The sequence below is a fragment of the Sinohyriopsis cumingii genome, unplaced genomic scaffold, assembly GCF_028554795.1.
Source record: "Sinohyriopsis cumingii isolate HCF-2022 unplaced genomic scaffold, ASM2855479v2 utg000646l, whole genome shotgun sequence".
NCBI lineage: Eukaryota > Metazoa > Mollusca > Bivalvia > Unionida > Unionidae > Sinohyriopsis > Sinohyriopsis cumingii.
In genome coordinates, this window is record NW_028315921.1 from 175,107 (window position 1) to 319,285 (window position 144,179).

General features: G+C 35.7%; 2 protein-coding genes and 9 non-coding genes across 11 annotated transcripts; 2 read left to right on the forward strand and 9 right to left on the reverse strand.

Annotated features, from left to right (window-relative positions):
- The first annotated feature begins 20,872 nt into the window (after positions 1-20,872).
- LOC149773344 (P-selectin-like) lies at positions 20,873-32,733 on the forward strand. Its single transcript, XM_089946390.1, has 8 exons — positions 20,873-21,029; positions 23,933-24,133; positions 24,683-24,859; positions 26,154-26,339; positions 27,172-27,357; positions 29,346-29,531; positions 30,206-30,338; positions 30,840-32,733. The coding sequence occupies exons 1-8, from the start codon at positions 20,954-20,956 to the stop codon at positions 31,099-31,101; spliced, it is 1,407 nt and encodes a 468-aa protein (XP_089802516.1). The 5' UTR covers positions 20,873-20,953; the 3' UTR covers positions 31,102-32,733.
- A 7,129-nt stretch (positions 32,734-39,862) lies between these two features.
- LOC149773345 (uncharacterized) lies at positions 39,863-65,859 on the forward strand. Its single transcript, XM_089946399.1, has 5 exons — positions 39,863-39,995; positions 48,812-48,940; positions 53,044-53,197; positions 59,863-59,932; positions 60,941-65,859. The coding sequence occupies exons 1-5, from the start codon at positions 39,938-39,940 to the stop codon at positions 62,120-62,122; spliced, it is 1,593 nt and encodes a 530-aa protein (XP_089802525.1). The 5' UTR covers positions 39,863-39,937; the 3' UTR covers positions 62,123-65,859.
- Positions 65,860-98,648: 32,789 nt separating this feature from the next.
- Positions 98,649-98,731, reverse strand: Trnas-gcu (transfer RNA serine (anticodon GCU)). The gene has a single exon. It is a non-coding gene; the product is annotated as a tRNA-Ser (tRNA).
- Positions 98,732-110,091: 11,360 nt separating this feature from the next.
- Trnas-gcu (transfer RNA serine (anticodon GCU)) lies at positions 110,092-110,173 on the reverse strand. Its single transcript has one exon. It is a non-coding gene; the product is annotated as a tRNA-Ser (tRNA).
- A 9,735-nt stretch (positions 110,174-119,908) lies between these two features.
- On the reverse strand, positions 119,909-119,990 carry Trnas-gcu (transfer RNA serine (anticodon GCU)). Its single transcript has one exon. It is a non-coding gene; the product is annotated as a tRNA-Ser (tRNA).
- Positions 119,991-121,991: 2,001 nt separating this feature from the next.
- Trnas-gcu (transfer RNA serine (anticodon GCU)) lies at positions 121,992-122,073 on the reverse strand. The gene has a single exon. It is a non-coding gene; the product is annotated as a tRNA-Ser (tRNA).
- A 4,090-nt stretch (positions 122,074-126,163) lies between these two features.
- On the reverse strand, positions 126,164-126,245 carry Trnar-ccu (transfer RNA arginine (anticodon CCU)). The gene has a single exon. It is a non-coding gene; the product is annotated as a tRNA-Arg (tRNA).
- Positions 126,246-130,346: 4,101 nt separating this feature from the next.
- Positions 130,347-130,428, reverse strand: Trnas-gcu (transfer RNA serine (anticodon GCU)). Its single transcript has one exon. It is a non-coding gene; the product is annotated as a tRNA-Ser (tRNA).
- Positions 130,429-132,432: 2,004 nt separating this feature from the next.
- On the reverse strand, positions 132,433-132,514 carry Trnar-ccu (transfer RNA arginine (anticodon CCU)). The gene has a single exon. It is a non-coding gene; the product is annotated as a tRNA-Arg (tRNA).
- A 4,098-nt stretch (positions 132,515-136,612) lies between these two features.
- Trnas-gcu (transfer RNA serine (anticodon GCU)) lies at positions 136,613-136,694 on the reverse strand. Its single transcript has one exon. It is a non-coding gene; the product is annotated as a tRNA-Ser (tRNA).
- Positions 136,695-138,698: 2,004 nt separating this feature from the next.
- On the reverse strand, positions 138,699-138,780 carry Trnar-ccu (transfer RNA arginine (anticodon CCU)). Its single transcript has one exon. It is a non-coding gene; the product is annotated as a tRNA-Arg (tRNA).
- Between the last annotated feature and the right edge of the window lie 5,399 nt (positions 138,781-144,179).

The following is a 144,179-nucleotide window of genomic DNA, read 5'->3' on the forward strand; positions in this document are numbered from 1 at the left end:
AAAGCAAGCAACTTCATCTGCTAATGCGTTATACTATAACGGATTATACCATTGAGCACTAGACCAAAGCAGATCGTTGTCCGCGTTATTTTCGGTATTTGCTAGCGTTATATCCTGTAAACAAAATGAAAAAAACACATGTCGATGTGGCGGTAAGAAAGCTTCCCACATCAGGGCGCTGTCAGGAATGATTGTAAATCAAAGTAAAATTTACAGTCATAATAATTCTCAGTCCGTGCTTATCAAGAACTCGACTTTTAATATACATTTTAATAAGTCAAAAACATCATATTTGGTCTGAAGCAAGAACGCTTTGGAGCTTTTGATTGCTGTGTTTTCTACTTGTGTGGATTTTATAACTTTGATTTGTATTTATATATATCAGAGACAACGTGTGTAGACACAAGTGCAGACAGGCCTATGATTATGAGATGAAGACCATACTTTCATCAGAATTCCATTTTTAAGAACTATTTTTTAATAAAGGGTAGCAGTAACAGCAATAATGTTGCTTTAAAAACAAATTTCATAACATTATTTCAGAATGCGACGTACAAACCCTTCACCGTGACGTGACTTGGTGGTGCAACACAGTTTGCCAATCGTGATCTTATTCCAGTCACGAAGGTTACAAGGAACATGGCAAAGTAAAATGGCTTAAGTGTTCCAAGTCATGGCAGTGGGTTCCGTGAGGTGTCACATATTCCGTTGAAGATCTCTGTACATGCATGTATACTTTTAATTTTGCACTTTATTAGAATGACAATGTAAATGTTTGAAGGGATCTTCAAATTACTTTCAAACAAACTATTCATACGTGACGGAGGCAGTAACTTAATTTAAAATATCACGTAATTAATTAATTTGTCATAGTGTCGATTAGCATTTATTAAGGTTACATGACATCATCATGCATACATGCTATAATCGTTTGTTATATGCATGATATACATTATTGTGAGGAAAGGTCTTATCAATAAATCATTTGCACCCTTCCAGCTTTCTTAATCTATACTTACCAACCATCGAACCTATGATTATTAAATTAAGCATATCCCGATCCTACTTATCTCCATGCTATCAAAAGGGACCTTATCTGGAGGATGTAAAGCGATTGTTTGGTCTATTTGCAAGTTTTCATTGAATTGGGTCTCAGGTGGAACAAAGAAGTATCTGAGTAGACCTGTCAAACCTCTACGGAGTAGAGCTCTGAGTAGATCTATCAAACCTCTACGGAGTTGAGCCCTGGCCTGAAATGAATATGCTAGCACTAGCACATATTATTATTTCAGGATATTATCATCTTTACTTTCGTTATTATTATTATTATTATTATTATTATTATTATTATTAGTAGTAGTAGTAGTAGTAGTAGTAGTAGTAGTAGTTGCAGTAGTAGTATGAGGACAGTATTGTGTTGTTTTTGTGGTATCATTTTTATTTTTAATGACTGACTCATACAGGAGTGATCGCAAGGTATGAGTGCCTTGACTTAATTTTTTCTCAGTATGAATCTACACGATACGTTTTCGAAAGATTCATGTATATTCTGATAATCTTATTTTTATTCAGAGAATATAACACAAATAAAAATTATAGCTGTCTGCAGAGAGAGAGAGAGAGAGAGAGAGGATCAATGCAATAAAGTGGACAAAGGGTCACAGTAATAAAAATACATTAATATTGTCTTAGCGCGGCTTGTGGTACAAAGGCTGATAACGCTTTTATTGATATTATTATTATCATTATTATTATAAGTAGTAGTTGTAGTAGTAGTAGTAGCAGCATCAAACACGAATGCTAACTGTCATCAGCCCAAGCAATATTCTTCCAATTTTCTGTGTGGAACCACCTTTTTGTTAATATCGGAATATCAATTCATGAGTGTGTATCAATCTATCTATCTATCTATCTATCTATCTATCTATCTATCTATCTATCTATCTATCTATCTGTGTGTGTGTATGTGTGATCTTCTTGAGCAACAACGACCAATTTTGCAGTGTTTCCGTCAATCCCATCCAAACAACAAACATATTTCAAACCCCAGATTGAAACACCTTTAGTTACCAGAAAGATAATACACAATATACTCAAATATCAGCTACCAGTTATATGGATCAAACATCAAGTACAAAATATGTTTGCTCTGAAAACCCCCTGAAAAGCAATGTAAACGAAATTCCAAACAGGGTCAACTTTTCTTTGAACAGTCGACTTCTAATAAATGGGTTCCATAACAGAAAGGCAAGAGAATTATTGAAAGGGATAATTACATTCAGTAAGAAGAGTAAAGACATTAGTCAACTATAATCAGGACTAAATATATTCAATTACCTACTTTTTCTTCATTACTTTTGAGGCTTTTTGCTTAAATCGACAAGTAGCATATGACAGTTCTGTTACACTTTTTCTTAAGTTAAACACATAAGTTCGATGTTTTCATTTACACTGTCAAAACAATTTGAATCTTAATGTCACCTGAGACTGTGAGTTTATTTTATTAGGTTAAAAACGAAACCTATATTTAATAATATTAATGAAATGTAGATGAAATTAAGTCAGTAAAGAACTTTTTTGTGAGTGAACTTTACTGGATGTGAAGAGTTCACTCTCTTGACATTGCTCAGTTTTAAGCCGTCAGTCTTTGCAATTATGGCAGCATTTCACAGTGCACGATATATACTGATGGTCGGAAAATTGTCGTAATGATGTTGATGTTGCTACGACGAAATTGGGGCTATCCCGATACAGCGATGATTATTCACAGTCTGCTGGTCCGTCAAACGTTTGTCCAGCGAACCATGTATGCTATCACTATACTAGAAAATGTTCAAAAATGATGAAGATGAAAATTTTTAAATTTTTAGCCGAGCTGTAAATGAGTATACTGAAGCAAAAAAATTGCGAAAGGAGATTTAAACAAGAATAGATTGAATGTCAACTTCAAGAATCAGAAAAGAGAAAATCAACCCTGTCATCACACTCAGGAAAAACTCGCATTGACAGGAACGTGGGTCAGCGTGGAATTAATTTACCACATTCCCAAGAACAGAAAAATACCACAAAGGCGACCAAATTGAGAGAGGCATTGCCACAGACTATGTACGTAGGTAATTAGATGCCTTTTTAAAACTGAAAAAGGAAGCCAACGGCTATCATTTCTGGTCCCTCACTCTGAAAGACCAATATAAATTCAAAGAGAATTACTTTGAGCAGCACGGGATTCCTTTAGACCACTTGGAGAAAATCGATGGAAGGTGATCGTTTACCAAAGTGATGTTGATTTCCTTGTGGATCAGAATGGCACAACGACATTGTTTACCCAAGACAGAGTATTGGACAGAACATTCACATTACATCCAGATGATTCATGACAAAACCAATTGCATGAAACACGTGGACGTCCTTCGGGAAGACTTGATCCTGGTCAATTACGAGTAAGAACTGGAATTTGTACCTATGTGAAAGCCCCATGTTCACTTAAAATTGTACGAAACTTTACACCAATTAGGAGATCGTGTGCTTTGTTTTAATACGGACAGTTGCATGTACATCGATCGTCTGGGTCAACGTCACCCGGTCATCGAGGTAGACCATTTAGGAATCAGGACGGGCGAGCACCCGAACGACAAGATTCTAAGTTTTGCTAGTGGAGGTCCCACAAATTACGTCTACGAATACCGAGACCCACAGAAGAAGTGCACAGCGAGTGTAAAGTGAAAGGATTGACTCTGAAGTATTGCACCAGTCAAGTGTTAAACCTTATGGTCTTGAAAGAAGCCTTGCAGTCTGGAGAGGATCAACATTTTAAAGTGACCACTTTTCAACCTCGGGGATTTAGAAAACAGTAAGCCCCGATTATTTGCGATTTCGTACCCATCTGTTTCACCACTGGTGCTAAGACAGGGGCGGGCCTGTCGTGTACACACGTCCCAGTCGAGGTAACAAAAAAAAACTGTTAAAACCTCGTACATTTTGGGTCTGTCTGACACATTGTCAACATGACGTCCCTTCAGTCTCATCTTCTCTTCAAACTGATTCGCGCCTTGCACGGCATCCTTCGCAAACAAATCCACAAATACGCTGTCACGTCTTCGAGGCCACTCTCAAGGATGTCTTACGATGGCTTAGCGTGACAGCACGCCAATTGCTGAAAGGCATCGTTCACATCCCTCATCCAACCAAACGATTGTTTTGAGAGAAACAAAGTATCTTTGACGCAACTGGCAGATCTCCGCATGGACACTCAAACCAAAAACCAAATCATTTTGAAAATTTGGAGATAACGGTTCTTAAGGAAGTGTCATTATTCGATTCGCTCCCGTTTAAATTGGCCTCTAAATCATTCCCAAGGAAAAGACAACTCCCCGACGCCAATGTGCTCACAAGAAAAAGAGTGGTGTAAGGTCACAACCCGAAAAAAGAAATGTCCCCAGAAAAACCAAAAGAATCCCCCTCCCGGAAAATACCCTAGAAAACAGATTCTACCCGTAAGAGAGGCAATTCAGCTCGTACGCATCCTTAATACCCAAGCCACGATTCGCGTATCCAGTAGCCCCACGTTCATCCACTTCTCCGTTGCTGGTGATGCCACCTAAGCTTGATTTGACCGGTGTCTTTCCTAATTTGACGGACAATGGAAACCCAAGTCCGCATCAAGGTCTCCTTCAGCGCTGACACCCTCCACTTCTTTAGTCGCTGCGGCAGCTGCTTACAAAGTACCTGCGGTTAAAATCAAAGTCCAAGAAAAATCGGACATGTTACACAGTTTACTGAATTTATCCAAGCAAGACCGGATCCGATTTAGTAAGTTGCGAACTCCTCAACGTCCAGTGATTCCTGCTATGAAATTTACGGACCAAACGTCAGTGGCGATGCTTTCCACTATAAAAAGACCTGAGCTAAACGATGGATATAAGTCTCTTCGTTGTCCTGAACAACCAGAGAAGTCACCCAAAATATATACACACCGTTGCCATCGTCGTTCTCCTGCTCAAAAAGGAAAAGGAAAATGAAAATGACAGTCTCTCTGTTGGACTCAACATCTGAAAAAACTCTTAGCCAAGCATCGACGTCTACCCAAGAAAAGACCCCAAACGAGTGGTAACACATCCGCTCAACTAATCCAAAAACACTACTTCAAACAAAAGGTCGTGCGCCAAGTCATCGATGTCAGTGTATTTTGTGTGTATGCTCCGAAACAAACAAAGATGTCACCCACACTCCCCGCAGAAACCATTCCTCTTCCACCTATAAAGGTAGGAAAAGGAAAGGGCTCCCTCCTTGTTTAGACCAACATTGGCACGTGTTATCTGTCCAGTAAAAGGCCTATCCACCCATGCGATAACAGCTCATTGAATCATCCTCAGCTCATTGAATCATCCTCCAAAGATGTCGTCAATACCGTGTGCGAATGTTGTCTGAATGTCTTGAAAGGAACGATAACTTCGTCTCCACATCATAATGAATGCTTAGCTATGTATCGACAATACTCATCCGTCAAAATAGTACGATGTTAATGTATAGCGGATGATTTGTGCACCTGTTGTTAGTACCCATACTAAAGGCCACATTGTTATCCATGATTACATGACTCGTGACGGGAGCTGTTTCACAAGGGATATATATAGACAAAATTAGGATCCCGAAGATAAAAGTAGTCTTTGGTGTCAAAAGATCTCAGACGTGACCTTTGGACTCTGTTGCAAGTCTGTCAAAAACACCGTCATCAGCTTCTATCCCTAGTAAGATTGCAGCCCCTTGTTGACCCCTTCCCCCGCACCCATCGAGAAAAACTCAAAGCTTGGGTTAAAAAGATGATGTCCACTAGTCCTTCGACAGAAGCAAAAAACAAAGAAGGGAAACCAGAATTGAAAAAAGCAAGACCAAATCTATTCCTCTACCACCAATACCACGATGACTCTCCTCAACTTCTAAACCCGTGGCTCGTGGAACACGTAGAGCCGTTTCCAGTCTACTATCTGACCCATCCTAAGTGGCATTCGTGATGAGTGGATGACCTTTTAAAAATGGAAAAGGTGTTAGCCAGTATTTAGTACGATACATCCCTCCATCGGGGGAAGTTCAGAAATTGTATGGTGCTGCCAAAAATCGATTCAAAAGCGTCTATTTACAAGCTGATTTAGCCGATGTCTCTCATTTGGCCACCTACAGTCGTGGCTACAAATATATGTTTTGTGTCATCAACGTCTTTTTCTGGCTCGTGCCATTCAATTCAAAATCGAGCACTGAGTTAGTGCGAGCCCTCAAACTGGTATTGAAACAAATCGGTCGTAACCCTGTACGATGGCGAACCGACATAGGTACCGAATTTCTGAACCAAGCTTTCCAAAAAAGATTATTAAAACGAGAAATTCAATTTTTCACCACCGAGAATTCCGATACCAAACACCGCATAGTGGTACGTTTTTAACGCACCATGAAAGAACGTATGTGGAATATTTTGCGCATCAAACACTCTCAAGTACATTGACGCCTTACCTTACCTGGTCCAAGCATACTGCCAAACTTACCATCGGAGAATCGGAAATGATCCACAAGAAGTGACTCCCGACTGCGAAGTGACTGTTTTTTAGTGCCTGATTGGTAAGTCACCCACTGTGACTGTCCCTAAGAAAGGTAAAGCGTTGACGACGAGAGATTGGGTGCGCATTGGCAAAACCAAACGCACGTTCGGCAAAGGTTACTTACCCAACTAGACCAGCGAATTCTTTCGTTTAACTGGATGTGTGTATGGACGTCATCCTATCACCAGTAAACTGGAAAAATGAACGGGGAAGTGTTAAAAAGAACATTTTACTTGCCGAAGTGTACGATATCGAAAGCATTCACGACAAAAGAACCCGACAAGTGGAAAAACGTGGTGTCAAAAAGGTCAAAGTACATTGGAAAGGATAACCGTCTAGTTTTGACTCTTGGATCTACGCTTCGCAAGTCATCAACTATAAAATGGATAACCATCATGCCCTTCAGCACAACCTCAAGCACTACCACAGTAATCCCTCCTTCACACAGTTCCTGTTCTCAAGAACTACAAAATCGACCCTTATGGGTGTGGTGTGGAGAATTTGTACACAAAACACAAATTGTTATCTTTTCTGCCAAATCTTTTTTTGTGTATTGTGTCATTGTTGTTCCCTTCGTCAACCTGAGTTTGCAACAACATGACTAGCAATTGTTGACCTTTTTACAGAGCAGTTATATCGGTTACCTTCATCCCAATCCTTCCCTGAAATACTCTAATGGTCACACGGGATCCGTGCGTAAAATACAAGTCATCCTGCTAACAGTCACAACCCTAACAATAACCACAGCAATCATCTTTAAGACACTCCTCTCACTTCGAGGGAACTCTGGAATAATGAATAACCAATTTTACTTAAATCTTACTCAGTGACAGTTCCATGAAGGTGTTTCCCCACATTAATATGTGTTGTCTCAGGGCGAAATTACATCACATTGGGAAGTGGCTTTGTTGGAAATGATTCACTGAAAATCAAAATAGTTTTAAGGTTGAAGTTCGAAATGACCATGTGCAACAACACTTGAACACAAATGAAAAAGTTTTCCCCGATACTCCAAGGTACATCTATTTGTTGAAAATTTCTGCAGGCTATTATTTTAACGGTCAACATTAGGAGGACACGATTGATGTTAGATTCAATGCGGTGCTTAGCAACGCCTTGGACAAAACCAAAAGAAGTATCACCCTCGAGTACCATAAAGTGGCTCGTCGTCTACTAATGTTCGGATTGCAAAACGTTGTCCTTTACCTTTTGTCTAGAAGTGTTTGACATTTTAGGTAGAGATCTCAAGATGGTCATGGGTCCAGTCGTATCACCTATCGCCAACAACGTGTGTGAAGTTTGTTTAGATTCCCTGTAGAACTGAACCAAGGACTCAATTTGAATTTTGTACACTCTGATGTAGTCGAGCACAAAGTGGTAGGACAAACGTCTGTGCAGTTTCTGCGAGTCGTTTCTTTCAAAGTGGAATCTGCCGGGGCTAGTGACGAGGTAGATGGAAACACCTATTACGTTCGCCGCGAATTTGTACATACTCATTATTTACGCGTTAGTGAGTCTTATTTTGACAGTGTCAACATCGCTCTAACAGGAGATCTGGGACAAAAAATTTCATTCACAAAAGGGATTGTCACAGTGAAACTTCATTTCCGAAAAACATTCTTTAACAACATGTATGTAAGGCATGTATCCTGTGTACAAATGAGTCACTCGACAGCGAGGACATGGTTTAGGAGCTACACTGAAATCGACGTTTCGTTCGATGGCCCCTCTTTTGAAACCCACGGTGATACGAGAAGTGCACACCTTGACAGATGACGCTTTGACGCACGGCAAAAACATCTTTAAAATGTCATCATTTACCTACAAAATCCAAAAAAGCCTTCTTTACATCAGGCGAAAATGTGTAGCTTTAAACGGGCAAAGAGTTTTTCGGCCGACGAGAAACTCCTGTAAATGCCCTGGATTTCAGAGGACTTCACACACCCTGAGCTAGAAAGATCAAAAAAAGAAAAATAAGAACAGCTCAAGAATTACACGTATTTGATTATTAAACAGAAAAATGATGCATCGAGAGTCTCTTGAATGTTCCAAGTCGGAACTATATCTCTTTGCCGTGCCGCCCACCATGATGACGATACAAAACTCCCAAGACCATCAAGCCCAGCTGCACAAGGTGGCAAAGTCTAACACGATAAGAGAACAAAAATACCTAGCGAAACTAGTTAGGACCCCAAAACGTAAGAATATATGAAGTGGTCCAAAGCCCAAGGACCATCAAGCCCAGCTGCACAAAGCAGCACACTAAATAGCCTATGAAAGCTTTAGATAAACATAAGTAAAACGATGAACTCAAGCAAAATCACCCCATCCAAATCAGACAAATTGGATACAGTTATAATTACCTATCAGATTATCAAAAAGCGGTCACTGGTACCACACTATCCTTAATTAAAACAGCACAGAATATTTCTTCAATATATCTAAAAAAGTCCGTCAAGACGACAATTCATGAACCTTTTGGGATGGGGGTCAACAAAAACATCCTGGATACACCAAAGTGCCTTCCTGTTGCGCAGGCTCCTATGTGACCAAAAATTCTTCCTTCCCACTTTCAGACATACAATTAATTAATGTGCCTAGCACATATTAATTACATAAAGGGAGATGCACTCTCATCATGAACAAAGAACTAAAACCTAGGTGTCCCGATGTGACGTCATAGTGTCGATCAATCGTTGCTGGCGTCACATACTGTTTGGTCGACACCTGGCGCAGTAAATGCAAACTGACTTACCACCTTTAACTCGAGTGTATAATGGGGCTATCACCACGTGAGTGCAGCCTTGAATCCAGGTCGCTAGGGTCTCAGAAGCCAGTCATATTGACCCAAAGCCTGACGAACCAATTAAATAGTACCTTCTATGCACAGTAATGACTGGGAAATGTGCCACCATGCCGCTTCCCATGACCAATTAAATAGTCCGTTTCGGATATTAAACAGACGTGCTTGCGCGTATTTGAGATTACGTCTATAATTTAAATATGATGCAGTCTGGCCATGGTTTTATTCACTCACTGGACACAGAGCAGAGCAGTCACATTTTGGGTCTTGTCACTCGTAAGACGTGTACAGATCGAAAAACATAAATTTTTGCTGGAACAGTTTTATCATAGCATATGAACCACAAAATCAAATCAACAACATTTGAAGTAGCATCCCGCCTAGCAGACTGACCTACAGACGTGGATTAGCAGCCTGCCAAGCAGATTGACCTGCAGACGAGGCCCAGCCACCCGTCAACCAGCCCGCCCAGCCGCAATCTAACATAGGTTAACATAACTTCGAATCAAATTGTGTTTATGGAATGAAACAAAAATATATAGTTCATTCATTTGGCATTAATCCTCCGGGTATATATTTGTGCTGTTTGGAAGACATCCATATTCTCTCTTTTACTCTCAATTGTGTCCATTAAGAACAATTACCCCACCCCCATTCAAATTACTGAGTCCCTCAACACCTATAAATTTATAAGTTCTGTACATGCCCATAGTCACCCCAGAAGAGACATCAGCAGCAGATGCAATATCCCATTCAGCCAGAGGTTCGCTATCTTCTCACCATCGGGGGAAAAAAATCCACTCATTAAGGAAAAAACTCAATATTGACATCGTCCAAGTGGATCCCAACAAACACCCGGATCGTATACCAGGGCAATCATAAAACCAAATATAAACTTTCTAGCAACAACCTTTGACTCCAAACAAGGCCAACTGCTAGAGATCAGATTGAAAATCCTAATAATAATTGACACCTCTTATAAGGAATTTGTCAAAATCTACACAGATGGATCAAAATCGAAAGATCCAGACAGAACTGTAGCAGCCCTAACTATGACGGAATTAAATAAGGAACTAGAAAAAAGACTCCTAGATAACTGTTCAATATACACAGCAGAATTCTAGCCATATTTGAAGCGCTAAAATTGGGCAAACAACCAAATAATCAACAAAGCGCTAATAGTTTTTAAATACTACAAACCGGAAATCGAAAGGGGTGAGAAAACCTGCTAAAGGAAACACAAATTCTTCTTTGAAACATGATAAAACAAGATCAAATTTTGGAATTCACGTGGATACCATTCCATATAAACATTCCCGGCAATCACAAAGTAGACTTGGTGGCAAAAACCAAACTTAATGACCCAAACACTGTCCATACTGAGTACAACATTCCAGAGATACACAGCATGTTATACACAAAATTAATTCAAAATGACATAATGAGTGGGATTCATGCCCGCAAAGGTTGTACGCTGTACCCGATAGAAAAAGAGTCGTAAAATGAAAGCCCCCAATAAGAACCAATACGCACAACCAACCTGCCATAAATAGGATCAAAACTGGCAAATCTCTGCTAGCAGGTAGTAGGGGAAAATATATACAGATAAATAAAGATAGAGGAACCAACTGTCCTTATTGCCCCACCACTGAGGCTCTCAGGCACGTATTCAATATTTGCCCAAGATACAAAATACCAAGGGAAAACCTAATTAGTTCTCTTAAGAATATTGGCCCGCCTTACTCCCATACATAATTATCATGCCATAACAACTCTTACCACAACCTAACTAACGAATACATATTAATTGTCCTCAAAGAGATAGACTAAATAGGAAAATCTAATTATATCTCAGTAAACTATTAAAAGTATGACAATTCAATGAGCAATGATATACGTAATAAGTGATAAGTAACTAAGCAATGCAGTATAACTATTGATCACATTCCTATACATTGATCCTATATATTTTGCAATTTATCTACCCTTATCGACCCCACCACCGCTCTGTTGTTTTCAAGAGTAATTTTGAAATTTGAACAAAAACATCAGCCAAAACGAATCATATAACTAATGCGGCTACCAAACAAACGGCTACAAAATAACTAGACGCCTTTATGAATTTTGCCTGAGTGGGGAAGTGGGTGTGGAGGTGGCATACGGTAATTCACTAAAGTAGGGGTGGTCCAGCCTGTGCGCAGGCCGATGCTACACCTGCACCCAACTATCACCCACTACAACACTGCATGCGGCGTTGGAAGTGTGATTCGTTAAGCAATACAACACGACTGCAGGTACACAAAAGTGGTCGGCAGCCAAATCATCCCAATTTCACCCACATACAACTAGTAACAATTCCTTTCTTCTTTCTGCTACAACTCACGATATGGTGGATCAATAAAATATAAGTATTCAAAACTGCCAGTTAAAATAGTTATTATAAGGTGACTTAAATCTGAGCCATCATGACCAGCCGCTCAACGCGGCAACGATTTGAACATCTAAGTTATTAGACATAGCGTAAGACCTCAAATTAGGTTTATAAGGTGGCTATAAACCTAAAGCCACCAGGCCCAGCCGCACAATGTGTTATCAAAATTAGTCATTTAAGATAAAGGACCAAACCTTAAACTAATAAGGTGGCTAAACCCAGTCATCAGATCCCAAGCACAATGCCGAAAACTTTACATAGTAAGTAAGGTTCCTTAAAAATTAACCTTTGCAATTAGGACAAGCTGTGTGGTTACATGAGCCAGTAAGGAAGATTGGAGTTTGTAAGAAACTTACCTCGTCTTGGAAGGGCCCCATTGTTGTTGTGAAGAAAATTGATGATGTGACTTATCGCGTGAAGAAGTCGATAAAAGAGCCGTCGAAGGTTTACCACATTGATCGTTTGGCACCCTACTATGAAAGGAACACCCCATTGTGGGCAAGGTAGTACCAAACGTTGGAACATGGTCGACCATGAGGATATTACAGCACTCTATTTACCGTTAGATGTACATGCATAATGTAATGTAGTTCAGTTTTATTTCTGATGGTTGAAACGATGCAGAGGCATCAAAAATGGTCTGGAAAAATCTGTTCAGGACTGGCACCAATTTTTATTTTTTATTTGAGTGGTGTACGCTAGCACACAATTTCAGCTGGAAGGTGGAGCGCTCTACCGTGAGGTTTATGTACGGGTTGGGACTGGACTGTTCACTCAGTTGCCTCTCCAATGATGGTATACTTATTCCTGTCGGACGGACAGAATAAGTAAAATGGTTCCATTATCAGACGTGATCATGGAGGCGGTGCGTCCATGATAGACATGATGTTTTCCATTTGCGATGAAACAACCATATGGATTAGAAGTTGTTGTTTTTTTTGTCGGGTGAAGAGTGCTCACGGTAATAGAGTAGTAAACAAAGATGGGAATAATTTTCAAGCTTCCAAATTATCCAGGGCCTTCGAACCACACATTAGTAAAGGATAAAGAAAGCCCACACCAACTTGCACGGGAGATGACGAATAATTTGTTAACTTACTGATTTGGCACAGGTGATGATTATACATGGCTGATGTTAATGAAATCTTTTTTTTCTGTTAAATATTCGACCTTTGGTTACTGAATTTCTGCCTCCACATCAAGACTAATGTGCTGGATCTGTCCAGAAATATTTAGTAACAACCAGGACTTGAAGAACAATCTAATGGCCAGTCCTCACAGCTGCATGAGAGTCAATTGCCCATGGTGTACCCGTGACGAGTCAACGTATAGGAAAATGACCGAACTGAAGAACCACATTGAAAGACGACATGCTTCAATTCTGAAGACACTACAGCCTGAATTGTTTAGCGAGAGCAATGGTTTTTGGCTGTCCCTACAGCCAGAAAATTATAAAAGAATCGTGAGTCCCAACGCATGGGAGTCGACTATGGCAATTCGTACAAGAGAAACAGTGTTGAGCTGGCTGGAATGTACTAAGAAAGCAACGAAGGGACAGAAGGAGTGGGAGTCTGGTTGGGACGCCATGATAGGGCAAACGTCAAAAACAGACCAGTACTCAAGTACGACCAAAAGACACGATACGCCAATGTCAGAATCCAGGTTTGTTCCTGACTATGATAAAGAGATCGAGGAGCCGCAGTTGAAGAGACCCCGATGTGAGCCATACTCGCCCACCCGACCGGAAATCCAGGCGGAACTGGAAGTGCAGTTCTTTCACATGACGGGAGATGGAGTTACAATACATGTCGTATCCACGAATGGCATGTTGTGGTACAGGTGTGACATAAAAAGAGAGGAAACCAGTGCAAGGTTGTTGGATACTCTCCTCCTGAGAGTGAATGCTAGAGAGCACACCTCTTCAATGATCCATCCTCCCGTGATGGCAAATGTAGAAAACCCTGAAAGAGAATTAAAACTCAAGTTGGCCAAAATAATAGGAATTAATAAAGATTCCATCATACATATCAGCCAAGCTTCAGCTACATTCACCCCACCTCGTGCAGTTAAGGAACCTTCCGTCAGTTTACCAACCACGCCAAAAGTGAATCTAAATCCACCAACGACAAGATCTACAATGATGTAAACGCCCACTATAGCGAAAGAAGCTCCTGAAGCCCTATACCTGTGTATGAAGAACTCTTCTCCACCACCGATTTAGGGAACAGCTAGTGATACAAAAAAGAAGTGCTCAATCATCAGGAAAAGAATTTTGATGTTCTTGAAAAAGGAATTCATGCCTCTTTTGGCCCCTGCTCGCCGGGACTGGAAGAAAGAGCTGCAGTTCACGTTTACAGAGGGGTCTACTGTGATTCACTGGCCACCGGAGGGATGGACCAAAATGATGCCTGACCAGAAGCTATTGACATGGGAATTTGCAGCTATGACATTAGAGACAGGGGAGGGATCAAGGATGAATCCAGCCTTGGAGAAGAGTTACCTCCTAGACAAATACAACATGCTGGCCCTTCCAGGAACAGCTGAACCAGCATATGGAATGAGATGGTCTCAAGAAAAGCCAGATATTATAACTATGAATGGCTGCGACAATTGGCCAGACATAGTTGCAAATCGACGGCGGATGAAGAATTTGTAGCGATGGTTAAGGGGTCAATGTCCAGAAGAGACAAATCCACTGATAACATCCTCAGGGAGATAAAACAGTTCCCCTGCTTATTAGTTTAAACTGTATTGTCTATTAAAATTGATAGTCTAACTGAAATTGTGTTCTCCTTTTCATTCAGGAGAATCAATTTTATTTAAGTGGGTGGTGGTGTAATAGACCTGGGGCTCTAAAGCTGTAATAGGACGGATGTGAAAGGTGGTTTTTCTATGTCATAAATTTAACATGCTGTTCATGTCAATGAATATATAAACTGCTGAAAGAATGAATTTAAACATTGTAATGTATCATAAGTGTATAGATCGCGACTTACCTTGATATCTGTATTAAACCGTTCATGTTTATGTCAAGTGTGATATGTTTATCACCCTTAAATTCCCATGTCAACTCATCATTTTAATAGAACTAAGCTCGATGACTCCAACAGCTGACATCACGAAAATACGTCTGCAGGAAAGATGGCCGACACTAGATTATATAACTGGTTCCACACCGTAAATTTGTCAAGTTCACATTTTTTATTAAATGTCACTTGTGGATTGTAAATGCTGGCCTTCTTTTATACTAGAACAAGTATGTTTTGAATAGTTAATGGTGTATTCTTCGTTTTTATGCTGCTCAATATATTTTCAATGTTATCAGTGTTCATCGGTAGTTGTGTACTCTTCACCCAGGCTTAACTGTCTTGGTTACGATTTCAAGTACTTTGACGTTTGACGGACACGACAAAATACGTAATGTTTATATATTTGCTAATGACAGAGTGTAAATGGACAAGTGATGAGAGTTAATTTATATATTAACCCTCAGTTTGTGTCGCTGGTTGTAGAGTATCTGTTCGGCACCACCAGACCTGCTCGGCGTCCCGGACAAGCAATGATTGGTCATGTTTACATCACATGACTACTTTCCAAAGAGCATAAATAGGAGTGAAATTCGAAATTCGGCAGATAGCTGTCAACATCAGTGCTTCTATCAACATCTCTCCGCCATATAAAAGGACACTTCATTGAGGTAGTTATAATTACAACTTTATTGGATGGCATTATAAAACTCATAGATACTTGTAAAAATAAGACAAGTCTTCAAATTTTGATTTCTGTATTCTGAAAAATAGACTGGAATTATATATAGCACAACAATAGGAATCAATTCAATTCAAACAGATTCAATTCACTGTAATTGATTCAAGCTTAAAATAAAGGTAATATGGTGCCACATAAATAAACAGCTATCTCCAGCCACACTAAGAATTTAGGGTTAACCTTCAAAATGCTTACTCACTGGGTCGTCCATTTCTTGTTGAATAACTACGTTAAGGTTATGAAGGCCTGCATATTATAATATCTGTGTATTGCATATGTGACGCGTGACCAAACACATACATTCATGTTTTAGTCATATTTCTTGTATTAAGCATCTTATCACAATTTCATAGTCAAAAATAAAAAGGTCCTGACTTTGAGCATTCTTGCAATTTATTATTAAGTTTACACAAGTTAGCCCATACCCCCCAGTCTGTTACAATATATACATATATATGGGCACACGGACACATGAACATAGAGGAGTAGTCATAATATCACTGCACTTCGCTGAGGTGTGGGGGATACAATTGATATGATGTGTCTTTAAAACTCTAGCGGAACAATTTCTAAAATAAATCATGGATGAAATAATTCCATCATATTTTTCAAATATTTTCAAGGCAAATTACAAGCAATCTAAGTAATTGTTAGTATACTAATTTGATTTATTTAATAAGATTTGTTAATAATTATTTCAGAGACCAGACAAGATTGAGCTATTTTTTTCTGGAGTAGGTTATAATCTCTTTTTTGAATATTAAACATAATTCTTTGACATACTAACATGTATTTCTCTTTTAGATTACTCTAATGTCCAACTCTGCTCAACGAAATCATCGATCAAGTCCTTGTGACTGTAAAGCTAATAAACTGTATTTATAATGCCAGTTTCGGAATCGTGTTAGAATGGAATGTCATTCCTGTATATTGGATTTCAGGAAGCTACGTGAATTGTGATCTGTAATTTTGGTCAAATTGTTTAATGTCATAAAAATGGTAACACAATATTAGAAAGAGTGCTACAAAATCGTTATGTGTGCTTTGAACTTAATAATTACACGTTTTCTGATAAATAATTGTTATTTTCGCGGGATACAGTGTTATTCCACAACACTGTAGCTATGTGTTCAATTATTCCACCAATATCATTACAATACAGACTTTATACAGATCGTCAATGCAGTTTTTCGACATAACATGCAGGGTGTGGAGAATTTAGATAGAACACAATAAAGAGCTGATGGTGAAGAACAACCATATATTCGTATATCTATCTAAAGTCCTGCGATGGAGACAACCCCTAAATAAACTGTAGCTTTATAGGTGTACTGTCGGGATAATTATATTTCAGCTCACTAAATTAAGCTGTTGAAGAGTACTGTAATGTTATATGTGTCAACGACTAACTTAAATCATACCTAATCTGAGCATGTGTAGATCTTGAACGTGGTGTTATTCATTTAAGCTGGAGACAGATCATAGCACACTGTCTTCTATTTTGGTAATAAATGCATCACGGGAAGATGGCACTATAACTCAAACCAAGAACACGGATGAATCGACACTCCCAGATTCCGTGTTTATTATTAGAATCTTTTGACTTGTCTTTTCCGTGAAATGTTAATCGAAATTGCTGTGTGAGAAAATATTGCCAGTATTATAAACTACCAGGGTAAGAGCAAGATAATACAAAGAATACCTTTAAGCAGAGTAATTCCTATTAATGGTTCATATATCAATGTAAATTTTACTTTTACTGTCTCCGATGAACTGTCTTCGGTACGATTCAATTCGCAAAGGTAAAAAGGCCATTAATATTATATTCGAGAATACAAGAGACTTCTCGCCTTTAAACTGACTCCATGTCTCATCTTAGTATACATCTGCCAATAATTTATTGTAGAAAGAACCAGAAATTTGCAATAATATCCTACAAGTAAGAAATACCATACTAGACTTCATCTCGTGATATTAATGTGCATGTCAGCTGACACAAATACAGCTCATGATTGAAACTGAATTTCGTATTAAGTATTGAACTGGTTTAAAGCAGACTATATAAGATTTCAATTGCACATCCTGTTGTCAGCATTAGAAATCCCTTTGCGCCTCATCGTGGTTCGGATTTTCTGACGCCGAGTACACGACGTGATCTAGCAATCGAGATCAATTTAATGTGATTGTTTTGAGGTGAACTCAAAATTCCGCATCCTATGGCGAGTCTCCCCACCTCCGTCAGCATTTAGATCTGCTCGAAATCATCGTTCACTTCAGCAGTCTCAAAAATCTACGATACAGTTTTCTTGGAGAAATAAACCGATAGGACCAATACCTTATTTAGGCCATGATCCACCAAATTCTTCAAGACTTCATCGACTGTGAAATGATTATTCTCGTCCGCGTACGCCACAATGTAACTTGATTTCGTAAAACATATTCAGCATGACCATGCCATTCCTATAATGAAGGACGAATGCCTATCTGTTTCAGTCATAGGTGTACATGTCGCTTTGCAAACCCCACTTCCGTGTCCGTTCTTAGGAAGTTTGTTTGCCGTTCTTGAAAGTCATCACCAGAAAGAAAGCTGTAAACAATCAATGTCATTACCCGAATTGTCGGCCTGACTAGATGCAGAAATTGAAAATCTAACTACAAACAAGGCTGTGAAATTCATCGTTGCCAAAGGTTCCAAGCCAATAACATAGAAGCATCCAGTTCACATTTGTTTCTGAAAGGTAATCAAACTGTTTTTATACACTCACTCATGGAATGGCATACCCATCGAGTATTAAATCGCACGCATTGTTTCTTATCCGTCTAATGTTTGATCAACGCGGTCATCTAGAAAAGCACGAAATCTTCTTATTGCCACAGTCGTCTTCTGAAATATACTGGATGTATGATCATGCTGTACAATGAAATTTCAGATATGCTTTAGCATGAATGAGGTCTGCAACCTATCTTACCTTTCTTGTGGCTTTTTCCAAGTGCGAAATTCTATATCGCCTTCCTCCTTTAAGAAACAACACTAAATCGACCGCTCCGGTGGCATATTGGTTAGAGCCTCTACCTCGGGTGCTGGACGTTTTTGGTTCAAACCCCTCCCGAATCATACCAAAGGTATAAAATGGGTACTAACAGCTGTCTCGCTAGACGCTCAGCTTTAAGAGGTTAGTGTTAGGACTGGTCAGTCTGGTGTCAGGATAATGTGACTTGGTGGGACGTCATGATACATGTCTGCGGTATGATACTCCGGTGCTATCATCACTATAAACTGCAACACTGAAGATATCATAGTAATATGACTGAAGAACTGCTACATTAAAAATCGAGATGACACACACACACACACACACACACCCCGCAAGTAAATACTTCGTACCTAACCTAGACACAATGTATTGTCTCCAGCAGTCTAGTTTAGTGAGTGTATCATATCCTAGGAAATGTTGAACTAGGATGTCCTTTTAGAAGAGAAAAACTAGAAAAATGTGAAACCTTTTATTCGTTTTGGCAGCAAACAAAATAGATTCTCAAACTGCAGTCAGTACAAGGCGATATGGCACCGATCTGTATCACTCCTTGATATTGGGATCCGTGTCCAAATCGGTAGCACGTGGCATTTTCAAAGTTAATTTAGGAAAACAAATAATTCACATGTTTTATATACGCGATGGCATATAATAGATTACGAGACATGTCACTCCACGTAAATTTCCATCTGTACAAACTAAAATTCTACGATCATGTGTTTCTCTTTAACCACAGCATATTTTCATTGCAGCTGTTGTTGTAACTGTCTTGTGTTGGATTTCTCTCCTTCTTGGTAGAAGTATCTGTTCCTGTATCTAGGTATCACTACCACTACAACTACTACTACTACTACTAATAATAATAATAACAATATTAATAATAATAATCAACCAGTCACAACTGCATCCAAAGCTAAAATATCTATTTTTGAATATGTTCCTGAAATATGAAATGATATATTAAATAAACGTGACAACATTTCTGCATCTGTAAGAGATTTAATGCAATGTGTGGTCAGATATAGTATTTTCTTTATGACTTCCCCCATATCATTATCCGTCTTATTAGTGATGCTATCTGCGCGTTTTTCACCAGATAGTAAGCATCGCGACATCTCGGGATTATATGCTGGTAATGCAAATTTCAAGCTTCCGTATAATGTGTCATTAGTGTTGAGTGAGCTTCAACGTTCTGAATTTCGAACTTCCTTGTTTGCAAAGTATTATATACCGGAATATGCCGGTTATATATCGTCAATAAATCGGACATGTTTGGTGCATAATCAATAGAGAGAGAATGCGCTTTTCAGTGAGGAGAAAAGAAATTCATATATTTTAAAGAATGGCTTGATTCATTTTCTGTTTGTGTGGATATCTATTGTAAGTATTTGCAATTATTTAGTGCAATTGTCCGGTAAACTTAATTTTTAACTTGAATAAATTAAAGATCAGTATATACCGTATTCGTCCCAATTATAATTTCAAGTCTAAAGCTTTGTCCCCGATCAGTCGGAGTTTTATATACGAATGATGGTTTATTATTGTACTCGTTCTAAATATATCATCGCAAGATAACAGCCAACTTCGTGACCTGCCGCCACATTATGCAGATCGGGTTTTCTGTATTCATTCTACTTGTGATTGCGAGATAACTGTGTTGTCGCCATTAGACATATCATGTGTAATTTACTTGTTCACGTATCACTGCAAGAAAACAACATGTACTGTAATCTCCCAGTTTGGTGTGTGCTATACACTGTATACAATAGGAACAAGTAGGAGTGTACTGTTGAGAAGCAGCAACGGAACAAGCGTACTACAACTACCACCACCATCACCATTACTCCTACTACTAAATCTAATAAAAATAATAGCAATAATAAGAGTTACTAGTTTATAATGTAAGATATGCCTGTACAATTCAACAATTAATTAGTTTTTTAACTCATAGATTAATTAAAATAAAGGAAAAAGAAGCAATAAATATGAAAATACCGCCATTAACGTAAATACAGGTTACTTTTTCTAAATGTTTTGCTGTATATTTGTGTTGATTTTGCAGTTCTGTGAAATGTTTGCTTACTTACATAATTCTACGCATTACAAAAACAAGTATAATTCGTTGATACCTGTTGGCAGAAAGCATGGACAATTATCAAACCTCGACGTGCAGGAAATCACTACTTTGTTGTGTACAACCTTGATTGCGAACTGTTGGTGTATTTAAATAGACCAGCTGGCTTTTTGCGCATTTATTGTACCAACCATAATCGGTTGATCATTGAGGACAGCAAGTGCTGACGAGTGTCTATAATTTACGGAAAAAATGTTCATATTTTCAAAGACTCGTTTGATATATTTTGTGCTTCTGTGGATTGTATCGATCCGTAGCGTTACAACTTGTAAGTATTTGCAATTTATTGTAAACAGTTGTAAACGTGGGGTGTTAAGCTGGTTTAGTCGATAGCAGTTAAAAATTATGCAACAGGACCTGAATGATTGCAAAATTATCGGTGCAGATGATACGTACAGTATTCAACCGTGTTTAATTAATAATGCGTGAAACCCTTGTTTATCGGTGCAGACGATACGTACAGTATTCAACCGTGTTTAATCCATAATGCGTGAAACCCTTGTTTATCGGTGCAGACGATACGTACAGTATTCAACCGTGTTTAATCCATAATGCGTGAAACCCTTGTTTATCGGTGCAGATGATACGTACAGTATTCAACCGTGTTTAATCAATAATGCGTGAAACCCTTGTTTATCGGTGCAAACGATACGTACAGTATTCAACCGTGTTTAATCCATAATGCGTGAAACCCTTGTTTATCGGTGCAGACGATACGTACAGTATTCAACCGTGTTTAATCCATAATGCGTGAAACCCTTGTTTATCGGTGCAGACGATACGTACAGTATTCAACCGTGTTTAATCCATAATGCGTGAAACCCTTGTTTATCGGTGCAGACGATACGTACAGTATTCAACCGTGTTTAATCCATAATGCGTGAAACATTTGTTTATCGGTGCAGACGATACGTACAGTATTCAACCGTGCATATCTCATAATGCGTGAAACACATAAGGGTAAATTCTACTTGTTCCACTTAGATTGAAAACATGAAGTTTATACACTGACCTGCTGATGCATTATGCCTGAAATGAGCATAACACTGAGCATTATGTCATAGTAGATTCGTTCTTGACGTTGTTTTCAGTTTTGCTTGCGTTCTACCCGGGAAAGAAGATAATGATCAAATAGTGTGTGAGTTAAAAGCTCTCCACACCAGTGTGATGTCTGCTGTGATTGGAATCCGATACAATTAATACAAACTCACCATTATTTTCAACCCGTGTTTAAACACTGTAAAGTACAAAGAACACGACTTTTAATGCAAAATTATTTTCAACCGTGTTTAAACATAATACTGTATCAAGCACGAATTTTTAATGCACGATTATTCGCAACCCTGTTTAAGCACCCTAGAATGTTAAGAACGCGACTTTTAATATACATTTTAATACGTTCAAAAACACTATATCATTCTCAATCTAGAACGCTTTGAAACTATTTTCTTGGTGCAAAATATAACAATGAAAGAGAACGAATATTCCATGCACAGTTTATAATAAATAATTTGGCCCAAAAGGGTTTATATTGAAGGTCTTGCGAAAGAGTTCATTGTTCTATGGAATACATACACGAACGGATCTGAACGCGTATGTAAATCATTCTGACATTTGCCATAGGTACTACATATCCCAAAGAATGCAATACATCATATTTATTATATCCAATGCATTAAAATACGATGAGGCAGTTGATTTGAAAAACTTCGTATTTGTTATCGTCAGTACTGTCGTTTTAATAGATGACACCTTCTGTTGATATCACAACAGGTATTCAGAGAGATTAGAAATGATAAAGGTAATAATAAACCGATTTATTGCTTAAAGCTTGGACTGGTAGTGAACCCTAAAAGAAGTCCTTCTTGGGATCTGTCTAGTATTTGGTACTGGCATAAAATGTAATATTATTATCAAATGGAACTTTTACGTTTGGACACAGCCTGGGACTGCATACTACTTAGCAAATCAGACATGGTTAGGACCAACATAAACAATGTTATCAAAGCTATAATTTGAGGTCATAGTATGTGTAAGATGTAACATTGTCGTCCACTTTCTAGCCACGTAATAGCACAGCTTCGTCTTTGATTTTTCATCGCAGAGAAATGCAGTAGTGCTTTGTTAAATGTTTCTTCAGTTTTTCGTCATATCATTACAATTTGATACAGCTCCTTTCAGTTGAATTTGCTCATGATTGAATATTATGGTGGCAAAGACAAAACTTGACTTACATTGCTTGCTGACGCGCTTTGCGTATGACAGATAATGTGCCTGTAACCACCTATCGAACATGTAGGGAAATATAATAAGGTTTTTAGGCCTGCATTATTATTATTGGAATTCCTCTTACCTTCACTCACACTCTCCATGTCTCTCATTATATATGTACACATCAAAACATTTTTATTTTTGCCTAATATATTTTACCTCTGCACTGTTGATGGTGTAAACCACACACACACACACACACACACACACACACACACACACACAGATATATATATATATATATATATATATATATATATATATATATATATATATATATACTTCCTTTTTTGTGATGATGTCTCAACAAAATCTTTTTAAGAGATTAAGAAATAGAATCTAAGACAGTCTCCAAGGAAACTGACATGCGCGGAATAGATTGTATTAATCTGAATTTTGTGTTAGCTGTTCCCACATTCAAAGGGTTCAGCAAAGAAAACTACAATCCAAGCAAATGTATTTAAAACTCCATTTCCGTAGTACAAACAGTTTCAAAACATCGAAATAAAAGAACAAACAAGTTTGAATGGAACAATAAAACTTTGTTTACCATCCACATTATTTTTATTTAACTGAAAATTCACTCATATCAACGTTAATTCTTAACGCGTCTTTTTTCAGTGACAATTATTTTGGGTCCAATTTCTATTATTTATTTTCTTGCAGTACATATGCAGGTATTTTTTTTTATTCCTAGGTCATATAAAGCAAGGTGCTACCACAATATGTGTATGGAATGGATCGGGAAGGTCTGTGAGTGCGGAGACTGATATAGGTTTATAATTATGGTACTGAATGCATGCTCTCATCGGAAACACATTTAATTTATCATCTTTATTTGATAAGCGGTAACATCAGCAAGAGTGTATTTAAAAAAAGAAATTCATAACATACTTTCAGTATGCGACAAACAAATCCCCCACGGTGACGTGACTTGGTGGTGTAAAACAGTTGGCCAACCGTGCCCTTATTCCTGTCACGAAGGTTACAAGGAACATGACCAAGTTTCCTGGCTTAATTGTTCCACATCTGGGCAGTGGGTTCCCTGGCGTCCGTTCCATTTTTATGGTGAAAGTTTTTCCGTCGAACATCTCTGCACACGTACGTGTTATTTAATATTGCAATTTATGAGAATGAGAAAAAATCTACTTGAAGAGAGCTGAAAAAGAACTTATTAATCTCTGTATACGTACTAATAATCATCACGATGGTCATAATTATTTGATTCCTATTGTCACCTACATTACTCGTTTGTCATAGAGTCAAATAGCCATGGCATCATCTTGCAACTATGCTCCGATCTTTTTTAGTATATGATTTAAACCTGATAACTACAACACAGCAAAGTTCGTAACTCCTTGAATGCTACAAAAGGTGACTATGATGACTGTAAATCTTATGCTTCGAAATAACTTTGAAATGTGCGAACATTTCGTATTTTCTTCTGTTGTTTTTAGATTATTCCTTTCTTCAATATTTTGTTTCTGTTTTATTAATATCAACTTACAGATGATCATGCCTATGTATGTTCTTCTAAACGTACTTCCATCCTATCGACCTGCCTTCTTCCTGCCGCCCTTTGTTCGTATGCATGCACGTAAACGAATATGTCGGTCATTCAGATCATAGTTAGAACTTTCTGTATCACAGCAAATCCATGTCCTACCGCGATACCAAAAGGAACCTTATCTGCAGGATGTAAAGCGGTTGTGGGGTCTATTTGCAATTTTTCATGCGAAGTGGGCTACGTACGGAATACATCAGCGTCTGAATTAACCTGTCAACCTTCCACGGAGTGGAGCCCAGACCTGAGAAGTTTATGCTTACGTAAGTCCATATTTTCAAGACTGTTATTGTTACAGACTAATTTTTTTGTGGTCTGTTGGGACGCGTGGTCTCTTATACGGCGCGTTCTTCTTATGCGATGCAGTTGATTGATTATCCATTGATCAATGACTAACGTAGGTTTGTAACTTCTTCGGCCCCAAAAAGATAATCGTCACGAGGGCAAAGTTAACATGATCGTTTATATGTGTGTGTGTGTGTGTGTGTGTGTGTGTGTGTGTGTTTCCATTGTGATAGGATATGGATGGAACACAGGCCCAACTGAAGTTGTGTTTCATTTAATATCCAATGCAATTTGTAAATAAAAAAGACAAATTTAACATGTTTGAATGAATGTTTCATTAAACTTCTTTATATAGGAATGTAAACAATAATTTTGATATTTCTGTGTATACATGCATTTGGACACAACACCTAACTGAAGTAATTGTTAGTTATAATGCACTATTAATAAGATAAAGATAGAGTTTAGGAAAACAAGGTTTGTATCGAGTTCATATTTCGTACTGGACTGACACACAGAGCTTACACTCATACTGTTTCAAGATTTATATAGCAGTGATAAACTTGGACTGTAGCACATAACTTCTTTACAAACCTGTACAAAACAGAGACACGATTGCCGCTAACGATGCTAAAGTAATAGTATCGACAGAGTCTTTACAAAAGCTCAGTCAATCTTACGCACCAACTTAATAAGCAAAAGAGCCATAAGAAACACTATGTAGACATTACTTATTGTTGTTGCATGTCTTATAGATTCTGATGTTGTTGTTGGTTTTGCTGCTTCTAATATGCCACTAAAATGGAATGCAAATAGTTATTATCGTTGTTTCTAGTAAAGTCTCCAAGAAACGGTTGATTTGAAACATCTGATTGTGAGAATCTATTTAAAAAAATTTAATTAAAGTTAAAACAAAATACTTGAATTATTGATGCTCAGCTTCAGCAAAACATATCATTTAGAACCAAGGTTGCCAATGCCACGAGTCTTGAAATTTATTTATAGAACTTGCTTAAATGTACCATTGTAGATGTATTTCTCTCCTAACGTTTTGTAAAGATTATATGAATGGAAGAATAAATATTCATTTCCCTATAAAAATATTAGTAAGAATAACAAATTTGTTATGCAGTACCTTATATGGAATTTGTAATACGTAGCTCGTAAGTCTTACCCACAGATTGTCTGAGGACATAGGACCTCCCGTTCTGGTACTTGGGAATCTGACGGGGTCCTTGTACCAAACTGACACCTATTTGTTCAAATTTTCAGGACCGGATGGACAACAATGTCCGTATGCCGTTCCCAGAGGTTATTTAAACCTCAGATGTATAAGAGAACCTGGACATACATGCAACTTCGCGTGCAATGAAGGTTATCAACCCTCGCTATCACCGTCAATAATAGCTTGTGGAACCAACTTGGAATGGAACTATGATCTAGGAAGTTTATGTAAAGGTAAAATGAAAACTAATATCGGTATCAGTGAGGAATTTGGTGAAAATTTTGTACATATTATTAAAACTATGGTTCTATATATATATAGAATATATATATATATATAAAGAATAAAAATCATATGGCGAATAACAGTCATTTTAAGCCCACTGGATCCAGCAAGGGATCACATTTGTCAGGGTAAGATAAATATAATAACCTGACTACGAACAGTGCAAAACTAGTATCTAGCTACCTTTAGCGCTTTCGACTCTTAATGAGTCTTTTCAAAGGCAAATGCAAAACAGATAAGACAATAACAAAAAAAAAAAAAAACAACAAAAAAACAACAGACAAACCGTTGTCTTTGTAACACTTTTCATGATAGTCATGTACAGTTTTACAAAGACAACGGTTTGTCTGTTTTTTTGTTTGTCTTGTCAACGTTTTGTATATGCCTTTCTAAAAGACTCATTAAGAGTCAGAATCGCTTAGGCTTAGGCTAGCTAGCTACTGATCTTTGTTGTTTAAGCATAAACATACTCGCACACCTTCCATATACACTTTTCAACGCATCAATCTGGTATTAACAAAATTGCTCAAATTACATGTAATACAGTTGGGCGGTAGAAAATAATTACATAAAAAAACAAGTGTGTAATGATATTACATGTGTTATTAATGTTATTGTGATAACGCTACTGTCAAAATTGTGTACGCGACAATATCGTGGCTAACAGTGAAAACATGGCATATAAACAATGAAAGAAAGAGACAATAATATTAAACATCATGATCAAAAACTAGAAATCAACAAATGTATGTAGTCTTCGGTGTTTTCTGTATTTTTCAGAAATTATTTGTCCCAATTTTATCGAGGGTGGCTATATCGCAAACCGCTGCACAAGGGAATACAAAGCCAAGTGTTATGAATACGAGTGTAACCCTGGATACGCCAAACCAGATCATGCTATTTATCTAACATGTGATGAATCGGGTAAATGGGTCAGCCCTGACCGGATGTCTCAGGCATGCGCCAGTAAGTAGACAGCAGAAAACCTGTGACTGATGTATCACGCATACACAAGTTAGTTCGTAATCATAAACAGAATACACCACGTGGTCTACGTGAGACATAGCGTGTGCTATGAACCCGTAAGATTCTGACGTGGGATAAAATTACACCATGGCTCTATCATTCAATCAAACTAAAGCGTCATTAAATGTCAGCTGAAAGTTTCTTCATGGAATCAGATACAAGTAATTAAAAATGTCCTAGTAGTGGACGAATACGTATGTTCGCAAACAGTCCTGGCTTCTGAGAAAGTTATACTTAAAAACATCTTGTGATCATGGATTTCTATATTGATGCGCTCACTGAGCTTTATGTATACGATCGTGAGTTATTAGTAAATTGGAATATATGCCATATGCAATATAAGTCCAACGATAACAAAATACACTGCATTCAGTCAGTTCCTACATGAAAACAGTAGTGAATTAGGTTTTAAGGTTAATACAACTATAAATTATTCAACTATCTTTTAATATAGATATTTTCCTGCGGCAGAAAGTATATATTCCGAACTCACGAATGATGTGTGGACTTAGTATCATAAATGGAAACTATTCATTTAAGAATTAAATTATTTCAGTCGCATGAAATATATATGTTCAACATGATAAATCGAAACTCTGGGACGGAAAAATTGGAATTATTTTATTTCTACAAATTTGATAGAGCCCCGAATTTAAGTCCTGAGATTAAATAAATTTAGCATAAATTGGCCCTTTGCATAGAAGTGCATACTGTACAGTTAGAAGTTTAATTTATGGGCAGCTATTGTGATAGTTATGTATCACGACAAAATCTGCTCATTTTCAAAATCTTTTTAACTCTCCAACCAAAAAGATGCGACCCATTGTCAGGATGCAGAGAAGTGCAAATATTTACATTATTACGGAAAGCAATGAAATGTAGTCTTTCAAACTTAAATTGAAAATGTTTATGTTTTCAAAATTTTGTCTGACCCATGTTCTTGAAAGAAGTGTGTGTGTGTGTGTGTGTGTGTGTGTGTGCGTGTGTATTTGTGTGTACGCGCGAGCGCGCGTGTGTGTTTGTTTGATTTGCATTTTTAACTTATTAAAAAAAGAAAAACTTTAGTCGTAACGCTACAATATCTGCACTGTGGCAGTTTATAGTGGTGTCTAGCACCCAGTCTCATTGTCCTGACACCAGACCGACCATTCCTAACAATAACCTCTTAATGCTGAACGCCAGGCGAGGCAGTTGTTAGCACCATTTTATAAGACTTTGGTATGACTCAGCCGGGGATCGAACCCGCGACCTGCCGCATCCCTGGCGGGTGTTCTAACCACTAGGCCACCGGAGCGGTCTCTTGAAAGAAGAAGAAACACAGGAAGTTCTTTTGCAAGTCTGCTGCACCATAGCAGCCAGTGATAGATTCTGCTTGTTACCTTTATTGAAATTCAGTAATAGGAAATTGTTCAATTCCGTAACCGCTCCGGTGGCCTAGTGGTTAGAGCGTCCGCCTCGGATGCGGGAGGTCGTGGGTTCGATCCCCGGCCGAGTCATACCAAAGACTTACAAAAACGGTACTAACAGCTGCCTCGCTTGGCGCTCAGCATTAACAGGTTAGTGTTAGGACTGGTCGGCCCGGTGTCAGGATAATGTGACTGGGTGGGACATCATGCTACATGTCTGCGGCATTATGCCCCAGTGCTAGACATCACTATAAACTGCCACATTGCAGACATCGTAGCGATATGACTGAAAAATTGTTAAAGCTACGTTAAAAATGCAAATCACATCACAACACATCACATCAATTCCGTAATTAACTGATTTGTGATACCGAATAATCATGTTCGCATTCAGTGAATATTACTTAACGAATTATTATGCGCACGGTGGTGAGATAACCCGTTCCTCTGCTTAAGTTTTGAAGCATACCTCTGAGGTGATCCTACTGAGATACAACCCATCATAATACTTTCTTCTTTCAGGAGATCAGTTTTGCCCTGAGAAAATTTATGGAGGTTACATCAACCGGAATTGTAATCGAATACCGCAAGAAAGTTGTACCTATGACTGTTATCAAGGATATTTACATAACCAATCTATCACGTGGCTGACCTGCCAGGAGAACAGATTGTGGGATGCAGATACAGATGCACTTTGCATAGACTCAGGTAACGTAATCATAAATGCTTTGCTAGTTATCTCCCATGCATAAATTATATACACTGTATATTTGAGGGAGTTTGAAGGTGCCTTCTAAACGTGTGCTTAGTGTTTACCCTAATAATTCGAGATGAATGTTTAGGTTCCATAATTTTAGCAGGGTAAAATTTTGTGGACTCGTTTCAAACGTCGTAAAACTGACTATACATTATTGTCTTGACTTTCCAAAAAGGGAGCCCATGAAAATAACGGTCAGTGTCTAGCTTACAGTATAACACTTTTGGTCTTATTCAGACATTATTGAAAGCCTTGACTCAGTATGTTGATCTTAACATAGAATGATAGTTATAGGAAACAAGTGATTAAATTACAATTATTAAACTAATTGAACGCAATATAAATGCTTTTTTATTCAGAACTGTATAAGATGCATTAGATTTTTGTGAGATACCAAAAAAGCACAGAAAATAGTTATATGTGCGAACAGATTTTCTATCAGATATTTATTTTCCGAGGCGCAAAATATTAAGTTAGTATGTGTACCCTATAGCTCTTCCCTTGTAACGGTGGAACTTTAAACTGTAAAACATCACTTTTAGCATTTTGTAACGTCAACGCCAGGGTCTTATTGATTTATTTATTTATATATTTTTTTATTTTTTTATTTATACATAATTTCCAGCTGAAGCGATATATTCTTTAAAGGCAACAACAAGTACTGTTCCGAGAAGTGAATTAAGCATTTTTGGGATCGCTGTTGGATGCATCATGGGGACCATACTTGTCACGGTCGCCGTAGGTTTAATTATCCAGGGGTAAGAATATAGTTCTAATCATATTGTTATCATCATCATCATCATCATCATCATCATCATCATCATCATCATTGTCGTCGTCGTCATCGTCATCATCATCATCATCATCATCATTTGTATCATTGTCCATATTATTCGCTTTATTATCATCATAATGTAACTATCACCAGCATCGTCTTTTTATCGTTGGTTGTCATGAATGAAGATAATACTTCAAAAAATTATATTATATGAATAATATTAATCATCCTTTGCTACATCGTTTTTGCATCATAGCTCTTCTTCTTCTTCTTATTATTATTATTAATTTGTATTATTATTATTATTATTATTATTATTGTTATTATTATCGCAGAAAGAAATATGCAGAACATAAAGAGAACATCGCATTTATCAGTAGACAGATAGAAGATAATCCGATACTAGAAATAGAAAATGAGACAAATAGAGCGATATTTTATCCAGGTGATTTAGTTAAGTTTTCTTTATTTGTGGGTCTAGTATACGAACATCACGAAAAAGACGATTGTTTGGACATGGAAGCAGTAGATGCACTGGACCAACAGTATATCCAAACAATACCGGTGTGACAGCACCCAATGGACCTTATGTGCATTCTTTCGATTCAAGGATTGACATTGTCTCCAACAAATATTCTGGACCTCCCCCTTCGTACAGTCAGACTCAAGCCACATCCAAAGAATACCCACCTACATATGAACAAGTAGTTGCCAATCCTTCTGGATTCAACTTACATATTTAAATTACTGTGTTCTGGGGACAACAACACTAACGCTACAAGAAGAGTGTTACTTGAAAGGGCGTGTGTAATAAAACATTTTGCCATGACATCAATGCAACTCTGTTACCATGTACAATGACAAGACAATACAATGTAGCTAACGAAAACCTAATGAAGTTCTAAATGTAGATGGACAATACATTGAAAATAGCTACTAATGAACTACGTTATAAATTTAATATATGTAAATTATTGCTTGAATATATTGCTAACATTTAGCATCGATTCTCCATATTATTTTCATGCCTGTGTGTGTTGCTGTATAGAAACATTAAGAGACATATTCAACGTAAACATGTTTTCATTACTTGACTTTATACTGATAACCCAAACAAAAATAATTTGTCAAGCATATGTTTGTTCTGTCGGTCTTTAAATGTAGTAACCTGGATTAAATTAATTTTGGCATTAGTAGGTTAAATGTTCAAGTTGTAACTTCTAGTGTATACATGTGTTTAATTGCCGACTCGAACAAAAATGTAATTTTAGTTATGTGAAGTTCTTAACCTAAAGTGTGGAGGCAGTGCATCCATTATATTGATTTAGATATGAAGTGTGTAACAATAGGCGAACCGTCTGTTGTTTGTTTTAATATTTATTTGCTTAAACGCTATTTAAATTGTTGTCGTATGCGTGCCTATCTACTTCCTTCAGGCTTGTTAAGTGTTCATTACACTTCTAAATCACGTATGCCGCTCCACAATTTCAGCTAAAGTTGTCATCTTATCATGTAGAAGTATGACAATCTTTTGCCAGAAGTTATATTTATGAAACATCTTAGTTGTGAAGAAGCATCTAGAAAGTTACCAATAACAAATCACAGTAAAACAAACAAAATATTTTTTCTTATTTTTATAACCACTGATTTTGCATTAAAAATGTAAGCGCGATTGTTAAAGAAGTTTCTGAAATGAAGACATCCTTTGACTTCTAAAACGTTTACCTTCAACAATTTAGGCTAATTTCTCCTTATGGTTGTAAGCTGTGAACTGAGTAGTCCCTAACTTATCGGAGCAGTATGCAGATCAGAGCCTATTGTAATGTGAATAGTATGTAGATCAGAGCCTATTGTACTGTGAATATTATGTAGATCAGAGCATATTGTACCGTGAACAGTATTAACAGATCACGGCCAATTGTACTGTAAACAGTATGCAGATCACAGCCTATTGTACTCGTCCCACTTGTGATTGCAATATAAAATAGTGTCGCTGATCAGTTTGGTGAGAGCTATACACTGTAAAAGTAATATGGATAAGTTTGGTGAGAGCTATATAATATAAATGTAATACCGATCAGTTTGGTGAGAGCTATACACTGTAAATGTAATACAGATCAGTTTGGTGAGAGCTATACACTGTAAATGTAATACAGATCAATTTGGTGAGAGCTGTACACTGTAAATGTAATAAGGATAAGTACGATGTTGCAACACTCGTTGCTCCGATGAATAATATTACTAGATAGGGCTTTGTTTATTTCGTCACTGGAATTAACCATTATTAATTTAAGAAATGTATTTTCAGCCCAGCACTTAAATTCATTCTATATATCCGATGCCATTAAATAAATGATGTGAGTGATGTGATGTGATTTTGAGTTTTAACGTATCTTTAACAATTGTTTCAGTCATATTGCTACGATGTCTGCAATGTGGCATTTTATAGTGATGTGTAGCACTGGGGCATCTTGCCGCAGACATGTAGCATGATGTACCACCCAATCACATTATCCTGACACCAGGCCGACCAGTCCTAAAACTAACCTCTTAATGCTGAACGCTAACCGAGGCAGCTTTTAGTACCATTTTTGTAAGTCTCTGGTATGACTCGGCCCGGGATCGAACCCACGACCTCCCGCATCCAAGGCGGACATTCTAACCACTAGGCCAGCGTATACTATATCATACTATACTATAATATAATATAATGTGCTATGCCGAAGATATGCTGTGCTGTGCAACGCTACGCTATGACATGCTATGCCATGCCATGCCATGTCATGCTATGCCGCGCGACACGATACGATACTATTTTATCATGATTATAAATAAAAATCTAATTAAAACATTAACAAAAAAGCATTTGGCTTTGCACGGACAACATAACGTTTTTATGTCGATACTGCATCCATCTGCAATCTTGTTTTTCACGTATTTTGTTAACAATGCAAATAGGTAGCACAATTTATAGACAATGCTATCAATTTTATTATTATAAGTGCATCACATAAGAAAAGGTTGACATAGTTTGAAGAATTTTATATCATGCAGTCTTTTGTCTCGTATATAAAAAAGTGGAAAAATGCATTTAAACGATCTGGGCAAGATGTATTGATGTTTATGAAATAAAAAAATTAAAATAAGTTTCGTTTTTAACGTTATGAATGAAAAATATTTTTTAAATCATGAAAAGTATCTCACTCATCTAGCTTGTAGTTAGAATTATTTTAATGTTATTACTTTAAGAGAACAAATTTACACACTTAGAAAATCAGTTTTGGTTTGGACGGGGATATTGTATATTTTCTTCTAATTTATTGGTAAATTTATATCTACTTTAACGTTGCAGAGCCTTCAAATGTAAATTTCAGTATAGATCCTCGGGATATCAGTTCTTCTGTTTTATCAGTAATTAACTATGTTTTCGTTTGCTTCACATTCGATATAATGAAAGGAAGAAACGTAATCAATATTAAAAAGAGTTTTTAGAAGCCAACGTATACGTTGAATACGACAAAGTACGTACTCTACTGTCATCTATACAGATTGCAAGGTAAACGTATTCGATGGCCTTGTTATGTTGAGTACGGTAAAATAAACGACCGCTATGTACGTATACTCGAGATCATTCCTTAAATTTCTCATTTAGAGTTGTATACAGTATGCACCAGGTCAGGCATATAAATGAAGTGCAGTATATATGAGTACTCGTCTCTACACAACCTAGATTACGAAATGTTTTTGTACTCGAACTGACCGGTTGATTTCGGTTCGTTACATACATAATGTAACCCACTGTTCACGGTCGATAGGAAAAGTGTTGATGTCTGTAAAAAGAAATTGGATAATAACGACTTGATCTATTTTTCTACTTCTGTGAATTTGATCGATCTGAAATTATTGAGATAATATTGTAAGCAGCTTTAAACGTGGTGTTTAAACTTAGTCTGGTGAAGAAAGCTACAAAACGACTTTTTGAGTATTATATTAAAGTGAAGCTGATGATCATACAGTACAAAACGAAACATATCACATTAAACATGAACACTTATGATTGACAGGAAACAGTATACACCTTAACCGGCTGACACATTAATCTACAAAAGATCATTCCATGGAACATTCGAAGTCGGCACATCCTTGTCAACGTCGTTCACATTTATACTTTGTGAAGATAACAAGGGTTATGCAAGTGTGACAAATTAAATTGTTCCCCCACATCAAGATACGAGCCAGAATGTTTTGAAGCCAAAGCAAAATATTAAAACGTTCTTGAGTAATCTCCACCCAAGTTAAAATTACTCTAAATTATTAAGAATCTGACTTTGTATACCCGAATGTATTACGTCCAAACACTTTTCAGATTAAAAAAACGCTTAAAAAGTTTTTCTCTAAATACGAAAGATAACAATTAAAGATATGAATATGACATGCACATTGTATAATAGGTTTGTACTTTGTAAACTTTCCTAAGTATTATGAAGAAGCTCATAACAGTAGGATCACAATTTAGTTTCCATGGGAATGGATGCGAACACGTGCGTAAATTTGTCTGCAGTTTTAATTTGCACTGGATGTGGTAAAATTATCAAAATGTGAACCCAAAAATGGAAATATACATTTAAAATTATTAAGAGATATCTCCTGCAAATCTTGGAAAATAAACATACAATATGACTTTCCTAAAGGACCGTGCATGGGAACCATAAAATGTACGAATACAGTGGACATTTCTTGGGTGATCGCTCTCGAGAACCTAGAAAGTTTATATATGAAATCTTCCCAAAAGACTGTTTTAAAAACAGTAAAAAGAAAACATACAGTAGAATCGTTTTATAAAACTTCTTAAGTGCACTCTAAGAAGCAAACATGCAATTGAACCTTCTTAGCACACTCTTTGTGGGAACTCTCAAACGTTAATTTATAGTAGAGATAACCAGAGCGCTGCAATCTTACTGTATCCCCAATTTTAACCGTGCATTAGAACTTTCGGCACTTTTTGTAACTCAGCGCCATAAGGTCCATTAAGGTAAGTGGTCGGTCTCTGTATTCCTTCGCTGCACCAGAGGCTACTTACTCTGACAGGCGATCATTTGCTGTGCAAGCGTTAATTTGACACAAAATGCCATCGGCTGCGGGAACAGTGGACGTTAGCTGCTGTCGTTCTTGATTTACACACCAACAGACTTTATCATCAATATTCATGTAACATTCAGCAATTATAACGACTCTGATAAAAATCCGAACATGTCTGGTTGAAGGCTTACTTGTAAGTAGTTTATACAGGTTAGAACACTACGTGATACAGTGTGGCTTGTAATGTACAAAATATGAACCCACCACATTGTACAAGCTGGTACAGCAATGGTGGGTCAGAACGCATGAGTGACTAAATACATTACCGTTTATGAGAACGTCATAGGCCTCTGCTCGATGTTGGGTCTCGACGATGCTGTTTTCACCTAGAATTTCCCTAAATTAATCTTTGTCTTTACATCTCGTCTAATCTGCAGTCAAAAAATGGTTTTATGCAAAATAGACGCGCTCTGTCGCACCATTGTAATCGGACAGAAAAACAAACAGACCTAGCGATACACTGGCGTCAGTAAGCCACATGGGTAGGTTAGAGATGCATGATCATAGGGAAGCTCACCTCAGCCCATTTCGAAATCAAATTCATTTTCATATCAGGTTGTTTATAAAGTAAGCGGTATATGTTTACCGTTTTGCTGCCTGCTTTTCTTTGAGAAATTGAAAGGATAGCAGCGACCTCGTGTGTCATTGTCCCCAAAAAGCACCAACATAATGCATATGTTGCACATTTCAGACACAATATTGTTATTTCTGCTTTCTTTTCTCAAGCGTTATCACCCTTTGTTTGTATGCGCCCCCCCCCCACCCCCATATAGACTGACGAAAATAGAAGGCGTCGTATCTTCTGCGTTTGACGCTTTCTCAGCGATATACTCCAAAAAGGCACTAAATCTCCTATGGATTGCAATTATGCAACACAATGATTTGACAATTTTCACATGCAGCTTTCAAATATGTTTCGCCACTCATTAACAAAGCATGTTTATTATTCGTCGCGATCTGACAAATCCTTTTTGATACATAGAAGAAATCCTAATGATAAAGCATGTTACGACACAGGCAGACAGATGGACAGACAGGCAGATCATAATATCACTGCTCTCACGACTAACATTTTTCAAACCTAAAGCACGAGTGTGTTTTCTTCCTAATTTCATCCCCATAATTCTCGCAATAACCTTTCCAAGACGGCAAACGGATCTCAAAGCTATGTACATATCCAGGTTTTGTGCATATACTAGACATACAGTAAAACCTGTCTTGAGAGACCACTGCTATGAGAGACCGCCTGTCTTGAGAGACCAGGTTCTCCATGTACAGATTTAGAGATTATATAGTGTTATAACCTGTTATGAGAGACCACCTGTCATGAGAGACCATTATGTTTTGGCAGAAGGGGTGGTCTTTCAAGACAGGTTCCACTGTACAATTTGTCAGCTATGTAACACATCCGGTCAAATTTTGTTTCGACGTCCTTCCATCAACTCTGTATGAGAGTTCTTTAGAAGTGATTACATTTGTTTGGCTTTGATGATTACCTCTTTATCTACAACTTCAAATTCTAATTCTCATTCTCATGAAGTATGAACAATTTCAAATTTCACCATGTTTGAAAAGCATTAGCGTAAATTGTACTATGGATTTTTTTATGTACATATTAATTATTGTGAAAAGAGATATTACAGAGCTATGATCTCTAAGAACGAAGAATTGCCTTAAATCAATAAATACTTTCAGCTCTGATTTAACAGTATTTTTATAGTTTGAAGAAAAGCCCCACCTCTCCCATTAATGGCTTCACAATAGCCTCTCTCTCTTTTCTACATGTATGACTACATGCCGATGCGTACTAACTTTGCACAGGAAAGTGTTTCAAGAACTAGTGTTTCATCGATTATGTCTTAACTGCATATATATATATATATATATATATATATATATATATATATATATATATATATATATATATATATTCCTTTATCCTTGAATCCTTGTATGTTTTATAGCCATTGAATCCTATATCACTTTTGTGCTCTCTCTTTGCTAGGAATTAATTGCAATACTCAGTAAAAATAATGCATATCAACATATAACTATATGTAAATTATGACCGCTGTTTCTTTCGTTATATGACTTGTAATTGTGTTTAAATTTGCAACCAAAGCAAAGGAGGTTTCAGATGAAAACCATGTACGCATGGATCAATTTGAGGTGTTGTGTGTTATTGGTACCTCTTCTCTGTCAATAGCTTTGATACCCGGCCTAAAATGTCAGGGAAATATCAAGGGTCTGTAAATATTGATTTCTGTGCTTCCTGATTAGTTAGTTGTTCGTGTAGCGGAGTGCATATAATTCAGCATGCGCAATGGGGAACTAGAATAATGGGCGTGGTGCATCATGGAAAGAAGTGTAGAAAGTCCACTTTCACCAAGAACAAGGTAATAGCTACCTATGATGTCACGAGCTTCTATTATGTTTATATTTGTTTTTAATTTCGTACCTTAATACTCCATAGAGAGAGGCTGCTTTCATTTGTTTGTTTGTTTATAGTTTATTGTGTTTAGATCGGTTCTAATAGCATCGTTCGTGTCTGTCTCAGAGAAATAGAACTTTGTATGTAGATGCATTTGAATGTTTCCTTATTCAACAACAAAAACGACAACAGTAGAAACAGTTCAGACAAGGACAAGTAAGTGAAGCCAGCGACCCTGACCTGCTCCAAAACAAAAATGAGTGCGAAGATCTCATAGCAATAGATCCGTTGCTGAAATTAATGATAAGATAGGGTCTCCTTTCGATGTTGAGATACATGCTAAAAGTGACCTTTTTGGAGGATAACTACACAGTTCTTGCTAGATCCTTTGGAAAGAAATTCTCAGGCACATTATGGTTTTCTTGCTACAAGTGCGCGACAAAATAAAAATGTTTTCCGCAAGTATTCCAGATAATGTCTTTGATTTATTTTATAACATTATGCTGCAACAAATACACAGCCATATAAACCTTTCTTTTTAATGTAATACAAATGCATAATTTATTAAATAAAAACAACAGTGCTTGGTTCTTTGTATTATTTTGTTGATGAACATTAACTCTGCAAGAACATAAAAGAGGAAACTTATAAACTATGTCAGGTTGAAAGTGTAAAAAATCATGAAAACAAATGGAAGACATTTGTTTTAAATATTTGAGCAAGATGGTAGTCATAAACTGGGCTTAAATCTTGTAATATTTTCTTGTGTTCCTCTTATAGTCAATATTTCGAATATCGTGATCTAAAAGAAAAAGCTATTATGGTACTACTACCTCACATCTACTGACAAAATGGATCAAAGTGTCTTTAATAATATATGGTCGAATGACAGACACTATAAAAACACATTCTTTGATTTGACGTGTTCAGTTGACATTCTCGAAATAGGAAATTGAGCTTTGAATGACCGCCGTGGACTTGAACAGACGTAATCTTACGGATCCATATATTACACGAAAAAAACAGGACAAACAAATTTGATTTAACCTGGGAAGCTGGCCTTTTCGACATACAACACCGAAATGTCAACACCGTTGCGTAATAAAAAAGATACAATCTAAATACTCCACATAGGTAATGGGATATTCAACCACCGCTGTCTAAATCAGCTGATAAACTGAAGAAAAAAAATCAACATTTGAAACAGAGCTTTTTATCACCAACAATTTGATTCAGTATTTGCGATAGGAATTTTCAGTATGCAAAATTGAAAGTTCAACTTCTACTTTCTCATTGGACTGAAATGTGCTCCCCTACACAAATGATCCACTTTAATACGCGATATTATTTAAATAGTTGAAGTTTACATTTTCATCATGTAATACAACTTTACAGCGTATACAATATCACTTCCAACAAAGCACATTAAACATTAAACTACCGCTGTGTCATTCAGATGAAATCCAAAACCCCTACATACGAAATGGAACTTTTTGCACAATCAATCCTATTCACCACGTGACTATGGGATTATTGACACCCATCATTACGATTCCAACCACCACAGTGTAATTTAAAGGCTGAACTCTTAAAATATCGATATAGGAAAACGAAGATCAAACTAACGCTGCATAATTCAACAGATGCAATCTAAATCCTTTACATACGAAATGGAGTTTTCAAAGCAAACGATTTCATTCACTATATAAATTTCAAATTCCCTGTACAACATTAAAATTTCAACTACTGTTGTGTAATTCAACCGATACAGTGTAAAAACTCAACAGTTGAATTATAACTTTCAACCACTGCCGTGTAATTCAATATATAAAATCTAAACCCTTGACTCAGAACATGAACGTTGAGAGTAAACAATTTGATTCAACACTTGAAACCGGAATTGTCGACCTACACTATTGAAATTACAACAGTTACTTTCTAATTGGACCAATTGTCAGCCGCTACGGAGCCTAATGCCAAACAAGACGATCTAGGAGTTGATATATACCATGGACCAAACACGACAACCTAGCGAGGACATTACAAATTGGAAGGAGGCAATAAAAGGTATATGTAATATTTTATGTTTATTTAATGTTAGTTTTTTTATTATATACACGGAGTAATTGTTCCTTGTAATTGCTTTGCACAATGATACCAATAATTTGATTATGTCTAGATTTTCGCAACTAGCATGTCCCCCAACAATCAAGTATAGCATACCTCATTTGAACATTGTTGGTCCCGGGGGTAATGGGTTCGATACCAAGGTGAGCTTGCTTTCATGCAAGCAATTATCCATAACAGCAATTTCTTATGTAGAGAGGCGTCACCGTAAATTTCCAATATCGAACATTCCTATGCTTATAATGAGTCACGGTATTCGTATAAGGAGTTATTTTATGAAGGTATAAATCAAGCAGTGATCACCTTCCTTCCTCTTGCATGTTATCTAAGTATCAAACTTGAAAATTAGCATATAAAGTAAACATTGATGATAGACAGTTTCTGATTTAACTTAGGTTAGTCAAATATTTTGGTTTCTTAAGTGTAAGGTGTAAATGTCATTCCAGTAAGTGTAATTACAGAGTAACTTGAAAATAAGCAACTATTGATTGTTAATGCTTCATTTGGCATACCAAATTTCCAGTTTGCAACAAGTTAATCAGCAACTGCATTGAAAGTTATAACTGTTTGTATCATTAGCAAACAAATAAACTAATTTGTGCATGAAGTATGAAGTAAAATGGCATTCAATCCTCGGAATAATTAAACGAGAGGTGTAGTTCACGATGAGTCCATGCCGCATTAACATTTGCATAATGAGTCTTTTTCGTATAATGAATGCCTTTTTCACCTATAAAACCCTTATTCCGGTTTCAGGCAATATGATCAAAAGATGTAATTTGTTACAATGTCTCGGTTTTTACTATTATAAATACAACATTTATCTTTACGTTTCTAATTTCAAAGGTGTGCAATAAAAATTAGATTTACATGATTCATTTTCGCATGCCTATATTCCATTTTGTACAAACATAATTCATTGCGCATTTTAGACCTACAGCAACAATACCTACCTTTGGAGGTATGTCTTATTTTAGACAAATCGGGTTTAACGATTATGATAGAATGACATAATAAGAACTCATTTAAACAGTTGTTGAAAATAAGACGAAATATAAATTAGGCAAAGACCAATATATGTGAAATGATGTAACTGTGCATATTTTTGGGGAGGGGAGTGTAAAAGCATGCTGTAAAGAGACATTTATTTACATGGAATGTCGTCACCTTTCTAGGTCAAACAGTGAAAAACGTGTACAGGAAAACACGAAGCAAGAACACGTTTGTAACTAGAACCGATAGCCTTTAGTCTTTAAGTAAGAGTAAGTTGTACGCCTAATTGTGATGACAGCCATTGATCAACACCATACATGCATTGCAATTATTGTTTATTATTGATCTAAATTACCAAATAAACAGCAAACATAAGTGCGATTTTGCATACTACTGTACTAAATTGTATTTATAAATTAAGTCACAGTATTGGAACAGCCGATATTTGTAAAGTAAATAAATCTCTCTCTCTCTCTCTCTCTCTCTCTCTCTGAAGTAACATTATTATCGACAAAATAAAGTTAACCATTCCCGCCTCACCAAAGTTCAAAGTATAGTCATTTAGGTTCCCGTTACGTGTGTGTTGACAGATTGACAAGTATTATAATGAATAGGAGCTCATATGCATAGCCGTCATAACCTGTGTCGTAGATAAAGACTAATGTACCAGCTTCATTAGATATATTATCAATTATCGTTATATAATTTCTCAAAAGTAACTTTTAATTCAATTTGGATAGATACGTTTCCAGAAATAGTGTCAATTTCCTTTCTAGTACAGTGCATTGACAATACTTACGTATGTTATTATCTATAACTGCAAATATCCTGATCGAAACAAAGAAGGTATCAGTCAATGCAGTTACTACATTGTTAGTTTTAACAATGAAACTATTATGAAACAATAATGTATACTTAGGGGATGTATACGTGTCAGTATTTGGACAAGATTCGTTCAATGGCTAAGCTTAGTTAAATTTGACTAAATATGAATTTTGAATAAGTCTCATTTAGGAATCTGAAATGAGCACGTTTGCTTCTTTAGGCGCCTCTCGTGTAGGTCGAGTTGTAAAGTCCACGATTAAGAAAACTGTAAAATATGACTCATTTGAAATTTGAATTGAGGTATATCAATCATTACAATATGCAGTCTGATCCATAAATTAGTAAAGGTCATATATTGTAACCAACTTACAAGACATCAAAGATGGATCCTCTTATTCTTGTCAGATAGAATCATTGTTTTCAACGAGTTTTTGAGAGGAAAAACATGTAGAAAAGGGAGTATTTGACTGCAACAAAACCAAAGACTCGTTAGCATGCAGTTTTAAAACACTGCAAGATAATGTGACAGGCTTTAGAAATAAGTTAATTGAACTTCATACATTTTACGTCATCTGTTTCTCCTGTTTTTAACTTTTGAACAGTTGTAAGCATGCAAAATGCAAATCTTATAGGGAAAATGTTAGGTGTCGTGTGAATCTAGGAAGGACGGACGTTATCATAGTGGACAATACCTATTATTTATATGGAGCTTTGTAATGTCCAAGAGATAAGTTTACAAGCTTATGTTGCTTTACTCTTTGTCGCTATGGATTATTTAAACAAAAGGAACATTATATATATAACACACAATTTACGCAGTATCACATGTCCAGTTACCCTTCCGTCATTTTAGCTTGTATGTATGTATGTATGTATCTGTTTGTGTGTATATGTGGATGGATGGATGGATGGACAAACTTGACTAGATATCCTTGAGAAAGACGTACACAAGAAAGATGAAAACAAAAGTTTATAATCCTTCAAATAAGCAGCCAGATATTTGATATAAACCAACGTCCATGACCATCACAACTAAATATCATCATGGGACGCATCCGAGTGCAAAGCGATTGCCTTCCTTAGTTCCCTACGACGAGATGCATCACCAGGCGTGCACCATATATATGCGTCATATACATTTTAATTAGTTTGAGGTTTGAACACTATTATTATCAAGCTTACACCTTTAAGGGTCAGTAAAGTTGGAAAATATGCTGACAAATAATATACCATTTTAGTTGAATGACCTACATGTGTTTTCTTTTTGAAAAAATAGCTTTATCTTTGCTCTTCATAGACCAGAATATGTTAAGGATATCATGTTGCCTTGTGTTAATCCATCCATTAACAGACATTTCGTTTTACCACCCCTCTTCCTAAACTACTTTGTGGATTGCCATGGAACTTTAAACACATTCGTCCCGATGTCAAGCTGCGTCTAAATGAAAATGGTGCTCATGAAACATCCAGTCTTGTTAACACTACTCCTAATGAATAGAAAGTGTATATAACGAGACAACCGAGCAATCAGCTCTTATTCTTATTTTGGAATCATTCCAATGTCTTGTGTTTCTGTTGTAATAGCAAGTCCGCAGACGTGTTTTTCGTTATAATTAAATATTATTTGAGAAGAAAAAATTATTTTTTCGGACTCTTCATTTAAAATTTAAAGTGTTCATTTGGACTTTACTATCATTTTGGATCTGTTGTAAATAGCTTGAAGTAATATTCCGGTTTTGGAATTTGTGCGCAACGTTGCATTCTTTTGGACTTTATCAGAACTTTTGATTTCAGGATTATATTGGATTCATTTCATAATACAGTAAGTTCTCACATTTTCATTTATAACATTGATTGTTAGTTTCGCTTCTTTCTGTTACTTAGTTTATGACAACAGAGTCGCAACACACCAGAAGAATTATGTCTTGTTTGACATTAATTGTGTCCACCTGACTGTCAATATGGTGGCCATCTTAAACCTCTTCTTGACGCTAGTCCTTCCAGATGGATTAGCAAAAAAAGACCTCTTATAATATCAAATCGGTCACAAATAAAAATGTTGCCCATCTATTTTCAAATATAGCTGTCATTGCAGCCATCTTGAAGATCATGTAATTGTTAGTCCACATAACGAAAGTTGTATGGACATGATTTTTTATAAGATTTTTTTTATATAATATCTAAATATTCATATGATATCTGTGTGATCTGAAACTAAAATTGAACCAGTCTTAATTCAAATATAGCTGCCTGGATCGCCATCTTAAAACACTCTTTGTATCAGAACTAATTCTAAAAAACTATTGATATTGACCTGATATTTTCAACAAAATACTGCCATATGAAGCTGTCTTAGATGAAAATAGTGCTGAATTTACATCAAATGTGGCCTCACAGAGGCCAATTGAAAACCACGTTATTGTTAAAAGGCATATCAGAGACCATTTTAACAATAAACACTTAAAAAGAAGAAACGGCTTTATCGTGGATTATTGGAAATTCTTTGTGTCCAATATAGTAAATCCTTTCCAGGGACTTTTGTTTTTAGTGTCATATATCAGAATGATAGATATGGGAGTCGATAGTGATAAATAAACGTGAAAGAATATATCCCAAAAATAATTAGATCCTCAGTAGGAGCTGTCCCCATGCTCGTTTAAACACAACCCCTATTCTGTGTATATAGGCATAAAGAAAAAGATTGTACTTAGTGAATCTTCTACGTGAGGCCGGAAAACATGTTAAAATCAATTATATACATTATGTCTTTCGTTCACACATTTCACTTCCAAATATAGAATGTTTCGATTCTTGGTCCACGATTTCATGTTAGATAAATGTATTCACGAGGCCATTGTTCGTTTATATGTATACCAAGTGCAATGACACATCGTTTCTTGTATGACTATTTCGTTTGCTAAAAATACTAATATTGTGATTAGTCAGACGCATGGCAAACGTGTCACAACTAATTACTAGCGAAACCGAAATGATTTATATATCATATGAACGAGTGTTCTTCATTAGAAACATGAAAAATAAAGACTCAGATAATCAGAAAATGAGTATAGACTTTATTTCCATGTGCACGTTATGGAGAAAACAGTGTATGTGTTTTGTGTCTTTTTAATTTTTAACGTAGCTTTGACCATGTTTCAGTTGTATATCTGCAGTGTTGCAGTTTGTAGTGATGTCTAGCAGTGGGGCATCGTGCCGCAGACATGTAGCATCATATCCCGCCCAGTCACATTATCCTGACACCAGACCCATCAGTCCTAACACGAACCCCTTGCTGTCCTAGCGAGGCAGATGTTAGCACCATTTTTGTCAGTCTTTGGAAGGACTCTCGGCCGGAGATCGAACCCACGACCTCCGTATCTGAGGCGAACGTTCTAACCACTAGGCCACCGGAGCGATTATGGAGACCCCCCTCCCCATATCTTAAAAGCTGGAAAATGCATACGATTGAAATGAAAATGAGCAGTAAAGAATATATATTGGCGAAGCTTTAGGAACATACAAAAATAAATTGTTTGTTCAAGCTGCAATTTACTAAAAACTTAAAGAGATGGCCACCTTAGTGGTCAAAGTAGGATATTAGTGACCATAAAGAGCTACTTTTATTAGTACTAATTATACATTGCAATTAGGATGTTTTTGACCTGGAGAAGAGTTTACTTCCTTATGCCAGACATGTGTTCGATCAGGAAACATAATTTGGTGCCATAAGTGATGGCATATCACGGTTTCCTTTTTAACAAAGCCTGTTGCATACTGGAATCTTCTAGCTGAGGAAATTCGAAACAACACTTCGTTGTACTTTTTTTAAATCACGACTAAATACGAATCTATGCTAAAAATGTTCTGATCTATTACTGTCAAGGAGAAAGGCTAGCACACATTATACATACAATCACTATTACAGAATATGCATACAATGACTAACACAGACAATTCATATAAACACTAGTAAAGATTATTCAATCAAAGACCAGCACATATTAGATATGCAAAAACTATCACAGATTATTCATACAAACACTAGCACAGATTTTTCATACTTACACTAGCACAGATTATTCACGCAAAGACCGGCACACATGCATACAAGGACTAGCACTGATAATACAAAGACCAGCACATATTATTAATACAGGTACTAACACAGATTATTGATACCTACACTAGCACAGATTATTCACGCAAAGACCGGCACACATGCATACAAGGACTAGCACTGATAATACAAAGACCAGCACATATTATTAATACAGGTACTAACACAGATTATTGATACCTACACTAGCACAGATTATTCATATAAAGACCAGCACACATACATGCGAAGACTAGCACAGATGATACAAACAATATCACAGATTATTCATGCAAGTACTACAACAGATTATTCGTACCTACATGCATGGCTTTAGAGAGAGAGATCACGGGCCTTGGGGTACGAAACATCCGGGCCTCTCTTTGTTCGATATATCCCCGGTTGGTCCCCTCTCGTCGGCCCTGCCTACATTTTCACATATTTATACAAACAAATAATATCACAGATTATTCATACAAAGACTAGCGCAAATCATCGATACAACCACTAGCACACATTATGCACACAAGCACTAGCACAGATTATACATACAATGACTAACGCATATCTTACTCTCAGACATCCCATAATAGGAATATTGCCCCACCTTACATATCTAGATTTGTTATTAAACTCCTTGCACTAACTAAAAATCAAAACGATCTCCAAGGAGGTACATCCCCATGAAGCGTAAACGTGGCACGCGTGGTTAATGAGTTAAAAATAATGGTTACCTGTGAACATTTGTTTTTTATATGTCTAACTTTTTTCCATGATTGTAAGTTGCAAATAACATGCTGACATAACTGTTTGGCTCAGAATTCTTGAAACATACTTGTTTTTGTAGCAAGAGTTCTGGGTAAATCTGGTTTACAGTTAGACTAGGTTTTTCCATTAGAAATCTTCACATTATATTACATTATAGGGAAAGTGAAAAATATTTTAGAAAGGAATTTGATAAACAAATCGTTCATTCCTGTTTTAAGTACAGCATGTAAGAATCCTTTACAGTCGTGATTCGCGAGGAATTATTTATATGAACTATTCATTGGAATAACTACGTGCTCATTGACTTTGGATGAACTCATTATTTTGGAAAGATCGTGAACTCACTCATGAACATTCTGGATTGCATCTTTGTGGTACACCAGAACATTCAAGACTATTGTAATTTATTCAAAACATTCTATGTTGCTTAACTTTTTTAAAAATAGATATGTATGATCATTTGGGATTTAATTCACAATAATGAAAGTGTATTTTTGTTTGTAGGGAAATAAATTATTTGTTGATTTTACTCAATTATTTGGCATCACTTTCTTTTTGTTACATATTTTATGACTTGAGTCGTAATACAATATTATATGAATAATGTTCTTATAGTATCTCATAATCATGTTTAAGACTTACATAAATGGTACTAACAGCTGCCTCGCTTGGCGCTCAGCATTAAGACGTTAGTGTTAGGACTGGTCGGCCTGGCGTCATGATAATGTGACTAGGCGGGACATCATGCTACATGTCTGCGGCATGATGCCCCAGTGACAGACATCACTATAAACTGCCACACTGCAGACATTGTAGCGATATGACTGAAAAATTGTTAAAGCTACGTTGAAAATCCAAATCTCACACACACTCTTAATGATGTTTTAATGTTTGTGATATTATCTCGTTATTAATCACACCAGTCTCATTATTAAATTCAATAATATCATTAATGATGAGAGAGCAGAAAATATGTTTATGATTGTTTTTGAATCCTCTGTTTCTCTTCTTTCATTTATGGGCCTTCCACAATGATTTCTATAACAAAATACTGTTTAAACCAAACCAAAAGTAATGGGCTATCCTGTAATTCGTTTCAGGGAAGAATTGACCAGCCGCCATAACGTTGACTACCACGCCTACGTATTAGCATAACATATCAAATATAAAGTTAGCGCATTTTATGTCCACCATGTAAATTTGCGTTCATTATTTCTAAGTTATTCTGATAAGTTCAAGATTTTTTTTATAAAGTTATGACAGTCTGAATTTATGTAACATATATGGTAGCAGTAGGCTTGGTGGTGATCACAGGTCTGAATCTCTGTGAACTTCAAACAAGCTCTATAGGTATCGACGTGTGTTAGAGCGTGGCTGACAACAGCAATACGTACCTTTGTCTTTAGGTAGACGAATGGATGTGATAAAAATGAATAATATTTTCCAGGTTGCCTGATTACTCAAATTGGAACATTCTTCTTTGGCATTGACTATAATCGGATGAAATTGTGGCTGTATCAGGTCCTAGTGCAATTTTTAAAACTTGAAGGCAGACTGGGTGTGGTTTAACAGAAAGGTCGTATAATTATTGAACAATTCAGTAAATGATATAAATTTTACGTGTGTACACTTATCTTTATTTACATGTTATTATACATTTGCGCAAGTGTAGTTTAAATACTTGCACAAGAAAATACGATTAGATGCAAATTTTCAGCAAGTACATTTCATGCCAATTGGCCTGTTTTACGTATAGTCTTTATGGTGGATTGACGGCACTCCAGCGTAGTCCTGGTTATGATATTCCGATTGAAAGTGAAGTTCCAAACATATGAATGTAAAAGTGGCGAAGACCTCTAAAAAGATATCAAAACCAGTAACCGTTAGCGTAATTAGGTGGTCTTAAGAACAAAGACACAAGGTAAGACCTATTTCAAGGGTACGTGTAGGTTATCGTAAATTTTCTTTTCTGTAGGTTTCTGTTCAACGTTATATCGAGAGTTTATGGGTACTGGTATGTGAATGCATAAGTTGAAGAAAAGATAATTTAATTACACTGTATTATTCATTTCAGAAACGTGGGATAAACGGAGAAAACATGTGATACTCGAAGGAAACGGAGGCATCATTTACCCCACGACATATAGTCCACAATACTGTACGAGGCAGACACACACCTCATCCGTTAGCCTGCCTACACATGGTACTGATTATTTGACTACCGTAACGATAATTATTAAAAAAGTAAAGGTCTTTGATTAACTAGTGTCCTAGTCAGAGAGCTTCCATGCTGCCTAGCTAGTTAAATTAGCCACGAGGCATGTAGCATGCGATCACTTGCATGCCACAGTTAAGATAGCTCCTCAATGTAGCTTCTCTCCAGCATCGAGGAAAATCAGCTTATGTATGTATAGTTTCTAACTAGCTTAAGCTTTAACAGATTTGTATATCCATATCATTTTTTGTCAATTTTGATTATGTTTGACGTTATAGAACATTTTCAACATCATCACCTTTTTACCTTAATCATATAGGAGTATATATTTACTTTTATTCTGTAGATATTACCTAAATACAGAATTGAGCTTTCATTTTCCTTTACCATGTTTACTATGTAACTTCAACACTGCACCCCTCGCCGAGTCATACGAAATACTTATAAAACTTACACTTACAGCTGCCTCGCTAGCGCTCAGCATTAAGAGGAGGTTAGTGTTAAGGATTGGTGTGCCTGGTGCCATACTAATGTGACTGGTTGGGACATCATGCTACATGTCTGCGGCATGATGCCCCAGTGCTAGACCACTATAAACTGTCACATTGCATACATCGTAGCGATATGACTGAAAAACTGTTAAAGCTAAGTAACAAATCCAAATCCCCCTACACACACTGCACTATATAACCACGATTGTGCTGATGGGCTGTTAAACCCTCTGCTTACACACATATCATGTATCCAATGACAATACTGTATTGCCCAAACGAATCTAGATGCAACGCCATTTGGCATGTACAACATACAACGTCATAACTTTTAAAAAAGGATCCAGTGTTTCATTTTTTGAGAAGGACATTTGTGCGCTTTTTAGTTATTCTTAATCGGCACTCTGTATGACAGATACCCTTATTCATTGTTATAACGTAAGACCTGACTTTCACGTCTCTGACACAAATTGACATGTTGTCATGTTGAGCTGTTATTGATTATTATAGCAATATAAATCGAAAACGATACAAAATGACTAACACATTCCAAAGGACTCGTAATTTTGCTAAGTGTCATACCATTTGTTACATAATAAAGGTGCTGACCTATTGAAGGTGCTGACCTATTGTCCGTCCACTCGTCAGATAGCACAAGTTTGTTATCGAATCCTAAGCTGTTCAGACGAATGCCATTGAACTTTAAACACACATTTGTCCCAATGTTTACTTGGTCCTAAATGAATCGGTGACACCCAAAGATTCAATATGGCTGCTGCAGCAGCCAGCTTGAAATTCTTGCTCTCACTATTCCTCATTTAGGCATAGTCATATCAAAATGACATTTCCATTAAAAAAATTCTTATGATCTTTATTTGGTCCTAAATGAAAATAGGCTTCATCTGAACGTACAGTCATATGAACATAGGATGTTTACCAGAAGACGTTGTCTTGTTATTTCTGGTTCATTATAGACGATAATGGTCTAACCCCTTTTATGGCTACTATCTTGAAAAAGTTGTTATAGTTTTTCGCTTTGGATAAATGGTCCCATCTTCATGTAGGTTTGAAGAAAGAATTCCGATGATGACTTGTGGATCATTATGAAAAGTTTGCCTGAAGTGGTCATGCGGTCTAGGGCACTCGCCTTTGCAGATTGCTCACATCTTTCCTGTCTCTTGTATTCGATTCTCAGCTCTCCTAATGCGATTATCTGGGTAAGCTTGCCAGTAGCATTACTTGGTCCTTCCTACACCAAATATGTACGGTCATATCGGCATCGGTTTTCACCAAAGTTTTCAAGTGTGTCCTAAATTATAATGATTTGTCTCACGAATGTCGGAGATGTTTTCAATATTCAGCAAAAGAGATTATCCTGTGATAAAGGCCTAAAAATTATATTCAGACAGTTGAACATCATCTCTACTGAGGGACTCTTCTTCTTCAAAAAATGTTTTATATCACGTGGTCATCTTTGTCGGCAAAGCCATGCAATATTTAGTATATACCAAATCATTTCATAACACATCCTAGTGTCACACAGCATGTAATGACGGGACGTAAAACAAAACATATATGGGGCATTCTGATGCATTTCAGTCACATTTCACTATGCTCTACAGCTCTTTTATTAAATAAAATCAATATATTTGGTTCCATAATAAATAGTATCACAGTTCATACGTGTGTTCACTTAAAACAAAATTTATTAAACATAATGATTAATTCAACAATGTAAGTAAATTAAGAAATTAATGAACTTTTGTAAATTACATGAACTCATGTATACATTTTATTTGAAAGGATCATTGATATAAATTAATTAATATTTTAAATCAAAGTTTCCTATTCTAAATAATGGTTTAAAATTGTTTCGTTCTAAAGTCAGTAATTGTACCTCCATCTTCAATTAAAGTGGCATAGCAATCTTTCAATCAAATTTGGGGGTAGGTGGATGGGCTAAATACCAATTAAGCAACATATTTTATTCAAAGATGGTCCAAAATTAAGTTTGAAGGAGGGGTGGGTAGGGGTGCGGGCAGCATTTCTTGCTGTGTCACTCTTTTAATTTACCCGAGAAACGACAGACACCAAAAACATATGCAGACTGTGGAATCATAACAGCAGACTGTGGAATCATAAGAATTCACTGGTTTAGTAGTATTTTTAGAAATGAACTTATATGATACTTTAATGGTATCATGGCTAAATAATGTGACTACTTAATATAAGAATATTATTACAGTAATACAGCAGGTTTGTACAGGGTTGTGTACATGAACGTATCTCGTACAGTGTTGAGCCGAATCTTCTTCCAATTTAAGAATAACATGTCCCCTCCTCTACTGGAATACCATGTCTGCCAATTTTCCACATTATCAGGTGACACAAATATTTATCCTTGACAAGGACAGAAGAAGACTTGTGGGTGTCTAAAGAGAATCACAAGCATAGTTTACTCCCTCATCATTTGTAACTAAATAGCTGGTACTTCAAAGCTAATTTGTGAACTTTCCTTTTCTTTATGATACTTTCAGATCTTCAGCATATACTTCAGCAAACTCTGCGCAAACCTTCACTTGTAAAGTAAAATAGTATTGCTTTAGGTTATAAAGGTGAAAGTTCATTCTTAATGTGACTGACATTATACGAATGATTTCCACACAAAATAATCAGTTCCAATTCATAAACCAGGATGAAACTTTGTGGATAGCTAGCACATAGTATAAGAAAGACCAATCAATTTTGAAGTTAAATGTCAAGGTCACAGTAACTGAAAGAAAGACAAAGGTTTCTGTACAATAGCTTTAGTTAAACAGTACAAAATTGATCCACAATATATATATATATATATATATATATATATATATATATATATATATATATATATATATATATTATAGTACCGGGAGACAACATAAATCTCGGTTTGATGCTCAAAAGATTAAAGGTCAAGGTCAATGTCACAATGTAGAAAATGATTCATACACGCACTTATCAGCTCATAGCCATGTAGTGAATCAGAAGCCTAATGATTTGGGGGCCAATAGGTTAAAGAAAAGGTCTATCTAACTACATGGTGTAAAAGAAGGTTCAAAAGTAACAAGTTTAGTTTTAAGACGGATGGTGATTCAACTTCAAGATGATCAAATTTTATTCACATGGTTAAAGTTTAGATATAAACAAATGTCAATTATATCAGTGTTAAGAAAACAAGTTTAAGGCTTGGGTTTTACCTTAAGCACTTGAAAGATCATACCTATTAGTGCACGAAAATATATAATTGGCATTTATTTGTGCAATAACCCCAAATTAAAATAGAATAGAATAACACATTCTGTAATAACTATAAATAAAAGGTAGCGAGGGTACAAATGGTGAAAAATACAATATTTCTGACCCATTTGTAAGGCGAAAAGGGTAGAACTGAAACGTATGCTAACCTGAAAATTAATACGAAATCTTCGTAAATCAATTTGAACCATTATCTGTTGGATTCTAAGTTAGGTAACTTGATGTGGTTCTTTGTGGGGATGCTAACAAAACAGACACAAGAAATGTGTGGCAAATTAATATATTACAGGCAATATTCACTTTCAGGTAGTGGTGAACGTGAACATAATCCTGGTACGGAATATGCTGAAAATCTTATAAAGATCATTGGTTTTACCATTGCGTCATTGTTGGCCTTCCTTGTCATCTCATTCATCCTTGTTTGGATCTGTAGGCGCAGATTGAGTAATAAAAATGAAAGGTAGGTATAGCATGATGTTGTGGGTTGGACGGATGAGGGGAGAATATTTTCGTTGGTGGGGGCCCCAGAATGTAGTTTTGTGGGACAACAGACAAAGGTGTTTGCTACGATACTGCTTGTATGTGATTGGCTATGTATATGTAATTCAATTGTTTGTTTGTTAGTTTAATTTATTTTATTCCATGACATGCTCCATTTGTAAATATCTTTTAGTTAATGCCACTAAAACACTTGTGTATTCAATAGTATTTTCAAGACTGGACTACTGCAACTCAATTCTGTCTGGTTCATCTCAATATCTGCTCCAGAAACTTCAAAAAGTTTAAAACACAGCTGCCTTGGATCATAGAGTACCACGGTCAGAGCACACCTGCCCGCTGCTCTGTACGCTTCACTGGCTATCCATTCGATCCAGAATCAAACACAACATTTGTTCTCTGTGCTACATTTCACTGTCGGACTCTAGTCCAACATGCCTATCCGACCTCACCCATGCGTATACACCAGCAAGATACTTACGCTCCTCTTCTGACAGTCCTATACTCATTAATCCCATTATGAAAAAAAGTCATATGGACAGCGTTCTTTTGCATACCAGGGCCCAGCAACGTGGAATGAATTGCCCACTGAACTTAAAGACAAAAACACAGTGATCCCATTCAAGGGTGCTCTCAACAACTCACTTATTTCAACTGCAAGAACAAGCTTAAAGACCTAATACTGTTTACTACCTTAAATATTCTCAGCATGTTTTTTATGTTTTCTTATTTCATGGTGTTTGTTTTTGTAATCATATCATTATATGTTTTTTTATATCTTATATCTGTTGTCTAATGTTGTAAAGCGCTTAGAGCTTCAAAAGATTAGGCGCTATACAAAGTCCTCATTATTATTATTATTATTATGATTATTATACTCTTGTAATGCAAGATTGTTTATTGGATTTGATATTGTCTAGAATAGAATTCAGTTCTGTTTTATGATTTTATTATACCTGTTTTATTTTCGACGTAGACAACTAATAATAGAAATATTGTATCTAGTCGCTGACTTGTTTCAAAATTAGTGGTTTTTAGTAAACAACTTTTTTATTAGCCTTCTCAGAGTAAGAAACATGAAACTGAGTCAAGGTCATACCTGGACAACTTGACATCAAGCATGTGTTAGTTGATAAACAAACGCCTATTTTCTCTACAAGGATGAAATCTTGACCCCCATCCGGGACGCTGTTTTGTGTTTTAGTTAGTCTGACAATGCTGACTATTACAAACGTCATCGCCCTCTATCTTGGATTGTATCGGAATTTGAACTGTGATTCACTTAGAACCTTGCATTAATAGGATTCGTGTTTTAATTTTTGGATTATTTTTGGATTTAATCCGTAAAACCGTAAGTTTTTTCTCAATCGTTCACTTTTTATTCTAGGGAAATTATTATTTGTTAAATTTTACAAAGATTGTTATATTCGCTCTTCTTCTGTTACTTTTTTAAGAGGTTAGACTCGTAACAGATTTACTATGACTTTGACAAATGGAAAGAAGAGAAAACAATGTCACGTGTACGCATGAAATATAACTGTTTAACATACCTTACCATATTTTTAATGAAGTATTCATTGTAATTTGATCTAACTGCAAATTTTTCAGGCGAAAAGACTAAGATTAGCAATGTTGCAATATACTAGCGTTATTTAGAAACACAAAATGTCTTAAAAAGTTCTGGTTATATTTATATATTTTAATACAGATGCAAAAATATTTTTTTTTAATAATTTTTTTTGTCGAATTTTTGACCTCATAATGCGTGCATCACTATTATAGTTACTCGCATAAAATTCAGATCGCAAAGACACAGGTCTGCCATCACATATAATGCACCATCAAATATGGGTCTCTCTCTGTAGTTTGTTTTGAGTATTCCGTAGACAGTCAACATAGACCTCGACCTGCTGGCACATTATATGACTGCCTATCAGGTTCTATGTTGTTTGCCGTTGGACTCAACTTATTAGTGAGTATCAACGGTAAGTGCAGTCATTGATACTCGCCTCATGTTTCCTGAATCTGTGGTAATAATTATTACGTTCTCGACTGAACAAATTAATTCAGGAGCAAAAATAAAAACTTAAAGTAACCTTTTTACACCTAGAACTTGCATGAAAAAAATGAGTAATGTACATGCTTGTGTCTTCTTCAGCCCACAGGGACATGACAAGTTCATCTGGTATTTATTTGTATGCATTTCTTTAACAACATAGTTCTGCCACATAGTTGGTACACCTTCTATATGATATGACACCATTTTAAATATCATTTTATGCGATTACGATTTTTTCAAATAAGCCGATGACATTCTGGTCCAGTATTTTTGTACTGACTGGCTTTGATCGTGGGAACACTTCATTGCCCTATACTGGAACATTTTGTTTTTACTATTACTATTAAAATTTAGGCGACCTTTTTTATTCAAATCGACTGCAGAAAAGGAATTGTGAAAAAGAGTCGCTTCTGTCTCTATATGGCCCGTATACCCCATCATGGGCTCGTTAGAATATTATGTATTATCATACGCTGAATAATGGCTTTAAATCTCAAAGAAGAACAAGGACAACACCAGATAAAATTAAGGGAATATGTCAATTGATGGCGTTTTGTGTGAAAAGATGTGTGGTATACCTGTAATATGGAATCCACTATATATACAATAGTGATTTAAATGTTAAGGTATAGCAGCAAATAAACTCTGTTTACAGAACAATGTGTACATAAACCGGTTTACATATTGAAAGAACGTTATCCAACCTCAGCATACTAAGTAAGTCTACTGTTCCTAACTGAATAATACAAATATCCGGTCCCAATACATTACTGTTAATCTGGAATATATATGTTCATAATCAGCACTTCACATATCCAACCTCATATACTCTTAAATTTAGGGTCCTAATTATTTTCGCTAGGTATTTGGTTGCCGCCTTGTGCAGCCGGGCTTGATGGTCCTTACGGTTTGGACCACCTTAAAGGTATTAATTTTAGGTCACTAGAAAAATAATTAATAATAAAAAAGGTTTTTAAAGAAAGAAAAACAAATACAAGAAAATATTTTTAAAAAATTTAGATTAAGTGTTATTGCAATATATTTGTTTCTATATGTGTGGGTTTAGGGTTGGGCTAATGATTTGCTAATCTATATTTATGTTTGATTTATTTTCCTAGCTTTTGGATGAAGCTATTAGTATATTTGTTATTTTATTTTTTAGGCTATGTCTATTTATTTAGACAGATATCTTTGCCGAATACTCGGGCCGCTAAGACATGTCAAAGATATCAGTTCTTATTTATTCCCTAATTTTAAGTTTGTTAGCCTGTCTACTAGTTTTGGCAGGCTTGGATTTATTTTGTTTTGAGTATTTTCCTAGTTTGTGGATGGATGTATTTATACGATGTTATTTTCAGGCTAAATCTATTTAGATAAAACAGAGATCTTTGCCGAATATTCTGGTCGCTAAGACATGTTAAAGATATCTGGTCTTGTTGTTCTTTACATTTGTTTAATTATATTGTATTTCATATACCATTACTAAATAGGTTTTCACCTGTTATTAGGCACAACATTGGGTTTTTTTATGTAAACATTCAGATATTTAGATTGAAAGTTACATATACCTTAATATACGCACATAGAAGTCCAAATGCAAACCTGCTATACCCAGATTTGTAATTAGACTTAGCTAATCTATAATATGATCATGGTATTGTCAAGTTGATTGATGACGGGAATCCAGGTCTCTGTAAATGAATTAATACCGGTTTTTTCTCTTTTAATATCATTTGTTGCTAACATTTCACAACATATTGTAAATATAGCTTAAATACCAGCATTGACGTCACCCTTTAGTCTAGATTTACGATTGTTTCAATTTGTAGTGATCATAGATCATGATAATTTTGTAACTATTTCACAAATGTTTCGACTGTTAATAAAACGTAGAGCCTACATTTATTTTGTATTGGATTATGTTCGGTTTTATGCATTTCTTAGTCATAAAATGAAAGTTAATATATTTTGTTTCAGGTGGATCATCACATTTGACTAAACCCTTTTTTAGATGTTGCTCTAACAACCTAGAGTAATGTTAATTGGATGAGCATTTGTAGTTTTCGGTTAATCACTTTTATTTAACCTACACTTAATCACCTCTGTGTAAACTACACGATCGCTACTACTGGGGACAATTATCTCAAACAGTCTACGCAACAAAGTCCCAGTAATTTCAACAATGAGGATAAGCTTATTGGCGAAACAAGTAACAGTGAGACTTTATTTTGACAGAATTAATTTTTATGGAATTCTTTTTACCAAAAACGTTAGATAAAGGCAGATAAAATTCAATAAAATAGATTTGGTTTTAGAAATTGCAAAGTCGAAGACCAACAGTGGACATACACATATGAATATCATTTTAAAATCCCCGTTGTTTTTAGTTTATTATTTAATTTGGTTGGTTTGTACTTGTACTTCATCACAATTTGAGTATTCCCTGTAGTCACAGATCATATTATGTCTTCAGAGGCCTTTTTCGTCAGCTCATGTGTTTGGATTTTTATAGCCAATCAACACAAGCTAGTACATTTAATGCCAAGACAAGTGTTGTCACATTGCTCTCCAAAGAATACATTATGATTGCTGACCAGGTCTTATTGTTGAATGTAAACCTGTGCCATTTCTCTGCGAGTCAGTCATATCCAGTCTTGTTTGAGATCTGAAAAGTTTCAAATTATATGCCCTTACTATTGATTCTTCTCACATTTTGTGAAATTGGACATGGATATATCTTTCAATCATATCCATCACATGATCTTGTGTATACTAGATTTTTGACGCTAAGCCTGTGTAGACCTGGTTCCTATGTTAATGATGTAAAGCCTGGTTTCTGTGTTTGTGTCTCCAAATTCAAAGTGTCCTCAGGTTTGCACTTTTCAAATTGTATATTTCTGTATTGACGAGGTGAGTATTTCAAAGCGTTTTGCAATACAACTCTTTCAGGATAAAGTTTGTTAATGTTGATAGTTCAGTTTTATATCCATCAATATTTAATTGTAATTGTTGTATAACTATCTTAAAATGTGTCGATTAAGCTTATGAGATTGTTACTATTAAGGAGTCTGATACTTCCATTTATGGTTTTTAAAACGTTACATCTATATTGTGTTAGTGATACAATTTATCAACCAAATACAAACACTATTTGAATTTTGTAAACTATTTATATCTGATGTAGCTTGATTCTGTTTTGGCCAGTCTCTACTTCTTGCCATTTGGAAATCCTGTGTTTTAATTTCCATCTCTACAATTGCCAAGCCATTTCATAGACTATACATAAACATTTCTACTCCTGTCAATTTTTCTCATTTTAATAATCCTGCCTAAAGGCATATGTTCTTTCCCTTCCATCTGTCCATTATCATATATTGCCACACAACAACTCTGGTTCTGCACCATTTATAGTTGTCAAACTCCGTGGAAGGCATTCATTTGGTGTTGGAAGAAGACCAACAATTTCAGGTCGAACATTTCTAACATCAGTATCACTGTTATTGTGAGTGAGTGACAGGAAACAAAATGCTTTCTACACAACATCACTGGTTCAACATCGCGGACTATGACCGCTATTTGAATACAGCTTGCATTTAGGTTATGGAACAAAGATATTGATATTTGGGTCAAAGGTTACCGAGAGAAGATAAATGTTTTCCCCCAATCAAAACATTGGTTACAGACAATATACCTTCACTAAAGTATGCGAAAGCATGAAGTAGAAGTAAGTCACAGGTCAAGATGATCGTGGCTCAAAAACAGGTTCTAACTTTTGTTCTATAGTAAATTCTTTTTATAAACTTTGACGATGACTTGAATGTAGATTACCAAAACAAAATAACATCAGATGGCTCCTAGTGCCTAAAGTTCAGATATACCTTTAGCAAAGGTTCCGGTCGCTGAAACACGTTGGTCAATAGCTTGCATATTTAACCATGTCCTGCTATAGTGCCTACGCAGAGGGATGTTAAGCATGGTTGAGATGTGTAATGAGCCATTCAAAGCACAATTATTAGCTTCACCTTTCAACTTTGCATCAATCTCTAATTTTGCTTCATGTCATATCATGCTTCACAGTCATGGGGCAACGTGGTTCATAAGCCACTGCAGAGAGACAAGAGAGATTACAAATCAAGAACAGGTATATTCTGGTCCAAGCAGGTGTAAAGCAATAGGAGACTGTGATGATGCTTGGTTCAGAAGCAGTGTTTATTGATTTTGTTTTGTTTTGTTTTGTCTTATAATATGATCACCATAGCAGGTTGTTTAATGCCAGGACAATTGGAGTGAAGTGCCTTGCACACACACACCATAGTAACTTACTCGCCGGACTAATATAATTGTAGGGTTTGTGAAGACATGAAACTGGCAAGTTACCCATTCAGCTAATGCAGCTCCCATCAACATCATTGACTCAGAAGGCAATGAAATAACCAGATAGGATTTTAATCAGCAGCAAAAAGGGTCAGGTTTAATGTTACATGATGAAGATTAAGGTAATATTAGAATATGTTGCGCAAAGTAACTACTGGGACATTATATTGTATTTTTAATTTGTTTCCATTTAGAGCATCTATGGGGCGTCCCCTACAAAGAGAGGACACGTGCCACATATATGCGGAAGTTGAACCCTTGCCGGTATGTATATAACCTATTAAACACACATGTACTTATATATATATATATATATATATATATATATATATATATATATATATATATATATATATATATATATATATATATGTATATGCACACAACTCTCTTATTTCAGTGCAGTGTGCATGGAAAACACACGTACCAGGCTTATATTGCGGGGTAATTTGTGGATCTCATTTTTTCTTATGAAAAAGACCCTCAAAATGTTACCCTACATACGGGAAATAAATCTATTAACGAATAAATTGGCAAATAGAATCGTCACCTTGTTTGTTGTATTGCTGAAAATGGAGGTTAGTCCAAGGAAATTTGAATTAGCTTCATACAAATTACCATTTTTAATAAAAGTCAATAATCCGTTAAAGATTATTTCTAAAGAAATGTTTAGCACACTGTAACTAAGAATATATGGCAAAACATTGTTTAATTAAAATGCTAGTGATGCCTCCTGGTGGCAAGACTTTTTAAAAAAAGCCAGTTAAATACGTCTTGTCAAGAGAAATTTACGTTTCACTTCTATCTTCTAATTTGGTTTTAGTGTAAGCACAATAAATGTGACATGACATTTTGTATGCTAGTGTGAAATGTGCCATTTGAAAATTACTGTTTCCAAGAGAAATAGTGATCTGATATTCAACATGCGGAAGTGTTTGTTACGTCGTGGCAATGAATTAAATGTGTTGATGTCATGTATTATCACGTTAAAATACGATTCCAATTTAAGATGGTATATTTAAACTAATATTTGTCTTGCGTATTCATGTCAGTAATTGGCAACATCTTTCAGAAATTTCTTAAGATTAGTCGGTTTTAACACAGCGAAAATGAATAGTGAGATTTTAAAAGAGCTACAGAAATTTGTCTTAAAACAAAAATTTCTGTTGCGATATGAACATATCAATTTCTAGCAAATAGATTTTAATTTTAATGATTTCATATAAAGAATAAAATCTTTCAAACTTTAATGCTTTACTGTTGTGTTTACAGAAAATTGATGTAGATAGTCCTAGCACAAACTCAATAGCAGTTCAACTACCAACATCAGTGCAGACGAGGTGGTCAGGAGTCAGATATGTGTCAGATCGCTTGCTTAGCCCTAATTCCGGACGCTCTGAAACCGTTGACTCCATTTTCTTTAGCAAACAAGCTCAATCCGTGCAATTTCCTCCATTGCCCCCAGTTCCTGATTTTCCTAATAGGGATCGCAAGGACAAAATGAGAGCAGAACGTCAAAAATTTTCATCAGCTCCCTGTCCGTTGATGAATTTCCAAATGTCATCCACTTCATCAGATGTTTTAGTGGAAATATGTAAACGGGAAAATGTTTACAATCCTCTCATCAGAGAAGCAGATCCAGCACCATACGACCGTCTTAAATTAGGAAAAACAGTGTCGGCTGCGCACATTACAGATGAAGGGCCCCCTGGACCACCTCATGACTACTTTGTACTGGAAAAGGAAAATGGGGAAAATACCCAACATGTGGACAAAAATAGTCATCCGTACTTTATGCTGGAAAAGGAGGACGACAGTCTTGATAAAGATTACGCATCAAATCCCACTGAACTGGAAGGTGTAGACGAAGGTGACTGTAATACTAAATTAGCTAATGTTCATTCTATCCCTTCAAAAGAAAAACGTGAAATTGAAAAAGACCATGGCTGTTTAGTACTCGAAAGTACTGCAAGTTCTAAAAGTTTGAACCATGGAAAGGGATCAAATGCTCTTTTTGAAGACAACACTGGACAAGCCTCAGGGAAGTCATCTTTACAGAAGCACATGAACAAAGAGAGCTTTCGTGATAGTTACGAGATATTAAATAATGTTTCGTGCTTATATGACAACCAAAACCATTCAGATGAAAAATCTTTATCTACACAATCATCTTCCTGTCTTGACAAGACCCGGAAAGGAATTCGTCAATCCCACGTTATACAAAATTATATATGGATGGAGTCTACAGAACTTCCCGAAATCAATTATGATAATGAAGCTTCGAAAAGTACTATCTTCGCAGAAGATAATTCAATTTCTGAATTTAAGAACTGCAACTCTTGTAGTCCCAATGCTGATACTGTAAATCAAAATACTAGTTCCGATGATTATATGGAGCCAGTAAAGCCAAAGACACTTGCAGAATACATAGATATTTATCCTCTGGTTCCTTAATGGACAACATCAATTGCAACAAGTTCAAAATAATACATTCACTTGAAATGAAAACATTCTAAAAGCGTAGTCAATTGAAAGACCAACTTCAAAACAACATAGTCAATTGAAAGAAAAAGTTCAAACCAACATAGCCAATTAAAAGGACAACTTCAAAAGAACATAGTCATTTGAAACAAATTAACTTCAAAACTACATAGTCATTTTGAAAAAACAACTTCAAAACAGCATAGTGAATTAAAAGAAAAAATTCAAAACAACATACATAAAGAATACATTTAATTCGTGTTTTATGACCAATCTATCAATATATGACTTAATTATTATGTGGAAAAAAATAAGATTTAACCTATAAATGCATTTATTGGATTTCGTTTGTACTGTTGATTTTGATATAATCAGTTTTACGAATCCCTCTTAGTTAATAATGTACCTCATTTTATCATGAATCGGTTTCCCGCTAATACGCATCAATATTTCATTTTACTGAATGTTTATGAGAGGAGAAAACTGTACGATGATCACAGTACTATTTTACTTCATACTTTTAAAAGCAGGTATTTAGAATCGAGCTGTACAAATATAGGTCAGTTAAGTTTCTGTAAAAGTCTAAGAAATACAGAAGGAAGGATCAATCATTACCGTTAAGTGCACTCTTGTTGTCAAATATTGATTGCCCCATTTTGCATCATAATTTTCTCGACCCATCTTAATGGTTCATGGATTGCAATGAGATAAATCTGTATTGTATGTTTTTCAAGAATAGCACTCTTTACAGCTTTTACATAATCAACTGTTAAGAATTACACTATTGTTTTCCGTTAAGTTTTGCAATTGTGACCATGAGTAAGTTGGATTTACAACTAGACTCTGTGTGTGTGTGTGTGTGTGTGTGTGCAGTCATATCGCTACGATGTCTGCAGTGTAGCAGTAGATAGTGATAATTAGAACTGGGGCATCACGCAACACACATGTAGCATGATGTGCTAACAAGTCATATTATCATGACACCAGGCCAACCACTCCTAACACTAACGTCTTAAAGCTGAGCTCCTAGCGAGGCAGTTGCTAGTGCCAGTTTTACAAGTCTTTAATATAACTCGCGCGGGGTTCGAACCCGCGACCACGAGGCGGACTCTCTAACCACTAGGTCACTGAAGATGTCCCTACTCCTGGACTAATTTGTGCTCCCAATGAATACAATTGTATTATTTGTGGTGATTCACAAAGCAAAGGCATTTTATAACAGCATTTATTTTAGATTTTACTGAATATCACTTAAAATATTTATGTGCTAGCTCCAATGTTTTAAATACAGATAAGTAATATTTAAACATACTGGACAGCAAGTGATATTTGTTAGGTGCAATGAAGAGGCATATCATTCATGGAACATTATTCATTTCTTAGCTGCTACAAGAAACATGTGACTTAAGAAATCTCCCAAAAAGACATTGTTAGTTAACGAAGAATCTGTTCAATTTGAAATGGTTCATGAAAGTGGAAGGTGACTAAATGAATAGGCAGTTTTGGTGTAGAGTAAAAAAAGTTAGAAACAATTCCACTTTGACAGCTAGTGCCCAGTCTGCCTTAAATGTGGTTATGAGTTTAAATCTTGTTCGGTGACAGTCTCTAACCTTGGAATTGGTTTAAAAGGCGGTATTTCACATGTAGAGTATTTATCTTTTGCCAAAAAACTTTAGTCGTTGTTTCTTAATCTTTATTTTCAAAGTCCATTTTTCCTTTTTCTGTGTTTTCATCCCGTTTTCATTCTTCTTATAACATCCTCATCTGGAAGTGTTTCGGCGTCGAGTGGGGTGGTCTCCCTTTCATTTTTCTATTTGCTGTTCGCTCCATTGTTTCCGGGGTCAATTAGTCTGGGGATATTTATAACAGATTTGTTATGTGTAGCCTTTTTGTTGTTTCTGCCTGTAGCCCCATATAGTTGTAATTCTTTTCGGGTTGAGGTTGCAATCAGTGTCCATCGTCTTTCTTTATTCTTTCAAGGTGATATATCACACGTTATAATTTCTGTGTATCCTTACTGCAACTCTCTCTGGTGGCATTTCTTTTCCTTTCGTTGCAGTCGGTGACATAGTTTATTGACTCCTCTGCATGTTTTATACGAGTGGCTTCATTTCCTTCTCCCTGTCGTTGCTTATTAGGAGATCTAAATATGTGCATTCTTATGGTGGATATTCCGTCCTTCCACACAGATGACATTTCCTATAGAAGATGCACCCGTTATGCCACATCTTGACCTAAATTCCATGTAGGCAGAAAACTTCTTTAACACTTTTTGCATGTTTATTTTATTTTTTGATTTTTATAATGGGAGCGCCTGTTTGTACTTCATGTCCTCGGTGCTCTTGCACGTTAGCTCCAAGGAGTTTTATTTCAAATGTTTGTTGCAATCGATCAAACGATCCGTCAAGCGAAATTACAACAGGGATGCCATATTTTATTTCCACTAGTTTTTCTTTTATACTTCTTAGGATTGGCAACGGCTTCACTATCTGTATTTCATTGCTGTTAACACGCATGGTTCCAGATGGCAGTAATGGTTTGTCTCCCTTATGGTGCCTTTTATGACGTTGTTGCTCTGTGCTTTTACTTGATCAATCAGTACTCGATTCGCCACTTCCTTCAGGATTTCTTATATAGTGGCCGAGTCTCGAGGTGTTAGTGTTCTCATATCTATCCCTTATGCCCCATGTCTTCGTAAGACCACAAGTAATCTTCCCTCTTTTGTGCTTTCCGAGGCTCTGTTCTACTCCTGGCATTGTTATGTTTTGATTACATTCTGAGTGTAGATACTCGTTTTCATAAATGCTTTTCCAAATGCAGTATAGTGGACAATGATCACATTGTAAGATTTTCCTTTTCCTCTTATTGCAACTGTATTACACATAATGGATTCATGTTCAAGCGTCAATTCTTGTATTCTTTAGAATATTTATTTTACTGTCTTATTCTAGGATTACATTAGGCTTGTTGTTGTTGTTGTTCTAGGGTTTAACGCCATTTTTCAGCACAAGATAGGCTATACATGGCGGCCAGTATAACTGGTGGAGGAAGAACCCTGGAAAACCCAGGGTAGAACCACCGACCCACGAGAAGCTACTGGCAGGCTTTCCCACGTACCCACGCTAGCCGAGCCTTGGACTCGAACCCAAGCAGACAGAGGTGAGATGGCAGTGATCAGGAACGGTGAGCACTTTAGACCACTCGGCCACTCGGGGCCCCACATTAGGCTTGAAAATGGCATACGTACGTACGTACATACATACATACATACATACATACATACGTACATTCTGCATTCATTCAGTCCTGTTTGATTTTTAATTGTTACAAGTATAACATATTTCACATTTGCTAAAGGAAGTCATAAGTCATGTTTCACTAATTTGTGTTTTGCTTATATTTATAGCTAATTGTACACATTTTTACTAATATATTTATGATTTCACAGTCTTCAAGGTTTCTCGCTGAATTTATTATTGGTAATATCATTCATTTTATGTGATACTGAGAATAACATTTTTGATTAACAAAGTAAATTTAGAATTTCAAATGTGATTTTTTTTTCTACAGAATTTGTGTTGGATTGTGTTCACGGCAAATGAGATTAATTATCTCTGGTATACCTTTCAAAAGAGAAAAAGTAAATGCGATTTTTCAATATTTAGATTTATAGGTCAAATTCATATTCTACAGTAAATAGCTATGAAAAATCACAGACTTCGTTATTTAAAACATCACCCATTATGTATGCTTCAGGATTTTGATATTGATATGGATATAATTCTAGCCGTTCTTTACGAACCAATCTTAAAAGGAATCAGACACAAATACATCCTTACCAACACAGGTAACTACAAAATCATATACCTAGACAAACACAGCTGGAACCATTTTTCGGAGAGTGAATTGGTCTTAATTTAAGAAAAAAGCATTCCCTTGTGCATATCTTTAAACCCAGGCCTATGCTAGATAAATGTTTTCAGTACAAAATTGGAATTCTAGCTTACAGTGCAAAACGTTTTACATTCTGTAACTCATTAAAGATTTCGAATAATGGAACTTACATAACATATGTAATTGTTTAATTCACCTATTATCATGCTGCATTTAAATTATGGAGGTATCACAATAAGTGTCAAATCAGATTGATGAGTTGTCAGCAAAATCTGTAATGCTAAGCCAACGGATCGAAAAAGAGTGACACTTTTGGAAGCATGCCTATCGACTTCTCTCTCTCTCTCTCTCTCAGCTCTACAAATCCATATTTCTTTTTCGATATTTACCTATTATGTACCTATAATACATCAGGATTTTCAGATAGAAGCCTTTGAAACTTAGCATGACGACAGTTAAATAATTTGAACATTGTTTCCATATAAAAAATCAAATTTAACATTAAACAGTAAGTTGCATATACTACAAAATATCATTAAAATTCGGTGCAAAGAAAATGGAGAAGTTCTTGATGCATTTTTTCTTTTAAAAAAGCGGAGAAGTATAAACCAAATCCTTTATATAAAGAAACTCAGGTCTCAAGTAATAATTGAGTATTTATATGATAAGAATCATTACTCAAGTAAGTTGGATGAATTAAACAGCCAGTGCCATAATTATGGCATAATAGCCTTGTGTGATTTTGCTGTTAACAAAATAAATACATCTAAAGGCCACGTTTTTTGCATGACTCAAGAATTTTAAAGTTAGATCTTGGATCATTTTAAGGTTTTATAAACAATTTCTCAAAAGAAAGCCACAACATTTGCCGATCACACCAAGTGTGCAAATACCTTGATATATCAAACATTGAACTGATGCACATGAACTGCAACTGTGAAAATTATGTCCACAAAACGTTTACATTTCTAGAAAGGTTAAAACTTTACCGAATCAGATTTATATTTTAACGTAATCGCAAATATATTTATATTCGGAAGGTAACTAAGTCATCTTGTTGTCAATGTACACAGCATCCATATGAAACAATACATCTGATTGGGCGTAAGGTATCTCACTCATCTTTTTGTCAATGTAACCAACATCCATACGAAACAATACATCTGATTGGGCACAGAAACAGAATGATTGGCCGGTGCAAAACTAAATTTATCGAATAAAATGAACCATTTAAAAAAATCAACCTTAATTAAGTTATTTCCATTTGATGTATTTTCGAAAATAAAAGTGAATTTTTTAGACTTCCATTGCACCAAATACTGCCATTGTTTCAACATTTAGTTTTAATGTCCAGTCACTGCAGTATAAACATAATTCATGCAATGTTATCTGAAGGTAATGTAGTTATTCGCTATGAAAATAATGGTGCACATTTATCTGAAAAGTGTCTGATCTGAAGTGCAGTGAAGACAGTTTCCGAATAATCCAGACTGTTTAAATCTGACCAACATTAAAATGATGTTTCTCATGAACATCTACTACGATAAAAACTTCAATCTTCGTTGAAAATGTATCAATTTTCATACCAGTGCGATTACAATCCTTTCAGTAACATCGAGTCTACTTTGAAAGGACCAAAGGGTTACAGCAACATCCATGTTATGTGCGTGTAAAATTTCTGTAAGCTTAATTATTTATGAAGTTATTCCATTAGGATCCACCTCTAATTTTGCATTTGATATATAGAATCTATGTTGAGGTTTGGGCCGAGACAAGGAAATCACAGTCAATGGTTTATATTATTTGCCTCCCCACGAGGCTTGCCCGAATGGGGAGACATATATAAACCCGCGACTGAGATTTCCTTGACTCTGCCCAAACTCCAACATAGATTATTTTTCTCACCCAATAATTTCCTTTAAATTAAAAATTAACTGCTCACTTGTGCAATGCAGTTCACACGCAAATGTTTACATGCTGTGCATTAATACAAATATGTTAACGAGGAATGTGGCGTGACCGTGTAATCCGAATTACACCGTTTCTATGCGCTAGCCAAAAAAATAACAACATAATACGTTGCATAGTATTGAGGTATTACCACATTTAATATATGGATGTTATATGAAATTAACAAAAAATATTCAATATTTAGTACAAGATAATGTTTCATTTTTATCAGTTCCAATTTAGAAAATTATATTGTAAGGAACGAAACGACACTGGGCCCACACCGACAGAGACGCTACTGTATTGTTATAAAGAAAAGTTACATGTAGCATGAGTGTCCGTGTTTGGGTTATTCACGGATAATTAGAGAGCAGAGTCACTATCGTATATAACTCTCCTTCTCTTTGGAGGTGGTGAAACTGTTGTGAATTACTTGTGTAGTAATTAATATTGATTGTAAAATTACCACCCTGTATCTAAGGCCCTCCAAGTACAGACCCTAGCTGATAACCATGTGATGAAGTTTCAAGTTCAAGATTTCTTGGAAAATTTATATTCTGTCTTGGAAATATGGCAAGTATTTTTACTAGTAATGGAAGAATTTGCTACAGGGAAATTTGTTTCTGGAATAACGTGTGGATGGATAACTGATTCCCTCTGGCTGGTAAGTGCATTATTTGTCCTCAAAGATTGCATGCACATATTTGATTCAACTGGGGCACAATGGGGATGTTTAACAAAATTAGAAGAAAGCATGCTTGACATAACACATTTCTGGCTGTTACTAAGTTTTCTGTAGCTGTTGATTGAGTTGGGATTTTTGTGGCCAGTGATGTGTATAGCCTGAGTGTCTGGAACATTGTTTTCTATTAGTTTCTGACATATATATTTTCTCACGCTAGAGTTTGTAATGCGTTTAGAAGCCAAATCGGACAAGTTTACTTTCAAAGCCATTTTTTCATTAGCGAGTTTAGCATTAGGGCACCAACTGGTGCACGTAAAAGCCATTGCTCATTTGGCCCAGGTGCATGCACGTAAGTTACAGAGGCAAGGTAAAATGGATGGTCAGGGTTACAAAAATCACTTGGACATTTGTTCATGAACCATTTTTAGATAGTTACCGGACATCTATCTGGAAATTAAGAGTTAGCGTACATTCTTGGCTTTTCATTTCTCTTGTTTTTTATGTCCTCTCCTGTCCTCGTCTTCGTCTGTCTCTCGTTAAACTCTAAGTATTCCAGGTTAAGTTCGCAATCTTGCTTTAATGATATGTCTCCCCACTTTATGTTTCTGTGTTCTTCTCCCCCCTCCCCTTTCCCCAAAGTGCAAAGTATTATTAAACCATAAAGTGTTCAGTAAACTTGACTGTGTGCTGGTGCTCAAAGGCGAGTATTCATACAGTTTATTATGTCATCATCAGTTACGGCATCAGCAGTTTTGGGTTTGTTTCCTTTTTGTTTCTTCTTCAAATCTTTCAGTCTACTTTTTAGGGCCTCTCTTGCTTGGTAGAATTCAGGGCCATAAACCAAGCTGCAGTTGTATCTGTTTCGTCTCAGATATCGTTCAAAACGTCCCATCATACATAATAATAAATAATAAATAATTATAAAAAGCCACGTACCTAGGGTAACACATCTCGATCTCTTTCTCTCTCTGTTTTTATATATATATTATTTGTCATCCAAGTTAGGGAGGGCCTAAATTGCTTCATCAGTCAAGTTCTATAATTTATAAGGTAATTTATCTTTTAAAACTACGAATATAATTATTGTTCATTACATAATATTATTTTGGTAATTACTTATTCGTTCTTTCACTCATTTAAAAATTCATTTATGTTTCAAACAAATTTAATTTATATCAGTTGCGCTTTGGATCATTTTATTTGCTCATACATTATTCTTCAAATTTAATTGTGTTTTATCAGTCAGTATATATGCCCTCTTTTACCTCTCAATGTTGTCGGCTCGTATTCACTTCCATCATTCTGACGAATTGAAAGGAAAAATCTTGAGAGAATGATATTCAGGGCAGTTGCCGGCACTTGATGTATAGGGCTCGTCTCGTTGTTTTTCTCAAGATATTCTTCAAGTAGTTTTATGTGTCCTAATGTCTTGCGTTTGGTGTTCATATTTTCTTGCTCTAAAACAAAATTTGTGATAAATTGTTCGTCCACTTCTGTAAATCTACTCTCTTTGACCATTTCAGTGTTTTTTATTTCCACTCCTGATTTTGTTATTTTCTCCGACGAAAGTTGGTTCGGTTTCAGAGACATTTATTTCATTTGTTTCCTAGTCATCAAAAAGAAAAGAAAGATCATCTGACTTATGCAGTGGTGAATTTTCTGAAATTACTAGTTCATGTTTTGCATAATTTGCGAAACTTCCATCGTCCAAAAAGCGTACTGTATACATGGAATAGGTACCCACTGGGTGGTAAACATTGACGATTTTTGCTCTCCTATCTTTAAGAGTCAATATGTTTCCTAGTTTGTAGTCCATTTTCTTTTTGTCTTATATTTATCGTTTTCTTTCTTGATCTTCTTTTTTAAGTTATTTTTTCTCTCTACTCCCAAACAATTATTTTGTTAAATGTTTGATCCGAAAATAACACCATCAGACTAAGCATAAGACAACTATGGTTACGTCCGTCCCTTGATAAAGTAGTCCGTGGCGCGTGGACGCCTTGACTGAGACGATTGGTCTGACATGACTAGACTGAGACAGGAAAAGTAAGGTTAGCAAAACAAGCATATTTCTCTGTCGCATGGGTGAGAAACACAGTCTATTCACGTTACTGGCTACACAAATACACGATCTAGCAAGAGCTCTTACGAAGCCGGTAGCAACAGAAATGAAACCTCAGCCAGTAAAATTACCCAGAACCGATATTATCCTGCAAATATCAGTAGAATAATAAATCAAGCTGCAAATAAAATACTAGCAGAGTTGGCTGGCATATCCCTGTCAGAAAAACAAAAAATATAACAGAAATTCCTTTAGCAGGAAATGGTCTTCGTGTCAGATGATAGCAAATATAATAAAATGTTTAGGCGTGTATCTGATCCAGCATTTGATACGCACCAGTCCTTTAGGATGAATCGGTGCATAATTATCCGTATTATTAGTATGATGAGCATATACCCGACTCGAGTGGAATAAAGGAATTACAAATTCAGGATACAAGTAGATATTTCTTGCCCGCTGTGGCATTCATTGAGATCGAAGGTTGACGTTTGAAAGCAGATAATACAGCGTACGGAATTGGTGATCGTATTGGTTTTGTCACCAACGGAGTTATTGCGTTATTTAACAGTGCCATGTATAGCATCGACGGACGAAAATTTCAATCATGCCTAGAAAAAGTACGTCGACGTAACCACGACGATACTTGGCCTTGCAAGATACAGCGATGATTAATCGAGATCAGCTGCTCCATCAATGATGTTTGCAAAGGATACAACTGATCATCAAGAAAACAGAAAACTGAATGCAGCTGACACTGAAGTTGCATCAATGAATGAAAACTTCAACTTGGAATTTTTGCATTACGTCGATCAATATTGAACGGTGATGAAGAATTTTCTTGTGTGATTCCACTATTACATATGTTTACATTCTGTATAAATTTTAGAAAAGTTCTATTTGGTGCGTTGATGCAGATAAAGTAATACTGACAAAAATCTTATTCTGGATGACTCCATCAATGGCCGAAGAACAACGGTTGCTCTCTTTCATGGATCAAGGTAGTAAATCAACGTTGTCATGGTTTACGATGACCACAGACAGTATTTAGAGTAATGTTGCTGAGTTATTCACATGGCAGATAGTATCACTCCAGGGAGTGTCAGAACCACGATACATATCCATTGCGTTTCTGGAAAATGCCAGAGTACTACGCAGGAACGTAATCCAATGGTGTTTGACACGCTTGGGGTAAATGAAGTTTCTTTGAGGATACATGGACATCAATAACCTTTTGAAGATATATTATTTAATTTTGGACACAATCATGTTGCACGAGCTTGTCATCGGTTGATGACATTTTTGGGGGGGTGATCAGAATGTGGATTCTCGTTTGCATATATCTCAGCGGGATTTCACAACATTATATCCGATATATTATTTCTCACTTAAACACTTGGATTTGTTCAGACAATTAGTCGTTGACATATAATTTCGAGTTCATGTAACACGAGTGCCTGCTGCCATACCTGGTACACCAGTATTCATGTTGGTTATCAAACAATTGCTGTTATACTCTCAAACAAAACAATGCTACTTGAAGGTGGTGGTAGATGAATGAGATCTATGGATGCCCCAGTAGAAAACATGTAATTAAATCGCACATGATAGTATAATGTCATATCATCACGTTAGTGTTACTCTCACTCCTAGTCAGATTAAAAACCTACAAGCGGTATCAAAAACGAATTCTGGAATAAAAGTATTGAAGAAATCAGCACATATAGCAGGTTGTCCAAATAAAATCATTGACAGAACGTCGACTTAGACATTTAAATAGCGCCAAACGGTCAAAGACCGGTGCTAGAACTGCTCTTTCTATGGGTGCTATTAAAAACATAACTAAGATGGGCGGTATATTTACATTTCGTGCAGAAATACCAGCGTTGATAGCCGCTGCAGCCCCAGCTGTTGCAAACGAAGCTGCTGTCCATTTTTTGTTTATTTGATATTGCTAAAAATTTAAACATAAAAACATCAAAAGTGTTTTATGCGTGATCAATTACTAAAACCACCAAACCGTGTTGAAGCAAGTATCATTAATATCGATGGAAGTTCTTGTCCAGACACTAACTGGGGTGCACGCGCGATTTGATCCACGTAGAATTATTTTGATTCATATGTGGCTGTGAAGTACTGGATGAGATAGGCTTTGTGTCAAAGTCAATGAGACAGCCACATAAAGTCGTGCGCGACTATACAATTGGCCGTTTTAAACAGGTCTTACAGTGTTAGATATTTACGGAAGATTTGCCCGGAGTCTTACTCAGGGCAAATCCAAAGGTGAGTTATTCAAGAATGAACTAATCGTTTGCGTCTCACAAATGTGGACCGAAATGAAGTTGTTGTTTTTCAGGATAAACAAGAATGGTTAAAGAGGAGCAATATCCAGTTAAATATTATTCTGAAAGTTCCAGGCGAGACCGAAGGTAACTTAATGGTGTTTGCTAAAAACGGTAAAATTAAAAACCCCGTGGAATCAATTCTAACACCCATGGTAGAGATTACTGGACGCATCAGAAGAATTGGAACTGTTATGCATGGCGATTCCAACATGAACAAAAATACAATTACAAATGATGAAGAACCAAACTCAGACGATGATCTGGCAATAAAAAAAATACGTGGACAACAATAACACCACGATCAGAACTGAGATCAGAAAATATGTTGCTAACATCGGTGATGTAATGATTGGTGATCTTAATATGGGTGAAATAGCAATGCTAATTTGAGAACCAGCATCAAAAGATAGCGCTGCAACGAAGAAATATGTCGACAATAGCAACATCCCGATGATGACCTCATTTATGACAATCAATGATGGAATGATCGCGTTTACAAACGTTTGACGAATCAGAAATAAATCAGTTCATTAATTTTTGGGAAATCCAGTAGTCATCGACATTACGTTCTCTGACATTAAAACTATTACCGATGCCGTAACATAAATATTAACTGGATTTTTTGGTTCTATGTTAGCAATATTGGAGTACAATGACGAGGACATTTTTGCATTGGAACCCGAAGAAAATACATATTATTTATGTCACGAATTCATCACCAGTATACCTGTTACTTGAGGTGTTCCTATTAAATAATAATAATGAACTCCCCAACCGACTTTCGACGTTTAAAACAGGATCAAGTATGCGAGTGGCAGCGCCAGCTAGCAAATACCGTCGACCAGTAAACAATAAAACAACAAAAAAATTATCAGAGACGTGTCCTTGTTACTGACATAATTGTGTATTCTGCATCCCGATGGAACACGAATCATAATCAGAGGATTATTAGCCACTCACGTGATAGCAACAGTTATAATAATGAGTGTTTCAGTTATAACCAGCATAGCTGGTACCCATATAAACTCAGACATAGCAAAAGCAGGAGGTAAATCGGGGATTTTGATATCAATAGGATCAATGTGTTGATGCTAACAAAGCTTGCCAGTTAAAAGTGGATTTATAATGATCTTATCGCCAGCTATGTCATTTCCTCGCAAGAAATCAACACCTACCATAGGAAAAGAAGTCCATGTTCCGACTGTCAGGATTCCTGAGATTAGGTCTGATGCCGAATAGACAAAATGGAGCGGAACATTAACAAAGCTACTCTCTGAATAAAAACACTTTCAGTAGAACGAGACTTCTCAGACAAAGGCATGTGCCTGATAACAAAAGACAGTGAACTTTAGATGTTCCTAATAGGCTTGGCAGAATCACCAATAAGTGATATACAACCTTATCACATAAATGGTTCAACCGTTTCCATACAGACTCAAAAACGGGTTTGTTCCACTTAATAAATGAATAGCTTTCAATAAAAGAATATGTCTTTGACCTCTTTGAACTATCAGGAACAACATGCTTTTTCTTTGCACAATACGTGCACATTGGAAAATATAAGGATTTTCTTATTAGTCTTCCTCGATACGTGCTTTTCAAAGTTGTGCCAGATTTAGATTTGGAAGTAAACGTCTGAGACCGAGATGATTGTTTCGCACAAAACATTGCTGATAGGTAGCTTACTGAAAAATGAAATTGTGGGAGTCAAGGAATAATCATCTCCGTGAGAGAAGTCCATTACGATGTTTACAAATTTTGCTTACCTGGCTAGGTCCTGACACCACTATTATTCAATGAATGTATGCTGTGTGACTGTTTTCCGCATCTATCTATCTATCTATCTCCCCATCCATCCATATATATATATATATATATATATATATATATATATATATATATATATATATATATATATATATATATAGAGAGAGAGAGAGAGAGAGAGAGAGAGAGAGAGAGAGAGAGAGAGAGATTTCATAAATACCAGTGATAATGCAGCGTTATCATATTCCTGTACTAATTACTCATTCCGCCTTGTTGGAAATTTATCTTCCGGGTTGGATTACATAACATTAAACAAGTAGTTCTCATGCGAGAAGAAACAGTCCTTTTTTGAAATCCTGGTCCAATGTAAATTTCCAAATTCTGATTATATATATGCCCCCACACCACTTGAGCATAGCTAATCACATTCCCATTCGAAATGACACAACCAAATGTGAGATGGGTGAGTGATCTGTAATAGCCTTATACCACTTGGATAACCAGGAGAGAGAGAGAGAGAGAGAGAGAGAGAGAGAGAGAGCATATTCTAAAAGAATTTGCCATGTACTGGGTTTCACCAAAGAAATCGCTTAGAGTGCTTTAATTATAGTCTTTTCATCACTTAATATAACAACTGAAATATCGATGCTGCTGTCAATCAGTAGAGAGGCGCAGAAGAAGTGTACTTGGAGTATAATTCAGCTGTCCGTGATTCGAAACCAATCTCTGCTAACATTTTACTTAAATTAATGTAAACTCACTAACCGGTTATTACGAATCTGATGTTCTGAGCATGTCTGCAACTCTGTGGTCCTTGGTATATGTAAAGTGAACAATCAACAAGGAAGGTATATTCCCTTCCTTCTTTTCTATAGACAGGGTGTAATTTTCATTGTTCTGCAAATATGGCTTCTTTTGTAACCCAAGAAAACAAAGGTGTGTGTGGGGGTGGGGGGGTGGGCTGGTGCGTGCATAGTGGGGGGGGGGGACGAAATTACCACAATGAACATAAATATATGGACAGACTGTCTTTAGATTAGTGAATGGTTTAAAAAATGACGAAATACATTTTCCGTGAGGATTGAAGTGAGATACCACCATCCCTTCCCTATCAAGTATTTACACTTCACCCAGCAAGTTGTAATAACTATAATAGCTTCCTTTCATTACTTGCTAATAGCAAACATGATTAACTTACCTATCTTTGCGTATAATACAACTATATTGACCAGTATTTTGCAACCGTGAACGGTGTCCTGATGTATAGTGACTATCGTCACGTCGTCGTTTGTAATAACATACATAATGAATACTATTTAAATTACATATATTACAACTTCCCTCTTTATCCATCCCAAACCTGCCATCTGCTCACGATCTGTAGAAGATAATGTAACTGAAGAAATCGTGAACAAATGGTGGGTATGTATATTCACTGAAGAGCCATTATTCAAACTGCATATTGTTTCTGCTTTTTGTGAGGTACTTGAATGGCGCTCCAGCGGAACTCAAGTAAGAAGGATGTGATGCTAAAACGAGTTAAGACGATTGTTTTGGAGACCAGAACACAAATGTTGTTTATGGTAAGTCGATAAGACTCACTTGTAGTTTTAATAATATTAGTCATATAATTGACGTTTCAGCCAGTAGAGGGACATTTGAGCACCCGAATAAAGTATCAAATTTACAGTTCAATCAAGTAAACGCTGCAAAATGCACATACCACAAAGACAATGGAAACATGTTCTGAAAGACGAACCGGAAATCTAGAGGTTATTATAAAGAGATAACGAGCTTGACTTCCGTTTGGGTGGTAAATCCCCTCTTTTGTCATTTAGTATTTTTCATTCATTTAATAAGAACAGGGTTGTATCTGTATATGATGTCACTAGAACCGGTATTGTGACGCATTTGTCGGCTATACGAGACTGCGAACACTTTGCTTGATTTCAGATAAGTTAGTGCCTTTATAATTTTGTAATTCGAGATACATTTTTGTATATTGTCGCTAAGATAACCAAACAAGCGAGCACCTGTCTCGGGTTACATAGTGGACGGAAGGTGGTCTAATGAGAAAGAAACAGTTTTAGTTTCAATATCATTTGTCTAGAATCGCATGTTGAGTAAGATTATTGGCGTTCCGACGGCCGCACCTGCGTTGTCAACAGTTAGTCCGTTTTGTAAAAATATTTAATTTGCGGACATTTACTAAACCTCTTTTTAGATTCTCATCATACTTGATATGAATTAGTATGACTCTAGTAAAATTAATTTCATAATATGCTCACTAACACCCTTTACCTTTGGTACATTTTCAAAGAAGAGTTGAGTTAAAGTTTTGTCTATTTTCTTTTATTTGCTAATATTCCTAATCTCCTTGATAGCTCTTCGTCATTCTTAACATTCTTTATTACAATGGTAACGGGATTTATATTGCAACATTTTTAAAATGATTCAACTAGAAACTAAGACAATCCGTTTGTTGACATGCACATTTGACCTTTGAAATAATGGTCATGGTCACAAGCATATAAAATTTGCGTCAAGGTTTTGCTGAAGTGTTTGTTTTATTGTGTTGAATCAATTTGCTTATATTATCTGAATAACTTATACTTATGTAGAAACATTATGAAGAAAAGACCATTCTGAGAAACGCACGCATGCCCTTTAATCATTGTGTCGCATTATTTAAAACAAGTTGCGTTTTATCTTTACTTGCTTACATTTCCTAAACATTGTTATTGATTTTGTTCGTATAATGGGTGTAGTATTATGAAGACAATTTATACTGCAACATGATATATCCAACTTTGGGCATTGTTGTTAACGTGATAAGTTTTACATACTGTGTTGCCTGTGCTCTCAACATGCTCCCCCACCCCGGTCTTCTTGAGCTAAGTTCATTTTATAAAGCGTTATATGCATCATGAGCTTTCCTGCCTGGTGTTGAGATTGTCTTGGTGAGTGCAACACACTATTACCAAATATTAGCTTTTAGTTGAAGGCTGTAGCAAAGTTGTGACAAATAAATCGGCGCACTAGAATTGTGCGCAACAGAATTGCAAAGGAGTGTGCCATGAACAACTCATCTCTGTCGTACTTGAATAAGGTGAACATTCTTACCCCCATACACTTTTCTGGCCCAGGCAGTTTATAATGTATCCCAACAATTGCCAATTGTTCAGTTGTGAAATGCCATTTTTCATTCCTCACGAATGCTAAGGTAAATTATTTTTGCAATGGATGAACAACACTTTATACATTGGCTTTATCGAATTTTACAACTTAACAGGTCCATTTGAAGATTCGTTTTTTCAACGGCAAAATAGTTCTGAGACAGATAAAGACGCTGAGTCAGAGGCCCCCACCCCCATATAAAATGAGCGCAAAGCAGCCAGAACGTTACCATTAGCAAGTTTGTATTGCTATTTGATGCTTAAATTATGCCCTTGAAATGCTTAAATTATGCCCTGGAAATGCTTAAAACGCCAAAGCTTCCCATTAACTACATTTCTCGATCTGCATCTGCAGTTCATAATAAAATGAGATGCCCTTTGGATTGTGAGATACACGCTTAATGTGCCGTATTTGGACTATTAGTGCTATGCCCTTATTAAATCCGGGGGAAGTACTTTTGCGGTACACAAGTGGTTTCTTGCAACAAGTTTGCAAAAAAAGTAAAAATGTTGATAATAGTATAAACTCACGCAACATGTGAAAAGAAATTCAAGTGATACATTTTGAAATCCCGATTTAGGAAGATGGAATTTCTACAATTTATATGTAACTTAACAGATGACATCTAAAAACTTCACATATGAAATGGAATTATAATGGAAACCATCTGATTCAACATGTACATTTATAATTCTCCACATACAATATTGAAATGTTCGCTATCAATGTGTACCTTACCAGAAATAATCTAACCAGTCGACGTATTAAATAGAAATGGGATTCAACATATATAATATAAAGATAATACTATTTAAGAAATTTTATTAAACATGTGCAACCTGAATTGTCGATATACTCTATTGAAATTTCATATGTTCCTTTCTAACTGGAACATTGTTATCTGCTAAGGAGCCTAATGCAGACCAAGACGATATGGGAGTTTATATATACCATGGACCCGACGCAACAACCTAGCAAGGACTTAGGAGAATGGATAGATACAATAATATGTATATGTAATCAATTATTTTCATTGACTGTTGTTTGTTGGATTGTAAACACGTAGTAAGTGTTTGTTGTGATTGTTCTGTACCATGATACCAATAAATGTGTCTACATCTAGCTATCTGCAACTATTATGTCCCGCCAACAATAAAGTTTAGCATACATCATTCCAGCATTAGCTACCCTGTGGGCCCAGGGGGTAATGGATTCCATATCACTGTGAGCTTATCTTTCACACAAACAATGACGCATATTAAATATTGCTTAGGTATATAGGTGTCCTTTAGTGTTCGAAAATGACCATCACATCATTGACTTGTTTGGTTTCTGTGAGTAGAACAGCAACTACCCAATATCCATTATTCTGTTGATTATACTGAGTTATTATTATTATTATTATTATTATTATTATTATTATTATTATTATTATTATTATGATGTTATTATTATTATGACTCTATGGACATAACTTAACCTATAGAAAAGAACGAAATCTAACACGTTTTGAAAAATTTAACCATTCATTTCCATAAACTATAAGCGAAAATTTTAAAATAAGACTTACATTTTACGAATTACACCATAAATATTCGAATTCCAATAATAAATAAAGTTTTCACTAAATTTACATAATTAAATTGAAACTGAAAATTACCAGATACTTAAAAACAATACTTTTTATGTCATTTTCTCCGCAAAATTGAAATTCATCATGCAAAATGGAATTGTAATATATAATCCTTACCGAATATTCATAGTATTTAACGTTTTTTTTAAACCCACATTCAAGCAATACTTTAGTCACTTCTTGAAGGTATAACCAAGCAGTCATCACTTTCAATCCTGTTACATATTAATTTGAGTAGTATTTAAAGTTTTGATTAGCTTTAATTCAATAAATCCCTTTATGGATTTGGTTCCTATTTTTCACGAATCATTATGAAGCTATGACATGCATCACACATTGATCTTGAGATTAGGGTCACAGTAATTGCAAATTTTTGCTTACGGTTTAGTTAACTATTTCTCACTTTGGTATGTATATTTCTATTTTCTGTAAGTCTATAGCAGTATATGGGATCCAAATTCGAGCTACAAATTACGTCTTTTGAAGATTGGGAAGTTACAGTGACCTACTTTTGACACATTAGTATCAATGTAATTCTACGTTGGTTGCATTTACATTGTGTTTAAATATAGGATATAACTAAAGTGTACATGGGTTTGATATTTTCGGGCTTGAATGCAAATAATAATTTACTGTTATGATATTTTAAATTCAAAAATAAAGAAATAAAAGAATTAGCAGAGCGTGTTTTCGATCCACGGACCTCTGGGTTATGGGCCCATCACCCATCCACTGCATCACTCTGTTTTTATGAAGGACACATGCTTTCAAACAGTTTTAACTGGAACTGATATTCAACCATCTGGCTTAATATTTCGATCATTTATATCCTGAACGAATGATTCGAAGCAAATATTCCTCCCGCATGATATTTAACAGGAATAAGAGGACAGACCATGTTTTTTATTTGTATTGTGTGTACGAGGGGAAAGGTTGTGGTGGCTGTGGGGGAGAGGTGCGTAGAGATCTCTGGATTGTCTTTGCCGTCTGAATATGTTTTTTTTATCTCAAGATTATTTGATTTCAAAGGATATTATGTTTGCAATAGATTCAGTTGTTGTGTAAATAAGAGCAAAAGCACTTTCTTACTCCATCTGATGACAATGGTTTTCTTCACAAACGTACAGAATCAAGAGTGACAAAAATAATGCATGTGGTTTACAGTAATTGAGAACATATTACTGGGTATATAAATTGTGTATACCACAATATAATGCAGACGAGGTGGACGAGTGGTTAAAAGGATGGACTGTTAATCCATTGGGGTCTCCCCGCGTGGGTTCGAGTCCCATCCTCGTCGATAATTATTTACATAATTTCACTGCAAAAGTCATTGAATAATTTATCCTTATATATATATATATATATATATATATATATATATATATATATATATATATATATATATATATATATATATATATATATATATATATATATATATATATATAAAGAACACCCGAAAGATCACACATCTGCAAAACATAATAACATAATCTATTTTCACTATCCAGCACAACTGGCTGAGATATTTCGATGTAAGTCATGTACTCCAAGTAGCTACAATATTTGCTGAGATCGGAAACAAAATATAATGTTTCTGTATTTGATATAGTAGGACCATGTCTAACATGAAAACGTATCTGCACCATTGGATGGGATCGCAAGTGAGGCTGAAAATTTTGTTCACGTCTAACTTATAGAGGTAGGCAAGGGATCTGTGCAATGCAAGGATGGGCATTGTTCCATGAAGCCTAATTCAAGATTGCGTCTGTATCTTAAACCTTTCCAGATCCCATTTTTAGTCATCAAACTTAAGAAAACGTTGAAACGTATCAGTTTTTCTGCCGCTGATTTCGTTGCGGTTTGGGAAAGAGTAGACGTGTGGTGTGGTGGTGGGAAGCATTAATGTCTTCTTCCTGGCTGTCATTCCTTCCAAGGGTTCTGTTCTATGTTATTTCAGCATGCTATTTGACATAGGCCTACTTTCGCTTGTCTCATGTCCTTCTTGACATATTTTCTTCTTTTATATTTACATTTATATTATTTATTAATGTAATGTTATTTTATTAAAGTGCCATATAAATCCCAGTTGTATGCATGTTATAGTTACAGTTACCTAATTGTGACACAATGGTGTAAATGTAATACGAATTTCGGTTGAAATCACATTTTGGCTAAATATAGAATATAACTTAAGTGTACAAGGATTTTATATTTTTGTGTTTGGGTGTTTGTGTAACACAATTGGATTAAACTATCCTAATATCTTAATGCAACTTGCCAAATATCTAAATCCGGATTGGATAGATTAAATGCAAATAGGACAACTCAACGTTGTTTTAAGTTATCCACATCCTTTCCCACACTACCCTTTACACATTGATATGCTTAAGTGTCAGAAGCCTCTGAATTTAAATAACGTTGTTCATATCGGTTGACAACCCTTATTTGTAACCTAAAGTTTAAATCTTTATTTTAATGGATGTTTGAGGAGTTGCATAGACAGGAGAATAAATAATTAACACTTTTTCTTCGAAAAGCGTGAGGGTATAATTTGAATTTTTCAGTCTAACTGTAACTGCATCATGTCTAACAACACCTGATTATATAAAACATATCCCACTGTTGTAAAAACCAATACTTGGTGGGCCGCTGTAGCTCAGTTGTTATATCGTTTTATTAGAAATCCAGTAGTTTCGATATCCACCAAAGCCAGCTTTGATCCGCTGCCTCGAGGTGTCCTTGGGAACATTCAGTTCACATTTTTTCACCATGTTAAAGCATAAAACACACAAACATACTAAAGCGTTCCAGTACCTTTACAGAAGGTTCCGTAAATGGATATTAATGTTAACATAATCGAGAATTCGAAATTTGTGCTCGTGAATACCCAGATGAGGTACCAGTTCACCCATGTGGGATGCAAGGGAATCGGCAAATACGTTGTTCTTTTCTTAGGTAGAAAAAATGCCCTCTACGAAAAAGATCAATATCGAAAACAATGCCTTAGTAACCGCCGAAGAAACACCCACAGTATGGGGGCCGGGGGAGGAGTGTTCGGCAGGAGAGCAACCAGATCATCAAACAATTGTATGTTTTATTATTGGGATTGGGCCCCATCATTATTTTTTGAGAGGAAGGTGACCAGGAAGCAAAAATATCTTCCTATACCACTGAAAAAGAATTACCTATACATTGATTTTCGTTCATGGACAATATAGGAACTATGAGATCAATCCATAAATTTTCTAAAATTGGCATTTTTGGTTTTAATAAGAGGGAGTTTAGATGAACCACTCTCGATTTTGTTGTATTTATGGTCTAATATGAAGGACTGGATAAAAACCCGAAAGCTAATTACAGGCTAACGGGCATTTATTGGTCTTTTCTGTAGTCAGATGCTATTGGTTAGTACAGTACTATTAAGAAAACCTGAAACAGTCAAGCGTACATGACTGTACAAAGCATGATCGGATGAAATAGAGATAAAATATACAAAAAGTAAACACACAAAATAGCATATGTACGTATTTTTATTATGATGCACGCAGATACACTTTGCTGGAAAACAATTTTTAAACAAGTGACAGTGCTTTGCCTACAAACAGTTAAACAACTTATTATCATATGTCACTTGCTTCGAAAACGATTCCAGTAGTAAATGTCCTCATTCTCCTTTATGCACATCACCTGACTGATCTCCCTCTATGTGTGTATGTATGTATATATATATATATATATATATATATATATATATATATATATATATATATATATATATATATATATATATATATATATATATATATATATATATATATATGTGTGTGTGTGTGTGTGTGTGTGTGTGTGTGTGTGTGTGTGTGTGTTACGCATATGACTTCTTTTGTCGCACATTTCACTTCCGACTAGAGGATGCTACACATCCGGAACCCACACTTTCATTTCAGATAAATATCTCCCTGAGGCGAGGTGTCATTGGGAACATTGAATTCCCACTTCCTCGACATGTTATAGCCAAAAAATGTTAAAAGTGAAGCTGAAATAGAACAAATAAAAACACCAACATAAAACAAACAAACACACAAACATACTAAAGTTTTCTAGTACATTTACAGAAATCCGCGAGAATGGATTTTAAGGTTTACAGAATCTAGAATTCTAAATTTGTGTTCGAGAATAACCTGATGATGTACCAGTTCATCCCTGCGGTGTGCCAGGGAATCAGCAAAAAATCTGTTCTTTTCTTAGGTAGAGAAATCGCCTCCCTGAAAGAAGACTATATCGAAAACAGTGCCGTAATAACCGCCCAAGCAACACCCACCAGAATGCGGGGGAGGAGAGTAAACAAATCATTAAACAATTATATTATTATCAGGATTGGAATCCCAGAATTAGTTTTTGAGGGAAAATTGAGGAGAAAGCAAGACGTTCATCCTATTCCACTGAAAAGTAATTACCTATACATTCATTTTCCTTCATTGAAAATATAGGTACTATGAGATCCGTCCTTTGTATTTTTTTTATTTTAAAAAGAGAGAGTTTAGATGAATAACTCTCTGTTTTGTTGTATTTAGGGTCAAAGAAGAAAGACTGGATAAAAACATGAGAGCAAATTACAGGCTAACAGGCTTTATTGGTCATTTTATTTAGTCAGATTTATTATTTTGTACAGTAGCAATTAAGACAAAAGGAAATAATCAAGCGTAAGTGATGTTAAAAAAATAAACACAAAAATAGCATACAATACTTCATCATTTGTCCACACAAATGTATGTAGTTTTATAATGAGGAACGCAGATACACCTTTCTGGATAAGAATATCTAAACAGGTAGCATTACTTTGCCTACCATCAGTTAATCAATGTATCATCATATGTCACTTGTTTCAACAAAAATATTCCAGTAATAAATGTTCTCATCCTCTTTTAAATACGTTCCGGATATGACTTATTTTGTCGTACATCTCACTTTCGACTAGAGGATGTTACACATCTGGAACCCACAATTCGTGTCAGATAAATATCTTCCTGAGGCCAAGATTATTTAATTTGTATACCAACTGAACTGATATAGAATAAGTCATGCAATTGTTTTTGTAGATTTCAAACACATTGTCTCTTGTACGAATATTTTGTTTTTGTTAATAAATCAAACATTGTTATTAGTCAGATGTATAGTTAATATGTGTCTTAACTGATTACCGTTGAAACACACAGATTTACATAATGAAACAAAACGATCAGTGTTTCAGATAACTAAGGAAGATGTTGTTTCTAAGCGCTGCGGACAATGTGAAGAAACAAAATTAGAAAGAGTATTTTAAGAACTGGAACGGGCAAATAATTGAAATGGAAAATGAGCGGGAAGAATAATTTTTTTCTGGAGTTTTCGGAAATAACAAAACTAAATTGCTTGCTCAAGTGGAAGTTTTGTTACAAATGGTTGAATGATGGCCATCTTAGTGGACAAAATAGGATAATTTTCACCATATTTATCGAGAGACCTTTATTCTCACTAATTTTAGTAAAGCGATAAGCACCTAGAGAAAAACATAACATTTTAGAGGATATCTTTATGAGTTGGATTTATTCATTAGAAGACCTGTATTATTTTACAGACAGTTTAAACAAATTACATACAACAATAACACTTACTATCAATATGTCTTAAACTCAAATACCATTTTTGGACGTAGAGGTCGTTAAAAATGGCAATAATGCCATCAATACCATAGTTCATGTTAAAAACACGAATATTCATCAACATGTTGAATATTCGTCATGCCATCCTAAACCATCTATAAACGGGATACCATATAGACAAGCAAAATGATGTAGAATAATTATTTCGGATGACGCTGCTTTTAAATCATCTTTGACAGAGTTAGGTCAACATATTTAAAATAGAAATGACCATATTGACAGCATTAATACTGCTTTCCAAAAAATATCTTCTCTTACACATCCTTATGTGATTGAATAAAATCCAAGATGGCCTAGTATAGGTAAGATGGCCTAGTATAGGTAAGATGGCCTGGTATAGGTAAGATTATCAATAAATATTGTATATAATTCAAGATGGCCTAGTATAGGTAAGATTATCAATAAATATTGTATATAATCCAAGTTGGCCTAGTATAGGTAAGATTATCAATAAATATTGAATATAATCCAAGATGGCCTAGTATAGGTAAGATGGCCTAGTATAGGTAAGATGGCCTATTATAGGTAAGATTATCAATAAATATTGTATATAATCCAAGATGGCCTAGTATAGGTAAGATTATCAATAAACATTGTATATAATCCAAGATGGCCTAGTATAGGTAAGATTATCAATAAATATTGAATATAATCCAAGATGGCCTAGTATAGGTAAGATTATCAATAAATATTGAATATAATCCAAGATGGCCTAGTATAGGTAAGATTATCAGTAAATATTGAATATAATCCAAGATGGCCTAGTATAGGTAAGATTATCAATAAATATTGAATATAATCCAAGATGGCGTAGTACAGGTAAGATTATCAATAAATATTGAATATAATCCAAGATGGCCTAGTATAGGTAAGATTATCAATAAATATTGAATATAATCCAAGATGGCCTAGTATAGATAAGATTATCAATAAATATTGTGATACATTACAATTATCATGTACAGCAAGTGTTAAATCGCAGCACGAAGGCAAACCCAAACTTGCCTATAAAGCAGCTAAAAATCTTAAAGATTTCCTTTCCAATTCTAATTTAGAAAAATAACGTCATATAAAAAGGATAATAAACTAAATGTAATAGACCTGATGTTCGCACTGTTCTTTTATTAATGAAAATGCTTCTTTCTATGATAATAATATGAAAGAAACTAATTGTGCAACATCAAATGTTATTTATTTGATCACATGCAAAAAATATGGCATCCAGTATATTGGACAAACCAGTCAACATATATCTAAACGTATAAACCAGTATAGATCAGCCAATAAACATTATATCGATCAATCATTTTCATCTCATTTTGCCGCCTATTTTAACAAGAGTTCCCATACTTTGAAGATTTCTGCTTTCAACCTATTATTATAACTGATTCTGGGATCGAACGTCTTCTAAATGAAACATATTGGATTCACCATCTTAACATGGTATATCTAAAAGGTATAAATTCCAAAACACTATACGACTTTCATGCATTTAAAAAAAATTATATCCCTTGTTTACAATTATTTAAGATTATTTTCATATTATTCTAATTTACAGAATAACTTAACTAGTGAAGGTATACACAAACATCAAAATAAATTTACTAATTCTTTTAAAATGAAAGTGTAATTTTAAATTAAATTTCACTACATTATGATTAATTATTTATATAATACTTGTTTATAATTTTTATGCACATCATATTGTTTTTTTTAATATAAATTGAGTTCTGATCAAATTTTGACCATTCGTCAATAATATATCAAGATATAATATATTATTATTATTGTTTTTAATTTTCTTATTTTTTAATATCTTTTATAATGTGCATTATAAATAATATAAATATTAATAAAGCTGTTTATCTCTATGTTTTGATATGTATGTATGTATGTATGTATGTATGTATGTATGTATGTATATATATATATATATATATATATATATATATATATATATATATATATATATATATATATATATATATATATATATATATATATATATATATATATATATTTGTTTAAGAGATTCTTAGAAATATGTGTACATTTACTGCAAAATCCTTTTCGGCTATTGTATAAACTGTGGTCCTATCCTTGTTATGTTTCAATTATTAAATGAGTGTTTTATTTGTGCACGTATAAATATCAAGAAAACAATAATTATTCCTGTCCTTAAGCAGTTATTATTGTATCCAACACATTACTAAAGTACAAAGTAATCAACCTCAGATACTTACTTAGAACTTTGATATTGTTGTATTAAATTAAACAGATATGTACGTAACTCGTTGGAAGTTTAGTCCAACTGCAAAATGCAGAGACCCCAGATTTGCCTTTGCATAATGCGACGGCAGATAAGGGTCTATGAAGTATGTTGGGAGTAATCAGGAGAACAAACAACATAAATCTGATCTGCTGGTGGATGATGTGTAGTTTGCAGTATGTATGTGCTAGACATAACTATAAACTGGCACACTACAGACATTGTAGTAATATGACTGAAAAATTGTCAAAGCTGCGTTAAAATCCAAATCACATGCACACACTTTATGTGGAAAGATAGATATAATTTGTAAATGAATCTAAAGATTTTGAATGAATTGCTGTCTTATCGCACATGAAGGTTGTATATATATATATATATATATATATATATATATATATATATATATATATATATATATATATATATATATATATATATATATATATATATATATATACTACAAAGATCACATGATTTAAACAAGAAATCGACGGCAGAACACATTGATACGTTTCAAGGTTTCTATAGTTCGATGATTACAAATGTGATCTGCAAAGGTTTCAAATGCTGAGTAAACTTTCAATTAGGTACTATGGAACAAAAAAATCATTCCATTATACTAAATGCAGAAACATTATTTTGTTGTTTTCGAACTCAACAAATGATGCAGATTCAGTGAGTAATATTTCAAATACCAATATCTCAATAATTAAGAATGGACACTGAAACAGAGACTGCGTTTGAAGATGTTTGATATTGCGGGTGTTCTTTTAAATCCATATGGACAAAATATCCAATCATAAGGTTTATGATTACGATCCCCAGTGGATAACAAATAAAAATTCAATCAACGAAGATCAGATTGGAAACCACGCGGGGAGACAATGACGAAATAGAACATAGCTTGGAAACAATATTTTCCCCCTGAATTATACAAAAATAGTAAGCTACTGTAACCACCATATGCTTCTTAATAAATGATCTTCAGGAAAATAAAAAAAATATCCGAACTTGGAAAAAGTCCAAGGTTGACTACCCACCTCTTCACCACTTCAATCTCTACATTGCATCATATAGACACCCTACAAACAGAAAAATAAAGAATCGAACCCTTTCACAGCATGGTGCATTCTTGTCGAATGTTATGTTGAGGAAACATTTCCTTCAACCACTCGTTCAGTATATAATTTACTGTAAATATTGCTACGGATGGGTGAAGATCAGTTCAAATTTTCCAAGCAGTTAAAACAGATTGTCCTTCACAGCATCCGAGTGCACAGTGGAAGTGGTCTAGGCTCATAACCCAGAGGTCCGTGGATCGAACAAGAAAACTATCTCTAATTATATTATTTGTAAAATTTAAATTCAAGAATCTATAACATTGAATTATTTTTTTTATCATCAAACACAAAAATATCAAATCCATGTACACTTAAGGTATATTCTATACTTAGCCACAATGTGAATTCAACCGAAATCCGCATTACCTATACACCATTGTGTCACAATTAGGTCACTGTAACTTCCCACTCTTCAATGGCCGTATTGTACAGATTTATTTTGGAACTTGAGACATGCATACAAATGGGATTTATATATCACTTTAATAAAATAGATTACTTTAATAAAAATATGAATGTAAATGTAAAAGAAGAAAGTATGTCAAGAAGGACATGATACAAGCGAAAGTAGACCTATGTCAAATAGCATGTTGAAATAACATAGAACTGAACCCTTGGAAGGAATGACATTCAGGATGAAGACCTTAATGCTTCCTAACGCTACACCACACGTCTCCTCTATCCCAAACCGCAACGAAATCAGCGGCAGAATAACTGATACGTTTCAAAGCTTTCTTACGTTTGATTATTATAAAATGTGATCCGGAAAGGTTTAAGATACAGACGCAATCTTGAATTAGGCTTCATGAAACAATGCCAATCTTTGCATTGCACAGATCCTTTGCCTACCTCGAACGTTTTGCAGCCTCACTTGCGATTCCATCCAATGGGGCCGATACGTTTACACGTTAGACATGGTCCTACGATATTAAATGCAGAAACATGCGTGGGATTCATGTTTCAAATTCAGATAGATCAGAACAAACGATGGATAATGATATAAGGTTATATTTGCAGATGTGTGATCGTTCGCGTGTTCTTTTCATATACATGGACAAAACATCTAATCACAAGTGTTAAGCAGGCATCCAGAGTATATTCATTTGAGCTGTTGTGAAAAGAATACACCAGCATGTGCTTGGTAGAGTCTTGATGTAGACAGCAAGAGGAAAGGTAAATGTGTATCTAGTTCTTAAAATAATGTGCTACATGGACATATATATTTTGTGCAGATGTACTAAACAGAGGTTGGACAAGAGGATGTAGTTATGATAGCACTGTGCATATTTTATTTATGGAAGCATGTTAAGCAAACATTTAGGAAAAAAGGACTGTTGGTTTATGTTTGCAGATGTGAGATCTTTCGCGTGTTCTTTTCATATACATGGACAAAACATCTAACCACAAGTGTTGATTAATCAGTTTCGCCGTGAATATTATATAAAATATTATCGACCATGATGGGACTCGATGCAATGCGAGGAGACTCCAATGGATTAGCAGTCCATCGCCTTTTTTCTTTCGTTATTTAAAAACATTCAATATAATATGCACGTTAAAGGTATACAGTCAGTATGTACATAGCATTTTGTAACGCTATATTACAAAACATTAAATATAGAAAGTGACATACACTTTCTCCTATTCTACACCAATTAACCCCTCTTATCTTATACACAATAATTTGTGATCAAAGTCTGATTTTTGTCTTTGTAATGCTCATACGCATATGATATGTATTTCCTCGTCAGATATTGAAACAATCTTTCGATATCTATTTTTATCCTCAATAACGACATGCTGTTTCGTATTTTCTAATTACACAAGAGAGCAATGCTCAGACTATAGTTCAGCAAGTAACTATTGGCTGATGTTGTTTCTTTATTATATCCTGACATAAATATTTGTTCAAAGTACGTTCTCTTAAGAACACCAAATCTACAATTGTTAAAAAGAATCTCAACTGTATATACAACATTATTCTTAAAACAACTTAATTCAGGATATTTCAAAAACATGTGAAATAAATCCCGTTTCCAACTGGCACACTGGACATAAGTCAATGTCAAGTTTGCCATGGTATTTCAGTCTCTCTTTTGTAAATATTTGATTGTGCCGTATGATGTAATCCAAATCTACACAATGTGGGGTCTTGAAAGGCATGTGTAGCAATTTCCAGTGGTTAAGCATTTCCAAACTAAATTTCTTACTCCAAAAGGAAACAGAAGCTAGTTCTTGAAAACTCAAAGTATATAAGATTGTGTAAAATATTTGTGTTGTACATGAACAGAAGTCATACAATTTGGTATCAACTTTGAGATACATATTATTTCTCCCATTGGTTACAGTGGGTTTTGATTCTGTTGTAACAATTTTTCTCCATCCTAATGGTATACTTTCGATTATGCAATTGTAGTCTTTTTTATCTTTTCGGTTTTGATCTCAGGATTTGATTAGTATATCATTGTTGAACAGATCTATAAGGCAATAATCCAGGTACAAATGTATATGTAATGTCCTGAACTGGAACAATTCCTCCTACTATATATTACTCGAGAAACAGCGATCTACCAGCACATGTACTATTAGGATTTAAAAAGAGAGGATTTTCAAATACTTTCCTCTCATCAATATCCGTGTCAATATTATTTCTCCATTTTTCCGATCCCTTGCATGAAACATTTCTCTGTAAAATATCGGGAGGGTATTTAATTGTTGTTTATTTAAGGACATGAGAAACAAGTAACTGGTCAACTTCATGTTCAGTAAGTAGATAAAAAGTAATCAAAGGTAGTTTTCCAGACAGCATGGCAACTCACATCAAAGTATCTTATTATATTTTTTAGCATGAATACATACATATATTGTCATCTTTACATCAGTTAACTGTAGTCCGCCGTTTTGCTTATCACCAATTAGTGTATAATAGTTGACCAAATGGGTCTTACCGGACCAGATACATTTGAGAAATAACTGCTTCAAGTCATCAACAATCATATCAGAAAGAGGCTGAACTGACACTATGTACCATACACTAGAAACTAATAAGGTATTAACAAATGTAACTTTTACTTGTATTGTCGGATATTTCTGTGTCCACGGTTGCAATAAGTTTTTAATTTTAGACAATCTATCATCTCAGTTAAGCTGCTGAAATAAGTTCGCACAGTTTCCAACATAAGCTCCTAAAATTAAGATGACTTAATCAGAAATGTGAATTTGCAATTGTTCCAGATCCAATACATAGAAGTTCTGTTTTTTTTTCCTTGTACCGATTTTCACCAGATCCTTTCCAATACAAGTCTAGCACATTAAAAGACTGATCAATGGATTGTGTGTAAGATAATGTCAAGGCTGTACCATCTGAATGTTTAAAGACTTTAACTGTATTACTAAAATATGGGAGTGGAATACCTTTGATATAAGGATTTTCTTTGATAGCGAGCCCTAAGTGTTCTGCTGCTAATACATATACCATTGCTGATACAGTACAACCTTGTCTGACTGAATGTTTAATTTAAAAGGCTTTTTTTTAGATTCCCATTGCACTTAACACTGCTTTTAATATCACTATAAAATATATTTATCCTCTGAATAAAAGTGTAATCAAACTCGAACTTTCGTAAAACAGTCACCAAATATGAGTGATCAACTCTGTAAAACATTTTTTCTTTATCAATTTTTAAGATAAATCTCTCAAGATTGTCTCTCTCAACCATACCATATAACTATAATATCTCTTAACGTGGCCAGAGTATCAGCAATATCTCTTCCAGCAGGTCTGAGTTAGAGATATAATTTTAGGTATTATAAGTTTTAAACGTGTAGACAAAATCCTTGCCATAATTGTATAACATTCATTAAATAAACTTTTAGAGCGCCAATTTTTCAACCTTCTATTATCTCGTTTGTTTTTATAAATAAGTGATATAACCCCAAATCTCATTGATCTCGACATCATATTGTCATTCTTAACACTCTGAAAAATGTGCAACAGAATATCATACATACAATCATAAAATTTACAATACCACTCTACTGTCAATCCGTCCGGGCCGGGCTTTTATTTTTAGCCATATCTTTTATAGCTGTATGTGTCTCATGAACTGTTATTGTGGCGTCACCCATATCTTTATTCTTATCAGGTACGTAACAATTTAAGATATTTATAAGTGAATCTGTACAATTATCATCAATAGTTACACAAGAATAAAGATTACTAAAAAACCGTTATATTTCATCGAAGATTTCAGTTGTATTTAAATAATTACATCGTCATCATCAATCATTTCATTGATTATATTTTTCTATGTCTATATTTTTCAAGATTTAGAAGATATTTTGTGTTTCCATCTCTTTCAATGGCCTATTTCGCCTGATATCTCAATATAGCACCAGGACACAATTCCGGTTCATAGTCACTTAACTGATGTTTTATGTCTTCATATTTGCTAATCTTATATGATTTGTTATTGGCATCTTTTTCTGAAAATGATTTCAATTTATTTTGCAATCTAAAATATTCTTCAAATCTTTCATTATTTCTTCTTGTGCAGAGCACTTGCGAGAATTTGTTTAATTTGTATTTTACAGTATCCCACCAAATGTGTTATTCACTGAAATACATTTCTTCAGTTTTTCCCTAGACAAGAATTGATTTCCCTCTCTGTAAATATTCTTCCTCACAAGGAACATTGTTATTTAATATCCATAATCCAGACATTGTTTCTACTGTGCAAGTATTTAGTTCAAGATAGACGAAAGAATGATCACTAAAGGATATATCTGTATAGTAAATGTTTTGCACACTGGAATGCAATTTAGAGAAAATCAAGAAATAATATATCCTACTCTGATTCATTTCGTCTAGTACAACTTGTTTTTTGGAGAAAATACGAGTACCAGGATTTCGTGATCTACATAAATCGGAAATATTTATATCATAGATAAGTTTATGAAGCTCTCGAAAAGCTGCATCAATATGTAGGGTTTTGTTATGTCAATCAATTCCAGCTAAAGCTGTATTGAAATCACCAGCCAAGATAGTGATATCTAGTATTATTATACAAATACATGTTTAATCTCTTGAAAAAGCTATACCTTTCTCGCATAAAATTAGGAGCATAAAGATTGATTAAATCAATCACTCAATCATCAATATCAATTTTAAGATGAAAAATTCTACATTTATCAAACATATTTTGTGTCATCTGGTTTTTCCATTCTGTCACTAATAAACATAAACACCAACCCTCCTATTGTCGACATTACTATACAATGTTTAACTATTCCAAATCTCATTTTCTTTAATACTTTCAGCTAACTCATCCTCCCAAAAGGTTTCTTGCAGTAATAAAATATGGCCTCTTTTTTCTTAAATATTTCTAATACAGACTTTAGTTTATTCAAATCACGCAAGCCATGTACATTTAGAACAGTGGTTCCCAAGCTTTTCAAGTAGAGGGCCATATCTACTATCTTCGGTAATTAAGCGGGCCACAACGTTATAAAATTGTAAATGTTTATCAATGTTTATAAAATTATAAAAGTCGTGTAATATCATTCTTAAATTTATTAGCTTTCAGCAACCAAATTCTAAAACTTTAAAAGCAGTCAGTGTCAGTCGTACACTACAGTCATTTTCGGTTTTAAATCAAATGTTCACTTAACAATTTTAAATCAGTTTCGAAAACCGATAATAATATAATTGATTTACGATTGTAACTGTTCTTCACAACCAGTTACTGAAGTTCAGATGCCAGTTTATAAATGTCTGGGCACAAAGCTGTGGTGCCCAAAGTCATAAGCGCAGCTAGGTTACTGTCAGTGAGTCTGGAACGTTGCTTGTTTTCTTTATAATTGTCATTGCGGAAAATGACTGCACACATCTATAAGCCGAACCAAAACGACAAATATATCTCTGTGCGAATGAACACAAATGTTCAAATTGTTCGACAGGCAATAGTCGCCAGAATGAGATCATATGATCAGCTGAGGGTGAAGCAGGCAGCTCCATCAATTTGCATCTCAGTGCAGAATTGCATTTCAAATCAATTACTTCGTGCTGTAGGTTTTGCTGTAATTGGCATATCTTGGCATCCAGAAATACGAACGGATTTATGTAGAAGGCAACATTATCCTCCTCTGTTATGAACTCTTGAAATCTCGACTGAAAGATATCCAGAAGACTTTCCACTTTAACCTTGTACTGTAACAGGTCAAATTTCTTTTCCACCACAAGTGTCTTCAGAGTTGGAAACGCCTCTAAAGTCCCTTCTGTCAGTTGTCTGATAAACAGATGCAGTTTCATTTTAAATGCAGAAATGTCATAGCACAAATTTGTAAACAGTTTGTCTTTTCACTGAAGCCTCGCATTTAAAGAGTTTAAATGAGAAGTGATGTCCACCAAAAATGAAATGTTATTAAGCTAGTCATCATTCTGCCGACATTCCCGTTCAGTAGGCAATTCATCTATTTCAGAAACGTGACAGTACTTTCCCTTTAGACAGCCATCTGACTTCGCAGTGTATCAGTAGCTCACCGTATTCCTCGTTCAGGTCTGATAGAAACTGTCTGAACTAACACCTTGCTTCGAATTTTGTTTACACGTCTCAGAACAACATCCATGATATGTTTCAGATTTAATGTCTTTCCACACAGTGCTTCCTGGTGAATGATACAATGATATTTTAATATAGTGCGGTCAAGAAACTGTTCCAATAATGCCAGACATCCAGGTGCATACACTATCCAATTTTGTCCATTCTATGTTGTTTTTCTCTACACACAACTTCAGAGTTTCAAACAGATGAATTCCTTTGGTAGTCGCATGCTTCGATTCAAGTCCTACACGTTCTTCAATGACTTCAAAATTATCATTTATTGCTCGAACAAAAACTGCGACCTGAGCTGTGTCAGAAATGTCATTGGATTCGTCCATTGCCAATGAAAATTTATTACAATTTTGACATGTGTTGCTACTTGATGATGGACATCGGTGGCCAACTCTTCAACTCGCCTAGCCATAGTATTATTAGACAAAGGAATCTGATCAAATTCTGTCTCACACTTTTTATCGCCAAGCATTCTCACAGCAATTGTAAGCGAAGGCTTTATAAATTTCTTCCGCATCGGTGAACGGCTTCTTTTTGCGAGCCAACAGAAGAGCGACTTCGTACGACGCAACAACAGCACTCTTGCTCTGTTATTTAGCCTTGGTGAAAAATGCCTGCTGACTGGTCAGAGAACCTTCTTTCTTAGCTATGAAATCTTTTCTTAACTCCGAACCGACCGGATATTGAGCATTTATGTCTGAATGTGTGGTCGTGTTGTGTCGTTCCAGATTGTATTTCTTCGTAACAGAAACACAAAATCGGCAGATTTTGTAAACCGGTTTACCACTACGACTAGGCACAAACATAAATTTCTCCATCCAACTGCGTTGAATTCACGACAAGCAACGTCCTCACATTTTCGCTTATTAGCATTGTTTGATTCTACATTAGCCACTTTCATGCTTATCAGCTTTAACGGTAAATTTTTATTTAAAAAATCTAATTTCAACACCAAACTGCAGACTACTAAACAGTTGTAACAGATGACATCATGGCGTCTCGCGCACTCTGATTGGTCGACAAGGCTGGGAAAAGGGAATTTTCAAACGTTTCGTTCGTTAACTCAAGGGGCGCATTCGATAATTATATCCGAGCACAACAACCACGCGCAGAGTGAATTATCGAACGCCGGCGGAGCTCCGAGTGCTCGACCAAAATGACAGCCTTCTTAGACTTAGAAATAACATTCTAGACTCTAGAATACTGTAGATCGCTCATTATTGCAACTTTCGTCTAGTTATTATTTATTTATTTGAACGTCAATAAAGTTTTGAAATTATTAAAATACATTATAGTAAATATAGAGGCCTCGCGGGCCACTTTCTGAGAGCTGACGGACCACAAGTTGCCCGAGGGCCTTGGTTTGTGAACATCTGATTTAGAGATACAATATTTTGAAAGTGTTTATATCAGAACTGTTAGTTTCATTTCCGGTTTCTTGAAAACTCTTAGCATCGTTTGATCATTCAACAGCGACTTCAACAACCATCTTAGCGTCTTCACTTTCTGGATCCGAGACCGATCTATCACTAATATTAAGATTGTTCTTCGTCCGATTATATTTCTTCATCGGTTTTATCGACTCTGCTTCCTTCATTTTCCTCCCCTCCTTCGCCAATATGATTATCCTGGATTGAATTCTCAGCTTCTTCTTCAAGATCTTCAGCATTCTATGACTCCAATAATTATTACTCCGTCGCAACATCACCAACCTGCGGATTGAATTCCACAATTGCATCTCTGTAACATGTACATGTTTGGGCATCTTTGCTGCATCTGTCGCAGATCCATCTTGAGCACATCAAAGAAAAACTTCCACAGCTGTCACATTGCTGACTTTAGCAATTCTAAGCAACATGGTCCTGCTCCACACACTTAAAGCACACAAAATCATGGCAATATTGCATAACATGGCCCCGATCTAGACATATAGAACACACCTTTACTTGAATATCGTGCAATAATCTAAAGTATGCAGACTATTTACAATCTAAAAGTTCAGACTGTAAGGCATGGATTATATCTGTTGTGGAAACCTACATTTTAAATAATGTGTCCCATCTGCCACACGAGTCCCTGGATAATATCTATGCTAAATGTGAGGTATGAGTTAGAATTCGTATTCTCTTAGCTTTATACATATCTCTTTGTCGGAAACGTGTGGTGGCAAATAAAGTATCGACACAATAATAGTGTTAGAATATAAGAGAGTATAATCATAGTGACAAATGCCAATATCAATACCGCACAAGGTGTTATTTGGTAAAGTAACTTAATATAAATTTGGACCTTTGGGTACAACTGCATAAACACATATCCCCAATCATTTTGTCTACGCTTAAGATAACATCAATAGCCTTGATCTTCTTTACATCTTTCACATCAACTACAACTGTGCATTCCTTTCCAAAACTATCAGCGGCTCCTGTCCTACTTACTATGCGACTCGACATGCTCTATGCAATCACAAGAATTTCATCAAAGTACCTGTAAAAGACTTAAAGAGACAAACAGTCCATCCAAGCAAAACAATTTGAAAATTAACGACGCGATACTCGAACGTATTCTCCTTCTGATGTCACTGATCTCACAACCGCAAGACGCACTCCATCGCCTTACACACTCGGCCACCTCGTCTTAGTTATGTTTTTGCTCCTATTTACACAACCAGATGAATAAATTGCAAACATAATATCTTATGAAATAAATGACGTAGAAGTGAACCCTTGGAAGGTATGGTATCCAATAAGAAGACCTTCATGCGTCCCACCACGACCACCACACACATCCTCCTTCTCAGCCCGCAACGAAATCAGCTTCAGAATAACTGATAGGTTTCAACGTTTTCTTAAGTTTGATGACTAAAAATATGATTCTGAAAGGTTTAAGATACAGATCTAATCTTGATTAGCCTTCATGGAAAAATGCCCATCGCTGCATTGCACAGATCCCTTGCCTACCTCTATAACTTCGACGTGAACGAAATTGTCAGCCTCACTTGCGATCCCATCCAATGGTGCAGATACGTTTTGACGTTAGACATGGTCCTACTATATTAAATACAGAAACATTATATTTTGTTTCCGATCTCAGCAAATATTGTAGCTGCATGGAGTACATGATTTACTTCGAAATATCTCAGAAACTTGTGCTGGATAGAGATTATGTTTGTAGATGTGTGATCATTCTGGTGTTCTTTTCCTATAAATAGACATAATATACATTCACAAGTGTTGATTAATGAGTTTTGCAGTGAATATTATGTAAAAGTTATCGACGAGGATGGGACTCGAACCCACGCGGGGAGACCCCAATGGATTAGCAGTCCATCGCCCTTAACCACTCGGCCACCTCGTCTGCATTACAGTCTGGTATACATAATTTATATACCCAGTAATATGTTCTCAATTACTGTAAACCACATGCATTATTTTTGTCACTCATTATTCAGTACCTTTGTGAAGAAAACCATTGTCATCAGATGGGGTAAGAAAGTGCTTTTGCTCTTATTTACACAACAACTGAATCTATTGCAAACATAATATCCTTTGAAATCAAATAATCTTGAGATATAAAAAAGACATATTCAGACGGCGAAGACAATCCAAAGATTTCTACACACCTGTCCCCTACAGCCACCACAAACTTTCCCCTCGTACACACAATACAAATATAAAACATGGTCGGTCCTCATATTCCTGTTAAATATTATGCGGGAGGAATATATGCTTCGAATCATTCGTTCTAAATAGAAATCACCCAAATATTGACCCAGATGGGTGAATATCAGTTCCAATTAAAACTGACTGAAATCAGTTGTCCTTCATAACAGCAGAGTGGCGCAGTGGAAGCGTGCTGGGCCCATAACCCAGAGGTCCGTGGATTGATGCCATGCTCTGCTAATTCTTTTATTTCTTTATTTGTAAATTTAAAATATCATAACCGTAAATTAGTATTTGCATTCAAGCCCAAAAATATCAAACCCATGTTCACTTCAGCTATATCCTACATTTGTAGCACGACTTTGGATCGCCTATGCTGCTATAGTAATAAGGGAACCCAAATCTGCAAATTGAATATGTGACGATATATTATGTTCCTCATTGTCACAAAGGGATAAATATTAGATATCGTTTTCAGCTAACTTAAAACAAATTGTCCTTCAGAACAGGTGTGTGACACAGTGCAAGCTTACTGGACCCATAACCAGAGGTACGTGGATCGATATCACCATCTGCTAATTCTTTTCTCCGTTTATTTTAAATTTAAGAATTCAGAACAGTAAATTGTTATCTGCATTAAAGCACGAAAATATCAAACCCATGTACAATTAAGTTATATCCATAATTTAGGCACACAGTGAATTCAACTAAAGAGGCATTACAAAATGGGTGCAACGTAACGGACTATAATTTTCCACCCTTCAGAGGACGTGTTTGTTCGTTTGCAATTAGATGCCTTACACTGTCCTAGGAATAACGAAACCCAAATCAACTTGCAGGAAATGTTACGATATACTAGGTCCCTCGTTGTCACAAAGGGTCAATGTAACCATTATTTCATCATCTCTATACGTAATTCTAAGGATGAAATTTGGAACTCGAGCCATGCATACATTTGATTTTTTATGGCACTGTAACAAAATTAGAAGACTGTAGTCAGTGAGAGTACATATGTAAATGTGAAAGAAAAATAATTGTCAAGAAGGACAATGTGCAATCGTCGAAGGTTGATCTCTGACTAAATGTTTGTTAAAATGACGTAGAAGTGAACCCTTGGAAGGTATGATATCCAGGAAGAAGACCTTAATGCGTCCCACCACGATCATCACACACATCCTCCTTCTCAGCCCGCAACGAAATCAGCTTCAGAATAACTGATAGGTTTCAACGTTTTCTTAAGTTTGATGACTAAAAATGTGATCCTGAAAGGTTTAAGATACACACGTAATATTGTGTTCTTTTCCTATATATAGGCAAAATATCCATTCACAAGTGTTGATTAATGAGTTTTGCAGTGAATATTATGCAAAAGTTATCTACGAGGATGGGACTTGAACCCACGCGGGGAGACCCCAATGGATTAGCAGTCCATCGCCTTTACCACACGTCAACCTCGTCTGCATTACAGTCTGGTATATACAATTTATACACCCAGTAATATGTCCTCAATTACTGTAAACCACATGCATTATTTTTGTCACTCATTATTCAGTACCTTTGTGAAGAAAACCATTGTCATCAGATGGGGTAAGAAAGTTATTTTGCTCTTATCTACACAACAACTGAATCTATTGCAAACATAATATCCTTTGAAATCTAATAATCTTGAGATATAAAAAAGACATATTCAGACGGCGAAGACAATCTAAAAATTTCTACACACCTGTCCCCTACAGCCACCACAACCTTTCCCCTCGTACACATAATACAAATATAAAACATGGTCGGTCCTCATATTCCTGTTATATATTATGCGGGAGGAATATTTGCTTCGAATCATCCGTTCTGGATAGAAATCACCCAAATATTGACCCAGATGGGTGAATGTCAGTTCCAATTAAAACTGATTGAAATCAGTTGTCTTTCATAACAGCAGAGTGGCGCAGTGGAAGCGTGCTGGGCCCATAACCCAGAGGTCCGTGGATCGAAACCACGCTCTGCTAATTCTTTTATTTCTTTATTCGTAAATTTAAAATATCATAACAGTAAATTATTATTTGCATTCAAGCCCGAAAATATCAAACCCATGTTCACTTTAGCTATATCCTATATTTACCTACAATGTAAATGCAACCAACGTAGAGTTACTTTTATACTAATGGGTCAAAAGTAGATCACTGCAACTTCACACTCTTCGAAAGACGTGATTTGTAGCACGACTTTGGATCCCCTATACTGCTGTAGTAATAAGGGAACCCAAATCTGCAAATTAAATATGTGACGATATATTATGTTCCTCATTGTCACAAAGGGTTAAATATTAGATATCATTTTCAGTGAATTTAAAACAAATTGTCCTTCAGAATAGGTGTGTGACACAGTGCAAGCTTACTGGACCCATAACCAGAGGTACGTGGATCGATACCACCATCTGCTAATTCTTTTCTCCGTTTATTTTTAAATTTAAGAATTCAGAACAGTAAATTGTTATCTGCATTAAAGCACGAAAATATCAAACCCATGTACAATTAAGTTATATCCATAATTTAGGCACACAGTGAATTCAACTAAAAAGGCATTACAAAATGGACGCAACGTATCGTACTATAATTTTCCACTCTTCAAAGGACGTGTTTGTTCGTTTGCAATTGGATGCTTTACACTGTTCTAGGAATAACGAAACCCAAATCAACTTGCAGGAGATGTGACGATATACTAGGTCCCTCGTTGTCACAAAGGGTCAATGTAACCATTATTTCATCCTCTCTATATGTAATTGTAAAGATGAATTTTGGAACTCGAGCCATGCATACATTTGAATTTTTATGGCACTGTACCAAAATTACAATACTGTAGTCAGTGAGAGTACATATGTAAATTTAAAAGAAAAATAATTGTCAAGAAGGACATGATGCAATCGTCGACGGTTGATCTCTGACTAAATGTTTGATAAAATGACGTAGAAATGAACCTTTGGAAGGTGTGGTATCCAGGAGGAAGACCTTCATGCGTCCCACCACGACCACCACACACATCCTCCTTCTCAGCCCGCAACGAAATCAGCTTCAGAATAACTGATAGGTTTCAACGTTTTCTTAAGTTTGATGACTAAAAATGTGATCCTGAAAGGTTTAAGATACAGACGTAATCTTGATTAGCCTTCGTGGAAAAATGCCCATCGCTGCATTGCACAGATCCCTTGCCTACCTCTCTCTATAACTTCGACGTGAACGAGATTGTCAACCTTACTTGCGTTCCCATCCAATGGTGCAGATACGTTTTGACGTTAGACATGGTCCTACTATATTAAATACAGAAACATTATATTTTGTTTCCGATCTCAGCAAATATTGTAGCTGCATTGAGTACATGATTTACTTCGAAATATCTCAGAAACTTGTGCTGGATAGTGAAAAGAGATTATGTTTGTAGATGTGTGAACTTTCTGGTGTTCTTTTCTTATATATAGACAAAATATCCATTCACAAGTGTTGATTAATGAGTTTTGCAGTAAATATTATGTAAAAGTTATCGACGAGAATTGGACTCGAACCCACGCGGGGAGACCCCAACGGATTAGCAGTCCATGGCCTTAACCACTCGGCCACCTCGTCTGCATTACAGTGTGGTGTACACAATTTATATACCCAGTAATATGTTCTCAATTACTGTAAACCACATGCATTATTTTTGTCACTCATTATTCAGTACCTTTGTGAAGAAAACCATTGTCATCAGATGGGGTAATAAAGTGCTTTTCCTCTTATTTACACAACTGAATGTCTTCCAAACATAGCGTCCTTTGAAATCAAATAATATTGAGATATAAAAAAGACATATTCAGACGGCGAAGACAATCCAAAGATTTCTACACACCTGTCCCCTACAGCCACCACAACCTTTCCCCTCGTACACACAATACAAATATAAAACAGGGGGACTTCCGGTTATTACATCAGATGGAAAACACGTTTGATGATCGCTCCGTGAATTTTGAAGTTTTCTTCCTTTAATAGACATTTTTTCTGTTTTAAGTTGTTGCAGGTACGTTTATTAGATTCGTGTGATAGCATTCATATAGAAGTTAGATATATTTTGTGTGTGTGGATAACTTTATCCACCACACAAAATACTATTTTCTGTGACAATGAATTCAAAGCCTGGTCGTGCTGCACGTGCAGCACAGGGAGCGGACTCAAATTCTAATGACACCAGTGGAATAGCTAGCAATAAGAATGGCATGTCGAGTAACATCGATAGACAGACAGGAGCTTCTCGTCGTTTTGGGAAAGAATGTACCGTGGTGATTGATGTAAAGGATGTGAAGAAAATAAAGGCAAGTGATATTGTTAGAAGTGTAGAAGAATTAACCGGAGATATGTCGGTCTATGCAGTTGTGCCCAAAGGTGCAAATTTGTATGAGGTCACACTACCGAGCAAAGAAGTAGCATATAATGTCTTGTGTGGAATTGATATTGGAAGTGAACACTTTGATTGTCCTCTCTTATATTCAGACACTATTATTGTGTCAATTCTTCATTTACCAGCATACATCACCGATGATGATATAAGTATGAAGCTCGGTGAATACGGAGTAGAACTTCTTTCTCCCATTCAACGCAGATATTATCCTGGGACTAGTGTGGCTGATGGGACTCGTTGTGTAAAATGTAAATTTCCACAGCAGGTAAAATCCTTGCCTTACAGTCTGAAATTTCAGACTGTCAATGGTCAGCAATACTTTAGAGTATTACACGATAACCAAGTTAAGGTATGTTCTAGATGTCTAGATCCGGGACATGTTATGAAAGATTGCCCTGATTTTGTATGATACAAGTGTGGGGAGCAAGGCCATGTAGCAAAAAATTGCACAAGGGAAAGATGTGACAGTTGTGGAAGTTTTCCTATAACGTGTACATGCAGGATATGCGACAAATACCACAAAGAGGCGCAAACATGTACGTTGTTACAGAGAGGACATTACAGACGTTCATTCGCAAGTTGATGATGCTACGAGGGAAGACATATTGGAGTTACCGAGTGACGAAAATTATAGAAGAAACTGAGAGTGAAAACAAGATAACGAGAGTGGAGAAAGTGGGGAAGAAAATGAAAGAAGTGGAGTTGATATGACCAATGTAGAAATAGAATCTGAGGAGGAAGTAAACAACAATCATACAATTGGTGATGGATCGGGGACAGATTCAGATGATGACAGGAAGATGGCTGCAGAAGTTGTTGAAAGATCAAACGAATCACGTACGTGTCAAGAAAACGGTACTAATATCGAAAATTTCAAAGTAGTACAAAGGAGGAGGAGAAGGTTTAATCCAGTACCTAACCTGAAAATGAATAGTATGCGACGAACACCTATTAAGAAATGATCAAACACTCAACATTTTTTAATACTTTCAATACACTCATCATAATCATGGCTTTAAATATTGTATCTCTAAATGTAAATGGCTTGCGTAATTTGAATAAACTAAAGTCTGTTTTAGAAATATTTAAAGAGAAAAGAGGCCATATTTTATTATTGCAAGAAACCTTTTGGGATGATGAGTTTGCTGAAAGTATTAGAGAAAATGAGATTTGGAATGGTGACATATTCTATAGTAATGCTGACAATAGGAGGGCAGGTGTTGCTGTTTTAGTAGTGAGAGAATTGAGAAATCAGGTGACAAGAAATGATTGAAAAGGGTAGGATTTTACATATTAAAATAACTATTGATGATAAAGTGATTGATTTAATCAATATTTATGCTCCAAATGTTGTGAAGGAAAGGTATAACTTTTTCATGAAGCTAAAGACATATTTACATAACAGTACTAGTGATAGCACTATCCTGGCTGGTGATTTTAATACAGCTTTAGCAGGTATTGATCGACATAACAAAGCCTTACATATTGATGATGTAGCAGTGCGTGAACTTTATAAAATTATTCATGATAGGAATATTACCGATTTATGGAGATCACGAAATCCTAGTACTCGTAGTTTCTCCAGAAAACAAGTTGTACTAGGCGAAATGAAACAGAGTAGAATAGATTATTTTTTGATTTCCTCAAAATTGCATTCCAATGTGCAAAATATTTATTATGCAGATACATCCTTTAGTGATCATTCTTTTGTATACCTTAAACTAAATACCTGCAAAGTGGAAACAGGGCCCGGATTATGGATACTAAATAACAATTTCTTTTTGAGGAGAAATATGTACAAAGAGTGAAATCAATTCTTACCGAGGGAAAAACTAACGAAATGTATTTCAGTGAACCACTCATTTGGTGGGATAATGTAAAATAAAAATTAAAAAATTTTCCCAAGTATACTGTACAAGAAGAAATAAGGAAAGATTACAAGAATACTTTACATTGCAAAATAAATTAAAATCATTTTCAGAAAAAGTCGCAAATAAAGAATCATATGACATTAACAAATATGAAGAACTAAAACATCAGCTAAGTGACTATGAAACTGATTTTTGTCGGGGTGCTATATTGAGATCTAAGGCGAAATGGGCAATTGAGAGCGATAGAAATACTAAATACTTTCTAAATCTTGAGAAATATCGACACAACAAAAATGTAATCAATGAATTGATTGATGGTGATGGTGTAATTATTTCAAATACAACCGGAATCTTAAATGAAATACATCAGTTTTATAGTCATTTATATTCTTCGGTAACTGTTGATGATAATTGTACTGATTCACTTTTAAATTTTGTAAACTGTTCTGTATCTGATGAGGATAAAGATATGTGTGATGCCATAATAACAGTTGATGAAATACATACAGCTATAAAAGGGATGGCTAAAAATAAAAGCCCCGGCCCGGACGGATTGACAGTAGAGTGGTATTGTAAATTTTATGATTGTATATATGATATTCTGTTGCACATCTTTCAGAGTGTTAAGAATGACAATATTATGTCGAGATCAATGAGATTTGGGGTTATATCACTTATTTATAAAAATAAGGGGGATAATAGAAGGTTGCAAAATTGGCGCCCTATCAGTTTACTTAATGTAGATTATAAAATTTTGGCAAGGATTTTGTCTACACGTTTAAAAATGGTATTACCCAAAATTATTTCTCAAACTCAGACATGTTGTATAGTTGGGAGAGATATTGCTGATACTATAGTCACTGTAAGAGATATTATAGATATGGTTGAGAGAGACAATCTTGAGGGATATATCTTAAAAATTGATCAAGAAAAAGCGTTTGACAGAGTTTGCCACTCATATTTGATTTCTGTTTTACGAAAGTTCGGTTTTGGTGACAATTTTATTCAGTGGATAAAGATATTTTATAATGAAATTAAAAGTAGTGTTAAATGCAATGGTCATCTAACGAAACCCTTTTTAATTAAAAATTCAGTCAGACAAGGTTGTCCTATATCAGCAATGTTATATGTATTAGCAGCAGAACCCTTAGGACTCGCTATCAAAGCAAATCCCACTATCAGAGGTATTCCACTCCCACTGTCTAGTAATACAAGTAAAGTCTTTCAACATGCAGATGATACAACCTTGACATTAGCGGACACACAATCCATTAATCAATCTTTTAATGTTCTTCACTTGTATTGTAAAGGATCTGGTGCAAAGGTGAACAAGGAAAAGACAGAACTTCTGTGTATTGGATCTGGTAAACTTACTGATGATTATTGCAAACAATTACAAATTCAAATGTGTGATCAAGTCATCTTAATTTTGGGAGCTTATGTTGGAAAATGTGCAAAGTTATGTGTGCAAGTGAACTGGAATGAGAGATTGTCTAAAATTAAAAACTTATTGCAACTGTGGTCACAGAGATATTTGACAATACAAGGAAAAGTAACAGTTGTTAATAACTTATTAGTTTCTAGAGTATTGTACATAGTGTCAGTTCAGCCTCTTCCTGAAATGATTGCTGATGAATTGAAGCAATTATTTCTCAGATTTATCTGGTCAGGAAAGTCCCATTTGGTTCACTATTATACAATAATTGGTGATAAGCGAAATGGCGGACTACAGTTAACTGATATAAAGATGAAAATGTATGCATTCAGACTAAAATTTATAAAAAGATACTTTGATGTGAATTGCCATGCTATGTGGAAAACTACCTTTGATCACTTTTTATCTACTGTTCTGAACATGAGGTTGAGCAAAGAGTTGTTTCTCATGTCTTTAAATTAGCAACAATTGAATACCCTACCTATATTTTACAGAGAAATGTTTCAGGCATGGGAAAAACTTAGAAATAATATCGATACAAATATTGATGTGAGGAATGTTTTTGAACAACCTCTCTTTTTAAATCCTAATATTACATGTGCTGGTAAAACGTTGTTTTTCGCAGAATTTATAGAAGCAGGAATTGTTCGTGTTCAGGATATTACATATGAATTTGTACCTGGAATACTACCTTATAGAGCTATTCAAGAAATGATATACAAATCAAATTCTGAGATCAAAACAGATAAGATAAAAAAAGACTATAATTGCATAATAGAAAGTATACATTGGGCTGGAGAAATATTGTTGCAACAGAATCAAAACCCACTGTAACCAATGGGAGAAATAATATGTTTCTCAGAGTTGATACAAAATTATATGACCTCTGTTTATGTACAACACAACTATTTTACAAGCTTTTATGTACGTTGATTTTTCAAGAACCAGCTTCTGTTTCCTTTTGGAGTAAGATATTTAGTTTGCAAAAGCATAAATACTGGAAATTGATACACCTACCTTTCAAGACCCCAGATTGTGTAGATTTGGATTACAGAATAATGCACAATCGAATATTTACAAAAGACAGACTAAAATACTATGGCAAAATTGATAATGACTTATGTCCAGTGTGCCAGTTGGAAACAGAGGATTTATTTCACATGTTTTTGAAATGTCCTGAATTAAGCTCTTTTAAGAATTATATTGTATATATAGTTGAGATTCTTTTTAAAAATTGTAGAGTTGGTGTTCTCAATAGCACTTCTTTTGAACAAATGCTCATGATAGGATATAACAAAGAAACAAAATCAGTCAATAGTTATTTTTTGAACTACATTCTGAGCATTGCTCGATTGTGTATTTACAAAAGAAGAAACATTATGTCGTTATTAGGGAAACAAATAGACATCGAAAGATTGTTCCAATATTTGACTAGAAAATATATATTATATGCGTATCAACATTACAAAGACAAAAATCAGACTTTGATTACGAAGTATTTTGTAAAAGATAATCCGTTAATGAGAATAGAAGAGGATAAATTGTTTATTACATTGTAGAATCATTGTTTTGTACTATAGCATTACAAAATATTATTTTAGAATCATTGTTCTGTAATATAGCTTAACAAAATACTATTGTAGAATCATTGTTTTGTAATATAGCATTACAAAATACTATTGTAGAACCATTATTTTGTAATATAGCATTACAAACTACTATGTACATACCGACTGTATACTTTTAACTTATATACTGTACAAAACGTTTTTTAAATAAAGAAAGAAGAAAAAAAAAAACAAGGCGTGCTGGGCCCATAACCCAGAGGTCCGTGGATCGAAACCACGCTCTGCTAATTCTTTTATTTCTTTATTTGTAAATTTAAAATATCATAACAATAAATTATTATTTGCATTCAAGCCCGAAAATATCAAACCCATGTTCACCTCACCTATATCCTATATTTACCTACAATATAAATGTAATCAACGTAGAATTACTTTTATGCTAATGGGTCAAAAGTAGGTCACTGTAACGTCACACTCTTCGAAAGACGTGATTTGTAGCACGACTTTGGATCCCCTATACTGCTATAGTAATAAGGGAACCCAAATCTGCAAATTGAATATGTGACGACAGATTATGTTCCTCATTGTCACAAAGCGTTAAATATTATGTATCATTTTCAGTTAACTTAAAACAAATTGTCCTTCGGAATAGGTGTGTGACACAGTACAAGCTTACTGGACCCATAACCAGAGGTACGTGAATAGATACCACCATCGGCTAATTCTTTTCTCCGTTTATTTTTAAATTTAAGAATTCAGAACAGTAAATTGTTATCTGCATTAAAGCACGAAAATATCAAACCCATGTACAATTAAGTTATATCCATAATTTAGGCACACAGTGAATTCAACTAAAGAGGCATTGCAAAATGGGTACAACGTAACGTACTATAATTTTCCAGCCCTTAGAAGGACGTGTTTATTCGTTTGCAATTGGACGCCTTTCACTGTTCTAGGAATAACGAAACCCAAATCAACTTGCAGGAAATGTGACGATATACTAGGTCCCTCGTTGTCACAAAGGGTCAATGTAACCATTATTTCATTAACTCAATATGTAATTGTAAAGATGAATTTTGGAACTCGAGCCATGCATACATTTGATGTTTTATGGCACTGTACCAAAATTACAATACTGTAGTCAGTGAGAGTTCATATGCACATGTAAAAGAACAATAAGTGTCAAGAAGGACATGATATAATCGGCGAAGGTATGATATCCAGGAAGAAGACCTTAATGCGTCCACCACGACCACCACACACATCCTCCTTCTCAGCCCGCAACGAAATCAGCTTCAGAAGAACTGGTAGGTTCCAACGTTTTCTTAAGTTTGATGACTAAAAATGTGATCCTGAAAGGTTTAAGATACAGACGTAATCTTGAATTAGGTTTCATGGAACAATGCCCATCCTTGCATGGCGCAGATACCTTCCCTAACTCTATAAGTTCGACGTGAACGAAATTGTTAGCCTCACTTGCGATCACATTCAATGGTGCAGATACGTTTTGACGCTAGACATGGTCCTACTATATTAAATACAGAAACATTATATTTTGTTTCCGATCTCAGCACAGATTGTAGCTGCATGGAGTGCATGATCTACTTCGAAATCTCTCAGAAACTTGTGCTGGATAGTGAAAAGAGATTATGTTTGTAGATGTGTGATCTTTCTGGTGTTCTTTTCTTATATATAGACAAAATATCCATTCACAAGTGTTGATTGATGAGTTTTGCAATGAATATTATGTAAAAGTTATCGACGAGGATGGGACTCGAACCCACGCGGGGAGACCCCAACGGATTAGCAGTCCATGGCCTTAACCACTCGGCCACCTCGTCTGCATTACAGTGTGGTATACACAATTTATATACCCAGTAATATCTAAACCACATACATTATTTTTGTCACTCATTATTCAATACCTTTGTGAAGAAAACCATTGTCATCAGATGGGGTAAGAAAGTGCTTTTGCTCTTATTTACACAACAACTGAATCTATTGCAAACATAATATCCTTTGAAATCAAATTATCTTGATTTATCAAAAAGACATATTCAGACGGCGAAGACAATCCAAAGATTTTTACACACCTGTCCGCTACAGCCACCACAACCTTTATCCTCGTACACACAATACAAATATAAAACATGGTCGGTCCTCATATTCCTGTTAAATATTATGCGGGAGGAATATTTGCTTCGAATCATTCGTTCTGGATAGAAATCACCCAAATACTGACCCAGATGGGTGAATATCAGTTCCAATTAAAACTGATTGAAATCAGTTGTCTTTCATAATAGCAGAGTGGCGCAGTGGAAGCGTGCTGGGCCCATAACCCAGTGGTCCGTGGATCCTAACCACGCTCTGCTAATTCTTTTATTTCTTTATTTTTAAATTTAAAATATCATAACAGTAAATTATTATTTGCATTCAAGCCCGAAAATATCAAACCCATGTTCACTTTCGCTATATAATATATTTAGTTACAATGTAAATGCAACCAACGTAGAATTACATTTATACTAATGGGTCAAAAGTAGGTCACTGTAACTTCACACTCTTCGAAAGACGTGATTTGTAGCACGACTTTGGATCCCCTATACTGCTATAGTAAGAAGGGAACCCAAATCTGCAAATTGAATATGTGACGACAGATTATGTTCCTCATTGTCACAAAGGGTTAAATATTAGATATCAGTTAACTTAAAACAAATTGTCCTTCAGAACAGGTGTGTGACACAGTGGAAGCTTACTGGACCCATAACCAGAGGTACGTGAATCGATACCACCATCGGCTAATTCTTTTCTCCTTTTAGTTTTAAATTTACGAATTCAGAACAGTAAATAGTTATCTGCATTAAAGCACGAAAATATCAAACCCATGTACAATTAAGTTATATCCATAATTTAGGCACACAGTGAATTCAACTAAAGCAGCATTAGAAAATGGGTGCAACGTAAAGTACTATAATTTTCCACTCTTCAAAGGACGTGCTTGTTCGTTTGCAATTGGATGCCTTACACTGTTCTAGGAATAACGAAACCCAAATCAACATGCAGGAAATGTGACGATATACTAGGTCCCTCGTTGTCACAAAGGGTCAATGTAACCATTATTTCATCCTCTCTATATGTAATTGTAAAGATGAATTTTGGAACTCGAGCCATGCATACATTTGATTTTTTGCGGCATTGTACCAAAATTACAAAACTGTAGCCAGTGAGAGTACATATGTACATGTAAAAGAAAAATAATTATCAAGAAGGACATGATAGAATCGTCGAAGGTATGATATCCAGGGAGAAGGCCCTAATGCGTCCCACCACGACCACCACACACATCCTCCTTCTCAGCCCGCAACGAAATCAGCTTCAGAAGAACTGGTAGGTTCCAACGTTTTCTTAAGTTTGATGACTAAAAATGTGCTCCTGAAAGGTTTAAGATACAGACGTAATCTTGAATTAGGTTTCATGGAAGAATGCCCATCCTTGCATGGCGCAGATACCTTCCCTAACTCTATAAGTTCGACGTGAACGAAATTGTTAGCCTCACTTGCGATCACATTCAATGGTGCAGATACGTTTTGACGCTAGACATGGTCCTACTATATTAAATACAGAAACATTATATTTTGTTTCCGATCTCAGCACATATTGTAGCTGCATTGAGTGCATGATTTACTTCGAAATCTCTCAGAAACTTGTGCTGGATAGTGAAAAGAGATTATGTTTGTAGATGTGTGATCTTTCTGGTGTTCATTTCTTATATATAGACAAAATATCCATTCACAAGTGTTGATTAATGAGTTTTGCAATGAATATTATGTAAAAGTTATCGTCGAGGATGCGACTCGAACCCACGCGGGGAGACCCCAATGGATTAGCAGTCCATGGCCTTTTTTTTTTTTTTCTTTCTTTATTTAAAAAACGCTTTGTACAGTATATAAGTTAAAAGTATACAGTCAGTATGTACATAGTAGTTTGTAATGCTATATTACAAAATAATGGTTCTACAATAGTATTTTGTAATGCTATATTACAAAACAATGATTCTACAATAGTATTTTGTTAAGCTATATTACAACACAATGATTCTAAAATAATATTTTGTAATGCTATAGTACAAAACAATGATTCTACAATGTAATAAACAATTTCTCCTCTTCTATTCTCATTAACGGGTTATCTTTTAGAAAATACTTTGTAATCAAAGTCTGATTTTTGTCTTTGTAATGTTGATATGCATATAATATATATTTTCTAGTCAAATATTGGAACAATCTTTCGATGTCTATTTGTTTCCCTAATAACGACATAATGTTTCTTCTTTTGTAAATACACAATCGAGCAATGCTCAGAATGTAGTTCAAAAAATAACTATTGACTGATTTTGTTTCTTTGTTATATCCTATCATGAGCATTTGTTCAAAAGAAGTGCTATTGAGAACACCAACTCTACAATTTTTAAAAAGAATCTCAACTATATATACAATATAATTCTTAAAAGAGCTTAATTCAGGACATTTCAAAAACATGTGAAATAAATCCTCTGTTTCCAACTGGCACACTGGACATAAGTCATTATCAATTTTGCCATAGTATTTTAGTCTGTCTTTTGTAAATATTCGATTGTGCATTATTCTGTAATCCAAATCTATACAATCTGGGGTCTTGAAAGGTAGGTGTATCAATTTCCAGTATTTATGCTTTTCCAAACTAAATATCTTACTCCAAAAGGAAACAGAAGCTGGTTCTTGAAAAATCAACTTACATAAAAGCTTGTAAAATAGTTGTGTTGTACATAAACAGAGGTCATATAATTTTGTATCAACTCTGAGAAACATATTATTTCTCCCATTGGTTACAGTGGGTTTTGACTCTGTTGCAACAATATTTCTCCAGCCTAATGGTATACTTTCTATTATGCAATTATAGTCTTTTTTTATCTTATCTGTTTTGATCTCAAAATTTGATTTGTATATCATTTCTTGAATAGCTCTATAAGGTAGTATTCCAGGTACAAATTCATATGTAATATCCTGAACATGAACAATTCCTGCTTCTATAAATTCTGCGAAAAACAACGTTTTACCAGCACATGTAATATTAGGATTTAAAAAGAGAGGTTGTTCAAAAACATTCCTCACATCAATATTTGTATCGATATTATTTCTAAGTTTTTCCCATGCATGAAACATTTCTCTGTAAAATATAGGTAGGGTATTCAATTGTTGCTTATTTAAAGACATGAGAAACAACTCTTTGGTCAACCTCATGTTCAGGACAGTAGATAAAAAGTGATCAAAGGTATTTTTCCACATAGCATGGCAATTCACATCAAAGTATCTTTTTAAAAATTTTAGTCTGAATGCATACATTTTCATCTTTATATCAGTTAACTGTAGTCCGCCATTTCGCTTATCACCAATTATTGTATAATAGTGAACCAAATGGGACTTTCCTGACCAGATAAATCTGAGAAATAATTGCTTCAATTCATCAGCAATCATATCAGGAAGAGGCTGAACTGACACTATGTACAATACTCTAGAAACTAATAAGTTATTAACAACTGTTACTTTTCCTTGTATTGTCATATATCTCTGTGACCACAGTTGCAATAAGTTTTTAATTTTAGACAATCTATCATTCCAGTTCAGTTGCTCACATAACTTTGCACATTTTCCAACATAAGCTCCCAAAATTAAGATGACTTGATCACACATTTGAATTTGTAATTGTTTGCAATAATCATCAGTAAGTTTACCAGATCCAATACACAGAAGTTCTGTCTTTTCCTTGTTCACCTTTGCACCAGATCCTTTACAATACAAGTCAAGTACATTAAAAGATTGATTAATGGATTGTGTGTCCGCTAATGTCAAGGTTGTATCATCTGCATGTTGAAAAACTTTACTTGTATTACTAGACAGTGGGAGTGGAATACCTTTGATAGTGGGATTTGCTTTGATAGCGAGTCCTAAGGGTTCTGCTGCTAATACATATAACATTGCTGATATAGGACAACCTTGTCTGACTGAATTTTTAATTAAAAAGGGTTTCGTTAGATGACCATTGCATTTAACACTACTTTTAATTTCATTATAAAATATCTTTATCCACTGAATAAAATTGTCACCAAAACCGAACTTTCGTAAAACAGAAATCAAATATGAGTGGCAAACTCTGTCAAACGCTTTTTCTTGATCAATTTTTAAGATATATCCCTCAAGATTGTCTCTCTCAACCATATCTATAATATCTCTTACAGTGACTATCGTATCAGCAATATCTCTCCCAACTATACAACATGTCTGAGTTTGAGAAATAATTTTGGGTAATACCATTTTTAAACGTGTAGACAAAATCCTTGCCAAAATTTTATAATCTACATTAAGTAAACTGATAGGACGCCAATTTTGCAATCTTCTATTATCCCCCTTATTTTTATAAATAAGTGATATAACACCAAATCTCATTGATCTCGACATAATATTGTCATTCTTAACACTCTGAAAGATGTGCAACAGAATATCATATATACAATCATAAAATTTACAATACCACTCTACTGTCAATCCGTCCGGGCCGGGGCTTTTATTTTTAGCCATCCCTTTTATAGCTGTATGTATTTCATCAACTGTTATTATGGCATCACACATATCTTTATCCTCATCAGATACAGAACAGTTTACAAAATTTAAAAGTGAATCAGTACAATTATCATCAACAGTTACCGAAGAATATAAATGACTATAAAACTGATGTATTTCATCTAAGATCCCGCTTGTATTTGAAATAATTACACCATCATCATCAATCAATTCATTGATTACATTTTTGTTGTGTCGATATTTCTCAAGATTTAGAAAGTATTTAGTATTTCTATCGCTTTCAATTGCCCATTTCGCCTTAGATCTCAATATAGCACCCCGACAAAAATCAGTTTCGTAGTCACTTAGCTGATGTTTTAGTTCTTCATATTTGTTAATGTCATATGATTCTTTATTTGCGACTTTTTCTGAAAATGATTTTAATTTATTTTGCAATGTAAAGTATTCTTGTAATCTTTCCTTATTTCTTCTTGTACAGTATACTTGGGAAAATTTTTTAATTTTGTATTTTACATTATCCCACCAAATGAGTGGTTCACTGAAATACATTTCGTCAGTTTTTCCCTCGGTAAGAATTGATTTCACTCTTTGTACATATTTCTCCTCAAAAAGAACATTGTTATTTAGTATCCATAATCCGGGCCCTGTTTCCACTTTGCAGGTATTTAGTTTAAGGTATACAAAAGAATGATCACTAAAGGATGTATCTGCATAATAAATATTTTGCACATTGGAATGCAATTTTGAGGAAATCAAAAAATAATCTATTCTACTCTGCTTCATTTCGCCTAGTACAACTTGTTTTCTGGAGAAACTACGAGTACTAGGATTTCGTGATCTCCATAAATCGGTAATATTCCTATCATGAATAATTTTATAAAGTTCACGCACTGCTACATCATCAATATGTAAGGCTTTGTTATGTCGATCAATACCTGCTAAAGTTGTATTAAAATCACCAGCCAGGATAGTGCTATCACTAGTACTGTTATGTAAATATGTATTTAGCTTCATGAAAAAGTTAAACCTTTCCTTCACAACATTTGGAGCATAAATATTGATTAAATCAATCACTTTATCATCAATAGCTATTTTAAGATGTAAAATCCTACCCTTTTCAATAATTTCTTGTGTCACCTGATTTCTCAATTCTCTCACTACTAAAACAGCAACACCTGCCCTCCTATTGTCTGCATTACTATAAAATATGTCACCATTCCAAATCTCATTTTCTCTAACACTTTCAACAAACTCATCATCCCAAAAGGTTTCTTGCAATAATAAAATATGGCCTCTTTTCTCTTTAAATATTTCTAAAACAGACTTTAGTTTATTCAAATTACGCAAGCCATTTACATTTAGAGATACAATATTTAAAGCCATGATTATGATGAGTGTATTGAAAGTATTAAAAAATGTTGAGTGTTTGATCATTTCTTAATAGGTGTTCGTCGCATGTTATTCAATTTCATGTTAGGTACTGGATTAAACCTTCTTCTCCTTTGTACTACTTTGAAATTTTCGATATTAGTACCGTTTTCTTGACACGTACGTGATTCGTTTGATCTTTCAACAACGTCTGCAGCCATCTTCCTGTCATCATCTGAATCTGTCCCCGATCCATCTCCAATTGTATGATTGTTGTTTACTTCCTCTATTTCTACATTGGTCATATCAACTCCACTTCTTTCTTTTTCTTCCCCACTTTCTCCACTCTCATTATCTTTTTTTGCATTCTCAATTTCTTCTTTATCATCTTCGTCACTCGGTAACTCCAATATGTCTTCCCTCGTATCATCATCAACTTGCGAATGAATGCCTGCAATGGCCTCTCTGTAACACATACATGTTTGCGCCTCTTTGTGGCATTTGTCGCATATCCTGCATGTACACATAAGAGGAAAACTTCCACAACTGTCACATCTTTGCCTTGTGCAATTTTTTGCTACATGGCCTTGCTCCCCACACTTGTAGCATACAAAATCAGGGCAGTCTTTTATAACATGTCCCGGATCTAGACATCCAGAACATACCTTAACTTGGTTATCGTGTAATACTCTAAAGTATTGCTGACCATTGACAGTCTGAAATTTCAGACTGTAAGGCAAGGATTTTACCTGCTGTGGAAATTTACATTTGACATAACGAGTCCCATCAGCCACACTAGTCCCAGGATAATATCTGCGTTGAATGGGAGAAAGAAGTTCTACTCCGTATTCACCGAGCTTCATACTTATATCATCATCGGTGATGTATGCTGGTAAATGAAGAATTGACACAATAATAGTGTCTGAATATAAGAGAGTACAATCAAAGTGTTCACTTCCAATATCAATTCCACACAAGGTATTATATGCTACTTCCTTACTCGGCAGTGTGACCTCATACAAATTTGCACCTTTGGGCACAACTGCATAGACCGACATATCTCCGGTAAATTCTTCTACACTTCTAACAATATCACTTGCCTTTATTTTCTTCACATCCTTTACATCAATCACCACGGTACATTCTTTCCCAAAACGACGAGAAGCTCCTGTCTGTCTATCAATGTTACTCGACATGCCATTCTTATTGTTAGCTATTCCACTGGTGTCATTAGAGTGTGAGTCAGCTCCTTGTGCTGCACGTGCAGCACGACCAGGCTTTGTATTCATTGTCACAGAAAATAATATATTGTGTGGTGGATAAAGTTATCCACACACTCAAAATATATCTCACTTATATATGAATGCGATCACACAAATCTTATCAAAGTACCTGTAACAAATTAAAACAGCAAAAATGTCTATTAAAGGAAAAAAACTGGAAAATTCACGGAGCGATCATCAAACGTGTTTTCCATCTGATGTCATAACCGGAAGTCTCAGTCCATGGCCTTAACCACTCGGCCACCTCGTCTGCATTACAGTGTGGTATACACAATTTATATACCCAGTAATATCTAAACCACATACATTATTTTTGTCACTCATTATTCAGTACCTTTGTGAAGAAAACCATTGTCATCAGATGGGGTAAGAAAGTTATTTTGCTCTTATTTACACAACAACTGACTCTATCGCAAACATAATATCCTTTGAAATCAAATTATCTTGATTTATTAAAAAGACATATTCGGACGGCGAGGACAATCCAAAGATTTTTACACACCTGTCCGCTACAGCCACCACAACCTTTATCCTCGTACACACAATACAAATATAAAACATGGTCGGTTCTCATATTCCTGTTAAATATTATGCGGGAGGAATATTTGCTTCGAATCATTCTTTCTAAATAGAAATCACCCAAATATTGACCCAGATGGGTGAATATCAGTTCCAATTAAAACTGATTGAAATTAGTTGTCCTTCATAACAGCAGAGTGGCGCAGTGGAAGCGTGCTGGGCCCATAACCCAGAGGTCCGTGGATCGAAACCACGCTCTGCTAATTCTTTTATTTCTTTATTTTTAAATTTAAAATATCATAACAGTAAATTATTATTTGCATTCAAGCCCGAAAATATCAAACCCATGTGCTCTTTAGCGATATACTATATTTAGCTACAATGTAAATGCAACTAAAGTAGAATTACTTTTATACTAATGGGTCAAAAGTAGGTCACTGTAACTTCACACTCTTCGAAAGACGTGATTTGTAGCACGATTTTGGATCCCCTATACTGCTATAGTAATAAGGGAACCCAAATCTGCAAATTGAATATGTGACGATATATTATGTTCCTCATTGTCACAAAGGGTTAAATATTAGATATCATTTTCAGTTAACTTAAAACAAATTGTCCCTCGGAATAGGTGTGTGACACAGTGCAAGTTTACTGGACCCATAACCAGAGGTACGTGTATCGATACCACCATCTGCTAATTCATTTCTCCGTTTATTTTTAAATTTAAGAATTCAGAACAGTAAATTGTTATCTGCATTAAAGCACGAAAATATCAAACCCATGTACAATTAAGTTATATCCATAATTTAGGCACACAGTGAATTCAGCTAAAGAGGCATTACAAAATGGGTACAACGTAATGTACTATAATTTTCCACTCTTCAAAGGACGTGTTTGTTCGTTTGCAATTGGATGCCTTACACTGTTCAAGGAATAACGAAACCCAAATCAACATGCAGGAAATGTGACGATACACTAGGTCCCTCGTTGTCACAAAGGGTCAATGTAACCATTATTTCATCCTCTCTATATGTAATTGTAAAGATGAATTTTGGAACTCGAGCCATGCATACATTTGAATTTTTATGGTATTGTACCAAAATTAGAAGACTGTAGTCAGTGAGAGTACATATGTAAATGTAAAAGAAAAATAATTGTCAAGAAGGACAAGATGCAATCGTCGAAGGTTGATCTCTGAATAAATGTTTGATAAAATGACGTAGAAGTGAACACTTGGAAGGTATGGTATCCAGGAAGAAGACCTTCATGCGTCCCACCACGACCACCACACACATCCTCCTTCTCAGCCCGCAACGAAATCAGCTTCAGAATAACTGATAGGTTTCAACGTTTTCTTAAGTTTGATGACTAAAAGTGTGATCCTGAAAGGTTTAAGATACAGACGTAATCTTGAATTAGGTTTCATGGAACAATGCCCATCCTTGCATTGCACAGATCCCTTGCCTACCTCTGTAAGTTCGACGTGAACGAAATTGTCAGCCTCACTTGCGATCCCATCCAATGGTGCAGATACGTTTTGACGCTAGATATGGTCCTACTATATTAAATACAGAAACATTATATTTTGTTTCCGATCTCAGGAAATATTGTAGCTGCATGGAGTACATGATTTACTTCGGAATCTTTCAGAAACTTGTGCTGGATAGTGAAAAGAGATTATGTTTGTAGATGTGTGATCTTTCTGGTGTTCTTTTCTTATATATAGACAAAATATCCATTCACAAGTGTTGATGAATGAGTTTTGCAGTGAATATTATGTAAAAGTTATCGACGAGGATGGGACTCGAACCCACGCGGGGAGACCCCAATGGATTAGCAGTCCATGGCCTTAACCACTCGGCCACCTCGTCTGCATTACAGTGTTGTATACACAATTTATATACCCAGTAATATCTAAACCACATGCATTATTTTTGTCACTCATTCTTCAGTGCCTTTGTGAAGAAAACCATTGTCATCAGATGGGGTAAGACAGTGCTTTTGCTCTTATTTACACAACAAGTGAATCTATCGCAAACATAATATCCTTTGAAATCAAATTATCTTGATTTATTAAAAAGACATATTCAGACGGCGAAGACAATCCAAAGATTTTTACACACCTGTCCCCTACAGCCACCACAAGCTTTATCCTCGTACACACAATACAAATATAAAACATGGTCGGTCCTCATATTCCTGTTAAATATTATGCGGGAGGAATATTTGCTTCGAATCATTCGTTCTGGATAGAAATCACCCAAATATTGACCCAGATGGGTGAATATCAGTTCCAATTAAAACTGATTGAAATCAGTTGTCCATCATAACAGCAGAGTGGCGCAGTGGAAGCGTGCTGGGCCCATAACGCAGAGGTCCGTGGATCGAAACCACCCTCTGCTAATTCTTTTATTTCTTTATTTTTAAATTTGAAATATCAGAACGGTAAATTATTATTTGCATTCAAGCCCGAAAATATCAAACCCATGTTCACTTTACCTATATACTATATTTAGCTACAATGTAAATGCAACCAACGTATAATTACATTTATACTAATGGGTCAAAAGTAGGTCACTGTAACTTCACACTCTTCGAAAGACGTGATTTGTAGCACGACTTTGGATCCCCTATACTGCTATAGTAATAAGGGAACCCAAATCGGCTAATTGAATATGTGACGACAGATTATGTTCCTCATTGTCACAAAGGGTTAAATATTAGATATCATTTTCAGTTAACTTAAAACAAATTGTCCTTCGGAATAGGTTTGTGACACAGTGCAAGTTTACTGGACCCATAACCAAAGGTACGTAATCGATATCACAATCTGCTAATTCTTTTCTCCGTTTATTTTTAAATTTAAGAATTCAGAACAGTAAATTGTTATCTGCATTAAAGCACGAAAATATCAAACCCATGTACAATTAAGCTATATCCATAATTTAGGCACACAGTGAATTCAACTAAAGAGGCATTACAAAATGGGTGCAACGTAACGTACTATAATTTTCCACACTTCAAAGGACGTGTTTATTCGTTTGCAATTGGACGCCTTTCACTGTTCTAGGAATAACGAAACCCAAATCAACTTGCAGGAAATGTGACGATATACTAGGTCCCTCGTTGTCACAAAGGGTCAATGCAACCATTATTTCATTAACTCAATATGTAATTGTAAAGATGAATTTTGGAACTCGAGCCATGCATACCTTTGATTTTTATGGCACTGTACCAAAATTACAATACTGTAGTCAGTGAGAGTTCATATGTACATGTAAAAGAAAAATAAGTGTCAAGAAGGACATGATATAATCGTCGAAGGTATGATATCCAGGAAGAAGACCTTAATGCGTCCACCACGACCACCACACACATCCTCCTTCTCAGCCCGCAACGAAATCAGCTTCAGAATAACTGGTAGGTTCCAACGTTTTCTTAAGTTTGATGACTAAAAATGTGATCCTGAAAGGTTTAAGATACAGAAGTAATCTTGAATTAGGCTTCATGGAACAGTGCCCATCCTTGCATGTCGCAGATACCTTCCCTAACTCTATAAGTTCGGCGTGAACGAAATTGTCAGCCTCACTTGCGATGACATCCAATGGTGCAGATACGTTTTGACGCTAGACATGGTCCTACTATATTAAATACAGAAACATTATATTTTCTTTCCGATCTTAGGAAATATTGTTGCTGCATGGAGTACATGATTTACTTCGAAATCTCTCAGAAACTTGTGCTGGATAGTGAAAAGAGATTATGTTTGTAGATGTGTGATCTTTCTGGTGTTCTTTTCTTATATATAGACAAAATATCCATTCACAAGTGTTGATTAATGAGTTTTGCAATGAATATCATGTAAAAGTTATCGACGAGGATGGGACTCGAACCCACGCGGGGAGACCCCAATGGATTAGCAGTCCATGGCCTTAACCACTCGGCCACCTCGTCTGCATTACAGTGTGGTATACACAATTTATATACCCAGTAATATCTAAACCACATACATTATTTTTGTCACTCATTATTCAGTACCTTTGTGAAGAAAACCATTGTCATCAGATGGGGTAAGAAAGTGCTTTTGCTCTTATTTACACAACAACTGTATCTATTGCAAACATAATATCCTTTGAAATCAAATTATCTTGATTTATCAAAAAGACATATTCAGACGGCGAAGACAATCCAAAGATTTTTACACACCTGTCCGCTACAGCCACCACAACCTTTATCCTCGTACACACAATACAAATATAAAACATGGTCGGTCCTCATATTCCTGTTAAATATTATGCGGGAGGAATATTTGCTTCGAATCATTCGTTCTGGATAGAAATCACCCAAATATTGACCCAGATGGGTGAATATCAGTTCCAATTAAAACTGATTGAAATCAGTTGTCCTTCATAATAGCAGAGTGGCGCAGTGGAAGCGTGCTGGGCCCATAACGCAGAGGTCCGTGGATCGAAACCACGCTCTGCTAATTCTTTTATTTTTTTATTTTTAAATTTAAAAGATCATAACAGTAAATTATTATTTGCATTCAAGCCCGAAAATATCAAACCCATGTTCACTTTAGCTATATAATATATTTAGCTACAATGTAAATGCAACCAACGTATAATTACATTTATACTAATGGGTCAAAAGTAGGTTACTGTAACTTCACACTCTTCGAAAGACGTGATTTGTAGCACGACTTTGGATCCCCTATACTGCTATAGTAATAAGGGAACCCAAATCTGCAAATTGAATATGTGACGACAGATTATGTTCCTCATTGTCACAAAGGGTTAAATATTAGATATCATTTTCAGTTAACTTAAAACAAATTGTCCATCGGAACAGGTGTGTGACACAGTGGAAGCTTACTGGACCCATAACCAGAGGTACGTGAATCGATACCACCATCGGCTAATTCTTTTCTCCTTTTAGTTTTAAATTTACGAATTCAGAACAGTAAATAGTTATCTGCATTAAAGCACGAAAATATCAAACCCATGTACAATTAAGTTATATCCATAATTTAGGCACACAGTGAATTCAACTAAAGCAGCATTAGAAAATGGGTGCAACGTAAAGTACTATAATTTTCCACTCTTCAAAGGACGTGCTTGTTCGTTTGCAATTGGATGCCTTACACTGTTCTAGGAATAACGAAACCCAAATCAACATGCAGGAAATGTGACGATATACTAGGTCCCTCGTTGTCACAAAGGGTCAATGTAACCATTATTTCATCCTCTCTATATGTAATTGTAAAGATGAATTTTGGAACTCGAGCAATGCATACATTTGATTTTTTACGGCATTGTACCAAAATTACAAAACTGTAGCCAGTGAGAGTACATATGTACATGTAAAAGAAAAATAATTATCAAGAAGGACATGATAGAATCGTCGAAGGTATGATATCCAGGGAGAAGGCCCTAATGCGTCCCACCACGACCACCACACACATCCTCCTTCTCAGCCCGCAACGAAATCAGCTTCAGAAGAACTGATAGGTTCCAACGTTTTCTTAAGTTTGATGACTAAAAATGTGATCCTGAAAGGTTTAAGATACAGACGTAATCTTGAATTAGGTTTCATGGAAGAATGCCCATCCTTGCATGGCGCAGATACCTTCCCTAACTCTATAAGTTCGACGTGAACGAAATTGTTAGCCTCACTTGCGATCACATTCAATGGTGCAGATACGTTTTGACGCTAGACATGGTCCTACTATATTAAATACAGAAACATTATATTTTGTTTCCAATCTCAGCACATATTGTAGCTGCATTGAGTGCATGATTTACTTCGAAATCTCTCAGAAACTTGTGCTGGATAGTGAAAAGAGATTATGTTTGTAGATGTGTGATCTTTCTGGTGTTCATTTCTTATATATAGACAAAATATCCATTCACAAGTGTTGATTAATGAGTTTTGCAATGAATGTTATGTAAAAGTTATCGTCGATCATGCGACTCGAACCCACGCGGGGAGACCCCAATGGATTAGCAGTCCATGGCCTTAACCACTCGGCCACCTCGTCTGCATTACAGTGTGGTATACACAATTTATATACCCAGTAATATCTAAACCACATACATTATTTTTGTCACTCATTATTCAGTACCTTTGTGAAGAAAACCATTGTCATCAGATGGGGTAAGAAAGTTATTTTGCTCTTATTTACACAACAACTGAATCTATCGCAAACATAATATCCTTTGAAATCAAATTATCTTGATTTATTAAAAAGACATACTCAGACGGTGAGGACAACCCAAAGATTTGTACACACCTGTCCGCTACAACCACCACAAGCTTTATCCTCGTGCACACAATACAAATATAAAACATGGTCGGTCCTCATATTCCTGTTAAATATTATGCGGGAGGAATATTTGCTTCGAATCATTCGTTCTGGATAGAAATCACCCAAATATTGACCCAGATGGGTGAATATCACTTCCAATTAAAACTGATTGAAATCAGTTGTCCTTCATAATAGCAGAGTGGCGCAGTGGAAGCGTGCTGGGCCCAAAACGCAGAGGTCCGTGGATCGAAACCACGCTCTGCTAATTCTTTTATTTCTTTATTTTTAAATTTAAAATATCATAACAGTAAATTATTATTTGCATTCAAGCCCGAAAATATCAAACCCATGTTCACTTTAGCTATATAATATATTTAGCTACAATGTAAATGCAACCAACGTAGAATTACATTTATACTAATGGGTCAAAAGTAGGTTACTGTAACTTCACACTCTTCGAAAGACGTGATTTGTAGCACGACTTTGGATCCCCTATACTGCTATAGTAATAAGGGAACCCAAATCTGCAAATTGAATATGTGACGACAGATTATGTTCCTCATTGTCACAAAGGGTTAAATATTAGATATCATTTTTAGTTAACTTAAAACAAATTGTCCTTCAGAACAGGTGTGTGACACAGTGGAAGCTTACTGGACCCATACCCAGAGGTACTTGAATCGATACCACCATCGGCTAATTCTTTTCTCCTTTTAGTTTTAAATTTACGAATTCAGAACAGTAAATAGTTATCTGCATTAAAGCACGAAAATATCAAACCCATGTACAATTAAGTTATATCCATAATTTAGGCACACAGTGAATTCAACTAAAGCAGCATTAGAAAATGGGTGCAACGTAACGTACTATAATTTTCCACTCTTCAAAGGACGTGCTTGTTCGTTTGCAATTGGATGCCTTACACTGTTCTAGGAATAACGAAACCCAAATCAACATGCAGGAAATGTGACGATATACTAGGTCCCTCGTTGTCACAAAGGGTCAATGTAACCATTATTTCATCCTCTCTATATGTAATTGTAAAGATGAATTTTGGAACTCGAGCCATGCATACATTTGATTTTTTACGGCATTGTACCAAAATTACAATACTGTAGCCAGTGAGAGTACATATGTACATGTAAAAGAAAAATAATTATCAAGAAGGACATGATAGAATCGTCGAAGGTATGATATCCAGGGAGAAGGCCCTAATTCGTCCCACCACGACCACCACACACATCCTCCTTCTCAGCCCGCAACGAAATCAACTTCAGAATAACTGGTAGGTTCCAACGTTTTCTTAAGTTTGATGACTAAAAATGTGATCCTGAAAGGTTTAAGATACAGACGTAATCTTGAATTAGGTTTCATGGAAGAATGCCCATCCTTGCATGTCGCAGATACCTTCCCTAACTCTATAAGTTCGACGTGAACGAAGTTGTCAGCCTCACTTGCGATCACATTCAATGGTGCAGATACGTTTTGACGCTAGACATGGTCCTACTATATTAAATACAGAAACATTATATTTTCTTTCCGATCTCAGCACATATTGTAGCTGCATGGAGTGCATGATTTACTTCGAAATCTCTCAGAAACTTGTGCTGGATAGTGAAAAGAGATTATGTTTGTAGATGTGTGATCTTTCTGGTGTTCATTTCTTATATATAGACAGAATATCCATTCACAAGTGTTGATTAATGAGTTTTGCAGTGAATATTATGTAAAAGTTATCGTCGACGATGGGACTCGAACCCACGCGGGGAGACGCCAATGGATTAGGAGTCCATGGCCTTAACCACTCGGCCACCTCGTCTGCATTACAGTGTGGTATACACAATTTATATACCCAGTAATATCTAAACCACATACATTATTTTTGTCACTCATTATTCAGTACCTTTGTGAAGAAAACCATTGTCATCAGATGGGGTAAGAAAGTTATTTTGCTCTTATTTACACAACAACTGAATCTATCGCAAACATAATATCCTTTAAAATCAAATTATCTTGATTTATCAAAAAGACATATTCAGACGGCGAAGACAATCCAAAGATTTTTACACACCTGTCCGCTACAGCCACCACAACCTTTATCCTCGTACACACAATACAAATATAAAACATGGTCGGTCCTCATATTCCTGTTAAATATTATGCGGGAGGAATATTTGCTTCGAATCATTCGTTCTAAATAGAAATCACCCAAATATTGACCCAGATGGGTGAATATCAGTTCCAATTAAAACTGATTGAAATTAGTTGTCCTTCATAACAGCAGAGTGGCGCAGTGGAAGCGTGCTGGGCCCATAACGCAGAGGTCCGTGGATCGAAACCACGTTCTGCTAATTCTTTTATTTCTTTTTTTTATACTTTAAAATATCATAACAGTAAATTATTATTTGCATTCAAGCCCGAAAATATCAAACCCATGTGCTCTTTAGCGATATACTATATTTAGCTACAATGTAAATGCAACTAAAGTAGAATAACTTTTATACTAATGGGTCAAAAGTAGGTCACTGTAACTTCACACTCTTCGAAAGACACTCTTCGAAAGACGTGATTTGTAGCACGACTTTGGATCCCCTATACTGCTATAGTAAGAAGGGAACCCAAATCTGCAAATTGAATATGTGACGACAGATTATGTTCCTCATTGTCACAAAGGGTTAAATATTAGATATCATTTTCAGTTAACTTAAAACAAATTGTCCTTCAGAACAGGTGTGTGACACAGTGGAAGCTTACTGGACCCATACCCAGAGGTACGTGAATCGATACCACCATCGGCTAATTCTTTTCTCCTTTTAGTTTTAAATTTACGAATTCAGAACAGTAAATAGTTATCTGCATTAAAGCACGAAAATATCAAACCCATGTACAATTAAGTTATATCCATAATTTAGGCACACAGTGAATTCAACTAAAGCAGCATTAGAAAATGGGTGCAACGTAACGTACTATAATTTTCCACTCTTCAAAGGACGTGTTTGTTCGTTTGCAATTGGATGCCTTACACTGTTCTAGGAATAACGAAACCCAAATCAACATGCAGGAAATGTGACGATATACTAGGTCCCTCGTTGTCACAAAGGGTCAATGTAACCATTATTTCATCCTCTCTATATGTAATTGTAAAGATGAATTTTGGAATTCGAGCTATGCATACATTTGATTTTTTATGGTATTGTACCAAAATTACAAAACTGTAGCCAGTGAGAGTACATATGTACATGTAAAAGAAAAATAATTATCAAGAAGGACATGATACACTCGTCGAAGGTATGATATCCAGGGAGAAGGCCCTAATGCGTCCCACCACGACCACCACACACATCCTCCTTCTCAGCCCGCAACGAAATCAGCTTCAGAAAAACTGATAGGTTCCAACGTTTTCTTAAGTTTGATGACTAAAAATGTGATCCTGAAAGGTTTAAGATACAGACGTAATCTTGAATTAGGTTTCATGGAACAATGCCCATCCTTGCATTGCACAGATCCCTTGCCTACCTCTGTAAGTTCGACGTGAACGAAATTGTCAGCCTCACTTGCGATCCCATCCAGTGGTGCAGATACGTTTTGACGCTAGACATGGTCCTACTATATTAAATACAGAAACATTATATTTTGTTTCCGATCTCTGGAAATATTGTAGCTGCATGGAGTACATGATTTACTTCGGAATCTCTCAGAAACTTGTGCTGGATAGTGAAAAGAGATTATGTTTGTAGATGTGTGATCTTTCTGGTGTTCTTTTCTTATATATAGACAAAATATCCATTCACAAGTGTTGATGAATGAGTTTTGCAGTGAATATTATGTAAAAGTTATCGACGAGGATGGGACTCGAACCCACGCGGGGAGACCCCAATGGATTAGCAGTAAATGGCCTTAACCACTCGGCCACCTCGTCTGCATTACAGTGTTGTATACACAATTTATATACCCAGTAATATCTAAACCACATGCATTATTTTTGTCACTCATTCTTCAGTGCCTTTGTGAAGATAACCATTGTCATCAGATGGGGTAAGACAGTGCTTTTGCTCTTATTTACACAAGAAGTGAATCTATCGCACACATAATATCCTTTGAAATCAAATTATCTTGATTTATTGAAAAGACATATTCAGACGGCGAAGACAATCCAAAGATTTTTACACACCTGTCCCCTACAGCCACCACAAGCTTTATCCTCGTACACACAATACAAATATAAAACATGGTCGGTCCTCATATTCCTGTTAAATATTATGCGGGAGGAATATTTGCTTCGAATCATTCGTTCTGGATAGAAATCACCCAAATATTGACCCAGATGGGTGAATATCAGTTCCAATTAAAACTGATTGAAATCAGTTGTCCATCATAACAGCAGAGTGGCGCAGTGGAAGCGTGCTGGGCCCATAACGCAGAGGTCCGTGGATCGAAACCACGCTCTGCTAATTCTTTTATTTCTTTATTTTTAAATTTAAAATATCATAACAGTAAATTATTATTTGCATTCAAGCCCGAAAATATCAAACCCATGTTCACTTTACCTATATACTATATTTAGCTACAATGTAAATGCAACCAACGTATAATTACATTTATACTAATGGGTCAAATGTAGGTCACTGTAACTTCACACTCTTCGAAAGACGTGATTTGTAGCACGACTTTGGATCCCCTATACTGCTATAGTAATAAGGGAACCCAAATCGGCTAATTGAATATGTGACGACAGATTATGTTCCTCATTGTCACAAAGGGTTAAATATTAGATATCATTTTCAGTTAACTTAAAACAAATTGTCCTTCGGAATAGGTTTGTGACACAGTGCAAGTTTACTGGACCCATAACCAAAGGTACGTAATCGATATCACAGTCTGCTAATTCTTTTCTCCGTTTATTTTTAAATTTAAGAATTCAGAACAGTAAATTGTTATCTGCATTAAAGCACGAAAATATCAAACCCATGTACAATTAAGCTATATCCATAATTTAGGCACACAGTGAATTCAACTAAAGAGGCATTACAAAATGGGTGCAACGTAACGTACTATAATTTTCCACACTTCAAAGGACGTGTTTATTCGTTTGCAATTGGACGCCTTTCACTGTTCTAGGAATAACGAAACCCAAATCAACTTGCAGGAAATGTGACGATATACTAGGTCCCTCGTTGTCACAAAGGGTCAATGCAACCATTATTTCATTAACTCAATATGTAATTGTAAAGATGAATTTTGGAACTCGAGCCATGCATACCTTTGATTTTTATGGCACTGTACCAAAATTACAATACTGTAGTCAGTGAGAGTTCATATGTACATGTAAAAGAAAAATAAGTGTCAAGAAGGACATGATATAATCGTCGAAGGTATGATATCCAGGAAGAAGACCTTAATGCGTCCACCACGACCACCACACACATCCTCCTTCTCAGCCCGCAACGAAATCAGCTTCAGAATAACTGGTAGGTTCCAACGTTTTCTTAAGTTTGATGACTAAAAATGTGATCCTGAAAGGTTTAAGATACAGAAGTAATCTTGAATTAGGCTTCATGGAACAGTGCCCATCCTTGCATGTCGCAGATACCTTCCCTAACTCTATAAGTTCGGCGTGAACGAAATTGTCAGCCTCACTTGCGATGACATCCAATGGTGCAGATACGTTTTGACGCTAGACATGGTCCTACTATATTAAATACAGAAACATTATATTTTCTTTCCGATCTTAGGAAATATTGTTGCTGCATGGAGTACATGATTTACTTCGAAATCTCTCAGAAACTTGTGCTGGATAGTGAAAAGAGATTATGTTTGTAGATGTGTGATCTTTCTGGTGTTCTTTTCTTATATATAGACAAAATATCCATTCACAAGTGTTGATTAATGAGTTTTGCAATGAATATCATGTAAAAGTTATCGACGAGGATGGGACTCGAACCCACGCGGGGAGACCCCAATGGATTAGCAGTCCATGGCCTTAACCACTCGGCCACCTCGTCTGCATTACAGTGTGGTATACACAATTTATATACCCAGTAATATCTAAACCACATACATTATTTTTGTCACTCATTATTCAGTACCTTTGTGAAGAAAACCATTGTCATCAGATGGGGTAAGAAAGTGCTTTTGCTCTTATTTACACAACAACTGTATCTATTGCAAACATAATATCCTTTGAAATCAAATTATCTTGATTTATCAAAAAGACATATTCAGACGGCGAAGACAATCCAAAGATTTTTACACACCTGTCCGCTACAGCCACCACAACCTTTATCCTCGTACACACAATACAAATATAAAACATGGTCGGTCCTCATATTCCTGTTAAATATTATGCGGGAGGAATATTTGCTTCGAATCATTCGTTCTGGATAGAAATCACCCAAATATTGACCCAGATGGGTGAATATCAGTTCCAATTAAAACTGATTGAAATCAGTTGTCCTTCATAATAGCAGAGTGGCGCAGTGGAAGCGTGCTGGGCCCATAACGCAGAGGTCCGTGGATCGAAACCACGCTCTGCTAATTCTTTTATTTTTTTATTTTTAAATTTAAAAGATCATAACAGTAAATTATTATTTGCATTCAAGCCCGAAAATATCAAACCCATGTTCACTTTAGCTATATAATATATTTAGCTACAATGTAAATGCAACCAACGTATAATTACATTTATACTAATGGGTCAAAAGTAGGTTACTGTAACTTCACACTCTTCGAAAGACGTGATTTGTAGCACGACTTTGGATCCCCTATACTGCTATAGTAATAAGGGAACCCAAATCTGCAAATTGAATATGTGACGACAGATTATGTTCCTCATTGTCACAAAGGGTTAAATATTAGATATCATTTTCAGTTAACTTAAAACAAATTGTCCATCGGAACAGGTGTGTGACACAGTGGAAGCTTACTGGACCCATAACCAGAGGTACGTGAATCGATACCACCATCGGCTAATTCTTTTCTCCTTTTAGTTTTAAATTTACGAATTCAGAACAGTAAATAGTTATCTGCATTAAAGCACGAAAATATCAAACCCATGTACAATTAAGTTATATCGATAATTTAGGCACACAGTGAATTCAACTAAAGCAGCATTAGAAAATGGGTGCAACGTAAAGTACTATAATTTTCCACTCTTCAAAGGACGTGCTTGTTCGTTTGCAATTGGATGCCTTACACTGTTCTAGGAATAACGAAACCCAAATCAACATGCAGGAAATGTGACGATATACTAGGTCCCTCGTTGTCACAAAGGGTCAATGTAACCATTATTTCATCCTCTCTATATGTAATTGTAAAGATGAATTTTGGAACTCGAGCAATGCATACATTTGATTTTTTACGGCATTGTACCAAAATTACAAAACTGTAGCCAGTGAGAGTACATATGTACATGTAAAAGAAAAATAATTATCAAGAAGGACATGATAGAATCGTCGAAGGTATGATATCCAGGGAGAAGGCCCTAATGCGTCCCACCACGACCACCACACACATCCTCCTTCTCAGCCCGCAACGAAATCAGCTTCAGAAGAACTGATAGGTTCCAACGTTTTCTTAAGTTTGATGACTAAAAATGTGATCCTGAAAGGTTTAAGATACAGACGTAATCTTGAATTAGGTTTCATGGAAGAATGCCCATCCTTGCATGGCGCAGATACCTTCCCTAACTCTATAAGTTCGACGTGAACGAAATTGTTAGCCTCACTTGCGATCACATTCAATGGTGCAGATACGTTTTGACGCTAGACATGGTCCTACTATATTAAATACAGAAACATTATATTTTGTTTCCAATCTCAGCACATATTGTAGCTGCATTGAGTGCATGATTTACTTCGAAATCTCTCAGAAACTTGTGCTGGATAGTGAAAAGAGATTATGTTTGTAGATGTGTGATCTTTCTGGTGTTCATTTCTTATATATAGACAGAATATTCATTCACAAGTGTTGATTAATGAGTTTTGCAGTGAATATTATGTAAAAGTTATCGTCGACGATGGGACTCGAACCCACGCGGGGAGACCCCAATGGATTAGGAGTCCATGGCCTTAACCACTCGGCCACCTCGTCTGCATTACAGTGTGGTATACACAATTTATATACCCAGTAATATCTAAACCACATACATTATTTTTGTCACTCATTATTCAGTACCTTTGTGAAGAAAACCATTGTCATCAGATGGGGTAAGAAAGTTATTTTGCTCTTATTTACACAACAACTGAATCTATCGCAAACATAATATCCTTTAAAATCAAATTATCTTGATTTATCAAAAAGACATATTCAGACGGCGAAGACAATCCAAAGATTTTTACACACCTGTCCGCTACAGCCACCACAACCTTTATCCTCGTACACACAATACAAATATAAAACATGGTCGGTCCTCATATTCCTGTTAAATATTATGCGGGAGGAATATTTGCTTCGAATCATTCGTTCTAAATAGAAATCACCCAAATATTGACCCAGATGGGTGAATATCAGTTCCAATTAAAACTGATTGAAATTAGTTGTCCTTCATAACAGCAGAGTGGCGCAGTGGAAGCGTGCTGGGCCCATAACGCAGAGGTCCGTGGATCGAAACCACGTTCTGCTAATTCTTTTATTTCTTTTTTTTATACTTTAAAATATCATAACAGTAAATTATTATTTGCATTCAAGCCCGAAAATATCAAACCCATGTGCTCTTTAGCGATATACTATATTTAGCTACAATGTAAATGCAACTAAAGTAGAATAACTTTTATACTAATGGGTCAAAAGTAGGTCACTGTAACTTCACACTCTTCGAAAGACACTCTTCGAAAGACGTGATTTGTAGCACGACTTTGGATCCCCTATACTGCTATAGTAAGAAGGGAACCCAAATCTGCAAATTGAATATGTGACGACAGATTATGTTCCTCATTGTCACAAAGGGTTAAATATTAGATATCATTTTCAGTTAACTTAAAACAAATTGTCCTTCAGAACAGGTGTGTGACACAGTGGAAGCTTACTGGACCCATACCCAGAGGTACGTGAATCGATACCACCATCGGCTAATTCTTTTCTCCTTTTAGTTTTAAATTTACGAATTCAGAACAGTAAATAGTTATCTGCATTAAAGCACGAAAATATCAAACCCATGTACAATTAAGTTATATCCATAATTTAGGCACACAGTGAATTCAACTAAAGCAGCATTAGAAAATGGGTGCAACGTAACGTACTATAATTTTCCACTCTTCAAAGGACGTGTTTGTTCGTTTGCAATTGGATGCCTTACACTGTTCTAGGAATAACGAAACCCAAATCAACATGCAGGAAATGTGACGATATACTAGGTCCCTCGTTGTCACAAAGGGTCAATGTAACCATTATTTCATCCTCTCTATATGTAATTGTAAAGATGAATTTTGGAATTCGAGCTATGCATACATTTGATTTTTTATGGTATTGTACCAAAATTACAAAACTGTAGCCAGTCAGAGTACATATGTACATGTAAAAGAAAAATAATTATCAAGAAGGACATGATACACTCGTCGAAGGTATGATATCCAGGGAGAAGGCCCTAATGCGTCCCACCACGACCACCACACACATCCTCCTTCTCAGCCCGCAACGAAATCAGCTTCAGAAAAACTGATAGGTTCCAACGTTTTCTTAAGTTTGATGACTAAAAATGTGATCCTGAAAGGTTTAAGATACAGACGTAATCTTGAATTAGGTTTCATGGAACAATGCCCATCCTTGCATTGCACAGATCCCTTGCCTACCTCTGTAAGTTCGACGTGAACGAAATTGTCAGCCTCACTTGCGATCCCATCCAGTGGTGCAGATACGTTTTGACGCTAGACATGGTCCTACTATATTAAATACAGAAACATTATATTTTGTTTCCGATCTCTGGAAATATTGTAGCTGCATGGAGTACATGATTTACTTCGGAATCTCTCAGAAACTTGTGCTGGATAGTGAAAAGAGATTATGTTTGTAGATGTGTGATCTTTCTGGTGTTCTTTTCTTATATATAGACAAAATATCCATTCACAAGTGTTGATGAATGAGTTTTGCAGTGAATATTATGTAAAAGTTATCGACGAGGATGGGACTCGAACCCACGCGGGGAGACCCCAATGGATTAGCAGTAAATGGCCTTAACCACTCGGCCACCTCGTCTGCATTACAGTGTTGTATACACAATTTATATACCCAGTAATATCTAAACCACATGCATTATTTTTGTCACTCATTCTTCAGTGCCTTTGTGAAGATAACCATTGTCATCAGATGGGGTAAGACAGTGCTTTTGCTCTTATTTACACAAGAAGTGAATCTATCGCACACATAATATCCTTTGAAATCAAATTATCTTGATTTATTGAAAAGACATATTCAGACGGCGAAGACAATCCAAAGATTTTTACACACCTGTCCCCTACAGCCACCACAAGCTTTATCCTCGTACACACAATACAAATATAAAACATGGTCGGTCCTCATATTCCTGTTAAATATTATGCGGGAGGAATATTTGCTTCGAATCATTCGTTCTGGATAGAAATCACCCAAATATTGACCCAGATGGGTGAATATCAGTTCCAATTAAAACTGATTGAAATCAGTTGTCCATCATAACAGCAGAGTGGCGCAGTGGAAGCGTGCTGGGCCCATAACGCAGAGGTCCGTGGATCGAAACCACGCTCTGCTAATTCTTTTATTTCTTTATTTTTAAATTTAAAATATCATAACAGTAAATTATTATTTGCATTCAAGCCCGAAAATATCAAACCCATGTTCACTTTACCTATATACTATATTTAGCTACAATGTAAATGCAACCAACGTATAATTACATTTATACTAATGGGTCAAATGTAGGTCACTGTAACTTCACACTCTTCGAAAGACGTAATTTGTAGCACGACTTTGAATCCCCTATACTGCTATAGTAATAAGGGAACCCAAATCGGCTAATTGAATATGTGACGACAGATTATGTTCCTCATTGTCACAAAGGGTTAAATATTAGATATCATTTTCAGTTAACTTAAAACAAATTGTCCTTCGGAATAGGTTTGTAACACAGTGCAAGTTTACTGGACCCATAACCAAAGGTACGTAATCGATATCACAATCTGCTAATTCTTTTCTCCGTTTATTTTTAAATTTAAGAATTCAGAACAGTAAATAGTTATCTGCATTAAAGCACGAAAATATCAAACCCATGTACAATTAAGTTATATCCATAATTTAGGCACACAGTGAATTCAACTAAAGAGGCATTACAAAATGGGTACAACGTAACGTACTATAATTTTCCACACTTCAAAGGACGTGTTTATTCGTTTGCAATTGGACGCCTTTCACTGTTCTAGGAATAACGAAACCCAAATCAACTTGCAGGAAATGTGACGATATACTAGGTCCCTCGTTGTCACAAAGGGTCAATGTAACCATTATTTCATTAACTCAATATGTAATTGTAAAGATGAATTTTGGAACTCGAGCCATGCATACCTTTGATTTTCATGGCACTGTACCAAAATTACAATACTGTAGTCAGTGAGAGTTCATATGTACATGTAAAAGAAAAATAAGTGTCAAGAAGGACATGATATAATCGTCGAAGGTATGATATCCAGGAAGAAGACCTTAATGCGTCCACCACGACCACCACACACATCCTCCTCAGCCCGCAACGAAATCAGCTTCAGAATAACTGGTAGGTTCCAACGTTTTCTTAAGTTTGATGACTAAAAATGTGATCCTGAAAGGTTTAAGATACAGACGTAATCTTGAATTAGGCTTCATGGAACAGTGCCCATCCTTGCATTGCGCAGATACCTTCCCTAACTCTATAAGTTCGGCGTGAACGAAATTGTCAGCCTCACTTGCGATGACATCCAATGGTGCAGATACGTTTTGACGCTAGACATGGTCCTACTATATTAAATACAGAAACATTATATTTTCTTTCCGATCTTAGGAAATATTGTTGCTGCATGGAGTACATGATTTACTTCGAAATCTCTCAGAAACTTGTGCTGGATAGTGAAAAGAGATTATGTTTGTAGATGTGTGATCTTTCTGGTGTTCTTTTCTTATATATAGACAAAATATCCATTCACAAGTGTTGATTAATGAGTTTTGCAATGAATATCATGTAAAAGTTATCGACGAGGATGGGACTCTAACCCACGCGGGGAGACCCCAATGGATTAGCAGTCCATGGCCTTAACCACTCGGCCACCTCGTCTGCATTACAGTGTTGTATACACAATTTATATACCCAGTAATATCTAAACCACATACATTATTTTTGTCACTCATTATTCAGTACCTTTGTGAAGAAAACCATTGTCATCAGATGGGGTAAGAAAGTGCTTTTGCTCTTACTTACACAACAACTGAATCTATTGCAAACATAATATCCTTTGAAATCAAATTATCTTGATTTATCAAAAAGACATATTCAGACGGCGAAGACAATCCAAAAATTTTTACACACCTGTCCGCTACAGCCACCACAACCTTTATCCTCGTACACACAATACAAATATAAAACATGGTCGGTCCTCATATTCCTGTTAAATATTATGCGGGAGGAATATTTGCTTCGAATCATTCGTTCTGGATAGAAATCACCCAAATATTGACCCAGATGGGTGAATATCAGTTCCAATTAAAACTGATTGAAATTAGTTGTCCTTCATAATAGCAGAGTGGCGCAGTGGAAGCGTGCTGGGCCCATAACCCAGAGGTCCGTGGATCGAAACCACGCTCTGCTAATTCTTTTATTTCTTTATTTTTAAATTTGAAATATCATAACAGTAAATTATTATTTGCATTCAAGCCCGAAAATATCAAACCCATGTTCACTTTAGCTATATAATATATTTAGCTACAATGTAAATGCAACCAACGTAGAATTACATTTATACTAATGGGTCAAGAGTAGGTTACTGTAACTTCACACTCTTCGAAAGACGTAATTTGTAGCACGACTTTGGATCCCCTATACTGCTATAGTAATAAGGGAACCCAAATCTGCAAATTGAATATGTGACGACAGATTATGTTCCTCATTGTCACAAAGGGTTCAATATTAGATATCATTTTCAGTTAACTTAAAACAAATTGTCCTTCAGAACAGGTGTGTGACACAGTGGAAGCTTACTGGACCCATAACCAGAGGTACGTGAATCGATACCACCATCGGCTAATTCTTTTCTCCTTTTAGTTTTAAATTTACGAATTCAGAACAGTAAATAGTTATCTGCATTAAAGCACGAAAATATCAAACCCATGTACAATTAAGTTATATCCATAATTTAGGCACACAGTGAATTCAACTAAAGCAGCATTAGAAAATGGGTGCAACGTAACGTACTATAATTTTCCACTCTTCAAAGGACGTGTTTGTTCGTTTGCAATTGGATGCCTTACACTGTTCTAGGAATAACGAAACCCAAATCAACATGCAGGAAATGTGACGATATACTAGGTCCCTCGTTGTCACAAAGGGTCAATGTAACCATTATTTCATCCTCTCTATATGTAATTGTAAAGATGAATTTTGGAACTCGAGCCATGCATACATTTGATTTTTTATGGCATTGTACCAAAATTACAAAACTGTAGCCAGTGAGAGTACATATGTACATGTAAAAGAAAAATAATTATCAAGAAGGACATGATAGAATCGTCGAAGGTATGATATCCAGGGAGAAGGCCCTAATGCGTCCCACCACGACCACCACACACATCCTCCTTCTCAGCCCGCAACGAAATCAGCTTCAGAATAACTGGTAGGTTCCAACGTTTTCTTAAGTTTGATGACTAAAAATGTGATCCTGAAAGGTTTAAGATACAGACGTAATCTTGAATTAGGTTTCATGGAAGAATGCCCATCCTTGCATGTCGCAGATACCTTCCCGAACTCTATAAGTTCGAAGTGAACGAAATTGTCAGCCTCACTTGCGATCACATTCAATGGTGCAGATACGTTTTGACGCTAGACATGGTCCTACTATATTAAATACAGAAACATTATATTTTCTTTCCGATCTCAGCACATATTGTAGCTGCATGGAGTGCATGATTTACTTCGAAATCTCTCAGAAACTTGTGCTGGATAGTGAAAAGAGATTATGTTTGTAGATGTGTGATCTTTCTGGTGTTCATTTCTTATATATAGACAAAATATCCATTCACAAGTGTTGATTAATGAGTTTTGCAGTGAATATTATGTAAAAGTTATCGTCGACGATGGGACTCGAACCCACGCGGGGAGACCCCAATGGATTAGGAGTCCATGGCCTTAACCACTCGGCCACCTCGTCTGCATTACAGTGTGGTATACACAATTTATATACCCAGTAATATCTAAACCACATACATTATTTTTGTCACTCATTATTCAGTACCTTTGTGAAGAAAACCATTGTCATCAGATGGGGTAAGAAAGTTATTTTGCTCTTATTTACACAACAACTGAATCTATCGCAAACATAATATCCTTTGAAATCAAATTATCTTGATTTATCAAAAAGACATATTCAGACGGCGAAGACAATCCAAAGATTTTTACACACCTGTCCGCTACAGCCACCACAACCTTTATCCTCGTACACACAATACAAATATAAAACATGGTCGGTCCTCATATTCCTGTTAAATATTATGCGGGAGGAATATTTGCTTCGAATCATTCGTTCTAAATAGAAATCACCCAAATATTGACCCAGATGGGTGAATATCAGTTCCAATCAAAACTGATTGAAATTAGTTGTCCTTCATAACAGCAGAGTGGCGCAGTGGAAGCGTGCTGGGCCCATAACGCAGAGGTCCGTGGATCGAAACCACGCTCTGCTAATTCTTTTATTTCTTTTTTTTAAAATTTAAAATATCATAACAGTAAATTATTATTTGCATTCAAGCCCGAAAATATCAAACCCATGTGCTCTTTAGCGATATACTATATTTTGCTACAATGTAAATGCAACTAAAGTAGAATAACTTTTATACTAATGGGTCAAAAGTAGGTCACTGTAACTTCACACTCTTCGAAAGACACTCTTCGAAAGACGTGATTTGTAGCACGACTTTGGATCCCCTATACTGCTATAGTAAGAAGGGAACCCAAATCTGCAAATTGAATATGTGACGACAGATTATGTTCCTCATTGTCACAAAGGGTTAAATATTAGATATCATTTTCAGTTAACTTAAAACAAATTGTCCTTCAGAACAGGTGTGTGACACAGTGCAAGCTTACTGGACCCATAACCAGAGGTACGTGAATCGATACCACCATCGGCTAATTCTTTTCTCCTTTTAGTTTTAAATTTACGAATTCAGAACAGTAAATAGTTATCTGCATTGAAGCACGAAAATATCAAACCCATGTACAATTAAGTTATATCCATAATTTAGGCACACAGTGAATTCAACTAAAGCAGCATTAGAAAATGGGTGCAACGTAACGTACTATAATTTTCCACTCTTCAAAGGACGTGTTTGTTCGTTTGCAATTGGATGCCTTACACTGTTCTAGGAATAACGAAACCCAAATCAACATGCAGGAAATGTGACGATATACTAGGTCCCTCGTTGTCACAAAGGGTCAATGTAACCATTATTTCATCCTCTCTATATGTAATTGTAAAGATGAATTTTGGAACTCGAGCCATGCATACATTTGATTTTTTATGGCATTGTACCAAAATTACAAAACTGTAGCCAGTGAGAGTACATATGTACATGTAAAAGAAAAATAATTATCAAGAAGGACATGATACAATCGTCGAAGGTATGATATCCAGGGAGAAGGCCTTAATGCGTCCCACCACGACCACCACACGCATCCTCCTTCTCAGCCCGCAACGAAATCAGCTTCAGAATAACTGATAGGTTTCAACGTTTTCTTCAGTGTGATGACTAAAAGTGTGATCCTGAAAGGTTTAAGATACAGACGTAATCTTGAATTAGGCTTCATGGAACAATGCCCATCCTTGCATTGCGCAGATCCCTTGCCTTCCTCTATAAGTTCGACGTGAACGAAATTGTCAGCCTCACTTGCGATCCCATCTAATGGTGCAGATACGTTTTGACGTTAGACATGGTCCTACTATATTAAATACAGAAACATTATATTTTGTTTCCGATCTCAGCAAATATTGTAGCTGCATGGAGTACATGATTTAGTTCGAAATCTCTCAGAAGCTTGTGCTGGATAGTGAAAAGAGATTATGTGTGTAGATGTGTGATCTTTCTGGTGTTCTTTTCATATATATGGACAAAATATCCATTCACAAGTGTTGATGAATGAGTTTTGCAGTGAATATTATGTAAAAGTTATCGACGAGGATGGGACTCGAACCCACGCGGGGAGACCCCAATGGATTAGCAGATTATTTACACAACAACTGAATCTATCGCAAACATAATATCCTTTGAAATCAAATTATCTTGATTTATTAAAAAGACATATTCAGACGGTGAAGACAATCCAAAGATTTTTACACACCTGTCCCCTACATCCACCACAACCTTTATCCTCGTACACACGAGACAAATATAAAACATGGTCGGCCCTCATATTCCTGTTAAATATTATGCGGGAGGAATATTTGCTTCGAATCAATCGTTCTAAATAGAAATCACCCAAATATTGACCCAGATGGGTGAATAACAGTTCCAGTTAAAACTGATTGAAATGAGTTGTCCTTCATAAGAGCAGAGTGGCGCAGTGGAAGCGTGCTGGGCCCATAACCCTGAGGACTTCCGGTTATGACATCAGATGGAAAACACGTTTGATGATCGCTCCGTGAATTTTCAAGTTTTCTTCCTTTAATAGACATTTTTTCTGTTTTAAGTTGTTACAGGTACGTTTATTAGATTCGTGTGATCGCATTCATATAAAAGTTAGATATATTTTGTGTGTGTGGATAACTTTATTCACCACACAAAATACTATTTTCTGTGACAATGAATTCAAAGCCTGGTCGTGCTGCACGTGCAGCACAGGGAGCGGACTCAAATTCTAATGACATCAGTGGAATAGCTAGCAATAAGAATGGCATGTCGAGTAACATCGATAGACAGACAGGAGCTTCTCGTCGTTTTGGGAAAGAATGTACCGTGGTGATTGATGTAAAGGATGTGAAGAAAATAAAGGCAAGTGATATTATTAGAGGTGTAGAAGAATTAACCGGAGATATGTCGGTCTATGCAGTTGTGCCCAAAGGTGCAAATTTGTATGAGGTCACACTACCGAGCAAAGAAGTAGCATATAATGTCTTGTGTGGAATTGATATTGGAAGTGAACACTTTGATTGTACTCTCTTATATTCAGACACTATTATTGTGTCAATTCTTCATTTACCAGCATACATCACCGATGATGATATAAGTATGAAGCTCGGTGAATACGGAGTAGAACTTCTTTCTCCCATTCAACGCAGATATTATCCTGGGACTAGTGTGGCTCATGGGACTCGTTATGTCAAATGTAAATTTCCACAGCAGGTAAAATCCTTGCCTTACAGTCTGAAATTATATTTTGTTTCCGATCTCAGCAAATATTGTAGCTACATGGAGTGCATGATTTACTTCGAAATCTCTCAGAAACTTGTGCTGGATAGTGAAAAGAGATTATGTTTGTAGATGTGTGATCTTTCTGGTGTTCATTTCTTATATATAGACAAAATATCCATTCACAAGTGTTGATTAATGAGTTTTGCAGTGAATATTATGTTAAAGTTATCGTCGACGATGGGACTCGAACCCACGCGGGGAGACCCCAATGGATTAGCAGTTCATCGCCTTAACCACTCGACCACCTCGTCTGCATTACAGTGTGGTATACACAATTTATATACCCAGTAATATCTAAACCACATACATTATTTTTGTCACTCATTATTCAGTACCTTTGTGAAGAAAACCATTGTCATCAGATGGGGTAAGAAAGTTATTTTGCTCTTATTTACACAACAACTGAATCTATCGCAAACATATTATCCTTTGAAATCAAATTATCTTGATTTATTAAAAAGACATATTCGGACGGCGAAGACAATCCAAAGATTTTTACACACCTGTCCGCTACAGCCACCACAACCTTTATCCTCGTACACACAATACAAATATAAAACATGGTCGGTCCTCATATTCCTGTTAAATATTATGCGGGAGGAATATTTGCTTCGAATCATTCGTTCTGGATAGAAATCACCCAAATATTGACCCAGATGGGTGAATATCAGTTCCAATTAAAACTGATTGAAATTAGTTGTCCTTCATAACAGCAGAGTGGCGCAGTGGAAGCGTGCTGGGCCCATAACCCAGAGGTCCGTGGATCGAAACCACGCTCTGCTAATTCTTTTATTTCTTTATTTTTAAATTTAAAATATCATAACAGTAAATTATTATTTGCATTCAAGCCCGAAAATATCAAACCCATGTGCACTTTAGCGATATACTATATTTAGCTACAATGTAAATGCAACTAACGTAGAATTACTTTTATACTAATGGGTCAAAAGTAGGTCACTGTAACTTCACACTCTTCGAAAGACGTGATTTGTAGCACGACTTTGGATCCCCTATACTGCTATAGTAATAAGGGAACCCAAATCTGCAAATTGAATATGTGACGATATATTATGTTCCTCATTGTCACAAAGGGTTCAATATTAGATATCATTTTCAGTTAACTTAAAACAAATTGTCCCTCGGAATAGGTGTGTGACACAGTGCAAGCTTACTGGACCCATAACCAGAGGTACGTGGATCGATACCACCATCTGCTAATTCATTTCTCCGTTTATTTTTAAATTTAAGAATTCAGAACAGTAAATTATCTGCATTAAAGCACGAAAATATCAAACCCATGTACAATTAAGTTATATCCATAATTTAGGCACACAGTGAATTCAACTAAAGCAGCATTAGAAAATGGGTGCAACGTAACGTACTATAATTTTCCACTCTTCAAAGGACGTGTTTGTTCGTTTGCAATTGGATGCCTTACACTATTCAAGGAATAACGAAACGCAAATCAACATGCAGGAAATGTGACGATATACTAGGTCCCTCGTTGTCACAAAGGGTCAATGTAATCATTATTTCATCCTCTCTATATGTAATTGTAAAGATGAATTTTGGAACTCGAGCCATGCATACATTTGATTTTTTATGGCATTGTACCAAAATTAGAAGACTGTAGTCAGTGAGAGTACATATGTAAATGTAAAAGAAAAATAATTGTCAAGAAGGACAAGATGCAATCGTCGAAGGTTGATCTCTGAATAAATGTTTGATAAAATGACGTAGAAGTGAACCCTTGGAAGGTATGGTATCCAGGAAGAAGACCTTCATGCGTCCCACCACGACCACCACACACATCCTCCTTCTCAGCCCGCAACGAAATCAGCTTCAGAATAACTGATAGGTTTCAACGTTTTCTTAAGTTTGATTACTAAAAGTGTGATCCTGAAAGGTTTAAGATACAGACGTAATCTTGAATTAGGCTTCATGTAACAATGCCCATCCTTGCATTGCACAGATCCCTTGCCTACCTCTGTAAGTTCGACGTGAACGAAATTGTCAGCCTCACTTGCGATCCCATCCAATGGTGCAGATACGTTTTGACGCTAGACATGGTCCTACTATATTAAATACAGAAACATTATATTTTGTTTCCGATCTCAGCAAATATTGTAGCTGCATGGAGTAC

What these genes read in the sequence shown, in the direction of transcription:
- LOC149773345 (XM_089946399.1), top strand. Translation starts at nt 39,938, where the DNA reads ATGGACCAAACACGACAACCTAGCGAGGACATTACAAATTGGAAGGAG. An exon ending in TTGAGTAATAAAAATGAAAG is followed by an intron (nt 53,198 to 59,862) that starts GTAGGTATAGCA and finishes GTTTCCATTTAG; the next exon opens with AGCATCTATGGGGCGTCCCC. An exon ending in CGGAAGTTGAACCCTTGCCG is followed by an intron (nt 59,933 to 60,940) that starts GTATGTATATAA and finishes TTGTGTTTACAG; the next exon opens with AAAATTGATGTAGATAGTCC.
- LOC149773344 (XM_089946390.1), top strand. Translation starts at nt 20,954, where the DNA reads ATGTTCATATTTTCAAAGACTCGTTTGATATATTTTGTGCTTCTGTGG. An exon ending in TCTAGGAAGTTTATGTAAAG is followed by an intron (nt 26,340 to 27,171) that starts GTAAAATGAAAA and finishes TGTATTTTTCAG; the next exon opens with AAATTATTTGTCCCAATTTT. An exon ending in GATGTCTCAGGCATGCGCCA is followed by an intron (nt 27,358 to 29,345) that starts GTAAGTAGACAG and finishes TTCTTCTTTCAG; the next exon opens with GAGATCAGTTTTGCCCTGAG.